This window comes from Megascapheus bottae, chromosome 7 (assembly GCF_031878675.1).
Source record: "Megascapheus bottae isolate mThoBot1 chromosome 7, mThoBot2.hap1, whole genome shotgun sequence".
Lineage (NCBI taxonomy): Eukaryota > Metazoa > Chordata > Mammalia > Rodentia > Geomyidae > Megascapheus > Megascapheus bottae.
Genome location: NC_143515.1, coordinates 71,823,214 through 71,958,622, shown reverse-complemented (window position 1 = coordinate 71,958,622; position 135,409 = coordinate 71,823,214). Strand labels below are relative to the sequence as shown.

The 135,409-nt window shown below is 41.8% G+C and overlaps 4 protein-coding genes across 5 annotated transcripts; all 4 read right to left on the bottom strand.

Annotated features, from left to right (window-relative positions):
- Positions 1–25,096: 25,096 nt before the first annotated feature.
- On the bottom strand, positions 25,097–30,580 carry Ttc32 (tetratricopeptide repeat domain 32). The gene is made up of 3 exons (XM_090337406.1): positions 30,335–30,580; positions 26,312–26,478; positions 25,097–25,506 (listed from the first exon to the last, which is right to left on the bottom strand). Exons 1-3 carry the CDS (start codon positions 30,487–30,489, stop codon positions 25,370–25,372), a joined length of 459 nt encoding a protein of 152 aa, XP_090193532.1. The 5' UTR covers positions 30,490–30,580; the 3' UTR covers positions 25,097–25,369.
- Positions 30,581–31,875: 1,295 nt separating this feature from the next.
- Wdr35 (WD repeat domain 35) lies at positions 31,876–78,646 on the bottom strand. 2 transcript variants are annotated; one of them, XM_090337404.1, is made up of 28 exons: positions 78,506–78,646; positions 77,711–77,828; positions 73,951–74,022; positions 72,053–72,145; positions 69,949–70,077; positions 69,257–69,390; positions 67,817–67,982; positions 67,535–67,680; positions 64,314–64,439; positions 63,114–63,299; positions 59,889–59,921; positions 59,455–59,515; positions 51,375–51,519; positions 50,529–50,598; positions 49,080–49,133; positions 47,418–47,527; positions 46,773–46,983; positions 46,280–46,360; positions 45,213–45,349; positions 44,462–44,665; positions 42,527–42,673; positions 41,403–41,535; positions 39,322–39,432; positions 39,015–39,179; positions 36,615–36,755; positions 35,290–35,446; positions 33,615–33,855; positions 31,876–32,556 (listed from the first exon to the last, which is right to left on the bottom strand). In XM_090337404.1, exons 1-28 carry the CDS (start codon positions 78,527–78,529, stop codon positions 32,406–32,408), a joined length of 3,546 nt encoding a protein of 1,181 aa, XP_090193530.1. In that variant the 5' UTR covers positions 78,530–78,646; the 3' UTR covers positions 31,876–32,405. The 2 variants fall into 2 exon arrangements, with proteins under 2 accessions (XP_090193530.1, XP_090193531.1); XM_090337405.1 differs by lacking the exon at positions 59,889–59,921.
- Positions 78,647–81,612: 2,966 nt separating this feature from the next.
- Positions 81,613–103,242, bottom strand: Matn3 (matrilin 3). Its single transcript, XM_090337588.1, has 8 exons — positions 103,020–103,242; positions 96,935–97,543; positions 92,900–93,031; positions 91,760–91,885; positions 89,305–89,430; positions 87,230–87,355; positions 84,224–84,334; positions 81,613–82,056 (listed from the first exon to the last, which is right to left on the bottom strand). Exons 1-8 carry the CDS (start codon positions 103,240–103,242, stop codon positions 82,001–82,003), a joined length of 1,509 nt encoding a protein of 502 aa, XP_090193714.1. The 3' UTR covers positions 81,613–82,000.
- Positions 103,243–111,405: 8,163 nt separating this feature from the next.
- Positions 111,406–129,801, bottom strand: Laptm4a (lysosomal protein transmembrane 4 alpha). Its single transcript, XM_090337403.1, has 7 exons — positions 129,396–129,801; positions 118,989–119,109; positions 116,873–116,949; positions 116,657–116,779; positions 113,668–113,763; positions 112,911–113,009; positions 111,406–112,016 (listed from the first exon to the last, which is right to left on the bottom strand). The coding sequence occupies exons 1-7, from the start codon at positions 129,504–129,506 to the stop codon at positions 111,942–111,944; spliced, it is 702 nt and encodes a 233-aa protein (XP_090193529.1). The 5' UTR covers positions 129,507–129,801; the 3' UTR covers positions 111,406–111,941.
- Positions 129,802–135,409: the final 5,608 nt, after the last annotated feature.

Below are 135,409 nucleotides of genomic sequence, written 5' to 3'. Positions count from 1 at the left end.
CTCCCTGGAAGAATGGATTCTGGCAGAGACTGACACAGGATAGGCCTGAGAACACATTATAAGGCTTAGAAAAATGGAGAAAAGAAAGAGGAGTTGCTCAGCCAGAGGGCCAAATAAGGAGACAAAGAAGAGTTAGCCTACCACAACAAAGAAAGAGGAAGGGAGCAAGGGAGAGGAGAGGGACAAATGGAAGGAGAGGGGGAGAAAGGAATAAAGGGAAGAAGGGAAGAAAAGAAGAAAGGGAGGGAAGGAGGGAGGAAGGGAGGGACAGACAGATGCACAGACAGATGCCAAAGGGCAAGTGGGCACTGGGTTAGCTTGCCAAGGCTGTGAGAAAACCCCAAACGGAATGCCTTAAGCAGCAGGTTTACTATCCCTGCCCTTCCAGTGACTAGAAGGCCATATCGACATGTCACAAGCTCTTGCCTTCCTCTAAGGCTGTAAGCAAGAGTCTGTCTCCGCCTAGCCTCGGCCTGGCTGTGGGTAGCCAGGACTGTTTGGGTATCATCCAGTCTCTGCCTTCGCCTCCATGTGGCTGCTTGTGTGGGTGCAACTTCCACTTTATGGGACACCTGTCACGTTCGATTTCTCACGCCTACTTTAGAATTACCTCCTCGTGATAATCACATCTGCAGCGATTCTACTTCCAAATAAAGTCACATCCTGGGGAAAGGCCTTGAACTCACAGAGCTTGGGGCACATGCTTCCATTCGGAACAGGATCTTTCTCAGGGTAGAACTTGGCAGAAGAAAGCTCGGCCCTGACTGACTAAGTGACTTTCCACAAAGCACCCACCACATCCAGGTGACGTGCCCGGGGAGGGGTGTCTGGGGGAAGTGGATGGCACCCCCTTCCCACCTGCCTCCCAGCACACTGGGGAGTCGGGGAGCCACCTTCCCTGCGTAGGCAAGGTCTTGAGGCCTAGTTGCTAGCACTCCAGCACCCGAGGGTGGGGAGCTGGGGTGCCATGTGGTGAAAATGAACCACTGACACAGGGGCCATGGAGATTTCTCCAATAAGTAAGTCTCCAAGCTCATCCGGTTGAGACCATGAAAGAACAGTATCCAACTGAAAGTCTCAATAAGATGTTGATGTTGCATGAAAATAACTTGGGCTTTTAGGGAGCCATAGAACCCTGGCTAACTGAGGAAGGCCCGTGGTCTTCCACCTTGACTAGGGATACTTACCTGTCATAGCCCAGCACACAGTAGGCCACCAAGGAGCCATGGCCTGTAGCAAGGGACAACCACCCATGGAGCCAGGGCGACACCTAGTGGCCCTCTGAAGAATGGCACTTTCTAGCCATAGAGCTGGAATGTAAAAGTATTTAATTATTTGCCCCTCTGGACTCCAAGTTAAAACTCCAGACCTTAGAAAGGACCGAAAGGTCCTCTCATATTCCCTGGACATGTGGCCACATGTGAGCTATTTAAAGAGCATGACCTTCATAAGAACAGGGATGTTGAGCCCTTGCCTGGCTGACTGATGAAGTCTGGGCTTTTTTCCCTAGAAACCACCACACATCATAAGCTCCATACCCCTCCAATAGACACAGTACACAGGAAGTGGCGAGAACTCTGTGTCCACCTCAGCCAAAAGCCAAGCTCTGCCACCAGACCCTAGACAAGTCCTATCCCTGAATGGACTTACACTCTGCCTGGTCCTGAGTTGGGGGACTTTGGGGTTCGTTCTAGCACAGCAGAGGGCATTCACAGCTCTATATCTTTGTATACAACTTGCTTTAAGAATCTGATTCTTTTTTGTGCTCTACCATTTGACCGACAGCTCTACTTCTGGCCTTTTTTTATGGGGGGGGTAATAAGTGGAGACATGAGTCTCAGACTTTTCCTGTCCTGGCTGGCTTTGAACCACAATCCTCAGATCTCAGCTGAGCCACCAGCACCCAGCTAACATCCCAGATAGAATAATAAAAAATAGAACTAGGCTCCAATCCTGCTTGTGTCTGCCCCAGTTCTATGGCTGTGGGTAGTTCACTTAACTTCTCCAGACCCACACACATTTTTGATGATGCACGGAGCCTTTCCCATAATGAGTGTTCCTGACACCCGCACTAAAGTAAATGATCCCAGAAAGCTTCGGGGTGATGGAACCAAGAAACCAGGAAGAACAGAGAGACATCCACCTGGCCAGCTCCAGATCCTCAGCCAGAACTATGCAGCGGGGAGAAGCTCCTCCTAAAAGCTGCCGGCCACTTCGCCCTCACTCCGAACCCTGACATTACCTAAAGAAAAACTGTAGTAGCCCAGAGAAGAGAGGGGCAGCTACCCTCAGCTCCTTCTTCACCCAGACTGGCACAAGGCAGAGTCCGGGAGCTCAGAGACAGGAAACTAGATGGGAGCCAGCCTGACTTTGGTGCACTCCTCAAGAAGAGCACACACGCAACAGAACCAACAGGCCAGGGCAGCACCTGCTTGTTAAGCAGCACCTATCAAACAGGGGGGGTAGGAAGGATGCTGGTTGGGCTGGGGGTTCTGACCCTTCATGAGTCTCTGTGTGGCTAGTGACCCTCCCTACCACCCATCTCCACCACGCTGTCTTCATCTTGAGCCAGCCACAGCTGGCCCAGAGCCCAGACAGTCTTTCTACTTGGTGACTTCAGATAAGGGGAAATGGAGGCTCAGAGGGCTTGGGGGATTGCCTGAAACCACAGAGCTAGCAAGTGGCAGGAGCCAGTGAAATGAAGTTTAATATGATTGTATTTGATCCAGTGTATCCAAAATATTATCATTTCAACACATAATCAATATAAAAATGTTAGAGATGTTTTGCATTCTTCCATTTGTACCAAGTCCTCCAAATCTGGTATCCATTTAACACTTCTGACACATCTCAATTTGGAGAATGGATTTTCACCCGAAGGGCTTCATCTCCGCTTCCATCTCATAAACTTCACAGTTGCAGGCTCCTATACTTGAAATGTACATGTGGTGTTCCAAACATGCTTTAATTGTTAAGTTAGCTGATTAAGTACTTTTGGTTTTAAAATAATGCTAATACAGTCATACACCAGTGGCTCAAACCTATAATCCTAGCTACTCAGTAGTCTGAGATGTGCGGATCTCAATTGGAAGCCATCTGCTGACTAATTGTCAGCAAAAAGTGAGGGTATGGATCAAGTGCTAGCCAAGAAGGAAAAGGGTTAAAGGGAGAGCATCTGGACTCTGACTTCAAACCCCAATACTGGAAGAAAAGAAAAGAAGAAGAAAGTGGAAGAGCTAGGATTGGTGCCAGTCCCTTGCACAGTAGGGTTTTAATTCACTCAAGTGTGAATTTTTTTTTCCAAGCCTATCTCCTATATCCTTAGTGTCCTTTAAAGGAAGGCCAACTCACATGCCACAGAAGCACCTGGAAACAAATGTCCCCACCCAATCCCACTCTGACAACCAGCTTACCTGCCTCGGAGACCAGAGGCAGATCTTGGACCTTGACTTTGAACTCAATAGCTGCCCTCAGCAAGCTCAGAGCATTCGCCTCCTCCTCTTTAATATGAGGATGTGTCTGTCATCTGGGTTGCTGAACAGAGCAAAGTGTGACAAGCTCATTTCCGAGTGGAAATGAGACCTCCTCAGCAGTGAGAGATAAAAGACGGTGGGCAGGACCTGCTCTAACAAGCTGAGGTGGGCAGGGGAGGGGGCATCGAAATACCTTTGCGCCTTTGCAGCCATAGCCATGTTCAAGTCCCCAACCTCCATCCAGGCAAGAGCCCTTCCATACCCATAGGCCAGGATGGAGATTCCTATTACAAGGAGACACCCACTCAGGGTGGGTCAACCAATCACGACACTCCTCTCAGCCCATGTCGCTCCTCCACCAATCAGACCAAGAGCACACCCTTAGTGGGAGGAGACAAAGAACTCATATATAGCAGGCTCCTCATGCGAGACTTCTACCACCAGGCCCCAGAACTCCTCCTTGCACTTGGAATCTGTTTGGCGAATTGTTTTGCTTACACATAAATCTCTGTCCGGAGTTAAACACTTTCCTGACCTTAGTTAAATTCTTTAACCATCAAAGAAAACAAATCCAAACCCTAGACAGTATTATTTCCTTGCCCTTCTGGCTCCTAGGTGGCTTCCAGTCTCTGCCACCATCTTTACTTTGTCTCCAGGATCCCGCTCACTTTCTCCTCAAAGGGCATTTGTATTGAACTCGTATCATCCCAGATTATCCAGGATGTAGTCCTTCATCTCAAATCTCATCTTAATTTCATCTGCAAAGACTTTCTCCAAATACAGTAACATGCATGGGTTCTCAGGGTTAAGTCGTGGACATACAGGAGGTAGGGAAGTGTCCTTTAACCTGCTATAAGTAGTCTGAACCAAAAGAAGTCGGTGTCCCGGCTCTACAAACCTCTGATAAAGAGCAACTAACCATCTCTTGCTATATAAGAATGTATCAAAAAAAAAAACAAGATAAAGCAACATCTAGAGAGACTGTACACATTCTTCAAATGCTCTGATGAGCTAGCAGACACATGTGGATGTTAGTGATGTAAACTCAAACAAGTCTTACTTAGACTAAAAATGCTAAAAACCCAAGGAAGTGCTAACATGAGACTTTCACGTGGATCTGACATTTGCCTCCAGTGATGGGCTCAGCGTGGGTCCCTGCTGAATCAAACCTTCCATAGGTGTGAAAATTGGAAGAAAAAAAAAAAAACCTCTTTGAAGGGGAAAAATGCAGCAATATACTCCAAGATTCTTGAAAATAAAGGTGTTCCCTTGCTGAAAATAAAACTCAGTACTGGAAATGTATCATAATGGAAATCGTCTTTATGAAGCAATATATGTTTTAGCATTATTCATATCATTCAACTATTGCAAATAATGTCAGCATTCAAGAAAGTAACAATTTTGCCTTGATAATCTGCAGCCACAACAGTAATGTTAAACCTAGGAACACAGATCAGATGAGGCATAGTGAAAAAAAATCTGAAATACCTGGCACAGAAAGGAGATGGAAGTGTGTGAGTGTGTGTGTGTATGTTTGGAGGTGACTGTGATTCTTTTAATATTTATTTTTTAATTTAGGGCCTTTTGCTTGTGAGGCAGTTACTCTACGACTGGAACCACACCGCTCGACTTCTGGTTTTTTGGTTAATTGGATATAAGAGCCTTCCTTCCTGCCTCCATCTTCAGATCTTAGCCTTCTGGGTGGCTAGGATTCCAGGCATGTGCCACCAGAGCCCTGCCTGTGTTTTTCTTTTATAGGAAGTAGACTAAGCACAGTGCGGGCATCTGAGGCAGAGCCCTGGAGCACAGAAGCTCAGCATGGAGGCAGCAGTGGGCACAGCCTGGTCCTGAGTAAGGTGAACTGTAAGGCAGTCCCTATTAGGTCCCTGCTGGCCCAGTGGATTCGCTTCCTGCCTTCCAGGTAACCTCGTTCTCCAGCTCCCAGACACAGCTGGGCCCCAGGAGCCAGAGTTCCCTCCTCGACCTCTGAGCAGCTTCTGGATTTACCCCAGGTTTATCTCCTCATAGTCTGTGCCTATCCCCCCCTCCCAGGGTTCTCTCTGTGCTTAGGATTCCTAAGTTCAACCTCCCAGGCAAAGCCCCCATACTGTGCCCAAACTCCAAGGTGGAACTCCTGGAGTAGGTGGTTTCAGCATTGACTGAGCGCCCAGCCCTACTTCCTCCATGCTCACCCACCACTGCAGCTTCTCCTGATATATCCACCTTTCCACAGGGTGCAGGAAGCTGGGGCGGGGGCTGGGAGTGCAGGTAAACCACCCTGCTCCTCCGGGGTGGATGAAGGGAAGACTGCAAGGGCCCGTGCCCCACCCCCTGCTCTTGCACATAGATCTCTCCCAGGAGTAAGGTCCCAGAAAGGAGGGACCCCATCTTTTCTAATGAACTCCCTAACCAAATGGAGTTCCCCAGGCTCGGTGCAAAGCAGCTTGCCACACACAAGTAGAAAGGTGGCAGCACAAAACTTCCCCGTCCTGGAGCTCAAAGGAGGACTCTTGTGGGACTGTGGGACCCAGTGTATGCAGGCAATCTCTACCACCCCTCATCTCCTCAAGAGCTGGATAGAGAGGAGGGGAGACAGAGAACTGAGGGCACACGGCCCCCAGTACAGCCCGCCTTCTACCCTGGGAGTGTCCCAGGCAATCCTGGTGACAGGGACTCAAGGCTGGCACACTCTCCTTCTCTCCCCACCCCCATTCTAGACTCTTCTTCGGGATCTTCTAGATGCTGTGGAATCCCACTGCACACCTACCACCTCGGGACCTGAGGGAGCACTGTCATTAGAGCCCCTCTACCAGCTATCACATGCTCAACAAATCACAAACCTCAAACAAGAGCCAAGGCAACCATTACATAACAACCAGGAAAACACAAAAGACAGGCCCTGCCCTCAAAACCAAGACTACTTCAGGACTCTAGCATGCACACGTGGACGCATGCTGCATTTACTCGGGACAAGCTGTGCTGCACAGCCATCAAGGCCTTGGACCCATGCTTGCCTCCCAGCAAGCCCTCACCCACAGAAGGGCAACATGGGGTAGATAAAGAAATCTTACATGGCTGGGAAGACAGACGGGGCTGGAAGAGCTGGCTTTACTTCCGAGCTGGGCCTTCAGCCAGGAAAGAGGGTTAGGCATACTCAAGTGAAAGTTCAGGGCGCCTCTGACAATGTTCCAGATGAGAATGATCAGGAAAGGAGCTTCAGCTGGGATGGGGAGGTGGGCGTAGCTCTGGTGTCTGCATAGTGGAAGGCCAGAATGAAGAGAGTCCAGTAGAACTAGGCGTCTGAGGATCCAGGGAGCTTCCAGAAGCTGTTGCACAGCAGAGATGAGAACAGATATCCACTTTCTCAACCCAAAACTCTACCTGCTCAGTACATTCTGCTCCCTTCCCAGCACACAGCCACTTGTCTACTGAAAAGACAAGGAGTTGAAGAATCAACTCCTTCCAAGGCTTCCTGACACTGATTTCCTACCCTTCTGCCAGAATGATGAATGGCTTTGCCCTCATGAGCACGCAGTTGTCTGGGTTCATGGAATCTGGTGACCTCCTCAACTTTACCAGACCCAAAGGAGGATTCCCTCTGAAGAGAACCCCGCGGCAGTCAGCGTGATCAGGATACCAGGACACCCATCAGAAAGCCCCATCTCCAGTGAATGGAGCCACTGTCGTCGCTCTCTGAAAGCTGGCAGAGCAAACTCTCCTAGAACTTGAACTGTATCTGCCATGCAGCAGGGCCTTCCTGGAAACAAGATTTGATTCATCTAGAGGGAAGGGGTACTTAAAGGTACTTTAGAGGCCTGAAAGCTTGCATTACAGTCAATGCCCGCTGGGTGGCACCTGCTGTTGCCTCAGCCCCTAGACAGATCTGGTGCCCAGCCAAATTTAAGATGTCTTGGTAGGAATAGAGATTCCCAATAAGAAAGACAGATTCTCTGCTTCCGAGGTTGTTTCTGGGCAGCTGCTGGTGTTTGCGGGGTCAACCCTTCCACCCAAGATAACCTGAACAGGCTAAAAGCTGGATGCCAGTGGCTCATACCTATAAACTTGGCTACTCAGGGCAGGGGGCTGGAAGCCTGCCCAGCAAGCAAGTCCGTGAGATTCTTCTCTCCAGTTAATCACAGAAAAAGCCAGAAGTGGAGCTGTGGGTCATATGGCCTTGAGCAAAAGAGTTCAGGGACAGTGCCCATCACAAGGCAGTCAGGAAATTCTCTCTCAGATCCCAGGTCTCATGGAGCAGAAACGGAGGAGCCCCCGCCTGTTGTGTGTCTTCCTCTTCCATACAAAGGAGCATTGGTGATCTGTGTCTACGAATGCAATGTTCCAGAGCCATTCACTTATGACAGAAGGAACACTGGCTAGCTGTGTTCCTCATGGGAGGACTGAGAACTGCCAGCCTAGATTTCCCACCCAGTGTGCAGGGCGGTTCAAAGCCAGCTACATGCCATATCGGCCTTCAAATGCCCCTCCGTATCTCACCTGGGCCTCTGGAGAGGTCCTCCTGCCGTATGAGTCTTGTTTCCCATTGGGCACCTCCCTCTTAGGCCACACAACTAAGCGCTAGGAGCCCCAGCTTCGTTTCCACCCCCCTCCCCCATGGAGCCTCCCTTCTGTGTTCTGCTCATGCCAAGCTGGGATAGTGAGAGCTGCAACATGCATCTGGGCAGCTCTTATGGTCTGAACAATTTTAGGCAGGGATCCAGTACCCAAGATTGCCTGGGGTCATTTACAGTTCTGCGTTAACAACTTAATAACCTATCTGGGGTTGCCTTGCTCTTGAATGGCCGTGCGAGACTAAGATGTCTCAGAGACAGAGCAGAAGGTGCCCCATAACTGGCCTGGGTGAACCCTGAACCCAAGGCACCAGCAAACCAACTCTGTCCCTGGAAGTACTTAAGAAGATCACAAGTCAGCACCCAGGTAGGTTCACGTACTTGGCCTCAACTTGAGGCACCATCACAGACTCGGGTCTGTGGCTCATAAGAAGGTCCTGGGCCTTGGATCACAGGGAGCAGAATGAGGGCCAGTGAGTCCAGCAAGCGAGGGGAGCCTGGAAGCACATTCTCCAGGAACACTGCACATCCCTCTCTCACCAAGTCACTCACCAAGCCCACCTTCACCAAGCTCTGCCCTGGGGAGATGGTCCCCGCTGGTCAGCACTGGTTCCTGGAGGTAGATGTGACGAGTTCTGCTGTCACCAGCCTCAGATATGTGCCCACAGAAGCCTGTGGAAGCTTCTGGGGGAACTGCATGATAACTAAGCAAGGGCCCTCAGCTAGAAGCTGAGAAGGCAGATGTAGAACCCCAATCCTAACCCTTTGCCAGAGCCAGATCCCCAGTGTAAGGACCCCAGCTCCCAGCAGATCGCTGGGTCATCTGAGACAGTCAAGAGTTCCCCAACCCAGCCAAGCCACCGAGGCTATTCTAGGCCAACCTGGGCCACCTAGGGAGACCCTGTCTCAAGCAAACATCCCTTTGGTGTAGTTTCTCATCAAGACCTTCTGCCATCTCAGACCTGGCCACAGTCCTGGAAGTCAGACCAAACATCTGCATGCTTCTTCCTGGGTGGGGAAGGAGTCCTTCACTCTCACCAGTTTCTAGAGTGACCATCAGTCAGTTGCTACTGGACACGCATTTTTTCCCAGAGTGCCTCCTGCCCTGTCTCCTAATTCTTCTTTAGCCAATGGTAAAGATGAACTCTCACTCTAACTCTCAATTGTGAGGGAGTTCGAAGCCCTCCACATAACTCACTGATGTAGAAACTGATGCCTGTGGCATCCATGCCAAAGAGGTGCATTCTCACGTGGGGTTCCCCATGGGACCCTACGATCCCAATGCTCCAGACAGCTGGGCAACGCAGAATGATATCCCTTGACAACCCCACATCATAAATATTTGCTAGGCTTGGCCGGGCAAACTCGTGCCTGACAGATGTTGTTTGATGACTTGGCACCAGTGTCCAGTGGCCTAGTCTGACAAATGGTAACTGGCAACTGACAACAAGAGGAAGCAGGGCAGCCTGGCATGAGCTGGAGTTTTAGCCAATCATTAGTCGTATGACTCCAAGAGTCCTCTTCTGCTCCTGCCTCACCTTCCCCTGCAGAATAAGGACAGTGGCCTCATATAAAGTCACTGAAGACTTCACAAGTGTCCATCAAACATTCTATATGCAGACTTCCTGGCTGGGGAAAAAAGTGTCTCACTCCTAACCAACCCCCCCAAAGGACCCCATTTTGTGACCCCATTTTACCTTCCCCTTTCTATCATCAGATTTTAAATCCTCCTCCTCCTGCTCTTCCTCCTCCTTCTCCTGTCTTCTTCGGTCCAGCTTCCCTCTTCCCAAAGCTGACTGGAATGGGGTTCCATAGAACTTATATCTTAGGACAGAGTTGGACAGAAGCAAAATCAACACAGGACCAGAAGGGGCTCAGATCACTAGTACCTTTCTAGCCAGGGTGACTTGAGATAGTTGACCCTTGGAGGCCTCTTACAGAGCCTTGGCTGACCCTCCACTTCCATCCTCAGAGTCACCTTTTCTGTCTGACCTCAGTCTATCGAGACAGGTTCTCCTGGGTGCTGTGCAGCCAGTGCTCTTGTGTGAAGGAGAGAGGAGGAAAGAGCAGTCCCTGCCTCACTGGGCATCCATAACACAGAACAGCTGCCCAGAAACATCTCTGCCCTTCTCCAACGCTCCAATGAACCACCTGCAGAAAGCTGCCCTCTGAGCTGACCGTACAGGGCCCTGAGATCAGCGCCCTGTGGTCCAAGCCACCAGCTCCAGGCCCATTCTGTTCTCTCTTCTCCTGGGACTCTTGTTTGCAGAAGCTTTGGATGCATTGCTGGGTGAATTCCGACATCTCTTTGGCCATGAATGCCTGGCTCTCACCCATCAACCTTGTCTAGTGTCTGGCTATGCTAATTTCCAGGCATTTTATGAGACATTTCACAAGTCTGATTATCCTTCTAGAAGGAAGACGTCTTAGAAGAAAGCTTACATGGGCCCAGAAATGTTGGTCTTCCTGCTTCAGTGTCTTCTTCCACTCCAGGCCCATATTGAACTGAGGCCAGAGAAAGACTCTTGATCATCAGGCCTAGATTACAATGACTAGGATGAGCCAGAAGTTCTGGATATTGGTAGAAATTTTAAAGAAGGTGTGTTGCTTGAGACACACCCCCTCCCACTACCCATGTTCTCCCTAAATTAGAGAACCCAAAGATCCTGGCTGTGATCCTAGATGGCTGCAGTGTGACTGCAGTGCCAGCACTGCCCACGATGACCCAGTAAATCATCCTGTGCATGACACGAGATGCTAAGTGTCAGTGCATGCAACCAAGCTCACACCACTACCCCGCTGCCTTGTGGGTAGGGTGCTTAGTTCAGAGGTCTTGGCCTTCCTCATAGAAGGGATAATTCACAGCTCTCCACAGAAATCTGGGTAGCTCAATATGTGATTGGTGAAATTAAGTAACAGACCTAAGGGACACTGTCTAGCTCCTCAGCAATACACCAATTAGCAAGGAGGAAGTAGAGGAGCAAGAACAGCCATCACATCTGGAGTCATTAGCAGAGAGGAAAAAGAACGGATTCGGGACCCACCCACCCTATGCTCTGCCAGGACACGACCCAGTCCTGAAGGGATGGGCCCAGCCCTGAGGGCTGTCCAGGAAGTCTGAACTCTGTAAGAAGCATGAACAGCCCCATTCTGTAGCCTGACTCCTCTTCCTTTGGAGCCTAACTTCTCGGGAAGATAGTTCTGTCCTGCTTTGTTCACAAAGCTCAGCTTGTCCTTCTTCCAATGAGTATTTTTCAGTGATGTCCCCAAGATCAGCCTCACCCCTCACATACCCCCAACAAGGTTTAGCTCAAGCCTGAGTTCACAACACACCATCTGACATAAGAGCTAATGGCTTAGAGGTAGGCCTCTTGCTTGGGGCCCTTCCTGGCCAGGTCTTGAAGCAGTCTTGGAGGAGGGTGGTAAAAATGTTCCCCTTGAGTCCAGTTACCAAGCTGGCCTCCTTTCCAGACCATGCTGTAATGGACCAAGGCTTCAGCTCGACCCACACTCTTTCCTGGCCCATGCAACTGTCTCAGAAGGGCCATGTTTCTCCCTGTAAAAATGGGTGGTCCAGCTCATTAACCTAGCTGAGCATCAGGTGTTGGTTAGTTTCAAGGGGGTGGGGGGGTCTTCTGGCCTCAGTGGTGAAGAACTCTGGCTGCCTAAGACCTTGTAGGAGCCCAGAGGCTTCGAGATGCTGGCTTCTCCTCACTGAAGCTTCAGTTCACTCTCAAGATTTACAAACACTAGCTCCATGAAACACAAGAAACAGTGCAAAGAACTAGTCTACTTAAGAGCACCTTTACGAGGGGCCCTGAGAAGATGGGATTTGCATGTCATATAGCTAAAAAAGTGAAAGGCTTTATGTATGAGTATAATCTGACAGGCCTAAGTCCTGACAGGAGAAAACGGCACTACGAATAAGAGGCTGGCCCCAGAGCTACCTCAGTGGGTGAGCTCTGTGCCAGTACTAGGAGCAGAAGCATGGCAGCCTGGTCTAGCTGTAAAAGAAATGGCCACATACGCTGGAGTCAGGGCCTTGTCACCTCTTCCAGAATGGGGGGGGGGGGTCCTCCCTTAATGACTCTACATGTGATGACTGAGTTCCTGTTTCCTCTTCTCCTTCCTAGCTACTAGATCTGTAGGTACCTGAGAAGCTAGACAATGTAGAATCTGCCTAATCTCTCAGGAAGATAGTTCTATACCATTTATACTACTTGTACAAGCCCAGCTACTTTCATACGCTCCACCGCTCCACCTTACCCCACCCATCCATGTTTATCTCAATCCCGAGATGGTTGTTGTTCACAAAACACCAGCTGACAGGAGACCTAAGGCTTAGAAGGAGATTTCTTGCTTGAGGCTCTTCCTGGCCAAGTCTTGCTGCTTTCTGGTGCCATTACTGGGGTCTCAGTTCAGGGCCTTGCCCTTTCACTTGGCTGTTTTGCTTGAGCTCTACCACTTGAGCCATACATCCATTTCTGTATTTTTGTTGGATAACTTGGGATTAGAGTCTCACAGACTTTTCTGTACAGGCTGGCTTCCTACTAGGCTCCTCAGATCTCCACCTCCTGAGTAGCTAGGATTATAGGCCTGAGCCACCAATGCCAGGCTTTGAAGCAGTATAATGTTAGGACTCAAGACAGTCCTAGCATCTACCTTCCCACCCAGCTAACTGTCCCCCACACTAGGGTTGAATGATTTCCCCAAGGAGTAAGGATAAAGGATTAAACTCATACCTCAGCCCTTCTCTTCCCTGGCTTCCCTGGAGGTATTTTTCATGCAATGCCTGTATGTCTCGTTTCTTTCCACGTAAATCTTACCTAGCTACCGTACCAGCTCAGACTCTCCAGTGGGTCTACTTCTACCACCATCCAGAATCTGTTCTACTTCTGAAACTGTGCTGGGGCACTGTGTCCTTCTCCCCAGGCTGTATTCTCCTACCAGTCCTTCCCGAGAAGCCCAGGATCACCCTCCCATCTGCCTATATGAGCAGTGAGTTCAACTCACTGTTAACTGTGTGTGTGTGTGTGTGTGTGTGTGTGTGTGTGTGTCTGTCTGTTGCTGGGCTTGAACTCTAGGTCTGGGTACTGTCCCTGACCTCTTCAGCTAAAGGCTAGTGCCCTACCACTTGAGCCACACCACTACTTATGGTTTTTTGGTGGTTAAAGTCTCGCAGACTTTCGTGTTCGGGCTGGCTTTGAACCATGATCCTCAGATCTCACCTATAATCCTGTGTAACTAGGATTACATGCAGAAGCCACCGGCGCCCAGCCACTGTTAACTTCCAGCCCTTCTGAGACCAAGGCTGGGCATGAGTACTCATGAAGTTTGTTTCTGTGAGATGTGTACCCTTTGAACAAGTTCCTTTTGCCTTGAGCTAAATCTGAGTAGGTTTTTGACCCTTGCAGCTAAATTTGTCCCAAAACAGGAATTGGCTCTCCTTGATGGCTAGGTCACTTGCCTTTCTGTGTCATCTCATGTCCAACTTCTAGGTACGAATTAAAGTAGAACAAGGCAGACTGGGCATTCCTATGGTGACCAATGCTCCACAATAAAAGGGATGTGAATGAGGCCGGTAGACTCCCAGCCAGCCCCAGGGCTATGGGCTCCGTTCCACCTCCACTGCCAGGCCTCACAGATGGAAACCTGCCCTGGCACCAGGCACCCATCACCCAAGCCAAGCTAGCTTAAATTAGGGTTCTATGAGTCCAGAATAGACCCCTTGTAGGAACTTCTGTCCCCTGTGGGACAGAAGAGAGGAGCAAGACTTTCCATGAGTCAAGGAAATTCCCATGGTACAAACTGAGAAAGTGATGGGTGAGCCAAAACAAGCTGGTAATCCTACAGAAACTTAAGTAAAATGAACGTGGGGCATCTCCCAAGTTTGCAGCTAAGTGAACATCCTGAGTGCCTCTTTTAGTAAAGGAAACAGCATCAGTCTTGAAGGAATAGCATACAGCTTTGACACAGATACATGGAAAAATCACAGGCTTTCTAGAAGTTTCTCTAGCAAGTTCTATTTTTTCTTCCCACAGCTACTCCCAATAGATTGCCCTGTAGCTCCTGTTGTGTATGAAATTACCACTCTGCTTCCTGTATTTGTAAATCTGATTATAACTAGCATTTCAATGGGTAGAAGTGAGGGGAGGAGGGTGTTCAATGTGCATTTTCTCCCAAACTTCCTTGCAATTGCTCTTTCCTGATAGCACAGGTTATCATCTCTGTCCTGAAATGACATCCTGACTGCCTCGAGGATTTGATTTGGGTCCCCCTAACATTCTCCGCTGTTAGGTTTCTGGGCCTTTGTGCAGTTTTTCACAGGGCTGAGCCAAAGCTTCTAACCCAGGAAGAAATCCTGACTTCATATCAGGGACCATGGAAGAGGGTAAACTGATACTTCACTAGAAAGCACTATTGTTCTTCAATGGAGTGAAATGGCCTCAATCCGGGTCATTATTCCGTTCTTAATCTTTAATCCAGAACCTCCTCCCTCTCTTTGTCCACCTATAAAATAAGGAATCATGGACTAGAGAAATCTCATCTCTTCCCAGCTTAAGTATTCTGTGCTTCCGATTTAAAAAAATAATTGTGTGTGCATTAAGCAATTCAAAAGGAATTACGTCTGGCAATTTGAAAGCTAGCAGCCAGCCTAAGGAGGAAGAGTGTTCGGGGCAGGGACAGTCTGCGCCCCAGCCCAGGACGCTGCTGAGGCATGAATTGATGATGATGGAACACAGCAGAGATTTATGAGAGCTCTTGAGTAGGAAGTCCGAGGAGGCTATACATTAGTCATGTCTGAGATTCCTTCTCACTGATACTGCAAGCCAGAAAAGCCAGCTCGGCCACTGTCCAGATGCAGGACTCATTGATCCAGGAAAAAGAAGGGAGCCAGCATTGCTTTATTTTAATAGCAAATAAAAATGACTTTTTTTTTTCCAAGGGGTGGTGGGAGACCACAAAAAAATAAAACCTATTGGAGACAAGACTTCTGGATCAACTCAGGCTGGGATAACAAAATTACATGGGACCCATGGTCTCCAACGTTAGAGAAGAAGTGTAACACTTGTCAAAATCCCAAACCCAGGCAAATGCTGGTGGCTCACACCTGTAATCCTAGCTACTCAGGAGGGTGACATCTGAGGATCATGGTTCAAAGCCAGCTTGAGCAGAAAAGTCTGTGAAACTCTTATTAACCACCCAAACTCCAGAAATGGAGCTGTGGCTCAAAGTGGTAGAATACTAGCCTTGAGCACAAAAGCTCAAGGATAGCTCCTAGGCTCCCCCCCACCACCACCACCGCCCAAATCTCAAATCCCTGAGATCTCTGAAAACAAGGGGTTGAGGGGAGATTTACTCTAGCTGCCATGTTCTCCTAATGAGTCCTCAAACACTTGCTCAGAGAAGGTAGGAGAGAAGAAACTGACAGATTCCAGGACAGCTATCACCCTACACTTGCAACTGGCCAAAAAGAAAGGGCACATAACCAATACGGCTCCTGACTTGAATAACATCCATAGGATGAAAGTGTACGATTAGATGCTAATGAATGACTCTCAGACTTGAGCATGTATCCGAATCTCTAGGGGACTTGTTTATCGGATGGCCAGGTCCCACTCCGGGGAGTCTCATCTCTAACAACTTCCTAGGTGCTGATGGTCCATAGATCTTGCTTTGAGAACCAGTAAGACAATTAAGGCTTTCCATTCCTTAGTGTACTACCTGGGGGCCAATTAAATTCTGACTCAGGGGCTCTGGACCAGGACTATGTATCTCCTTCTTTCTTTGGTGCTGGAGATTATGACTGCAAGGTCTCACATGTACGAAACACACACACTCACTGAGCTACACTTCCAGCCCTAAAGTCTTCACTCCTACCACAGCCTGTGTCACAGGTCCAATTTAGTAGCCAAGATGCTCCGGCTACACCATTGGTCCAGTGAAAACTGGAAGATGAGTGGGATTTATATTAGTGAGAAAAACTTAGTGTTTGTTGTTGGAATTTGGGCTGTGTCTTGATGTGCAAGATTTACATAAATGAGGGAAGGGTGTTCCTGCAGAGAACACCAAGGAACTTAGCAAGAATGGAAGAGAACAAGAGTAAGTGAATGTTATTTGAAATAGGATAGGGAAGGGGGAAAACAAGATGAGGGATGGGGTGGGGGGAGGGAAATGGGGACCAAGACAAGAGAAAGGGTATCAATGTTTGTGAAGTAATGCACCTTCTATCTGGTGAATATAATGTAACCCGTCTATTAATAAGTGAACATTGCCATGTGCCATTAGCTTATGCCTGTAGTCCTACCTACTCTAAGACTCCAAGCTGAGAATCATGATTCAACACTAGTCAGGGCCGGAAAGTCCATGAGATTCTTATCTCCAATTAACCAAAGAGCTAGACGTGATGCTGTGGCTCAGTATCAGCCTTGAATGAAAAAGCTAAAAGATAGCACCCAAATCCTGAGTTCAAGGCCCAGTACCACTGAATATGAACACTCAGACATGAAGTTGACACTGGCCATGTCGCATGCTGGGGTGACAGATCTAGGCCTGGGGCTCTACATGGAGATGCCTTGCTCTGTTTTTCTTCACTCCACCCTCCTCATTCAAGAGACTGGTCTAAGTCCAATAGTCTACTGGCAGCTGGTCTTCATGATGGAAATAATTATTGTTCTGAGAGCCCCAGACTGACAGCTCCCAATCCTGTCTGCTCAGCCAACTTGGATAATTTTTCACCTGGCTTGCTAGTAATGGTTTGTTGTTTGGCAGTCTGAAGTGACTCCTACTTTTCTTTTCCAATCTCAAGTCAGAGGAGCCTCCGTTCTCCAAGACTTGAGTATCTCAAAGCTATGCGGGGTGGGTATGAGTTTCTCAGCAGGCCGCCAGAGCAACGCAGCAGGCTTTGTATGGTGCTTAGTCATGGGTTCCTCTCCTGATTCAGCTAAGGTCATAACAAAGTAAAAACTTTAAAAATGCAGTTCCCTCTTCTCCTCTACCCTAGAACTCTTTCATTTACAGGCTCATTTCAACAAAAGGTCCACCTTGTATCCAATATCTTGTATCCAATATGTATGTAGGTGTAAGAACACAATGGCATGTGCAAAAAGTCTTCACCTGAAAACCTGAACAAAGATTTCTCTGGGACTGAGTTTCCTAGCACTGCCATAGCTAAGCACCCCAGTTCTCTCACCATTCTGAAGAATGGAGGTCAAAAGTCAATGGAGAAGGCAGGATGAGACTTCTTCCAGAGCATCCACGGAGGGTTCTCCTTGTCTCTGCTCCCGGCTGCCTCACACTGCCTTGGCTCCCAGCACTGTGAATCCAGCCTCTGCTAACTTCACAAGGTGTTCTCCCATGATCCTCCCAGTAGATCGGGAGCCCATTGACTCCATCAAATTCCACTCCATTCACAATAGGATCACATCCAAGATACCTATGGTTGAGTTGGACATGGATCCTTTTGGTGGTGGTGTGTACAATTCAATCATGGGCATCTGCTATAAAGCCATATTTAAGCAAAGTCTCAACTAGGAAATTTGAAGGAATGGGAAAGGTGGTAGAATATTATGGAAAGGGCAACATTGATCAAGGTACATTGTACTCAAACCGATGTTGAAATGTAACTCCCCTATAGAACTACTTAAAGACAGTTTTAATTTTCTTAAGTCTCTACTGAACTTGATTAGTCCCCTAATAGAACATTTTCCCTCTAAATTAAACTAGAAGCATAAAAAGTTAACTGCAAATTGAGCCCTATCCTCAAGGTCAACTGAGCAGTGGTCAAATACTTGGTTACCCATGCCTTTTAGCTAGCAATCAACCTGCAAAACCCAAATAGCCCATTGAGCAAATTCTGGAAATTAGATTCTTAATCTCTGCCACCTATTCAAGGCCTTTCCATTTGCCATACACAGCAGTTGTGGGGTAGAGGCTAACGCATGAGCAGGACAAGAGCCCTGGTTCAGTCCTGCACTGCTCACCTGACAAAACATGGTACCATAGATAGAAAAAACAATAGAGAGCCCTGAAGTAGTGACTGGGATTTAGGCAAGGTGGTCAGAGAAGGATCGGGTTGTCTCAGGGGCAACCAACACTGCTCCAGTGAGATCTTGGCTTCTTCAGGAGTCCAGGGCCACGAGTTCACCTTGCTCTGGAGGCTGTGTCAAAACAGACTTTCAGGGAGTACAAAGAAAGGACTTGCCCTACACAGGCATGGCATGACTCTTGGCCTTCACCAGTAAGACGTAAGATAAAAAACTGCTGGATGGGATCTGTACTGAGGTTAGCACTGAAGTGTTTGCTGCCGAGTACACTCAGATTAGAGTCAGGTCTAAAATCCTGGGCAGTGGAAACTCCCATCAGCTACAGGGCAGAACCCAGAGCTCAATTTCAGCCATGCTAAGTTTGCACCACATAAATTCTGTAATCTTCAAAAGAGTTTTATAATTAAGTGGAAATGAGTTTGAATAAGTGTGATGCCAAAAGGATACATTCCGAGGTATTCTTGGTACAATCTAGTCAAAACTGCCTGGAGAGAATAGTCTCTAGAGGGTAAGAAGAACTGAAGATAATTTTTTAAAGATGTGACTGGCAAGAGTAGGGAAGGGAGCTTTTAACTCTTGGATGTTAGTTGTGCTGGTTGGAAGTGGTTACCTTGGAGAGGCATGCGGGGAGTGCATCATACTATGTGCTTATTAATTTCTATGCTTTTCAAATTATTACTGAATCCATGTACTCACGTCACACAAAATGTTGACACTCTTCTTAATGTGGTTTAAAAGTTGTAAGTCTAAATTCAAGCATTGTTGGTTCATACCTGTAGTCCTAGCTACTCAGGAATCTGAGTAGTCCAAAGTCAGTCTGTGCAGAAAAATCCATGATACTCTTATTTCCAATTTAGTTTTTAAAAAGCCAGAAATAAGAACATGAGATTCTGAGCCCAAATTCCAGTCCTTGCATAAGCAGAATGAAGTATATTTTTGTTCCTACATATAAATGTTCAGGTAATAAAGGACTCAAAGAATGAGGGTCTTTTGCTTCTCATATTCCTATGTAGTTTTTGCTGTTAAAAGTGCTTTTTACATGTATTTTAGTTTAAGGTAAAGGCTTTCCTTCTATTTTACTTCAGCCAGTGCTCAATTAAAACTCAACACAAGCCAGGTACTGGTGGCTCATGCCGGTAATCCTAACTACTCAGAAAACCAAGAGCTGATACTGGAGTCAAAGCCAGACAGGGCAAGAAGTTCATGGAGCTGTGGTTCAAGTGGTACAGAATCAGCCTTGAGCAAAAAAGCCAAGCGACAGCATGAGGCCCTGAGTTCAGATCCCAGTACTAGCAACACATTTTTTTTTTGCTAGTCCTGGGCCTTGAACTCAGAGCCTGAGCACTGCCCTTAGGCTTTCTCAAGGCTAGAGCTCTACCACTTGAGCCACAGCACACTTCCGGCTTTTTTTCTATGTATGTGGTACAAAGGAATCAAACCTGGGTCTTCGTGCATGCTAGGCAAGCACTCTATCACTAGGCCAAACTCCCAGCTCCTAGCAATAAATTTTTTAAAAGCCTCAATACAAACTGTGGCATATTTTAAAGAAATAGAAACTTTCCTACTAGAAATAATATGTGACCTTATAATGGTAAGCACTTTTTGAGGTATTCATTTTTTCAATATTGCTAAAATATGAAAAAAAATTACATAAGACTTATAAGAATATAGAATATAAACATGATGTTTATTCAATGATGAAAGAACCACAGGGATGGCTAAGACAAATTCTGAAGAGTGGGTATTTATTGACAATAAAGAAGGATTTAGGAACAGAGCTGCCAGGTTACATGCAAAACTGTTGGTGTTGTTTAGGACAATAAAACCTTTGGGTTTTCTTTTCTGCCAAACAGATTTCATTTGCATGCCTCCTGGGCAAAACCCCACAAGTTACACATAACCTCAGAGTCTGGGCCCCATGCAAGACTAGAATTAATGGTGCTTGGGTGGGTCCACTAAGACTCTGATCACTGTGATTTTGAAGGAACATGCTATCTTGGTTGGATGCTTTTCCTTAACATATGATACAAATTTACATATTGGCAGCCATGGCTTTCAAGTTTCTAAATAAGAGTTTGCCCTTAATATTAATCTTCTTTTCACCATCTTTCCTGTCTGTTTTCAATCAGGAAGGAAAAATCACCAACAAGTGTTTCTAGCATCACAATCACATTCCATTATAAAAATGAAATAAATTTTAACACTGTTTTCATACTCACTTTGATGGATACTAAAATATTTTATGAGCAACTTATATGAGCCACTAAATTTTTTTTTAACAGGATAAAAAAAACGGTCTACATATCTGCTTTGAGCTAATGCCAGGCCAGCAATAACAACAAAAAAATCAATTGATTCTAATTGCAGTTTCAAATATTTATATGGATTTTGAACATAATTTGGGGCAAGTTGCTGAATTTTTCCACCTCAGCTTCCGTGAAAAAAATTTTTAAATCCTTCTTTACATCATTACTGCATGCCTGACTATGTGCTGGCAAACAAGCCTGGGGTAATACAGTTGTACTCTGATTTTACTGTTGTATGAATACTTCCAGGCTATAATTTGTAGGGTTTTTTTTAACCTTTTTTAGGATTTTTTTAAATCATCTATTTTTTTTGCTACATGTATTTGTGTTTTTACCTTATTACAATTCTTTAAAGCATGAACTGATTTTTTTTATCAGTGACTTTTTTTTCCAAGAAACAAAGAATTATATTTACAATCCTTTTCTTTCTGTCAACAGTGAACTGGTATCATGTAAACCATCAACTGTACCAACTCTCCCTCTTGCCTCCTATCTGTGCCAAATGACATGCTTAACTGGAATCCCATTGTCAGAAATACAGAAAATGTTAAAAATCTTAATTTGTATAGAAAGTGTTAAAATTACAGTCTTAGCTCACAATAGCAACTGTTCAGTCTGCTTCTTACCAGGCTTGAGAAGTCAAGGCGTGTGTTTGTCATTTTTTGCAGCATGCTCTGTTCACACCAACAACCCAACAAATCCTCATCATACTTACACAGACACATTATCTTCTCTCCTCAGCACACGGTTCTACCTGGGACCACAGAGCTGGACAAAGCCAGAAGAGATGGCATCTTCAATGTTTCTTTGCATGTGCTAGTAACATGTTGGCAGCCTTTCCCAAGGTGCTTTCCTGGGTTTAAATTTTTATTTTTTTATTTTTTTTATTTATTTATTTATTTTTTTTGGCCCCTTTCTCTTTCTGGCCCCGCTCGCTCCGGCCCGGCTAGGCCCCCTTTCTAGCTCTGGCCCTGCTCGCTCCGGCCCGGCTAGGCCTCCTTTCTAACTCAGGCCCCGCTCGCTCCGGCCGCTCGCTCTGGCCCCGCTTGCTACCGCCCGGCTCGCTCCAGCTTGCTCCTGGCCCCGCTCGCTCCGGCCCTGGCTCGCTCTGGCGCCGCTCGCTCCGGCCCGGCCAGCTCTCGCTTGCTCCTGGCTCTGCTCGCTCCGGCTCCTTCTCGCTCTGGCCCCGCTCGCTCCGGCCCTGCTCGCTCCGGCCACCACTCAGTTGGGCTCTGTTCACTTCAGCTCAGCTCGCTTCTTTCGCTCTCTGTCGCCGTCGCAGTCCTGTCTCTGCCACTTTTTCCGGTTTGGTTGTGTCTCGTCTCTGCTACTTCGGGCTTGGTTGTGTATGTGGGATACCGAGGAATCGAACCCGGGTCTTTGTGCATGCTAGGCAAGCACTTTAACCGCTAGGCCAAACTCCCGGGCCCGGGTTTAAATTTTTAAAAGTATTCTTTGCATGCAAGATGATCAAGCTTTAAAGCTTGATAAATGAATTTTGTAAAATGGTGCTAAAATCTTGAATACAATGCTGTAAAAAAGCATTTACCTATATACTTCAAATGAATGAATTGTATCTCAATGAATCTGTTCTTTTAATCCATCAAGAAACCAGTAAACAGGGGCGGAGAGTTTGGCCTAGTGGTAGAGTGCTTGCCTAGCATACACGAACACCCGGGTTCAATTCCTTGGTACCACGTACATAGAAAAAAAAAGCCAGAAGTGGTGCTGAGTGGTAGAAAGTCCAAGAACAGTGCTCAGGCCCTGAGCTCAAGCCCAGGACTGGCAAAAAGAAAAAAAAAAAAAAAAGAAAGAAACCAGTAAACATTCATACTGTAACAGCTGACTGCTGACTTTACTTTTACTGTTGTTGCCAGTACTGGAGCTTGAATGCAGGGCCTCACATCTGCTTGGCTTTTTTTCTCAAGGCTAGCACTCTACTATTTGAGTTATACCTCCACTTCCCAGACTTGCTTACTTCCAATTGTCATTAGAGACATTTGTTTTTATGGTTCAATTGACTTTTCTATCTGTGAGAGTATCTATGTCTGGATATTGTGAGATAAAATGGAATTCTTGAGAGCTGAGCAAAATTATCATAAAGATTTTTTTATTATTTTCAGGGACAAACTGGAGTCATTAAATATAAGACATTTAATTGCCTAAAATCTTGATTTAAATTCTTAAGGTGACTAGACTGCAAAGATGTAGACCCTGAGACAAGAGTCAGTATAAATGGTGAATGGATATCTTCTGATTGGTGGGAATAAACTACATTATTACACTGTGGAGAAAGATACATGAATGACCTGTAATGGCAGAAGATCAAGACGGCTTAGAGTAGAGGTGCCAGAGAAGGCCAGAAAATCAGGAAATATTCAGAGAAGAGCCAGTAGATAATGGCGATAACTTGTAAGCTGAGTTTGCTTTTCTACCAGCTGCACTGTAGTTTGCTACCACAAACTCAGTCTGTGGGCCTCATTCAGTTCCAGAGTTTCCGAAGAAGACAAATAGCCCCATGCTTCTGAGTTTAGAATAACTTTCTAAATTCAAAAAGTAACTTCAGTCCATTCATTCCATTTTACTATACTTGGTAAAAGATAATTCTTGTAACAAAGCAAAACTCTTTTCTGCTTTGATTTTACAGAGGAAAATAAAATGAGAAGACAATACAGTTTGGGTACTTTTCTAGTAGATAAAGGAAAAAACAAAAAAAAAATGAAATGTAGGCCAGAAGAACAATAGAAAATAAAAGAATATCTTGAAGGCAAACATCAAGGGTATGAGTTAGCCAAGAAACTTGGAATCTGAATGTAATGCTTGAAGAAGATAAATGGAGTAAATGCATTATTCTTTACTAATTCTAGTAACAAGAGGAAGATTAGTGTCTGGTCACTAAACTTTGGTGATTTTTTTTTCACAGAAATGAAAAATTTTTGAATAATGAAACAAGCAAATAAAATTAAAATTTTAACAAGTTTTACTTTCATATTATATCTGCTGCCAGCCAAAAGTTAAGAGAAAAGATGAGCCAAAAGAAAATAAAGCTGTTTAAATATTATTTATTTAATTCTCTGAACAAAATGATTTTTAAAGCTCCCCAAAGACCTAAAGCTATTGCACACAAAAAAAAAACAAAAAAAGATTTCTTAAAAGGGATATTTGGGGGCTGCGAGTTTGGCTTAGTGGTAGAGTGCTTGCCTAGCATGCATGAAGACCCAGGTTCAATTCCTCGGTACCACATACATAGAAAAAAAGCCAGAAATGGTACTGTGGCTCAAGTGGTAGAGATCTAGCCTTGAGAAAACCCAAGGACAGTGCTCAGGCCCTGAGCCCAAGCCTAAGACTGGCAAAAAAAAAGGGGGGGGGGGATTTTTTGCTTCCATACAACTCTATAAATCCTTTTAAAAGATATATCCAACAAACAGATAAATCATATTAGAAAATGTGGATGATTCTAGAAACATAAGGGACTTTGTGTTTCTGGCTACCAAACTTAGTTTTCTCTTTCTATTCCTTTACTTATCACAGATAAATCATATTAGAAAATGTGGATGATTCTAGAAACATAAGGGACTTTGTGTTTCTGGCTACCAAACTTAGTTTTCTCTTTCTATTCCTTTACTTATGACAAGCTCACATTCTGGCTGGTTTTTCAGCTGTGATTTGTGAACTGCAAGCAGGCCACATGCTTTATCTGCTTCCAGAGACCATGTTCACTCAAAGGACCCCTAAGCTAATGGTGACTGCAACTGTAGTCTGGGTAGGGTACCTCCTCTGGAGATACCAGGCAAACACCTTTTTTCCTCTCTCCCGAGGGGTATCCTTTCCACTCCACAACAGCCTTCCCACGGCGGTCATAAACCAGGTTAGGAGAGCTCCAGAGAAGGGTCTGTCACTTTGAAAGCCAAGCCACAACCATAAGACATAGATGGGACATGTTGGCTTTGGCCTTCTTTCTCCCCATGCTCTTCCCAGTTCTTAAAACTCAGAGCGCAATCATTTGTTGGCAGCACCCAAATAAAACAAAGCTTAAGTTTCCCATTTCTATGTTTTTGTCCATTCTGCACCTCCCTGTCCACCCTCACACCCTCAGTATAAAGCACCAAAACAGTGCTTGGCTTATAAGAAATATCCAGCCACTGCTGACTGTGGCAACAAAGACCATTATTACGGAGAGACAGAAAACGACGACCAATACCTTCTCGAGAAAACCAAGTACGGGTTAAATTCTTTCTCCTGAAGGACATGTGTTTATTTTTAAGTCTGAGAGTTCTGTCTCTCTAACCCAACTGCATGAAACTCTCAGAGGAAGTACTGTGAGAACACGGGTAAATGTCAGAATGACACGACTCAACAAAACCTGGCTGGCTATACAGACTCACAAATTAACATCGACACTTTCTGGAAATAACTAGAAATTTTGAATACGGACTCGAATGGAAGAGATTATAGAATTGCTAATTTTATTAAAAGTTTTCATGGTATGGTAGCTATAAAGGGGTGTGTCTATTTTTGAAAGATGTGGGCTGAAATATTTAAGGGGGATATGTGATGGCTGTATTTTATTCTCAAATGGCTCAACAACAAGTTATATTTTTAAATACAGATAAAAAGAAAATATTTCATAATGCTAACTGATTAATCTATAGGTCTTGATTGTACTATACTTTAAACTGTAGATCAAAAATTTTAAAGTTGGAAATAAGGTAGAAAAATGAAAAAGATTTATTGGAGAAAATATTACACATTACTTGAGGTAATTTACTGTAAATACATATATTTATACATTAATAATTTATACTTTGTAAAACGCACATCTATTTGACATAATTTCTAAACCTGAAATTAACAATTAGTTCATTAATTCCTTCATCTTAAATAGAAAACAAAGCAGCTCAATACTTACTTAAAATCTGAGCCAATCATCTGTAGGTATAGAACTGTGAGTTAACATTTCAATTAAGTTAAAAATTTCAATAACTATTTCCAATTCTTCTTTGTTTTTCTTCTTTGTCTAGGATAGTCTGTTTTAAGCTCAAAGCAGCATCTTGAAATCCAGGATTTAAGTCTAATACCTTCTTAAAATCTTTCAAAGCATCATCGAAATATCCTGTGACAACACCAAAAAAAAAAAAAGGAGAGAGAGAAAATCTAAGTATCTAATATATTACTCACAACAAAGTTTAAATACACATACTTTTAGATTTGCAAACATTCAAACACCCCTATGAAGGAAGCTTTTTCCTTTTAATAATGATGCAGAGATAAGTATATCAAAATAATTTCCTGTGTGATTACAGAACAACTAAGTTTATACCTAAATTTAACTCTGGAGGGCTACAGTGTGGCAAAGCAACTGCCTAGCATAGGTAAGATTCTGGGTTTCATCCTCAGCATAGAAAAAAACAAACTTTAAGTAAATAAAATCAGCTATGAGTTTCTTTATACAAGTTAGTAGAGGAGTAGCATCATAAAACTTCAACGAACTTGTTTACACAGTTTCAGTACAATTGAGAAATAGCTGGATTTTGTTTTCATTTTAATAAGGAATAGCATCCACCGTCTCTTTAATCCAGTGTCGCCTGTGTCTCCAAAGCTGTTCACTCAGGAAAGTGTCACAGGTACTGTCAGCATTACCCTCATTTTGTACAGACACAAGTAATAGGGTCACCCCACTCCTGCGTTACCCCAATTCCCACCCCAGTGCGCCACTGTGATCTACACTGCCTAACAAAAGCCCTAAAGTACATTCAGGTATGCTTCCTTTGTTCTAAGCTATACACCTAAATTTCACATTACTTTAAAATTTGATGATTACTCTTTTTCATAGCTGTTGATAGTTTAGAAAAAACAGAACAGTTGGTGGGAAGGGGGGGAGCAAAAAATTAAATTACCAAAAAAAAACCCCTTCTTACCCAGTCTATAGAGTATCAACCCTCTGTTGTAATAGGGAACTTCAAAATTGGGTTGGACTCCTATGGCCGCTGTGTAGTCATCCATGGCTTCGTAAAACTCAACCCTGAAGTACTTGATTTGCCCCCTGTTGTTATATGCAGTAGCCAAATCCTCAGGGCAGCATTTGCTTTAAACATAAAAGTTCACATTAAAAACATTGCGTTATGCCGGCTGTGGAGGGCAGCTGCCCCTGCTGCAGACCTGAAGATCTCTACGACTCCCTTCCCCCACCCCCATCTCACCCGGCCCTCATTTCCCTGTTTCCCCTCTTGAAATACAAGTTGTCTGAAACATTAAGAATAAAATAAAAAATAAAAACACTGCGTTACAAATTCCCCTCGTTTTCACTCTCATTCTCTTCTGGGAATTGTCAAACTTCGTAGCTTATAACATGCTCTGAAAAACCAAGCTGAAAAATAACAACTAGCAGATAGAGAACTGAAATGAATCTGTATTTAACCTTGTTATCATCCTTTTGTGGAGTTATGGTAGAAACAATATTCATATGAAAAGCATATGAGTTTGAGCATTCAAAGCCCCCGTTCACTGCCACCATGCTTTGCTGAAGATAATACTAAGGGGATCATTCCACATTTTGAAGCACACAGCTCTAGGGCAGAGAAGATGATTAGATGCTTGCTGAGAAAGGGAGGAAAGGCAGCCAAAAGTTCCAGTGTGCTAAGAGTGTATTAAAAGTGAGTTCTCAACTTGACTCTCAAACTTTAAAGCAATGAGATCTGGTGTCATTTTCCGATCAAGAAATGCAAGTTAACCATAGGTGACAATTCAACAAACACACTCATGACTAAGAAATGACCTCTGGCACAGAGGTTCCTTCCCTCCCAGCCCAGGCGGCAATCCTCCTTTATCCCCAGCCCATACTAGTTTGTCTTCCCGCTGGGAGGCTGGGCTCCAGCCCACTTCTAAGGTCCCAACAGTATGGGTTCTGGAGGTGCCCAGTCCTAGCAGTGAGCAGATCCTCCCAGGCGGGGTCTGGAGGCTCAGCAGCTCTAAGCCTCCCCAGTCCAGCCCCCACCCCTTGACTGCTGCAAGGCAAATCTCTACAGAGAGAGCTCAGCTTTGAGTTGGAAACATTCTGTTCCTTTCTTCTACTGCAATGAGATTATTACATTTAAACTAGAGAAGGTGCCAGCTCAGTTTATCTCTTTGCTTTGTTAGACTCTCATAGCACAAGAAGACTTCTTAGAAACTAGATGACTGCTTTCCCTAACATTCAGATCCTTGAGAACTCGAACGAGGGCTGTGACTACTGCTGCCTGCAGAAGCAATCATCTAAATTTGTCAGCTTCCAGGATACTTATGGATACCACCACAAGAGGGCGCATGCCTTTCAACTCTCTACCACTACACCACTGATGGCTGCCCAGTGCAGTTTGAACAAAAATGTAGCCTTGGGATTTCAGTAAAACTTTAGTCATTATATTTGAGCCTTCAAAGCTTTGCTATAAATTTTTTATATTTTCAGAGGATGACAGAATGTTAGATTCAAAGTTAGATCTCATTCCAACAAACTCTAAAACCCTACATTTCATGAAGTAATTTTATTTCTCCACAATCTTTTTTTAGGAAATAAGCTAGTAATTAAAGCTAATCATTTTTGGAATATTAAGAGTTTTTGAAAACATAGTATTTCCTGTATTGTAGTTTAACATTTACTAGCTTTGGCCAAGCCAAAATATGTGAAAAATAGGTTATGGCTAAAATTGCACCTTTGGCTATTAAAAAGAAAATATAATAAACTATCCAAAGCAAAAGGCGTTCAAAAATTGCATTGCCCTGTTTCAAAATTATTCAAGAGAATCATTTAAACAATAATTTAGGGGACCAGGAGTTTGGCCTAGTGGTAGAGTGCTTGCCTAGCATGCACGAAGGCCCCGGGTTCAATTCCTTGATACCACTTATATAGAAAAAAGCCAGAAGTGATGCTGAGGTTCAAGTGGTGGAGCTCTAGCCTTGAAAAAATCCAAGGACAGTACTCAGGCACTGAGCTTAAGCCCAGGACTGGCAAATGTACTATGTTATCTCTCATCTCCTTTGCTGTCCCTTGGTTATCTCATATTGTTATAGTATCTCACTTTGTTATCTGATATATTGAATTTATTTGTATTTGGTTATTTGAAATTTGATAGGGAAGGGGGGAAAACCAAGACGGGTGGGAGGTGTGGGGGGGAGGGTAATGGGTACCAAGACATGTGAAAGGGTATCAATGTATGTGAATTAATGCACCTTCTATCTGGCAAATATCATGTAACCCTTTTACTAATTACAATAAAAAAAAAAGAAATAATCGCAAAAGAGGGTCTGGGCTACAACCCACATCCACAACAAACTCATTTCATCAAAAAAAAAAAAGAATTTTTTTCCTTGATTAAAGTAATAAAATAAAAATGAATGATAATACCTAGAAAAAAAAAAGATTTAGGGGGAAAAAAAGGAAGTTGGATAGAATTCACTTTCAATCAATGAGTTCCAAGAAGGATACTGATTTTACAAATGAGAAACTGAGGCTGAGAAAAAGTCCCAGATCTGTGGCCGAGAAAATGAGGGTGCAGTGAACCCCACGAAGCCAGGGCAGATTTTCTCTCCTACAAAAGGTAAAATTGCTATAGATACTTGAGCTCTTAGGGTGGGATATATAAAAGAGGGAAAATAGTAAGACAAGACTGTATCCACATATCTAGTCCTGCTGAGTACCTTTTTAAACTTACTAAGTCTATTCTTAGAGCTTGGAACCAGATAGAAAATCAAGTTTCCTATAGTTATTAATGGCTTTGTTTTTTGGGAGGAGGCAAGAAGGAAGGGAGGTAGTACCATCCTAATGCTCAGGTACAATGTCCAGGCCCTGAGTTCAAGCCTCATGACCAACAACAACAACAATCACTCAATCAATCCAAGGGCCAGGAGTGTGGCCTAGTGGCAGAGTGCTTGCCTAGCATTCAGGAAGACCTAGGTTCGATTCACAGTACCACTTACACAGAAACAGCCAGAAAGCGGTGTGGCTCAAGTGGTAGAGCACTAGCCTTGAGGAAAGCCCAAGGACAGTGTCAGGCCCTGAGATCATGCCCCAGACTTGGCAAAAAGTAATTTAAAAAAAAAAAATTTAAACACAAAAAAACCCAAAGAGAATGTAGTCCAAAATTCAACTGAGCAGACAATAATATTAAACACTTATTGGTCAATCAACAAACTGAAATAACAACAAAGCACTTTTATTGGCAAATCAGAAAAGTTCTAACACTGGATATTGGACATTAAACAATTCTGGGACACGAATGGTACTGTGGTCATGTCTTTGAAAGAATGCTCAACCTCTGCAAAAGCACTGTGAAGCATCCATCCCTACAGGAATCCGAGGTCTGGGTGGGCAGATCATGCTTAAGCCGAGTGCTGAGTACCTAGAGGCTCATTATACTACTTTCACCATACTTTAAGTGTTCTTTGTAACAGCAGAGGATTACAATAGCTCAAAACCTAGGTACAGAAGGTCATACAGGATGAGACTAAATGAAAGGATCTCTACGATATGGAAACAAGAACTTTACCTTGTGTGACTGTTGTTCTTAATGTATTGTGTTATTTCTCTTCTCTTTTGTGGCCCTTTGCTTAAGTTCATATTGTTCCTGTATATGACTTTGTTACCTGGTATACTGTGCATACGTTTATTTGCTTATTTGAAATAGAAAAGGGAGGGGGGAAACAAGATGACTGGAAGGGGTGGGGAAAGGGAAATGTGGGCAAAAACATGAGAGGGGGTGTCAATGTGTGAGAAGTGATGTACTCTCTGTCTGGCGAATGTAACTGTAACCCCTCTACAATAAAAAATAAAACAAAAACAAAACAAGGTAATGGCCTGGCACTAGAGACGCCGCCACGCCCCCGCGCCACGCCCCCCCGCGCCGCCACGCCACGCCCCCCCGCGCCACGCCCCCCCGCGCCGCGTAACCACGTCTCGCGATAGTTACCTCCCACTACACTCGCCGATGGCGGAGGCCGCGGGCGCGCACTGGAGGATGTAGGCCGAGTACAAGGCTTCGGCCTCAGTGAACTCGCCTCTGTCGAAGTGGGCCTGGGCCAGGGAAAGCGCTGTGCGGGCTCCGTGCTCCGGCCGGCCTGCCATCGCCGTCGAGAGCCTGGCTCGCGGTACGGGAGGGGAAGTGACTTGAGACTAAGGGCGGCACCGCAGGTCCTCCTCCGCACCCCGGAATTACATTTGCACTCGCGGAAGCGCACCCGTTTGCTCGCGAGGCAGCGGGTGGGCCGCGCCTTCCTCTTCCCCCTCCCTCCGCCTGGCTTCTCGGCAGGAGCCGGCACGGCGGCGGGTCCTGGTGGGCGTGGCCTCCGTTGCCCACGGTGCCGGGAGCTGACCGGAGCTTCCTTCCGGGGCGCCCGGCACTGCTCCCGGGTCACTGGTGGAGCGGTTTCCTTCGGCGCTGCAGACCCTGCGCGGGGCGGCGGCCTCCGCGGGTCTAGTCGAGGGAAAGGGTGAGAGCTGTGTCACTGCGCGGCCCACTCGACCTCTCCAGGTCCCGCACTTCTATTTTACTTCCCACACGATGCAAGCACGTTGCCATCAGAAAAGAAAAACAAGAAAACGACGTCAGAGTCTTCATAGGCTCAATTACACGTTTTTCCTTCTCTCTGGCACACACGCACACACACACACACACACACACGTACATGCGTTCGCGCCAGCAGAAGTCAGGTAAGTGAAAGGCTACAACACAGTTTTTTAAGCAAGCCAGTGTAAGAAATGACACGCACTTGGTTTGTAGGCCTTTCTGCTGCAGACAGCTTGCTTGGCAATGTACTGGAATCCTATCGATGTACCAAGACAATTTCCTACCCGATAAATGAACACGGGCAGACTTCAAAGACCCCAGTTTTCTTTCATTAATCACTGATACTCTTTCCTAAATGCCTCTAGGCTCTAAGCCTCTTCTAACTCATTCTAACTCTGCAACAGGGCTTAATTGTGCACAATTAATTATTAAATAGGACATGGAGGGAAGTGAATTAACTATTAGAAACTACTAGTTGTAGTATGATTTATTGACTCAATAAATATCAGCCAAATTTAAGAAAATCTCTATGAAATAGTCTTTGTCACAAAATGGGAGCATGTGAGTTCACAGAAAATATTAGCTATATAAAGGGGTAAAGTATCCTTTACTGATGGCATTTTCCTTTTTTTTTTTTCTAGTCCTAGAGTTTGAACTCAGAGCCTGAGCACTGTTCTTGGGCTTGTTAAGGCTGGAGCACTACTACTAGAGCCACAGCACCACTTCCAGCTTTTTCTATGTATATGGTATGGGAGGAATCAAACCCAGGTTTTCATGCATGCCAGGCAAGCACTCTACCACTAGGCCAAACTCCTGCCACCAGCACTTTCCTCTTCTAATAATAATAAATCAGAACAGGTGTGTGTCAAAAAAAAATCACAACACAGAACAAGACACCATTAAATGAAGGATGCATCTGTGACAATGTTTCAAAGAGCACTGTAACAAAATGGTTGTTTCTATGGAAACTTTTATTTCATAAGCAGAGCCCAAAGCTTTCTGTACAATAAAAAAGAGTAAATGCCAAATGCCTTTTCTGGAGATGGGGAAAAAAATGAAACAACTCAGTTTCTTAAAAATGCCTTAAAATGTCATTTCACTTCTGAAAATAGCACATAGAAAACAGTTGATTCTTACTTCAATATAGCTAAACTGGAGCTCACTTCACACTATAGTTGCTTCACACTCTAAACTCAATCATCCCACTCCCATGCCTCCTTTACTCCCACTTCCCTTGACATTGTGATAAAAATATTTATCTGCAGTATTTCCATAGTATCATATAAGCAACATACATAAATAATTGATAGATTAAAATAAAGTTCACATCCATTTCACAGTTCTATTTTTTTATATTTTCTGTAAAAAATACAACCATAGGATGGAGGCATTTTCATATAAAACTCATGGAAATTAACATTATTAGATATACAGATGAAACAACATATATTGTGCAATTACATATAGTTCATCTTTAATCCACTGGACTATGGCATAAGGGACAGAAGTTGTAGTTACTGATTTCCTGAGCGAGAACATAGTGTTTACAGACTTTACACATCCAGAACTGATATTCAATGATTGGGCTTCCTGTGGCAATGCATGTTGGTAATTTACCTTCACCCCTATGAAAGCAAGAGAAAAAGTAATTAATTATACCCTAATTATATGCTAATATTTCCAATTTGTCTACCCTTATTTAATATACTTACAAATTCAAGGGGAAAAATCCAAGATAAATTTAAACAAAACATTTTTATCCCAAAAATTGTTTTTGGGTTTGGTTTTTTTTTGCCATTCCTGGGCTTGAGCTCACGACCTGACCACCAGTCCTTGGACTTTCTCAAGGCTAGAGCTCTACCACTTGAACCTCAGCAACCCTTCTGGCTTTTTTCTATGAATGTGGTGCCAAGGAATTGAAGCCAGTCTTTGTGCATGCTAGGCAAGCACTCTACCACTAGACCAAACTCCCAGCCCTCCCAAAAGTTTTTTTTTTTTTTACCAAAACTTATAATTAAAAAAAGTCAATACATTTGAAACATTAAATTAAAAAACTATAATTTTAAGAAAATTACTATACAATATCACCCCATTTGTAAGGAAATGGAAAGGCTTAGAAAAAATCACATTAAGTGAAGTAAGCCAGACACAAAGGAACAATGGCTCAAAGGTTTCCCTCATTTGTAATAATTAGTACAAACCTTGGACTCTCCTAGCAGAGGATTACAATAGCTCAAAACCTAGATACATAAGGCTATATAGGATGAGGCTAAATGAAAGGACTTCCAGGATTTGGAAACAAGAGCTATATAAGGTATGATTGTTGTTCTTAATGTACTGTTATTTCTCATCTCTTTTGTTGTCCCTTGGTTATTTTCATATTGTTATAGTATCTTACCTTGTTATCTGGTATATTGTATATAAGTTTATTTGTTTATTTGAAATAGGAAAGGGAAAGGGGGAAAATAAGACGAGGGGAGAGGGGAGGGAAATGGGGACAAAAACATGTAAAGGAGTATCAATGTGTGTCTGGCGAATATAACTAACACCTCTATTAATTACAATAAAAATATATGAAAAGGAAAAATTACTGTAAAATTTAGTGTCTAATTTATATTATATATTGTACATAAAGAAATCTAAGCTACTAAAGTAAATTCAGATACAATGATAATTAGCTTACCCTTCAAGAATGCTATTCAATTCAGATTTTCTGTTATCTTTTGGAATATGTTTAGTGAAGATTTCCAAAGCAAGGTCTTCATATTGCTGCTTCTGTTCTGCAGTGAGATTGTCTAAAGACTCAAGTTTAATAAAAGCTTTCGAACAGGTGCCAAAAGCTCTGCAAGCACAGGCACAGAGTGCTAACAAAGAGTAGATCTCCACCGCAGGGATGATGTCCTCGTAGTCTCTCAGGTGAAGAGCTAGGGAAAGGGGCAAGTGACATTGGAGATCAGTGAACATGCACTGGAAAGGCTGGCTCTTCAGGTGTGCTAGCTGAACCTACAGGAACCTAAGGAAAGACAACGGGAGAGACTAGGAAGAGCAGGTAGGAGGAAGCAGGGCACATGATCTCTAGGTCCTGTAAACAGCAACCACTGCACAAGGCACATGACTACGCTAAATTAGAAACACTCAGACAGGAAAATTTGACACATCTTTCACCGCTTGAGTCACAGACTACTTCTGGCTTTTTCTATGTATGTGGGACATTCATAGAGCTTCATGCATGCTTGGCAAGCACTCTACCACTAGGCCACGATTTTTTTTATTGTAATTAATAGAGGGGTTACAGTTACATTCACCAGAGAGACGGTGCATTACTTCTCACACACTGATACCCTTTCTCATGATTTTGTCCTTTTCTCTCCCCACAATTATTTTTTATAGAAAAAAAAACTTTAAAACATTATTCTTTTTTTAATGTACGTAAGACCTGACTCAAGTAGGAATAAGAACCTATAGTTGTTTAAATTATATGACATCCTTAGTGGTAAAAATATTGAAAGAAGTATCCTAAAAGAAAAAAAATAAGAAAATAGAAGTCATCATTGCCTGTTTTATTGATCTTTGCCTTAAAATCTCTAGCCAGAGGAATAAGAGAAAAATAATCAAATTTGAAGATCTATCCTGAAAACAAGATTTTTACTAAAATCAACTTTTGTGTGATATAATTTATACATAATTTATACACAAGTTGTACTATACACACATCTATCCAATAAAATATAACAACAAATTCACTCACTTATTTTTATATGATCATAACCAAGATACAAAATGTTTTCATCAGTCCAAATACACTCCTGCATTATGCTTTCTATCATGCTGCATTAATAACTGTCTCTTTAGTTTCATAATAAATTGACTGAACAATTTAAAAAAATAATAATAAAGTACAAAGAGTAGACCCTGTTGTACTTACCAGTATTATAAAGTTATTTTAACTATTATATATGTAAGAGACATAGTCACAAGCCTGAATATGGACAATACAGATTTCCAAGAGTAGACACTGGACTATTAAATATTTAACCTTGAGGGAAGAGAATACAAATGCTACCTTTTTCTTTTCTCAAATATGTAATATCTATAAATTTGAACTGCTTTCTATGTATGAGAGGAAGAAGAGACTACATAACTATACTATTTATCGTTTCAATTATATAGTATTATATAGCAAATATATATAGCTGATAACTATATGTTGTTTGCTTAACTATACTGTTTTCATAAACAAGCTATATAACTTCAAATAGGTAAAAATAAGTCCTTAGGGAAAATGTTACTGAAATTAGTAAAGAGACAAATGGAAGAATCAGACCTTATATACAACACACATTAGGTGATGGGCCCACCTGTCTTCAAGGCAGTGTCAACATATCCCTCATAAAGCTGCCTCTGAGCGAGGATAAAGAAGTGGTAAGCCTCAGCCCCTCTCCATGCATTATCTGTCAAACGACTGGTTGTGGACTGGGCTTCCTCTTCCATCAAGCCCGCCAAAGCAGAAGTAGCCTAGAAGAAAAGCCAAGATGCTCTCAGCACATGCATGCATGCTACATGCATGCACGCACACATGCAACACAGTGCTACAACATTTATCATAATGCTCTTATTACAGACTTGATTTTTCCATTAAAATTCATATTTTCTTTGATCATGCTTTTTGTGTGTATGTGTGTCAGTTGTGGGACTTGAACTCTGGGCCTGGGCTGAATTCATATTTTCTTAAGCAAGCATGATCAAATTTTAAAACAGGTGATTCAACTTAAAATTAACTGGAGTTTATTTCATTTAATGAGATTCATTTGTAATATATATATATATATATAGAAAGATATATATATTTGCCAATCAGGAAGATCTATGAGACTCTTATCTTTCATTAATCACAGAAAAAGCCAGAAATGACACAATGGCTCAAGTGGTAGAATGTTAGCCTTGAACAAAATGAGCCAGGGACAATGTTTAGGCCCAGAGTGCAAGTCCCAGAACTGGAAAAAAAAAAAAAAACCACATATTCTAAGGTTTTAAATTCTCTCATCAGAAATGGTAAAATACGTACCTAAGTAAGTAAAAAAAATTTTTTTTTGCCAGTCCTGGGCTTGAGCACAGGGCCTGAGCACTGTCCTTGGACTTTCTCAAGGCTAGAGCTCTACCACTTGAGCCTCAGCACCACTTCTGGCTTTTTTCTATGTATGTGGTACCGAGGAATCGAACCCGGGTCTTCACGCATGCTAGGCAAGCACTTTAACCACTAGGCCAAACTCACGGCCCAGTAAGTAAAAATTTTATCAAAAATAAAATAAAGCCGGGGCCGGGAGCATAGCCCTGAGTTTGATTCCTTGGGTCCACATACTCAGAAAAGGCCAGAATTGGAGCTGTGGCTTGAGTGGTAGAATGCTAGCCTTGGGCAAAAAGTGTTCAAGGACAGTGTCCAAGCTCTGAGTTCAAGCCCCATGACTGGCAAAAGAAAAGAAAAATAAAATAAAGCCAATATTAGCCTTATAGTAAAACCATTCTGTATATCCACAGGCATGCCTTTTCTGGGTGTGGTAAAGAAATAAATGCAGACATGCACTTTGAAGGGCCTGTCCATAAAGAGTACGTGTACTCTACCTTCCTGTCGTAATCACTTCAGCTGGCTTCATATTGTTTAAAGTTGCCGAATGCTCTGCCTTACCTGTGAACTCTTTCCTTGAATCTTCCCCCGTTGGGCATTTTTCATTTGTTCATGGTACTGCTCTATGAGTAAGGCTGATAGTACATAGAGCTTCTTAACACGTAGTGGTTTAGTCCTTTTCTTGGCCTCTTCATCTGCAACCTTGAAACAGTTCCAGATTGGGGAAGACAGTTGTAAAAGTATAATCTTTTCCAAAATCAACTGAAATGTGATTTTCTACCAAAGGAGAAAGCTCCGTTACAATGGTGTATAAGCACTACTTATTAGGTCTCATGTTTTAAAAGCTATTTTCTTTTCCTTACCACTTGCAGAAGGACTTAGTTCTTTCCTTAGTTATTAGGCCTTTGAGTTAAAACTATTGATATTATATTAGTAACTGAATCAGGGTAAAGAAAGTGGTAATGGAATAAGTGGTATTTTCTATAATACACAGATTTAGAAATAAAGTTCCAAATACACAAAGATTCTGTGGCATCAACATAGCTCATCTTTTAGAAGTTTAAACTTACTAAATGGTTTTTAGGGAAAGTTTATCACTTTTTATTAAACCAAAGAAAATTCAAAACCTATATGGATTACCAGTTGCTATTCCCTCCAAATGAACATTTTGCAATATATAAGGTTGAAAACTGTACATTTGTGAGGACTTAAAACAATCATTGGGGAAAATTAAAGAAGGCAACATTGACCAAGAAGTATTACATTCATAACCTGACCATGGACTTGTAACTCCTCTGTACAGCCATTTAATAATAAATAAATAAATAAATAAAAATAACCCTATCGTCAATAGGATTTAATTTACTGTTAAGATAATGGGCTCTGGGGCCTAGAGGTAGAGTGCTTGCCTAGCATGCACGAAGACTCGGGTTCAATTCCTCGAGACTACATACACAGAAAAAAAGCCAGAAATGGTGCTGAGGCTCAAGTGGTAGAGCTCTAGCCTTGAGAAAGTCCAAGGACAGGGTTCATGCCCTGAGCTCAATCCCAGGACTGGAAAAAAAACAAACAAAAAAAGATAATGGGCTCTTCATATAATGAGTGATTATTGTCCTTAATGTACTATGCTATCTCTCATCTCTTTTGCTAGCCCTTGGTTATCTCATATTGTTACAATATTTCACCTTGTTATCTGATATATTTTATATGTGCTTAATTGGTTATTTGAATTTGGATAGGGAGAGGGGTAAATCAAGATGAGTGGGGGGAGAGTGGAGGGAAATGGGGACCATGTCATGAGAAAGGGTATCAATGTTTGTGAAGTAATGCACCTTCTATCTGGTGAATATAATGTAACCCTTATATTAATTACAGTAAAAAAGAAAAAAAAGATAATGGGCTCTTCAACCCAAATGCCCCTCAGTTGATGATTGGATCAACAAGATGTGGTATTTATACACAATGGAATTCCATGCTGCCATCAGAAAGAATGACATCGCCCTATTTGTAAGGAAATGGAAAGACTTAGAAAAAATCATATTAAGTGAAGTAAGCCAGACTCTAAGGAACATAGGCTCAATGGTTTCCCTCATTTGTCATAATTAGAGTAAACCTTGGACTCTCCTAATAGAGGATTACAATAGGGCAAAACCTAGATACATAAGGTCATATAGGATAAGGCTAAATGAAAGGACCTCCAAGATGTAGAAACAAGAGCCATATAAGGTGTGACTGTTGTTCTTAACGTGCTATGTTATTTCTCATCTCTTTTGTTGTCCCTTGGTTATCTCATATTGTTACAGTATCTTACCTTGTTATCTGATATATTGTATATATGTTTATTTATTTGAAAAAGCATAGGGAAGGGGGGAAAACAAGATGAGGGGAGGGAGTGGGGGAGGGAAATGGGGACAAAAACATGAGAAGGGGTAGCAATGATTGTTAAGTAATGCACCTTCTATCTGACGAATATAATGTAACCCTTCTATTAATTACGATCGATCGATCAATAGATAGATAGATAGATAGATAGATAGATAAATGGGTTCTTGATGGTCCCAGTGAATTCTTTACTTTTTTGGATAACTTCCGTACCAAATACAAAATGTTTAGGTATCAAGAAGTTGCTGGTGTCAGTATTAGGTGATAAATAACATACCCAATTAAAGTAATAGGAAAATGTATTCAGTACTGTATGTTTAAATTTTTGAAGGACTAGAGGTGTATCTCAGTGACAGAGAACTTCTCCAGCATATTCAATCCCCAGTACCACAAAAACAGTTCTTCTTTTTGTTTGTTTGCTTTTGATCATGGGGCTTGAACTCTGGGCCTGGGTACTGTCCCTGAGGAAGACAGTTCATGGTTATTGCTCTACCACCTGAGCCATAGCGCCACTTCCCACAAAAACTTTTCTATACAAAAAAAAACTAACTAGAATAAGCCATGCAATTGTTAAATTACCTTAAACATTAGTTTAGCAGCATCGAAAAAGTAACTGGCTTTCCGATAGAGTTCTATGGCATCAAGTGTTTTATTCTTTTCCAGTAAATGAGAGGCATACCTAGCCAACAAGGATCCAATTTCTTTCATATTATGACTTTTAGCCAATTCAACAGCTTTGTTCCACTAGGAAAAAAAGTATACCATTTAGTCACTCATTTATTTACGTAACATTTATCATAAACCTCACCCATAAAAGAGTGGGGAGACTTGAGTTGTGTGTTAGCTTTGAAAACTCCAAGACAACAGCCATGGTTGAGTCCCTTACTTGGTTGAGATGCACACAGGTATCCACCGCTGACTTTGGTTGATTACATTTCAGAAATGCATTCACTGCTTGTTCACACATTCCAACTCTCTCAAACATTTCTGCTATTTCCTATAAGTACAAAACAGTATCATATCCCACAGTCCAAGATAACCATTTATATTTTAATTCAGCAAAACTCTATGGAGATATAAATGATAGTAAATTGATAGGTAGAGTGACTTTTTTTTTCTTTTAAACAGAGAAGAGGAGCAGAGGCTATAAAATTAAACAGATGTAAAAGCTCATCCTCCTCTAGAACCATTACTTCACTGGCTCAGGCCCTGCAGGCATCGCCATTCTCCTCTCCAAGCTGGTGTATAGAAATGTCAAGCTTCAAAATGATCCTATACTAAAAGTGGGGAAGGGTGTTAAGTGAACTGTTGATATGCTCAGCAGAATTTTAGAGGCTCTAAAGCATCTCTACAAAGAAATGTCCTAATGAGTGTGAGTGGGAACTGCCAAGGGATCAGTGGAAAGGGAAGGAGAGAAAGAGTACTAGAGGGTGAAGAGGATCAAGGAATGAGATATAGTACCTTAAGGAAACCCACCAAACAATATTAAAGGGTTGAGGAAAATGGAGGATTAAGGAAATAGAAGGGTGAATTTTTCAAAGTATACTGCATGTATGTATGCCATTATTGTAATAAAGCTCCCTTGTTCTTTTAAGATTTGCTAATAAAAAGTTTTTAAAAACTGCTAATTTACTACAGGGTAATTAGCTATAGTTCTGTGTTATCTTTCTATGTCCACACTTTACAATATTGACAATTACAGTGAAAAAGAACGGGCAACCACTGGAAAACACATGCAGATGGGCACAAGTGGTTCACAGGATAATTCTAGCTAATCAGAAGGCTAAGATCTAAGGATCAGGGTTTAAAGCCAGCCTAGGCAGACAAAAACAACAAGATTCTAATCTACAATTAACCAGAGTAAGGTTGAAATCGGAAGTGTGGCTCAAGTGGTAGAGCATTAGGCTAGGCAAAAAGCCAAGAAAGAGCATGAAGCCCTGAGTTTAACCCCAACACTGACTAACATAAAGAAGAAAACACCACACAGGGATAGCTGTTTTAATTCACAATAAGAAAATCAAACTGCAGTATTCTATATTTATCTATTAATTGTTAAGGAAAAATTTTGAAGTGAAACACCCAGCTCCTATGAGTCTAGCTCCTGTAACAGAGCTGCTCACTCCATACGTATTGTATGACTCAGTGATTCACAAGTTAGATGAACAAATATATTAACTCACTGACAGTAACATAAATAAAGGTAGCTTAAAAGAGAACTCCTGGCCAGGCATTGGCTCATGTCTGTAATCCTAGCTACTTAGGAGGCTGAGATCTGAGGATCACGGTTCAAAGCCAGCCCAGGCACAAAAGAACCAGAGACTCTTATCTCCAATTAACTTCTAAAAAACAGGAAGTGGGGCTTGGCTCAAGGGTAGTGGTATCTTTGAGCTAAAGAGCTCAGGGACAATGCCCAGGCCCAGGGGTAGGGTAGTAGCCTTGAGCTGAAGAGCTCAGGGACAGTGCCCTGGCCAAGATTAAGCCTCATGACCCACTAAAAAGAGAGCGAGAGAGAGAGAGAGAGAGAAAGAGAGAGAGAAAGAGAGAGAGAGAGAGAGAACTCTGCTTTTAATTTCTTTTTTTTCAAATTAAGTAATTATTAAGATTATAAAACTTAAGATGCTGAAAATTTCAAATAATTTCAAGATATTTTAAAGCAAATGCCTCTCAACATATCATTTCATCTATAAATATTCTATGTTTTAAAAGTGATTTTATAAAACTGAAAAAATTATACAAAAGACTATGAAATGTTGAATCTGGTGACTGCTTTCTTGCTCCAATTTCAAATTTCTATGATATTGATAATATTGTTTCAAAATTAATGTGAAAATATCATTCTATACCTAAGAAACTATAAAAGGGGGGTATTTTTCAGTTATTCTTGTTGCAGAGGATATTTCTTGACTATACATTAAAATTTTATAAGGTAACCTAAAAACTTCAAGAGCTAAAACTTGTAATACCTACTGGGAGCAACTTGTGGTTTTCTGGAAGTGAGTTGGCAAGATTCTCTAACCCCTCCAAATCTTCTAACATATAGTAACATTCTGCTAGGCGCTCCTGGTTCCGGCCTTGAACATAATATTGTACAGCATTCAACCTGTGAAAAGAAAAAAAATAAAACTAGGACTAACGTGAACTTCCTACCAAAATGTTCCTTCATTAGAACTATTGGTAGGAACATTACTCCCTCAGTCATTCATCTGCAGTTATACATTATCTTCAAATCATTTCAGCTGCAGGGACTTAGGGAGTGTGGCTCACCTAGCATGCCCTGGGTTCGATTTCTCAGTACTACAACATACACAGAAAAAAGCTAGAAGTGGTGCTGTGGCTCAAGTGGTAGATGCTATCCTTGAGAAAGCCCAAGGACTGTGTCCAGGCCCTGAGTTCTAACCCCAGGACGGGAAAAAAAAAATTCAGCTGCAATATAGCATGCTAAAATTCTTTACAGATGTAACACCATTTGAGTAACATCAGAAGATACTATGCTCCCAAACACTGTCATATAAATAAGCACACTGACAAAATGGTAACTTAATAAATGCATGAGCAAATATTAACTTTTTTTTCATGTCAGTTGTGGGGCTTGAACTCTGGGCCTGGTGTTTTCTCAAGGCTACCACCCTACCCCTTGAGCCACAGCCCCACTTCAGGTTTTTCTGGTAGTTAGTTGGAGATAAGAGTCTCATGGACTTCAGTGCTGGGCTTGATTTGAACCACAATCCCCAGATTTTGGCCTCCTGAGTAGTTAGGATTATAGTCGTGAGCCACCAATGCCCTGCTTGAACCGGCTTTGCATAGTTCAAAATAAGCTATATAATATCTTAGAATTAAACACTATACTCTCAAACAACAGAAAGCTACCTAGAGTTAAATGCAAGTTCTATGTCTCTAAAGTCCAAAATTTTATAGTGTTCATCTTCTAACTTCAAGGATTTCTTGTTCTCCGTTTGAACTCAGAGCTAACTGAACTTAGGACAGGATGATGATCTTATTTCCCCAGCACTAACTGCTAAGGCAAGTAGTCAGGCAGCTACAATTCTAAGTGTGCATGAATGCAGGAATTGCTCCAGCCACTTTTTACATACCACTTTTGTCGGTCAGCAAAGTAGTCTCCAATGGCATTGTGGGCTTGTTCAAGGAGACTGTCATCAGCATCACCAGATCCAGTTTTCAGGAGCTGCAGTACTCTAAACCAATCCCCCAACTTCAGCCGGAGACCAATAGCAAGATCTCTACAAACAATGGTATTTATTCATTCATTCATACAGTCTACAAGTATTCATCAAGTGTCTACAACAAACTAAGTCTAGCTCTAGCTACAGAGAAGACAGACCAGGCAGCTTTCCAAAGAGCCTAACCAGGTAAGAGGCATCAAGAGGATCACTTGTACATATGCCTCATCCAAACTTCATGTGGAAACTTAGTCCTAATGTATTGATCAAGTGACTAAGCTTGTCTATGAATGATGAATGTCTTTATAAGGGGACTCAGAGAAAGCCCATGCCTTCCCACAAGGTGAGAATACAAAATTCAAGGCCCATCTTGGAAGCAGAAACAGAACTGTCATCAGATACTGGAACCTGTAGCCCCTTGATCTTGGACAACCTCTAGGACTGTAAGAAATAAAAGTCTGTTCTTTTGAAAGTACCTAGTCTCAGGAACTTGGTTATAGTAACATAAGTAGACAATGAAACCAGAGAGAAAAAATCTATTTCTGGTCCTGAACTTCCAACTTATTTAACAGCTTAATTAATAATTTCTTCTCATCAGTTTCTTAGGTAGGATCAGGTTTATTTTAAAACAGAACATATAGCATAAACACTTTTGGTTTTATATTTCTTTTCAGTGCATAATTATTATTAAAGCTCTCCTGGAGAATAAAAACAAAAAAAAAAATTAGACATAATGGGGGGCCAGGAGTTTGGCCTAGTGGTAGAGTGCTTGCCTAGCATGCACGAAGATCCAGGTTCAATTCCGTGGTACCACAGACAGACATAGAAAAAAGCTAGAAGTGGTCCTGTGGCTCAAGTGGTAGAGCTCTAGCCTTGAGAAAGTTCAAGGACAGTGCTCAGGCCCTGAGCTCAAGCCCAGGACTGGCAAAAAAAAATAGACATGTTTACAGCTGAGATAAAGCCCATTTATTTCATATACTATATATGTTATTTATACACACATATAAATACAAGCAATAGATTCAATTTCTAATGGCATTGGATTTTATACTTCCTAAGAGCAGAAAATAATAGCCTAAATGAGAGAAATAAATCATGAATTATATAAAAATAAAAGCTCGTAGTCTCTATAGCCCTATAAATTTTTCCCATAAAAATAGAAACAATCTCCACTGTCATCCATTAATAGGTATAAAACAAAGAAGAAAGTGACCTTCAATGATAAAATAATTCAGTGGGAGACATATGAAATATCTTGATAATAATCCAAATTGAAAATTATTTTCTAAAAACGATGCTATTGGGCTGGGAGTTTGGCCTAGTGGTAGAGTGCGCACTTTGTGTGCATGAAGACCCAGGTTCAGTTCCTCGGTATCATATCTACATAGAAAAAAGCCAGAAGTAGTGCTGTGGTTCCAGTGGTAGAGGCTCTAGCCTTGAGAAAACCCAAGGACAGTGCTTAGGCCCTAGGCCCAAGCCCAGGACTGGCAAAAATAAATAAATAATAAATAAGATGCTATAGCCTGGTGTCAGTGGCTCATGTCTGTAATCCTACCTACGCAGGAGGCTGACTTCTGAAGATTGTGGTTCAAAGCCAGCCTGGGAAGGAAAGACCATGAGACTCTTCTCTCCAATTAACTACTAGAAATGGCACTATGGTTCAAACAGGTAGAGAGCACTAGCCTTGAGCACAAAAGCTCAGGGACAGCACCCAGGATCTGAGTTCAAGCCCCAGGATTGGTACTCACACAAAAGATACTAAAATATCTGATATATTTAGTATACTATATATTGTAAAATACTATGAACTCTAGAGTACTTGAAGATACCTGCCACTTCACAACTTACCTTCTGTCCATATCAAGATACATCCTCTCAGCCTCTTCAAATCTGCCAAAGTAGGTAACAACCTCAGCCTTCTTCATTGACTCACTCTGCAGATTTCCCAGGCGCTTCACAAACTTAATGCCTTGGTAATCTCTGCAGCGCACAAATGCTTGCTCTGCAGTGCTCAAGTCCAGCTTCTGAAGAGCTGCTTCAGCCAACAGGCGCCTTCATTTAAAAACAGACGTAAAAAATAGAGGAGTCTTACTAGTAATTACTGGTAACTACACCTACTATTTGTAGGAAAGGGATTATCTTATCTTAGCTCATGCAAATATTTTCCATGTAATATTGTACTGATATTGAAGACTTCCAATTCTATGCTGAATTTCTGTATTTTAAAAAGAAGAGCTAAGGGTTGTGTGTTGTGGTACACACTCATAATCCAGCTACTTAGGAACCATAGAATGATGGTCTAGACTGGCTCCAGGCAGCCAAAAAGTAATTAAAGCAAAGAGGCCTTAGGAGCATGGCTCAAATAGTAGAAGCATCTGTCTAGCAAAGCCCAAATCCCTGAGTTCAAACCCCAGTGTAAAAGAGAAGGAGGAGGACGACGACGAGGAGGAGGACAACGAGGAGGAGGGCAAGGAGGAGGAGGAGGAGGAGGAGGGGGAGGGGAGAGGGAGGGGGAGGAGGAGGAGGAGGAGAGAGAAAGCCTACTCCGATCTGTGAAGAGAGGATGACAGCAAGAACCTGACATTTGGGGCTTCAATACCAAAGTCGGGGGTGTGGGTTGTTCTCTATGAACTGAGATGCATCTTCAATTCCGACTTTCTCAATTAATGCTCGACTGTCTCGGAGAGATCGAATCTCAAAGTTAATTATATAATCCTTGTTTGGATGTTCTGGATTCTAAAAGCAAAGATAAAAACAAATTCAAAGGGCTGCCTGGAGAGTGTTTCTTTCTTGCAATTAAAAACAGAACAAGCAAACAACAAAAACAGATGCTCTATATTGTGAGCAAAACAAGGAAGCGTAGACATCCAAACAGTCAAAACACAAAAATAAAGAAGTCGCAAGCCAGGTGCTGTGGCTCATGCCTGTAATCCTAGCTACTCAGGAGGCTGAGATCTGAGGATTGTGGTTCAAAGCCAGATGGGGCAGGAAAGTCTCCATGAAACTCCTATCTCCAGGGCTGGGAGTTTGGCCTAGCGGTAGAGTGCTTGCCTAGCATACCACCCAGGTTCAATTCCTCGGTACCATATACATAGAAAAAAGCCAGAAGTGGTGCTATGGTTCAAGTGGTAGAGCTCTAGCCTTGAGAATGTCCAAGGACAGTGCTCAGGCTCTGAGTTCAAGGCCCAGGACTGGCCACTGTGGCTTTAATCAAAAGAGCTCAGGGACAGGTCCCGGGTTCTGAGTTCAAGCCCTATAATTGACAAAAAAAAAAAATCCTACAGGTCCTTCTTTTCACCATTTGCAAAACATTCTATCCACACCAAAGAAGAAAACACTTAAATGTGGTAACTATATTTGTAGATGTGGGGGACTCAGACTTCATTTTGGTTTTAAACATCCCATCCTCTTCCCTGTTTCTACCTCATGTAGTCCTGCTGATAGGAGAACCTAGGACTGCCCCTCTTTGGAAGCAGCCAGAGTTTCAATGATATCCGCCCTACCCATAAGAGCCAAAGCAGAGAGCAAAGAGTTCAGGGCTGGTAATAAGATTGGTCTGACCTCTGGCTCCACTCCCCTAACCAAAACGCCACAGTGCCTGGTCCAAACATGAATCCCAGACAAGCCAGCAAGAGAACAAAACTGTTTGCTGTTTTTTAAATTTACCTTCAATATCTCATCCAAAAGAACAGATTTGATTTCCAAATCCTCAAAGTTACAAATATACCCAGAAGTCTGAATGGGTTCCTTTAAAGACAAAGACAAGTGTTATACAAAAATATCCCCTCTTTAGAGTGTCCTTTTCCAGATATTACACTTACTTTATTTTCATTTGCTTATTATCACTGCAAAGGTGATATGCAGAGGAATTAAAGTTGCATACATCAGGTAAAGAGTGCATTTCTCTCCCAGTTTTCCCCTCCCAACCACACCCACAAGTTGCATAGTAGTTCATTTTCAAAATAATGTCTACTGAGTCCAGTTGCTCCATCTGTTCACCCTTTGTCCATCTCAGACAAAACAGTCTGAAACTCTACAGAAACGTTTCTCTTTACATTCACAAGTGTAGGCATCTAACACACCTCCTGAAAGAAATGCATCAGAGTTTTGCTACTTGTCTCATTATTTCTGGATTGTTAACATTAATTTCTTGTTTTACCTCAGGATCCAAGCTTCTGAAAACATACATTCTTGTCTTCTCCATCATTGCAAATAAATCAGGATTGTCCTTGGCCCACTTCATATCCCAGACATCTTTCCGCTCCAGTTTCAACAGCTCTCCAATTACTTGCTGTCCTGTACTATCCATTACCCGAGCATCCAGGTCAAAGAAAATGAGAACGCCCGAGATGTCTATGATAGCAAGACGACTAGAAACAGTGCATTTGGAGGAAAAGAAAAATGTGCAAAATTACCATCATCAATCCTGAGTGGAACCTCCTACAAAAGCAATTTATCAGAAACAGCTCTTAATCCTATTAAATACACTCAACAGAAGGTATACGTTGTTCTCCCCTTTGCTTCCTTATAAAGAAAACATCCAGGGTTTAATTCATATGAAAATATAATCTATTCTATATTCACTCATTCACCTAAGTAGTATGCAAGATACTCCAGTCTAGTGAGCAAAAAAAAAAATGTTCCAAGATTGCCATATTCCAACAGAGAAAATCATCTAAACCAAATACAGTATAATAAAACTACCCCCAAACTTTAAGACAAGTACATAACAAATATGCCTGTCTTCACATTTACTATAAAAAAAAAATCCATCTTTTCCCCTGAGGACAGTTCTCAGGCTTACCTAGAGTTGCAATTCAAGGACAACTGGTAGGCTCGACAATGTAGGGAATACTTCTGAATCAGAGCAACGTTAGGAAGACTATATCTCTGAATGGTTCCAGATTCACGACCCTATGGAATTTACCTTTGATTACTAAGGTGTACTTTCCAGAGTGAGGCTGTGACTCAGAGGTAGGGCAGTAGCCTTGAGCTAAAGAGCTCAGGGATAGTAACCAGGCCCCGAGTTCAAGCCCCATGACCCCCCACACACACACAAAGAAAGAATAATTTCTATAAGGTGTACTTTCCATAGCAACATTAGTTACTCTTCAGGTCTCTTTGTAGATCTATACCTTTTTTAAAAAGTAAGGATAATAACTTACCACTTCTAATACTGAATAAGGTTACTAAGTATATCCCCTAATTTATCTCATTTTTTCAAGTGGCTGAAAATGATCTAGTGTGTTCTCATAATAATCAAAAAGATGTCCAAAGCCTAGCTCCTTAGTAATACATCACAAAAAAGTATTGTTTCCATCTCAGACAAAAACTCTACAGAAATATTTATGTTCTTACATCACAAGGAAGAAATATGTAAGGTTTTTCTGAAGGCTGTTATGCAGCGTACATTAGGAGCTAAGATATAGAGAACATTTATTGAAATTAAATTTCACATATATGAAAAATCACTAGAGGATCATGTTATGAAACATCTGTTACTGGAAGTCTCAGTTTTATCTTATATAGCCCATTTGGTAGTAGGTTTTAGCAAAGGGAAAGATAACCTAAAAGCAGCAATATGTTGAGTATTGGGGTGTGTGTGTGTGTGTATGTGTGTATAAAATACGTGTTTCCATGCAATTCTGGGCAGCCACCAAGGTTGATGTGAGCAGTAAGTACAACAGATAGGAGAGAGCATAGTTTTAAAACTCTTCTGTGCTTTGAGCCACAGCAATAGAAGCCACACAACCTCCATACAGCCAGTCCCCACTCTTCCCCTTTTAACCAGAGTAGCACTGCTTCTGCAACACACTTCTCACCAAGGACCCCTCAGGAAGACTGACAGAACACAGTGCTCTTCAGAGCTGTTCCCCATAAAACAGCCAAAGACCAACTATTCAGAACTGGAAATATATGCTGTTGAACCTCTATTTACATAATTCAAATACAACTCCACCAGCCCTGCCATATTAAACATTTCTAAAATTAATGCTTTCAAATGCCAGAGCTCAAGAAAAGACACTATACTATTGGTTCTATTGGGGGGAAAAGTGAGCAGAAACTTGCCAGGGATTTCTCTATTTGAACATCTGGCAAACACCATCACCTTTTCATTCTAAATCTTACAAAAGTTGCCAAAGCATTCTCTTTAATATGCAATATCAAGCTACACGCAGAGGAAAGTTAGTCCTAATTCCTACTGCAAAAATCTCCCCACCCTTCGGCCCTTTGTAGGACTGTTTCCACCTTCTTTGCTGGCCATGATGGTCTGCTTTCGTAAATAGCTATTTGGGGAAGTAATTAATCATTTTTGAGGCAGGATTTAAATTTTTTCTCATCTCTTACGTGAAATGGAGAAAACCTGAGGTAACCACAAGATGATAACGCAAATGTAAAACTCATTGATTTATCCTAGTTTTATAATTCATGCAATTCTACCCAAAGTAAATTTACTGAAACTTACCACAATCAATGTCTTATCAGATGCAGTTATGGCACAAATTGGATCTCTTGTTCCCTAAAAATCAACCAATCAATGAATCATTATTGTTTCAAAAATATTTATGGAATGACTAATCTGGTACAAAATAGCATTAGCTCACTAAGAAGAATATATCAAAAATTCATTAACAGAAATATATTTACAGAGCACATACTTTGTGAACCAAGCACTAGAGATATTCAGGTAAATCTTTACCTCTAAAGATTACTCAGTATCTACAGAGAAAGATGGAGAGTTGAACACATAAAGACAACATAATAAAAGAAGTGCCGCGTGCCAGGGGCTCACACCTATAATCTTAGCTACTCAGGAGGCTGAGATCTGAGGATCACAGTTCAAAGCCATCCCGGGCACTAAAGTCCACGAGACTCTTATCTCCAACTAACCACCAGAAATACGGAAGTGACAACATGGCTCAAGTGATAGAGCAGCTAGCCTTGAGCTGAAGCGCTCAATGACAGCACCCAGCACCCCCCCCCCAAAAAAAACCCAATAAATAAATAAATAGAAAAACTTACACTAAAATTGGCAAAATTCTGAGCTTAGCAATAAGAGATGGAGTAAGAGCGGAATGAATAGCACATGCCAGTAGGATGGGCAAAATGGCCCAGTACAGCAGCTCCCTGGACCTGTCTCAAGGGTATTGTCTTAGTGAGAAAAGCCTGTCTCAGCAGGTTACGTAGTATGTGATTCTACTCATAAAACAGTCTCAAACTGATAAAAACTATACAGATAGAGAACAAGGACAGAGACTTCCCAAATGGAAAGAGCAAGAGACAAAAGGAAGAAGTGAGAAGGGAGTTTCCTTAGAGAGGTAAATTATATACAAGTACACACTGACACTGAAATGGCATGTAAACCTTACTGGGAACCGAATGAGGAACAAGTCCATAGTCTACCTAACAGTCCTGTATCAATGTCTATTTCCTTGTTTTAATGTCATACTGTAACTTGTCGAAGTCACCATTGAGAAAAGCTCAAGAAAGGGGTATTTTTGCAATTTGTTATGAAGGCTCTAATTATTTCTGTATTTCTGTAAATTGGTATATTACCTAATAGGCCAGCCATGACAGACCAACTATAGATGGGTGGATCAATAGACACATTCAGGCAGACAGAGAGGTATAGACTGATACTGAGAGGTGAGTAGCAGAAAAGGGAGATACATTACCCAATATTTTTAGATAATGAAAGTTTTCTTTGTAGCAGCCTACAGCCTACTATCACCACATACCAGCTTTACAGTCTATTTTTAAAACAGAGAAAGGTTTTCAGAACAGAATAACATTTAAAGAATCAGTAAGTTCTATCCTGTCTGATAAATAAGCTCTTCTTCTGGTCTCACAGTAAAACTACATTATTTCCAAATACACAGATGTGAACCATTATTGGCAAAACTAAACCACCTACTTGAATGGCTTTCTTATAATCAAGCACCCCATCCACTGATCCAGAAGGAATATCATCAACATGATAAATTCTGTAAAAGCAAGAAAAGAAAAACAATTTTAAAAAAAAAAAAAAAAAAAGGGTTTCTGGGTGCGGTGACTCACACCTGTAATCCTAGCTACTCAGGAGGCTCAGACCTGAGGATCAAGCCCGGGAACAAAAGGACCTGAGACTTTTATGTCCAATTAACCCCTAGAAAAAGCCTAGCTACTCAGGAGGCTGAGATCTGAGGATCAGGGTTCAAAGCCAGCTGAGGGACTAAAGTCCATGAGACTCTTATCTCCAATTAATCACCAGAAAACCAGAAGAGGTGCTGTTGTGGTTCAAATGGTAGAGTACTAGCCTTGAGCTGAAGAGCTCAGGGACAGCACCCAGGCCCCGAGTTCAAGCCCCATAACTGACACTAAATAAAAATAAACAAACAAACCTGTCTCTCTCTACAACCCATCAGAACCTAAGGGGTCTGAAGTTAAATAAACCTTCCTTTCCTCTAGAGACATGGATCTGTACCATTTACCCACATGTCTATTCAGCTTCAGTCAGACACGTGGACTTAACCATGTGCCAGGATACTGTAATGTAGCTAATACATAAGAGTGAGTGAAAACAGCCATATCTAGCTTTTAAGAGCTTCCCTGTTACAGTGTGCTACCTCTCTTTTCTTTTGATAAAGTAGAACAGATCAATTTAAAAGACAATCAAATTAATGAAACCATATTTCTACTAATCAAGGTGATTTACATTTCTCTTTGATGATAATTCACTATGTCTGGTTTAAATGCAACATGACTGTATCAAAAGAGATACCTTTCTCTCCCTTCTTTACGAGATCGGGAGATCTGGTTAATTTCCAGTGCTGTGAGTTTCTTTGCCACTCGGTATTGCCAGGTATAAAATGCTTCTTTTGAAGCTGCTATCACATGGGTTTTGGTCATTGCAACAAATAGTGGTACTATTAAATAGAACACATTAAGACAATCATTTCATTACACAGAATCACAGAATGTGCTAGAGCACACAATAAATCATGGAGTCTGTCTGGCTCCTCATTTTACAGACAACATACCCACAGTAATCTCAAAATACTTCCCACTGTCTCTCAAAGCAGAGAAGAATCGAAATATTATAAGATCATACAAAAATATTATCAAATGCAAGATCTAAAACTATAGGTCACTTTAAAAAAACTTAGATTTGTCTTACGTATGATACCAAACATATAAGCAACAAAAAATAAACTAGGCTTCCTCAAAATTTTAAAAATTTTGCTTCAAATTACATCATGAAAAAATGAAGACAATCCATAAAATGGGAGGAAATATTTGCAAATTATATATCTAACAAGGAATCAGATCTCAAATATATAATTGCATTGTTCACTTTTTTAGATTGTGTACATTGAATACAATAACTGTACCTGCTAATAATGAACTCTTAAAATTCAATAATAAAAAACACATAGCCCAATTTTTAAAAAATAAGCAAAAGATGTAAGAAGCAGAGGGAAAGATGGCGATATCATCAGCCATCAGAAAGGGCAAATCAAAGCCAGCATGAGCTAGCACTTGACCATCACTAAGACAGCCAGAATCAGAGTTAGACAATGACAGTGTTGACAAGGACATGAAGAGATGCTGTCAAATCCATGTGGAAAAAGTTATTCACAGTGTTTGTATGTAGACCACTCCTAGTCATGTATAAACTTTAAAAGAAATTAAGCACATATCTATTATGGATGTCTGCACTGTAATGGGGTCTTATTTGTGAGAGAAGAAAAGCAAAGGATGTCAGGACAGCAACAACATCTTTATAAATGGGTTAATCTTTTAATGACAACAAAGTAAATAAAATTAAGCCAGTACTATAAAAAATACATGTCCAAGCTCATACCCAAATGTTAATACTATGATTACTCACACTACTCAAAAAAAAACAGAAGCAAAAACAAAAACAGAAGCAAAAGGTCTGGCACTGGTGCCATGCCTATAATCCTAGCTACTCAGAAGGCTGAGATCTGAGGATCCTGGTTCAGAGCCACGCAGGAAAGTCTGTAACACTCCTATTTCCAATTATTCTTACCAAAAGGCCAGAAATGGAGCTGTGCCTCAAGTAGTAGATTGCTAGCCTTGAACAAAAAAAGCAAGGGGCAGCATCCAGGCGCTAATCCCCTAGTTCAAACTCCTGAATGAGCACAAAAAAAAAGAAAGAAATTCATGCTTGTAACTATAACCCCTCTAGACATTACCCTGACAATAAAAAAATTCATACTTTCATTAAGGAACGAATGAATGGGTAAATGAAAGCCAGCTCCTCTTCCCTCGATCTCAGATCTCTCATATATCTCCATGGTGGTCTAGAAAATTCTCCCAACTTCACTCCTAATTTAGGAACATATTCTTCCAAAGAGATAAGTTTTCTCATCTTTTCTATTTCTTAGAGAATATTTAATTGAGCTCCTACTGTATGGACTTTTGTGAAGTATATGGTGTCTCATCAAATACTATTATATTTTAAAAAGCACAGGAGATTGGGTGGAGGGAGAGAAAGGAGGACAAAAACATGAGAAGGGGTATCAATGTTCCAGAAGTAATGTACCCACTACTTGACAAATGTAATTGTAATCCCTCTATACACCACCCCAACAATAAAATGCAATTAAAAAAAGCACAGGAGATTAAGTTGGGCAAAATAACTCATCCACAACCACAAAATACAAAAAATATAAAATTAAACATATATATATATACATATATGTATTCACACAAAAGCAAAAGCACCTCTCCATATTTTAGTACCTGTTTTCTTAATTTATGAATAATTAAAACTGTATAACATTTTTCTATGTGTAAGTACAAGTCAAAGTAATGATTAATATGGTCAGAATAAAAGTATGATATTAATAAAAGCAATCATCTATGAAGTTCAAGACACAGTGATTTAAATAAAGGACTTAAAACAGTAAGTCTCAAAATTAAACAAAGGCTTGCCTGATGATATGATGTTAAATGAGTATATGAACAATTTGGGAATTCAAATTCAAGAAATTTTATAGTATAATTGACTCATCTAATTTTTTTTCATTACAATTATTAGGATTTTTCTTTCTATGGGAAATGTGTACTGTTAATACCTCTAGAGGGAGCACAGTGCCTTTCTTGGAAAGAACAAAACCCAGCCTGGGACAATGACAGCTAAGCCTCCAGGAGGCGTTCATGCCTAGCCCATTGTGTTATTTCTGGGACATAAATACTACCATAATGTTTAGTTACTAAACAGTTGGCAAATTTCATCAAGAATACTCTGAATCCTGCTGGTGGAATTGTAAGCACGTTCAGCCACTCTGGAAAGCAGTGTGGAGGTTTCTTAAAGAACTGAAAATTGGCCTTCCCTACAATCCTGCCATACCACTCCTGGGCATTTATCCTGAACATCATGACCCAAGATATGATAAAGACACCTGCTCAGCTATGTTTATCTCTGCACTATTCACAATAGCCAAGCGATGGAAACAATCCAGATGCCCTACTGCAGATGAATGGATACAAAAAATGTGGTATATATATATATATACACACAATGGAATTCTACGTAGTCAACAGACAAGATAAAATAATGGCATAGGCAGGGAATCTAGAGCAAATCATGTTGAATGAGACAAGTCAAGACTAAATGAACAAAAGGCACATGGTATCCTTAATATGTAGCTATTAGATCCAAACAGTACAAGAGCAAGGACTCAATATTTGCGTACCCAATGCTATGGACATGGTATTGGAAATATAAACACAACTACATAGACATAAAAATTTATGACTCTATAGACATAATGTTTTATTACATAGATTAATATATATCTATGAATATAAACCCTCAGCCTAATTTAATTATGTTCTAAAATCTAAGTGCCAGTGATTGTATATAGAGATTCCCTTCTTGAATACTTGTTTATTAAATACATCATTTGAAATATGATGTAAAAATCAATGTTATTAAATTCTTTAATAAAAAAAAAGAAAAAAAGAATACTCTGAAGCTGGCAACTATTACAACACTCCTCCTGAAGTAACTGTGTAGACATTTACTGCCTTATTTTTCCTACACATAAAAAAGGACTTTTCCAACTAAGGGTTTAACCACAATTACACTCATGCTCTTTCTTTTGGATACATCCTAAATACTCCTCCAAAGGTTTACATTCTTTTGAGTAAGTCAAAATCAAAATGTAAGTGGTTGAAAGAAACAACCAGACTTCTCAAATTCAGATCACAGGCATTTGTTAACTGTGGCCCTGGATAAATTGTTTGTCCTGTTTGAAAAAATATATATTACCAGGCAACCACGATTTAAGGCAGGCAATATTCTCAACATATAACAGATAAGAGAAATGCCAAAGCATGCACAACTATCATCTGCCCATATCACATCGCTAGGAAATAGCAGGGCTGGACATAAGCCAGCCACCATGGCTGGCATATCAGTGCCTTACCCACTGTGGCCAGCTGGCCCTTTTAAGGGCCAGGAAATGGTGGGCAGGGTTGTCATTGTTACTGTTGTTATCTAAAATATAGACCTTCTCCAAACAAATACAAATGTATCTAAAATACAAGTTCTTTAGAATCAATACAGTAGTGGCCGGGAGTTTGGCCTAGCGGTAGAGTGCTTGCCTAGCATACACAAAGACCCGGGTTCAATTACTCAGTACCACATACTAGAAAATGCTGGAAATGGTACTGTGGCTCAAATGATAGAGCTCTGGCCTTGAGAAAGCCCAAGGACAGTGCTCAGAACCTGAGTTCAAGGCCCAGGACTGGCACACACACAAACAAAAAAAATCAAATGGTAGCAGTTTCAGTAAGTTCATACAGGTAAATAATGTCATTTCTGTAACATTTGACAGATTTGTAAGACATGTGTTACACCTAAATGAAGTTTCTTAGAAAAAGTTCAGCTTTTCTAAGGCACAGTAGCTCACACCTATAACCTTAGCTACTCAGGAGGCTGAGATCTGAGGATCATGGTTCAAACCCAGCCCAGGCACAAAAGACCTTGAGATTCTTATCTCCAATTAACCACTAGAAAACGGGAAGTGGGGCCATGGCTCAAGGGGTAGGGTGGTAGCCTTGTGCTAAAGGGTTCAGAGACAGCTCCCAGGCCCAAAGTTCAAGCCCTATACCCACAAAAAAAAAAAAAGAGGGAGAGAGAGGAGAGAGAAAGCTCATCTTTAAAGAGAATAATGTTTTAGAAGAACCTCATAACTGACTCAACTACTTAACATCTGGAAAGAAAAATTCTAAAGCTCTAGAAAGATTACCGGAAAAAATGAGAACATAATTGTGCTTCCATTAATTGAACTTTGTAATGCTAATAGGTTACCATTACCAGCCAAGCTAGGATATAAAATAGTTGGAAACAATTTATGAATTCATAAATAAGGAAAAGCTGCTTGTAATATTTTAATGCTGAGTGAAAGGAATGCCTCTGTCTGAAATGTTCCTCCATTCTCCATCTTAGCCCTGTAAAGAGCAAGTGACCTGAAGCTGTACTGAAGTGTTTTCAGCAAGATATACCTCTGGAATACATGGGGAAAGCTCAGGCTGCCCAGGAGACCTGCACTTTCCAGCCACATTTTATGCCTCCATTTCCCTGAGAACAGTATCTCCTCTTCTTAAATTAGTACCTGGAGAAGCACTAAATTCACACCCTAAGCCGGATGCAGCCTTCTTTGAGTAGAAAAACTGTCCTGGCTTCCTCACAAGCCAGCCTCCATTTTTCCAGCACCTGTACACTGTAGGGAGTAAGTCAGAGCTCGATGTACTGAACACATCTTAACTATGTGCTTCAACATCCTAGAAGTGTCACCATCCACTTCTCATGTCTCCCAGGGGCCACTACAGTATGTGAGACAGTACACACTCAGTGATCACTTGCTAAACACTCACTATTTGTATGATAAACAATGTAACAGTCTGTGCATTTGAGAAACATTTATTATGAGTTAAGCACAATGTCAGGTACAAGAGATGTGGAAATTAACCACATACAGATCTTTAAGAAGTTTAAAGGCTAATCAATAACCATCATACAGGGAAAGAAGTGCTCTGGAGAGACATACACCAGAGCATGTTGAGGGCTCCACAGAAGAGCATCAAAAGAGACTATGTGAGCATCAAACTCACACATGGAGTGCCACAGAGTCTCACGATACACACCGCCATAGTATGTAAAGTTCTTTTGGAAAGAGCCTACAGAGCTGGGCATAGTAGCTCAAATCTAATCCTAGCTACTTGGGGGGCAAAGATAGAGGACTGCAGTTGGAGGCTAGCCTGGGAATAAAGTTTCCAAGGCTCCATCTCAATGAATGGCTGCGTGCTACAGTGCAAAACTGTTATCCTGCTCTAGGACAAGCGCCATGGCAGTGTGTCTGTCATCCCCAGCAACACAGAGAAGTAGGAGGACCACAGATCAGGCTGGCCCAGACATAAAATGAAACCATGCCTCAAAAATCAGCAAGGCCAAAAGGGGCAGGAGGTATGGTTCGAGTGGTAGAGCACCTTCCCTCCAAGCATAAGCCCTAAATTTACTCTCTAGTGCCCTCAAAAGGTTCTATAGAAATTGTCAAGAGAAGAAATGGCAAAACAAAGCTAGGCGCAGTAGCTCATGCAAGTAATCCTAGCTACTCAAGAGGCTGAGCTATGAGGACCACTGCTCAAAGCCAGTCCAGGCACTAAAGTCTGTGAGCCTCTCATCTCTAATTAAACACTAGAAAACCAAAGTGGCACTGTGGCTCAAGGGGTAGGGCAGTAGTCTTGAGCCTTTGAAGAGCTCAGACAATGCCCAGGCCCAGAGTTCAAGCCACATAACCAACAACAAAAAAGGAAACAGCAAAACAAAAACAACACTTTCACTGTTATTATTCTTTCCATTCTCATGAAAACTGGTCATAGAAACATAGGAAGAAATTTTTCAGGACATGTGTGAGGAAAAAAAAGTTAAGTCTGACTGTGTTTGCTGCAGAGCAATAAAAGAACTGCTTGTTAAAATGTCCACGAGTAAGACTGTTAAAAAAAATTTTAAGACTCATAAATATAAATCAGGCACTCAAGTATTTGCCATTTTATGAAAGGAAGAAATTTAAATTTTATTTTTAAAATAGTCTACCTGAGCCAGGTGCAGTGGCTGATGCCTGTAACTAACTACTCAGGAAGTTGAGACTGGAGTGAAGTGATTCCAGGGTAGACCAGGCAAAATAATCTGTGAAATCCCCAGCTGGGGGTTAACCCCTAGCCGTGTGAAGTGACACACATCTACCGTTCTACCAGAAGAAGGATCGTGGTCCTGGCCAGCCAAGCAGGAAGCAAACCCTATTCAAAAAATGAAACATGTAAAAAAAGGACAGGAGCATGGCTTAAATGGCAGACTGCCTATGTGGCAAGCACAAGTTTGTGATTTCAAATCCTACACTGCCCCCAAAATAGTCTGGGTAAATATTACTTGGATCCTCAACCTATCACCATGAGATTCAACGTTAAAATTTTTGATGTTACAGGAAAAAGAATCTGAAGATTTACAGACTTAACCCTAGAATGGCTGTTATTTATCTAATATACTCTGTCTGCAATAATTATAATATTTATATATTTTATACATAAATATATAACAGTGAATATAAGGCAGGAGGGTGAAGTGTTTCAAACCTATCCAAGTGAGTGAGCTATCATATCAAGACCCCAAATATGGATTATAAAGTCTTAAGAGGCCAAAAATACTTGCTGGTACCACTAAAAGACATAACCAAAAAGTGTATATTTAGAAGACATTAACATTTGACTGTTAATACTGAATGTCTCATCCAAAAGAAAAAAAAAGAAACTAGCTTTTAGAGTCAGAAAACAATTACACTGAATAATTTGGATCATACTATAACCAAAATGCTACCATACATTTTAGAAGAAAACTATTAATTTTGAAAGTTACGAAAAATGGCAATATAAGATTCTTAAATAATTTTAGCAACTCTCTTTAAATAAGATTTGGAATTTTTAATGAGTGATGTTCATAGCTATTGGATAGAGGAAAGGGTAAAACTAAAATTATAAATATATTCTGAAAACAAAAACGGGTTATTTTTTAAAGCTGTTTCTATTAATAGACTCATTTCATTAGAAAACTCTGGAAAAGTCAAACACATTTTACAAGCAGCTGAAGTGTCTTTATGGAAGAGGTATTTACAAGCAGTTTATTAATAAAAGTGGTTTGAGAGCAAAATTCTTTCTACAATCCTTAGTTTATTATACACTAATCATTAAGCTGCATACCAATTCCTTTACAGTTATACTTCCCATATAAAGCAAATGAAGACAATATGGCATATACAAAATTAGCACGGGTTTTAGCTAGAATAGCCTCTAGCTATTGAATTAACCAGGATGTTTTGGAGAGTTAAATAGGGTATTTACAGTTTTGTCATAAGGCAACATGGTGATACATACCTGCAATCCCAGTACTAAAAGGGATGAGGCTGGCACATCATTAGTTTCAGGCCTGCCAGTTCAAGGCTAGTCTAAGCTACATAGCAAATCCCAGTCTTTTTTTTTTTTTTTTTTTTTTTTTTTTGCCAGTCCTGGGCTTGAGTTCAGGGCCTGAGCACTGTCCTTGGACTTTCTCAGGGCTAGAGCTCTACCACTTGAACCTCAGCACCGCTTCCAGCTTTTTTCTACGTATGTACCAAGGAATCGAACCCGGACCTTCATGCATGCTAGGCAAGCATTTACCACTAGGCCAAACTCCCAGCCCCAATTTTAAAGAATACTTTTCTAATAAATACGACTGTGTGGGTTTTTTTTTTAATTAGTGCTACCCACTAGAAGTAAATATTACCATTTCTTACCAATATCAATGTATTTGGGATCCAAGGGTGTGCCAATAGAATTACAAAGAACTAGCACAAACTGTGAACAAATAAAACAGAAAAAAAATCAGAGCTCTTTCTTGCTTACAAATAATAAAGGAAATATTACAAACATATATATATATATATATATCATGCTAATTGTTTTCAAGTATCACTAGCTAGGAAATAATGAACAAAATGTCTAAGTACAAAGAACGATAGAAAAAAAAAGAAAACTAATCCGCAGCACTTATGGAAAAGAACATGAAATCAAATTAGGTCAAGACAATGTTATCAATCTAAGGGAGCAGCAGGTCCTATGGCCCCAAGAATCACAGTCTTCCACCGTGCTTCTGAAATACCTGCCCACACATAGCCCTGCTCCCTTTTATACTCTAACCAGCTAAGTAAGAGCTAAGAGGATTTGTTACCGTTGCACCAAATGTCTCCATCTCATTCTCCTCCTTTGAAGCAATACATAAATGACATGAAAATTTCAGTTAATTCAGTAAAGACATAATCCAATCTAGTTTAAAAAAAAACCTATCTACAAATAATATCATGACAAATGTTAGAAAAACACTCAGACACACTGCACTTTATCCTCAGTGACCACTTCTTTTTTCTTTTTTTTCACTGAATCACTTTTCCTATGTCTTGTACTTACATTATTATTTTACTTAGATATTTTCCCCAAAATTATCCCAAACAAATCAACTTTCTGTGTGCCACTGTTTGATGAAAATTTGTTTCATTCATTTCATAAATTATGATACAAAGTATACTAAAATACCTTAATTTACTCCTCTACTTAATACCACAAAGCGCTAGAAGGAAGTTGTTATATTTACCTTTCATTTTTACCAGTGACAATGTTGATCATTTTAAGAATCACCACAAGCAATCCTCCTAACTTCCTATTTCTTGCTCTATTATTTCTTCCTTTTGCTACTGACCACCACAAACCCAAGTAACATGTTACAGTGCAACCTCCTGTTTTGCTGCTTCCACCTGTTGCCTTCCTGTGAAAGATAAGCACTTCTTTCTCATTTCCTTTCCCATCCATCCCCTTTCTGATTGGAGGGTACTGAAGATGAACTTGGTGTCGTCACTACCACATGGGCTACTTTTAACATAACATTCTCACTTTGGAATTGGAGGCATGTCTTAGAAGGTAGCAGATACCAAGCTCAAGTCCTAGTTAGCCACAGACCAAAAAAAAAAATAGGTTTAAGTATTTTAATTGATTTTTTTTAATTTCAGAAATCCCAGGCACCAGGAGTTCGGCCTAGTGGTAGAGTGCTTGCCTAGCATGCACGAAGACCCAGGTTCGATTCCTCGGTACCACATACTTAGAAAAAACCTGGAAGTGGCTCAAGTGGTAGAACTCTAGCCTTGAGAAAGTCCAAGGACAGTGTTCAGTCCCTGAGCTCAATCCCAGGAATGGCAAAAAATGGGTTCCGTTCACACATTTAATCAGTAGTTTGTTTATGATATGGAATTCTACATGGGAAATTTGGTCAATGACAGAATAATGTCCCTCAGAATTTTAAGGCAATTAATTCTCCAAAGTATTGCTGTTGACATGCTGAATATCATGACTCTTCATCTTGTGAATTCTGTTTCTCCTCTCTGAAATCTTGGCAGTTTTTAATCCCCAGTATTCTGAAATTTCAAATATGCCTTCATGTAGAAATGTTTTTATTTACTAAGGTATTTCCAATCTGAAACTTTAAGGGAAGTCTGCATGCACATTTTCTTCAGATTGACTCTAGTTTGCTATCCAATGGTTTTAGAACCAGTATTATACTGAAATGCTTAATTTCCAGGACTAGTTCTCTTATTTACTGTCTCTTAATATCTTCTATTTCCTTGCCTTTTCACTTACTCCAGAGGTGCTTCCCTTCATCTGATTTTCTAATCCTTCTGTCGAGTCTTACATGATGGCTGAAATTTCCAAAACTTTCTTTTTCTGCCCTTTTTTATTTTACAGATGGAAACCTCCTAACTCTCTAGGATGACAATGGCCATTCTTCAGATGCCTGTACTTTGAGTATTCCTTTTTCTGCACAGTGTGCTTCCTCCAAGTGTTTCTACTTGTTAAATTTGACACTTGCCTCAAATATCTGGACCTCCTTTCTGACCAGTCTATCCAGTGTACTGAGAAGTGGGATGATAAAAGCTGTTTGAATGAATGTCACAGCCTTTACTGTGAAATAACTCAACACAACTGCTTTCCGGGGGGATTCCCAATCTGAATATGGTTAGATGCATTTTCTCCTGAGTGAGGCAGATTCTCCAAGAGAAAAGTTTCCAAATTACTGTTTCAAAGCTTGGAGTTCGGCTGCCAGTGCTCCAGAAACCAGGTGGGAAAGGAAGCTGGGGAGAACTCTGAACAGTGAGTGAGCTTCAAGTCTGTCCAGTTTTCAGCCAAGATCATCTACCTCAGCTACGCTCAGAGCCCACCAGAGCCGTGAGTGACTGCCTTTGACCTCCCAAAGACTAAACCCCAGTTGTAGTAAGTGCTCAGAGCTGCTGCCTAGGTCCTGTGGCTCTCAGAAGAGGAAACCCGGGAATCTGCTTCTCTCTTCTCCTTTCCTCTTCCCCCTCCATCCCTCTCTTACTCTCTCTCTCTCATATATACACATACTCTCCTTTTCTTTGCCTCACTTCTTTCTCGTGGGTTTTTTTTTTATTGTAATTAGTAAAAGGGTTACATGATATTTGCCAGATAGAAGGTGCATTAATTCACATACATTGATACCCTTTCACATGTCTTGGTACCCATTTCCCTCCCCCCCACACACCCCCCATTTTCTCGTGGGTTTTTTTCTTTCCTGTGTAGCCTGGGCTTTCCAGGCTACTTATGCATCTGCTGCTTTCTCCCACCAGCCCCACCCCGCAAGCCCCATCTGCCCCTCAGCATTAATAGTACCTGCCTCTGCTGGTTCCATAAAAGGCTATGGTTCCATTTCCTTAGGTCTGCTAAGGTAATTACCACTAATCCAGCTACTCTAACTTCCATTTCCTCTCCCTTTCTGGTCTCTATGGGCTTTTGGCAATTTTTTTTAAAATGAGTTTATTATTTTCTCAGTGATTTTAAGGGAAAAACAAAAATCAAATATAGCTATTCAAGTCACCTTTAATTAAAAACAGACTTCTTTTTAAAATTACATCCCAGACAAAGATGTTGGTGACCTATTTTGAAACATAACTTGAGTTATTCCTTTTATGACATATTGGTTTTTAGAGCAATATAAGCCTGAATAAATTTCTCAATGTCAAAAGCTATACAAATTTATAAATACTATTAAATAATTTCTGCATTTCTACTAATCATCTGGATAGTCTTTTCTGCCTGTAGAATTTTGATTTAAAAAAAAATTATGGTATTTTAAATACATTTCAGAGATAGAATATTCAGTACTAAATCAATCAACATGAATGGGCAGTGACTAATTAACAGAGAAAAAAAAATCAGGGGATTCAGAATCAATGGAGTCTAGTAGTTGGCCAAACCAGTTTAGACAAACATGGCCAACAGACCCAATGTTCTGTCCTTGCCAGTGTCCGGATCATGCTTGAGAAGGGGGGTAACAGAAACACATTTTGCCCACTGTCAACCCATCTGTGTCTCAAGAACCATGAGGACCTACCTGAGGATGACTTTCATCAGCTTTTGTAGCCAAAATGCAGAAATCACCACAGGTGGTAATAGAAATAAGACTCTTCACATATTTAATATATTTCTCATTGTTCTTTGTATCCCAAAAGACCACACAGTACTCAGGACGATCGGGTCTGGTATATGCATAAACCACGGTATTTAAGCAATAGCCCCACTAGGAAGAAAGGAAGGGGAGGGGAGGTTATGGAGGGGGAAAGGAGGCAATACTTAGCCTGAAAAAGAACTTTTCTCTTGTTTGCTTAAATAATTTGATATACCCTCATTTTATGTTTACTCTAGAAATAATGCAGGTTAATGGTTTATCAGTGCTGACAAAATATATCCCTTCAGAAATGAAGACAGGAATGAATCACCAGCTTAGTACCTTTTCTCACCAGCAAAAATTCTCCAAGTCACAACAAAGACATTTTTAAACCAAAAATGTGCTGCAAAAATAAACTTATTTATCAAACGTCCCTTATAACTTTAAATTTATAAGATTTAAGCTTCGTTAGTGAATTTTTTCAAAAGTCTGTTAAGTTATGATGATTTAATAATAATAGCAGGTGCGATTGGGGAGGGGACATCAGGTACTCATCAGATACAGTTACAAGTTTAAGTCCTGAGTTCCCAACAGGAACTTTGCCTTTTCCCCATGAACATTTATAAAATCTGTTTCTACGGTCAAATTCTTATTTATCTAAAATGAATTCTTCTTGCTTATCTAAAATAAAAAAACAAATGTAAACTCACAGAGAGAATAGCCATGTACAAACCTATTTTAGCTTTACTTCTTAGGTATTTATTTCTCCTTCACATTATCTAGTCATTATGGGACTTCTCTGGGTACAATTTTTCCTTCTAACTCTCCCATTATGTTTTTATGTGATTTGGGATACATCAATAATCCTTGTCAACATTATGACTAGGTAAACTAAGTCATGTTTAACTGTATATTCTATAGTTAATTTCTAACATGAACTTTTACCTTTAAAACAGTTTTAGATTTAACTTCTTCTAATACCACAGCCCATTTGCCTATCCCATAGTTTTCTACTTATTAGTTCTAAAGTCTTGATACACACACAAAAAAGCATTTCTGAAACTAAACAGCTATGAATATTCTTTGATCTATAACAAAGATATTTAAGAAACAAAAGAAACCTTATTTTATAAATGCTTTTAATACCTTATAATCAGGCCGAATATTTGCAAAATATATGAAGGAATCAACAGCCAGTGCAATTTTCAGCCCACCTCCTTCCCAAGACAGTGCAGTCATCTGCTTCCCAGGAACCTTCAAAGCACCTAAATGCTGGGGGACGGGGATTCACATTAACCTCAAGTTTATATCACAATGAGTAAATCACCCCACCCCCAGCACGGTGGTAAGAAAATGAGTTTGTGTAAAACTACTAATCCTTATTAAAGAAATTTTTTCTCTTTTTTAGAAGAAACCATCCATTTGATAGAAGAAATGTATAAACTATATCCACAGAACTAGAAAACAAATTTCACCAAACCTAAGACACTATAGACTGAAACATGCACCTTTACTTTTAAGTACAACTAAGAAAAAAAAAGTGTTGCTAATTAGAATATGATTTTTATGAGTATGATTTTACGGTACATGTCTTCCACCTTCTACCACAGGACAATGCTGCAAGAAGGCCTTGACAGGGCCCTCAGCCCAGTGAGCAAATAAACTTCAGTGTTTCCTAGTGTATGGTACTCAGTACTAGCAGTAGACAATGACAAGACAGATGCACTAAACCCTACTCCACAGAACAATAGAACAAAAACATAATCAAAAAATCTTATGGAGGAGGGTCTGTCTTGCTACCTCTATGAAACCAAAGGGTAACAAGCAAGCTTTGGTGAGCATCCCTGCACCATGGGAAATGAAGACCACCGCCTCATTATACAAACTGGCCAGGAAGTGGCAGCACTGCAGACAACAAGCACTGGCTATGTGCCAAGCACTGGGCACAGACAGCCCTTCATCCTTCTCTCCTTTGGTCCTCAAGACAACACCAACAGGAATTATCTGAATTCCAGGAAACAAACAATCTTCATCTCAGAACTAAATGATTCAAACTATGCCTCCAAAATGGAGCAGAAAGCAAGGCCAAATAGTTGATGGTGAACATACAAAAACCAACTATGCACTCAAAAGAAGGAAAACATAATATAGGCTTAAAAATACAGTATGCACAAATATATTAAGCATAGTTATTAGTAAGCTCTCTTTTTCCAAATTCTATTTTTCGTCAGTTATGGGGCTTGAATTCAGAGGCTGGGTGTTGTCCCTGGGTTCTTTTGCTCAAGGCTAGCACTCTACCACTTGAACCACAGCTCCACTTCTTGGTTTTTTTTGTTTTGTTTTGTTGCCAGTCCTGGCTCGAACTCAGGGCCTGAGCCCTGTCGTTGGGCTTTCTCAAGGCTAGAGCTCTACCACTTGAGTCACAAAAACACTTCTGGCTTTTTTCTATGTATGTGGTATCAAGGAATCGAACCCAGGTCTTCATGCATGCTAGGCAAGCACTTTACCACAAGGCCAAACTCCCAATCCCACAGCTCCACTTCTGATTTTTTTTTGACTGGTTAATTGGAGATAAGAGTCTCACAGGGACATTTCTGCTGGGCTGGCTTCAAACCACAATCCTCAGATCTCAGTCTCCTGAGTAGCTACTTGGCACCCAGCTCCAAATTTCTGAAAATTGACAAGGTATCAATCCTCCTATTTGAAGTTTCCAATGTGACTTCTAAAAATTCTCTCTAAAGTTATTAAGAATGCCATGGAAAAGAATATGTATTTAGGAAATAATACTTATATTTTCATTTGGCATCACTGGAGATTGGTTACTATAAAAGTTTTCTTAAAATAACTGATTACAATGAATTAAAATAATTAGAAGTTCAAACTGGAAGGGTAGACAGATATGTGTTAGTATGTCTATCTCCACATATTTTGTCTATGTATATACGATATGTATGTATATAATTTATAAATGTTTAATATTACATATACATGTTTCATTTCTAAGCCCATTTGAAGTATTGCACTAGGCTGAGCACAGTAATATAATGTAATCTCAGTTACTTGGAGGGGGGAAACTGTGAGAGCTGCATTCAAAAGTAGCTCACTCAAAAAATTAACAAGATCCTCTGAGCGCCAGTGACTCACACCTGCAATCCGAGCTACTGGAGAGGCTGACATCTAAGCATTGTGGTTCAAAACCAGTCCCAGCAGGAAAATCCTGGAAAGTCTTATCTCCAATTAACCACAAGAAAACCCGAAGTGTAGCTGTGGCTCAAAGTGTTAGAGCACTACATTAAGCATAAAAAGCTCTGGGACAGTGCCTAAGCCCTGAGTTCAAGCCTTGTAACCAACCAAAAAAAGGGGGGGGAAGGAGGAGCCAAACACAGTGGTACACACCTATCATTCTAGCTATGCCAGAAACACCAGGGGCTGGAAGTTTAGCCTGGTGGTAGAGTGCTTGCCTAGCATGTATGAAGACCCAGGTTCGATTCGTCAGTACCACATACATAGAAAAAAATGGTGATGGGGCTCAAGTGGTAGAGCTTTAGCCTTGAGAAAACCCAAGGACAGTGCCTATGCCCTGAGTTCAAGGCCTGGGACTGGCAGAAAGAAAGAAAGAAAGAAAGAAAGAAAGAAAGAAAGAAAGAAAGAAAGAAAGAAAGAAAGAAAGAAAGAAAGAAAGAAAGAAAGAAAGAAAGAAAGAGGGGAAGGAAGGAAGGAAGGAAGGAAGGAAGGAAGGAAGGAAGGAAGGAAGGAAAAGAAAAGAGAAGCAAGACCCTGAAAACCAAGAATCAAAAAGAACATGCTTCCAGAACACAATTTAGCAAACACAAGGCTCTAATTTCAAACCCCATTACCACCACCAAAAAGTAAAAATGAAAACAAAAAAGAAAAAAAATCTCATTAAAATTAAAAAAAAAAAAACCAAAAACGCTAAAGTATATGACAGCACTCATAAGCCAGCTAAGAAGAGATTCACAGGTGGAGAGAATACCCAAGATAGCTAGTCCATAGTAATATCTTATGTCAAACTTCTGGGTTTCTTTCTCTTCTTTTCCTTTTGTTTTGTTTTTTTCAGGCATCATCTCACTGTGTACCTTCAGCTGGCTTTGAACTGGAGATCATTCTGCCTTATGCTGTGACTATATGTTTGCACCCCTATACCCAGCAAACTTCAGGGTTTCTAAACATTACAAAATAAACTTGATGATAAAACAAAGAAAATTTGTGACGTGAATACCTTATTCACACTTATAATCTCAATATTGTTACTCAAAATGTCCCTAAATAAATGACTAGTTCATACTTTTCCTGTTGTGCTGTTCCTACCCATGGAGGGGAAGAAAGTATCACTGAAATGCACTTACCTCACCAAAGGGAGTATAAAACTGCACAGAGTTGATGTCTTTATCCTGAGTGACGACCCTCTGGGAGCCAGCCACAGCTAACACACTGCCTGTGTGGTTCCACTGGATGCTGACCACATTCATGCCCGTATCAATCAAAACAGGGTCTAGTCAAAGTGGGAAAAAAAAAAGGTATGCTGAAGCTAAGCTAATAGGAACATAATTAGCCTACAGAATTAGATGAACTTAAGAATGATTTTTAATATTGTTTAATTTTCCAATTATAAAGAAAAGAAGACTTACTTTGGTCATTTTCATGTCTCATTATTTGGCATCTTCCATTGTCAAAACAAATAGCCAGACAAGGGCAGTCGGGCTCCACGTAGCCTTCTGTGCCATGGTACCAATGAATGCCCGCAATGCTGATGGCTCCAGTGACATTCACCAAACAATTCAACTTCATTTTCATCTGGACAGAGGTGCACAGTTAACAGAGAAATTTCAAACAGAAGTATGAACGGAATGCTGCTGGAAGAACACTGAAGGCAGGATCTAAAATCTGGCTGCAAAGGCAAGTTGCACTGCTACTGAGAGTAATTTGCAGAGAAAAATGTCACACAGAAACTGGCTGTTCTCCCACCAGTGAGAGGACTTGAGTGACATCTGAATCCTCATTACAAAGGAAACTGCCTCATCAGTGGGTCAGAGATTCCATTTGCAAAGCCAGAACTTTTTTCCACATTTTGTCACAGAGCCTACCCAACCTTACCTTCTTTCTACAAACTCATTTTTCTCTCTTATGATGTAAGTCTTCCATTCTCTTTACAAACAACTTTACTGACAGAAAAACATCTTTACTATCTGCATGAAAACTTGGACTTGAGACACCAGAAGATACCTGCAAAACTGAAGTTTCACAGCATCCTTGTCCTTATCCCCTGCTTTTACACACTGACAAAAGTCCACTCCACTGCCAGAAGCTGGAACTGAAAGCAAGGCTAATCCATATGGTCTTAGAGAAACTAAAATTTTTTAAGCTAAAAAAAATTTAGCCAAAAAAAAAATGTTTACAGCTAAAAAATTTTTAGCCAGTTGCCAGTGGCTTATGCATATAATCCTAGCTATTCAGCAGACAAAGATCTGAGGGGCACAAAAGCCAGGCCAGGCAGGAAAGTCCATGAGACTCTAAATAACCACCAAAAAAGCTGAAAGTGGAGTTGTGGCTCATGTGGTAGAACACTCACCGTAAGCACAAATGCTCGGAGACAGTGCCCAGGCTCTGAGTTCAAGTCCCCAGACAATTGTAGCTATTGTCTCAGCTACTTGGGAAGCAGAAACTAGGGGGATCATGGTTTGAGACCTGCCTGAACAACCAAACACGACCCCATCTCAACAAACAAGTTGGGCATGGAGACGCATACCTATAATTCACTAAACATACCTATAAATCTAAAAGCTACTGTGGAAAATACAGAGAGAACAGTTAGGTCCAGGACAGGTGCAGCAAAAGCACGAGACCCTACAAGAAAATAACTCCATAGGTGGTGCTGCAGGTATAGCTTAAGTGGTAAGAATGCCTACTGACCAATACGATACCCTGGGTTCAAACCTCAGTGCCACCCCCCAAAATTCAATGAGTAAAAAAGAGAAAAACCTGAGTCAAAGACTATTACATAAACTATAATAAAAGATAAAAATAATCACATAAAGCTGTGTGAATAGAAATAATAAATATATACTTACTATAAAATTTCCTTGATTATCATAAATGTGTATTTCCCCATTCGCCATTCCAAAAAGTAAGATTTTACTATCTGAAGACCATGCTACATGGCATAACTGAATACCCTTCAGATCTTTTCCCCAAATACGGTTTCCTAAAACAAAACACAAATATAATTATTGGAAGTTCGAAGTTACCATCTTCCAGCTGCTTTCAAAATCTTTGTCCCCCCCTAAAGAACATCCCACATCCACTCTTTATTAACTAACCTACTTCAATTATTGAGCACATATATAAGATAACATAATAAAAGATCTTCTAAGTAGCAGTAGCCATTTCTTTTTCTATCATTTATGAACTCTTTCTTCTCGTCTCCAAATGCCACAGGCTCCTAACTCCACAAATGGCCCTATGTTTCTTTATTCACTTTGGGGTTTAAGCTACCATGTCAGGCCTCAGGTACATCTCTGGATATAATTCTCTCTTTTCAGTATCACCACAGGAAAACAAACAAAGAATCATTTTTTCCTAAAAATACTTATTTAAAACAAATGGTTAGAACCAGCAAAGCAAAACGTATTCTTAGAGATTATCAAATTATATATCAAGTGTTACATCTGTTTTCAAATCAGAATGCTAATAACTGTGTAACTTAAATCTCTACAGATAAAAACCAGCTGAGTGGTCCTTAGTCCAAGGCATGCATGCATACCATCCACCGACCCAACGATCACAGCTCCGTCCTCATACACGATGCAGATCTTCTGCCCGTCAGAATTCCAGCTCATACTACGAACCACCGACTTGTTGCGATTGTTGATCATCTCCTCATACCAGGAGCCTGTTTTCAGAAATTAAAAAACTGACAAGTTACACTTTCCCATCTATTATATGGTACTTAGAGTTAACAGCCATCTAGAAAGCATCCTATGGGATAAATAGCGGCAAAGCTTTCTTCCACCTGAGAAACTGCACTACAGATTATCAAACCCAACACATACACACATGGCCCAGGGGCTAGTTACAACAAGATTATCACAGGAAACACAACAATCACCCATCTCTTTCCCTTTATTCTTTCTTTCTCATTTTCCCCTCTTTCTTCTAATCAATCAAGACTGATTAAACATACTTAAAACATGTGGAATGTAATGATGAAATCCTCTTCTATATAATATAAGCTAATGAGAGAGAGACAAATAGATGGACAGACAAAAAAAGCCTTAAAAACTAAATAAAACTTCATTTGCTTTTTCAGGGCCAAAACAACTGATTTTGGGGGGGGGAATTAACTTTCCCCTCTTGAATAACATATTACATTTCATGTAATAAATAAGATGACAGAAAACAACATTTTACATGTATGCAAAACCTCTCCAATGATTAATTACATATTAGGTAAAAGTATCTCAAATACTAGGTAAACTTGAAGCTTACAATATTGTTACAGTGATGAAAAGGTCATCAATACACTGAATGACATAAACATTCTAGCTACAAAATCCCTCTACATGGAGTGAGGTGTGACTTGCTTGTAACTAAAACCAAATTAGAGACCAAAAAAAAAGGGTGGGGGGGCGGGAGTTTGGCCTAGTGGATAGAGTGCTTGCCTAGCACGCACCAAGAGTGGAGTCTTCAGTACTATGTACATAGAAAAGCCAGGAATGATGCTGTGCCTCAAGTAGCAGAGCACTAGCCTTGAGGAAAAAGCCCAAAGACAGTGTTCAAGCCCTGAGTTCAAGCCTCAGGACTGGCAAAAAAAATTAAAAAAGCAAAGGGGATGGAATACACACTGGCTAGATAATCACGTTTTAAAATAACTCTTCAAAATAGGGTGTTAACACAATCATGACTGAAGCCCCAAGAAGACCAACTCTGAAAACCAAAGTTACACTAATCTACTATACTTTCAAATGGTACCCCACTGCACCCCTACACACATACACATACACTTTAAAGTAAAATTCAAGCACAACAGCATGTTTTTTATTAAGAACTTATAAATGATACATTCTATACCTTTAGAAAACAGGAAAGGAAAATGATGGTTACAGGCCTGGAAAGAATACACATTATGAGCTGCTTTTCTAGGAACAGTGACAAGTCTAAATTAGCCCTTCTCCTCCCTTCACCCTCCAGCTCTGAATTGTGGACCCAGTACAAGAGCTGAGATAAAACGTATACCCACAAGGGGGCTGGGAGTTTGGCCTAGTGGTAGAGTGCTTGCCTAACATGCATGAAGAACCGGGTTCGATTCCTCGGTACCCCACATACATATCAAAAAAAGCCAGAAGTGGTGCTGAGGCTCAAGTGATAGAGTGCTAGCCTTGAGAAAGTCCAAGGACAGTGCTCAGGCCCTGAGCTCAAGCCCAGGACTGGCAAAAAAAAAAAAAAAAAAAAATGTATACCCACAAAAGAAAAGGAGGCTAACTGGCCCAATTCAGGTAATGAATTATTGCCTTTGACTTCATAAAGATGTTTCTAACTAGTAAGTTAACTCCAGCCACTAATCGTGTGGGAAGTAATTCTTACTGAAAGTCTAGAGGGTGGGAGAGAATTATCTCATGTAGAAACTATTCTAAGTGTCTAAGTTCATTTTGCAGACATTCAACAGTAACCTACTTGTTTTCTTAATGGTTTCACATTTCAAAAGAAATAAAGTAAAAGCTGGGCAGAAATAAATCCAGAGTATCATAGCACAGTCAGCATGAATTCCTCCTACCAGTTACAATGAGATTATTTTAGAAAAGCCATCTCCCCATCCAAATACTGTGAGCCACACTCCAGTTAGTGAAATACAGCAGCTCCTAATATACCTTTATATAGCATCCAGACAATGATAAGCCCATTCTGATCACTGGTAGTCAACTTCTGATACTGCTCATTCCAGGTTATAACTTGAACAGCACCTGGGACATCAGAAAACAATTTACATACTTAAAAATGGCTACAATTAATTTCAAATCTGTATCTTGACATAAATCCCAACTAAACAGTCTTCAATTTTAATAGATACCAAAAAGATTCAGAGGATATAGTCACTGAAGACATTAATTTTCTACAACTCTGTATAACATAGTTTTTATATACCCCTCTACCGTGCTTGCAAAGACATATCCATGACTAGCTCAAAATGTTATCTTTAATCTGAAGAGAAATGCAAATAAGCAGAAGTAATGGTATGGTTCAAATGGTAGACCATCGCCCTGAGCAGAAAAAGCTAAGTGAGAACTCAAGATTCTAAGTTCAAGCCCCAGTGGGAAAACAAGTAGAGAAAAAGAAAACATAGCTGGGCATTGATGGCTCTTGCCTATAATCCTAGCTACTCAGGAGGCTGAGATCTGTGGATTACAGTTAGCCCAGGCAGGAAAGTCCATGAGACTCTTATTTCCAATTACCAATCAAAAGGCTGGATTTAAAACTGTGGCTCCAGTGGTAGAGCATAATCCTTTCACAAAAAAAAAAAAAAAAACGCTCAGGTACCCAGGCCCTGAGTTCAAGCCCCAGGACCTATACACACATTAAAAACCAAAACACACACAAGCATGAATGATTTACCAAACCATTATAGATGGTTAGTTATCCTTTTGGTTGGCTGATTCTAGTTGATATGGTTCATAATTTGTTTCCCATTCTCCTTTACTATGTCATTAGTAACAAGTTCATGGGCAAATCTTAACCCTCTGGGTTATATGAAAAATTGATTAGCTTTAGTTTTCTTATCTATAAATATTTCAGTGTCTATTTTCCTAAGGATATTCTTTTTCATAACCCTTTTGCAAATTTTTTTTGGTCAATTGTAGGGCTTAAGATTCTTGGCCTGGGTATTGTCCCTGAGCTCTTCAGCACAAGGCTACTGCCCTACCCCTTGAGCCATAGCGCCACTTCCGATTTCTAGTGGTTAACTGGAGATACGAGTCTCATGGTATTTAGTGCCTGGGGTGGCTGTGAACCTCAATCCTCAGATGTCAGCCTCCTGAGTAGCTAGGATTACAGGCGTAAGCCACTGCACCAGGCTTGCAAATTCAAATTTTTAACTGAAAAATACTATCTAATACATAGTCCATTTTCAAGTTTTGTCAATTATCTAGATAATGTCCCTTCTAAATATTTTTTTTCTCATAGCAGGATCCTTGAGATCAAATAATGCAGTCAGTCATTTTCTTTGTAGTTTCCCTAGTCTGGGATAACAGAACAGATTCTTTAAAATGACTAGGCACATTTTAATATATTTATATTGCCTATATATACATACATATACATACATAGTATGTATATATGTATAGTCAGACAACAATATTTTAATATTTAAAATAACTACTTTTAAATATTTATCAAAGATGTATAATCCTGTTAAAAGATGATATGAGGTCTGGGAGTTTGGCCTAGTGGTTAAAGTGCTTGCCTAGCATGCATGAAGACCCGGGTTCTATTCCTCAGTACCACATACGTAGAAAAAAGCTGGAAGTGGTGCTGAGGCTCAGGTGGTAGAGCTCTAGCCTTGAGAAAGTCCAAGGACAGTGCTCAGGCCCTGAGCTCAAGCCCACGACTGGCAAAAAAAAAAAAAAAAAAAAAAAGATGATATGACTCTAGGCCATATAAATTATGTTTATGAATAAATTATTATTTTAAATATAATTACCTAAAATGTCAACATCCTTGCATTAAGTAAATTTACTCCAAATGAACAAAAAATAAAAGCTGCATGACTCACCACTGTGACCTTCCAGGGTCTGATTCATAGAAAGGTTACTAGGAGCTGCAAGACCTTTCAATTTCGCATCATCTAAAGGAAAAAGAAACTTACTATTATATATACACCTATATAAAAGCAACAGTTTATAAGATTTCTGACATATCCTGAAAGTTGGAGAGATATACAAAGACATTAGAATGGTTTTCCCTTTTTTGTTGTTGTTGATCGTGGGCCTTGAACTCTGGGCTGGAGCACTGTCCCTGAGCTCTTCAGCTCAATACTAGCACTCTACTACTTGAGCCACAGAGCTATCTCTGGTTTTGTGAGAAGCAGCATTGTGAACTAGCACTGAGAAGTAGCATTGAGTGAAGAGCTCAAGAACGCACCCAGGCCCAGAGTTCAAGCCTCATGGCAGACAAAAAAAAAAAAAAAAAGTCTTACGGAAGGACTTTCATGCCCAGGCAGGTTTTGAACCACAATCCTCAGTTCTCAGCCTCTTGAGTAGCTAAGATTACAGGCATGAGTCACCATCACCGACTTAGAATGTTTTTCTTAACTATACCTCATTCATGGTGCAAATATGAACAATACCGTATGCCCCTTTCAAAACGATAGCCTAGGGAAAAGTGTAAGAGATGACCGTTACTCAGTTTATTAAAAGGTGCACAATTGCCAGTGCTGCCTGTTCCTTCCCAGAGATCCTAACTAGAAGGTCTGTGGCCAGAGACTAAAAACTGTGGACACAAGTTTTTAATAGGGTTTCAGAGAACTTTATGTAGTTATTCATTCCTTCAACTAATATTTATTTATTTATTTATTTTGCCAGTCCTGGGCTTGAGCTCAGGGCCTGAGCACTGTCCTTGGACTTTCTCAAAGCTAGAGCTCTACCATTTGAGCCTCACACCACTTCTGGCTTTTTTCTATGTATGTAGTACCAAAGAATTGAACCCGGGTCTTCGCGCATGCTAGGTAAGCACTCTACCACTAGGCCAAATTCCTGGCCTCCAACTAATATTTATTGAAGATGCATACTGTGCTAGCAACTAAAGAAGGTACTGGGGGGCCGGGAGTTTGGCCTAGTGGTTAAAGTGCTTGCCTAGCATGCATGAAGACCCAGGTTCGATTCCTCGGTACCACATACATAGAAAAAAGCCGGAAGTGGTGCTGAGGCTCAAGTGGTAGAGCTCTAGCCTTGAGAAAGCCCAAGGACAGTGCTCAGGCCCTGAGCTCAAGCCCAGGACTGGCAAAAAAAAAAAGAAGGTACTGGGTAGCAAATGATGAGCCAATAGTTACTTCTTCTCACAGAGCTTATAAACAATAGGGAGTGAGGTGTACATACATATATATACACAAATACAATTACAAATTTGATAAGTAAAGGCACCATGAAAGAGAGCCACAGGGGCTGGTTTAGACTGAAAGGAAACCAAGGAAGGTTTCTGAAGAAATGGTAATTAGCAGAGACAGGATAGCAAAGGGAACTAGGGCAAGATAAGAGAGTTATAGATGGCAAACAACAAATGAAAGGCCCTGGACTCTTGGTGACTCAGGCAAAGACCTGAAGGTGGGGGGAGCAATGGCCCCAGACAAAGAGGGAGAGAGGAACAGAAGACAAATTACTAACCAGATTTTATTAAAGGGTAAAAGAAGCCTTTAAGGACATTTTCAATTTTATTCTTCTTGATTACTAATCATCCTACAGAGAAAGTTATACAAAATTCATCTTCACTTAGAACATCTGATTGTCACATGTAAAATCTAATAATTAGAGCTATTATCAAAAATATACATTTTTTCAATGTATATTATATAAAAAAAACTACCACTGTAATTGAAGGGTAGGGACAGAAAGGGGAAAATGGAAAGAATGAAAGGTACTCATTACTCGACTTAGGGAATTGTAATCGTCTGTATAAGTCCTTAATAATGACAAGAATTTTTTAAATTGTGTAACATGCTTAAACTTTTTCTAACATTCCAAAATTATCTCATAGAAACATTGTTCTTAATTTTTATCACTGATATTTGCATTTAAATGCTTTTAGCAATAATGATTGAGTGAAATTAGTGATATATACAATTGCAGGACCTAATAGATCTGAAGAAATGAAACAACCCTATTCCTCTATTAACCTGTGTGGTTCAAAATCACAGTTTTCTATCTGTTAAATCATAGTCATATGCTCTTTTTTTTTCCCCTTTTCTTTTTTTTTTTTTTTTTTTTTTTTTGCCAGTCCTGGGGCTTGGATTCAGGGCTGAGCACTGTCCTTGGACTTTCTCAAGGCTAGCACTTTACCACTTGAGCCATACCACCACTTCCAGCTTTTTCTAGGTATGTGGTACCAAGGAATCAAACCCAGGGCTTCATGTATGCTAGGCAAGCATTCTACCACTAGGTCATGCACCTAGCCCCACAGTCATATACTCTTTAAAAATATCTTCTAATTAAGCTGGGAACCGGTGGCTTACACCTGTAATCCTAGCCACTTAGGAGGTTGAGATCTGAGGATCACAGTTCAAAGTCAGCCCTGGACTTCTTTTTTGCCAGTCCTAAAGCTTGAACTCAGAGCCTGAGCACTGACCTTGGGCTTTATCAAGGCTAGAGCCCTACCACTTGAGCAACAGCATCACTTCCAGCTTTTTCTGTGTATGTGGTACCAAGGAATCAAACCCAGGCCTTCCTATAGGCTAGGCAAGTACTCTACCACTAGGCCGCTCCCAGACCCTCCATGATACTCTTACCCCCAGTTGAAAAAAAAAAAAAAAAAGCTGGAAGTGGTATGGTGGCCCAACTGATAGTGCTAGCCTTGAGAGGCTTAGGGTCGGCACCTAAGTAGCTAGGATTACAGGTGTGATCCATCCACAAAAACAGAGCTTGATTTACTATTTTTATTAGTGTACACTTCTTAAAAATAAAAACATTCTGTTATCAGACATCATGCACACTAAATCTTTAAGAATTTTTTTAACCCTGACTTTTGTTTGTATTCATAAAAGTTGTTGAAGTCCCAGAGAAATTCCTGCTATGTATTGCTGCCTGGGTAATTGCTGTGCTTAGAATCAAACTATATTGAAACAGTGTTTTGTCACTTGAAGAGACAGTGGAATTCTGAAGTTATTCCCATTTGTTTTGACTCCCTAGAAAGATCACCTGATAATCCTTTCTCTGTGAAAGCAACACAAGAGACTACCACACCATGGATACAGCTACACATGTGTAACTTGATCACTCTGTTGTCCTGAGCATCTTCAAAGGTTGGGCCATTGTCACTACTTCAGTTAACTTCAGACAGTACACATGACTACAGGTAGCTTCCGTGACCTTTAAATACTGCTTCTCTGATCCTAGGGTCTTTTATCCAGATTTTCTATCTCTTCAGCATTGGCATCACAAAAAGCTACAGAAGCCAACTCAGTCAAGTACTAGATCCAGCTACGTGGGTGACTAAAGAGGATTGCCTGAGCCTAGGAATTCAAGGCTGGCCTAGGCAACATAGAAAGGGGCCGAGAGGGAGAGAGGAAGAGACAGAGAGGGGACAGGAGAGAGTAGAGAAGGGAGGGGCGAGGGGAGAGGGACTGACAGACATCTAATGTTTATTATATGTTATTTATATTCTCTGCACTTAACTGAAAAATATTACCCTGGAAAATCACCATACTCACATACAAAATCACATGCAGATTCATGTACCCTCTTTTTAACAGTCACACAAGTACTTGCAACAAACCTCGCTGAATAAATGGCACTCAAAGCGTGTTGGCCTTGGTCTTCATTTACCTGTCTGTGTCTCTAATTTCAAGACTTTCAATAATCCCTCTTCACCACCGCATGCTATAAACCCTTGGTCCTTGTTCCAGGATATGCACTTCAGCTTCACGTTGTTGGGGATGGCGATCTGTAAAAGAGAGCACCCAATCCACGAAGGAAGTGGGGGGTTACAGCTACTGGAGATGAAGACTGAAGAAAACAGCAGGCCTTTCAGGAGGGTTCTGAGAAGGGAGGTGTGATGAACCGGGGTGCCCCCAGGGTGCTGCTACCTTTTAGTAGAGGGAAGAGAGGGCACATAAAAGAGAGAGAGAGAGCCAGGAAAGCCTCCTGAGGAATGCTTAAAGGGTGGGGAGGAATAAGTTCACACTGCAGTCTGTAGTTGTTTTGTTGGGTGTCGCTTTTTCCTTCTCCCGGCACAGTATTTGACTACCCACGTGTTTTGTCATCTGAATCCGCGGCAAGGAGAGGAGGAAAGACGGGGTAGCACCGGGTGACCCGGGACACCCCTAAAGGGCCTAGCGGGGAGGAGGGGGGCGTCGGGGCACAGGAGAGTGGCCGGAGAAGATGCTGGGAGAGCGGGAGGAGGAGCCCCGAGGCTGACCCCGCCGACGAGGTCCGAGGAGGCCGGAGCGGGGCGCAGGCGGGCGCAGGCGGGGCGCAGGCGGGCGCAAGCGGGCGCAGGCGAACGGCCCGCGGGCGACGCCCACGTCCAGGCCCGGAGAGGCGAAGCCGCCGGGGCTTCGCAGGAGGGAAGAGGGGCTGGCCCGCGGGCTCGGGGAAAGGAGGAGGCCCCGGGAAACTCACTTTCTTGCTCAGGTAGAAGAACATCGTGGGGACGCAGAGCGGAGGCCCAAGGCCCAGCCACAGGTAACGGCTCCTACATCCCTGCGGGCTAGGCGTCCGCAAGCTGGGGGAAAAGCTCCCGTCGCCCCGGCAACCGCAGCCGCTCAGCCGCTTCCGGCGCGCCGAGGAGCACTTCCGGTTTCCCCCCCCCTCCCGTGGGTCTTTGTGGGCCTGCGCGGGCCGTGCGGGACGTCGTACACCGCGGTGGGCTGGGGTGGGGGCGGGGCTGAGGGAGGAGGCCGAGGCGTCATGTGACCTGATCCCCGTTCCCACCCCGCCTCTCACTGCTTGCGTTTCCTGGGCAGGCGCGTCCGGTGGCCGGGCCTGGTGGGGGGCGGATCGGAGACGCTGGCGAGCAGCTTGGAGTCGGAAAGCGCGTTCCTCCTGCCTGGGCCTCGTCGGAGCGCCTCGGCGAAGCTGGCCAGGGACGTTCGGAGAGGAACCCTTGCAGCTGCGATGGCTGCCTCGGCGCTTTCCCCTGCAGACGCCCTGTGAGCGGCGTGGCCTGCGCTCCGCCGGGCTCCACTCCTCCGGGGTCTCCTTCTGGACCTCCGCTGTCCTTCGCCCTCGTGTCTCTGTCAGGGTCTGGTGGATCCAGAGCCTCAGGGCCACGGTCCACGGTCCTCGAGGTCCCTCGAGCTCACTCCTCCCCCGGGAATGCCTGTGGTGTCCTGGTCCGCAGCTCCTGGTGCTGCTGACGTGGTCATCGCGGTGGACTTGGCACCGAACGATGTGTTTTCTCACCGGGGCGGGGTCTTTCCCCACCTCCAATCTCCATCCCCTGTGACCTGAATGTGGACTCTCATCCATCGCATCCTAAAGCTGAAAACTGTTCCCTGGGCCGCTCCTGTGAACTCTAAGCTCCACCTAAAAACCACATTTCCTCTAAAAGGACCTTCTATGATGATGTAAGCCTTTTGCTCCTTTTTAGCTCTCCTTCCTACTATGCCAGTATTTAACCTGTTCATACACAGTCAATCAAACTGGGAAAAATGCTGCTGGAGTTCTAGGCTATAGTTCTAGCTCTTTTCCGAAATTTGGCAATTAGCAATAGATGTTTCCTATAATCTATGCTGACCTAGTGTACTTCCTTCTTCTTGAATGCTATTTTAGGTTTACAGCTGTAAATTATATTCGTTTCTCAGGAACTTAGGTCGGTGTTAGCTTACTTTATCCCAATCTAGATAATTTTATACTATTCTTTCTGCTGCAAATATACCTCAATATAGCTTTGTATTAGTGGTATTATCTAAAATAATGTTTCATTGTGACGTTTTCATTCATGTGGATAAGATATTGATCATTGATCCATCCCCTCCTTTCCTTCTTTCACCTCCCTCATTCTATTTGATCCTTCTCCTCTTTAACAGTTTTCCTTTTACATTCATGTCTTCTGACCTCCCCCTAGGTTCCACAAATGAGAGAAAAAAATATGTAACGTTTGTCTTTCTGAGTCTGGCTTAATTCATTTAACATGATAATCTTCAGCCCTGTCCATTTTCCTAAAATTGATATAGTTCTTTTTTATTTTTTTATTGTTATAAAGGTGATGTAGAAAGGGGATCACAATTACATAAGTCAGGTAACAAGAATATTTCTTTTTGAACAATGTCACCCCTTCCCTGGCTGTCTATCAGCTTTTCCCTCCCATGCTCACCCACAGTTGTATAATTCATTTTCAGCATAGTCCAGGACCACTGCTGCATTTGTTCATCCTTTTTCCCTCCATTTGGTTCTTCTTTATGACCACATAATACCTCATCATATGTAGATAGGTAAGACATTTTCTTTCTCCATCCATTCACTGGCAAGCGCCTAGGCTGATTCTTTAACTTGGTTCTATAAATAATGCCACAGTAAACGTGGTATGAAGTTATTGCCTGTTACTGTTATTCTTTTGTGTACCTACCCAGTACTAATGCAGCTGGACCATATAGTAGATCTCTTTTACCTGTATTTGTGTGTGTGTGGTGTGTGTGTATGTGTGGTGCATGCACCATTCCAGGATCTTGAACTCAGGGCCCTTCTTTTTCTTGCCCAAAGCTAGCACTCTGCATATTGAACCACAGTTCCACTTCCAGTATTTTGGTAGTTAGGAGATAAAAGGCTCAAGAACTTTCCTTCCCTGGACTGGTTGAGTAACTAGGATTACAGGCATAAGACAGTGGCACCTGGCTTAACTTACATATTTTAAGTCATAAATATGAGATTTAAGCTGGGCACTGGTGGCTCAGCCTGTAATCCTAGCTATATAAGAGGCTGAGATCCAAGGATTGCAGCTTGAATTCAGCCAGGGCAGAAAAGTCTGTGCAATCTTTTCTCCAAAAAACCGCCCCCAAAATGCCTCAAAGTGGTAGAGTACTAGCCTTGTGCAAAAGAGCTTAGGGACAGTGCCCAAGCCATGTGTACAAGTCCCATGACCAAAAAGAAAAAAAGTATCCAAAATTTAAATATAGAAAGAGTACAATATTCTATCCTCTCACATGAAACTGACACCCTCAAAATAATTACTAATTCAGTTCAACTATATTTAGTAGACAAAATTAACACAAATCACCTAAAAAGGACACAACATTAATAATAAAGAGAATACATTTTATTGTGCTAAAAAATTCAAACCAAAATATAATTAAGTAATATAGAATCTAAGAGTTAGGTTTCTTATTAACATTAAATAAGAAATAAGACATAGAATAAGAAAAAGATTTTATTGCTTGTTATATCAATTTTACATAAATTTATGAATTGATACCACAGTAAATTTAGGATTGGGTTTTCTTTTTTTGGCCTTCATAGAAAGTTTAACACCCTATTTACAATTAATGCTCTTTAGCTGTACATTTCTAGGGCCAGAATGAATTTAGGTTGGTATGCAGGTTTCACTTATAGTACTTTGTGTTAATAATTTTTAATATATTGCAATCCCTGATCATAGCTTCAATAATGCTCAGTAAAAACTACACACAATACAAGTGTTAAATGGTGAATAGTTCTAAATTATATTGTCAAATTTAATCATATAAGCTTTTCATATGTACTTTTGTAAAAGTTGTACTCATGATGATATGACTGTTACATATTATAAATATTATCAAGAGAAAATAGATCTGATGCTCTCATTAGAAATATGACTATCTTTACTCATATAATAATCAAAAGTTAAATGGCTCAATTAGTAACTAATGAAATATTAAACATTTTATTCTATTTCCTAGCAACAATTTCACAGTCATAGCATAGAGATATTAAAGTGTGCTATTTAATGAAGATCTGCACACTTATTTCCTTAGAAAATAATACTACTTCTCCAAAAATCCTCATGCTATTTATCCACTAATACCAAAACATTAATAATGGCAAATTACTGGCAGGAATATTTGAAGAAATGAGTGAATAAAAAGATTAGAACTAAACACATAAATTCTCCACATTTCCATATAAAAACATCTGAGTAATTTAACGATGTACTTGTCCATATTCATTTACTTGCAACTTCTCCAAAATGTCATCCAGTAGTTAATTGTTAAGGCCAATACTATTTATTTTTACACATTAGAAAACACAAGCATACTCTCAAACATTTCAACAACAAGGAAAACAATGTAATGAAGAACAGCACTAGTAGCTCACATCTATAATCCTAGCTACTCAGGAGGCTGAGATCTGAGGATAGCAGCTCAAAGCCAGCCTAGACATAAAAAGTCCGTGAGACTCTTATCGCCAGTTAACCACCACAAAAACAGAAATGGGTCTGTGGCTCAAGTGCTAGAGCACTAGCCTTGAGCTGAATAGCTCATGGACAATGCCCAGGCCTAGAGTTAAAGCTCCAGGAAGGATTAAAAAAAAAAAAAGCAAAACTATTGTCTCACCAAAGCTCTAGTCTAAACTTCAAAAACTGTTCCTTGACAGCAGTAATCTTCATTTTTTTTTTTTTTGCTAGTCCTGGGCTTGAGCTCAGGACCTAAGCACTGTCCTTGGACTTTCTCGAGGCTAGAGCTCTACCACTTGAGCCTCAGCACCACTTATTTTTTTTCTATGTCTGTGGTACCAAGGAATCAAACCTGGGTCTTTGTGCATGCTAGGCAAGCAATCTACCACTAGGTCAAACTCCCACCAAAGAAACCCTTTTTTTTTTTGGTTGGTCATGGGGCTTGAACTCTGGGCCCGGGCGCTGTCCCTGAGCTCTTCAGCTCAAGGCTAGCACTCTACCACGTGAGCCACAGCCCCACTTCCTTCAAATCTTTTTGCTCATATAAATTTAATTGGACCGCCAGGCACATTGGTGCACGCTTATAATCCTAGCTACTCAGGAGGCTGAGATCTGGGGATTGTGATTCAAAGCCAGCCCAGGCACAAAAGACCATGTTCTTACATATGTTCTGAGCTCAGGTCCACTGTAAGGAAGTAGAGCATTATCACAACTCTGTTACACAGGAATTATATTACTGCTATGGGAAAATCCTAGAGAAATAAATAGCTACATAGCTCTTACCTGTAAACATCAAGTGATATATACTAAGTCATTAAAAATGTATTCTATATCTGACTTATGTGACTTTAATACCCAGTACATCACCTTTATAATAACAATAACATAAAAAAGAATGCAATGAACATATAAGAGCACATACTAAATGGTAACCCTCTTATATCTGGTGGTAGAATGCTTGCTTAGCATGCACAAAGACCTGAGTTCAATTCCTTGGTATCACATACATAGAAAAAGCAAGAAGTGGTGCTGTGGCTCAAGTGATAGAGCCCTAGCCTTGAAAAAGCTCAAGGACAGTGACCAGGCCCTGAGTTCAAGCCCCAAGAATGGCAATAATAATAATAATAAAAGCTTTTAATAACTTACAAGTCTGGCAAATAAAACTAATAGATGCAATGAAAAAATTAAAAAAATAGAAATGAATGCTTGTGTTTTGGGGATTTTGTTGTTGTTGTTGTTTTTGTTGGTCATGGAACTTGAACTCTGGGACTGAGCACTGTCCCTGAGCTTTTTCAGCTCAAGGCTACCACCCTACCCCTTGAGCCACAGCACCACTTCCGGTTTTCTAGTGGTTAATTGGAGATGTCTCACATTCTTTAGTGCCTGGACTTTCTTTGAACCAGGATCCTCAGATCTCAGCCTTCTGAGTAGCTAGGATTACAGGCGTGAGCCACCCCACCAGGCTTATTTTGGGGTTGTTTTTTGTTTATTTAGTACTGAGGAATTGGATCCAGGGCTTCCTTCATGTTAGGCAAGCAATCTACCACTAAGCCACATTCCCAGCCCCAAACTCTAGTGTTTTAAAAAGTATTACTACAAAAAGAAAAGAAAGAAAGAAAGAAAGAAAGAAAGAAAGAAAGAAAGAAAGAAAGAAAGAAAGAAAGAAAAGAGCCAAGAGTTTAGCCTAGTGGTAGAGTGCTTGCCTAGCATGCATGAAGACCTGGGTTCCATTCCTCAGTACCACATGCATAGAAAAAAGCTGGAAGTGGTGCTGTATCTCAAATGGTAGAGCTCAAGCCTTGAAAAAGCCCAAGGACAATGCTCAGACCCTGAGTTCCAGCCCCCAGACTGAAGAAAAAAAAAAGAAGTATTAATACTGCTTATCCTAAACCAACCAATAAGGTACTTACCAGTGAAATGTCCACAAATGTTGGCTTTAACAAGAAGCATAAGATCTTTAAAAAGGATATGTTTGGTGTTCAGTCTTTGGAGATAGGAGCTAACTTTCTCCTGGAATGCCACAGTGGCTTCACAGCTACAAGAATCTTCAGTGGAAATGAGACTTCGTGCTTCTTCAACAGCTGGAGAAAATGACATTACACAAAATGTTCTAGCTACCTAGAAATCATAACAAATCAGTAGCTGGACACATAGCTCAATGATAGAGCACTTGCCTGTGAAGGTTCTGGCTCAATTCTAACACTGAATGTATATAATTAGAAAAAAAATCAGAAAAGCTGAAGATCAACTCAGCATTTCCATTTTCAAGACTTACCTAAAGTGATATAAAAACAAAAGGATGGGCTGGGAGTTTGGCCTAACAGAAGAGTGCTTGCCTAGCATGTATGAAGATCTAGGTTCAATTCCTTGGTACCACATACATAGAAAAAGCCGGAAGTGGTGCTGTGGCCCAAGTGGTACAGGCCTAGCCTTGAGAAAGTCCAAGGACAGTGCTCAGGCCCTGAACTCAGGCCCAGGACTAGCAAAAAAAATAATAAAAGGATAAGACAGTATTTTGGAATATTAATGTCACTAAGTTGCATTAAGAAACATTGGGGAAATGTTTACAATTGTCAAAACTGGGTGATGTTCATATGAAAGTTCATTATGTGGTTATACTTTTGTAATTCATAATATAAAGGAAACTTTTGTAAAAAGAAGATATGAGGGACCAGGAGTGTAGCCTACTGGTAAGAGTGCTTTCTTACCATGCACAAAGCCCTGGGTTCAATTCCTCAGTACCATATACACAGAAAAACGCAGAAGTGTCACTGTGGCTCAAGTGGCAGAGTGCTAGCCTTGAGAAAGCCCAAGGACAATGCCCAGGTCCTGAGTTTAAGCCCCAGGACTGGAAAAAAAGAAAAGAAAAAAGAGGGCCAGGCATAGTGTTTCAAGTCTTTAATCCCAGCTACAGGGGAGAGAGAAATAGGAAGATGACAATCTGAGGCCAGCCCAGGATAAAGTGAGACTTTATTTGGAAAATACTAAAAGAGGCTAGGGGTGTGGTTTAAGCGGTACAATAATGTCTTTACTTAGATGCTTCCTTCTGCCCTTTCTCTTCTCCAACCTCTTCCTAGAACCACAAGGTGGCTTCTAAACATATAGACAATTATCATGTTGTGCCACAGCCTTAAATCTTTCAATGGCTTCCCACTGACCTTGGAATGAAATAAGAACTCCTTTCCTGTGACCTCGGCATTCCCCTGGATTGAGCCCCTGCTTAACTCTCCAAACCACACTTGCTAGGCCATGCTCATCCCAAGACACGCTTCCTTTCCCCTGGCCAGTTGAGCTCCCATCACACTTCCTGCCCTTCGTTTCCTGTCCTCCAGCTCACACAGTGCTCCCCTTCCTTCTTTCCTTAGGGCTCCAATCTCAGCCGAACCACTGCTTCTCCCCAGTTCCCACGTGTCACTTCTTAACCCCCAGTCCTTTCTCGACCCCCCTCTCTGCCCCCATGCTTTCCTAGCATTGTTCCCATTGGATTTGTTTTTATCTGCAGACATGGTAAGGGAAGTAGACTAAAGGACAGAGCATGTGCCTCGAATATCAAATAGCTTACTTTGGCTAGACTGCAAAACTTGAAAAAGAAAGAGTAAATATAGTAGAAAAGAAGTTTTGTTGCTGTTTTCTGCCAGTACTGGAGCTTGAACTTAGGGCTTTGAGCTCCCACTTGGCCTTTTTGCGCATGGCTTCTGCTCAACCACCTGAGCCATAGCTCCACTTCCAGCTTTTGTGGCTAATTGGAAATGAGAGTCTCACAGACTGTTCTGCTGGGCTGGCTTCAAACTGTGACCTTCAAATCTGTCTCCTGAGTAGCTAGGATTGTAACATGAACTAGCAGCACTTGGCTTAGAAAAGCTTGTAAAAAAAAAAAAAAACAAGCTCAAATACAGGGCCAAGTGAGCTGGGAACAAGCACTCTGTTTCATGAGGGCATGGTTTTAGTTTGGGATAATGGAATTCTGGAGATGAACAATACTGAATGCCACTGAACTGAACACTTTAAAATAATGAAAATACTAAATTTTGTGCTGTGTATATTTTACTATGATAAAAAGAAGCAATCACAATTTAAATAGAAACATTAATTAGCAAGAAGAGAGAGGGGATGAGCTCCGATTATAGAAAGTAGATGGCTGGCAGAAGGTGATTTTTTTAATTTTGTAGACAGCTGGAACCCCTGGAAGGATGCTAACTGGATATAATATAAATAGCAATTGATTCCTTTAAAAAAAATGGGGGGGGTTAACAATCATCCAGAAACAAGGACATACTAAATCCACTAGCACAACAATGTTCATTGCAGCACCATTTATCATAGCAAAAATATGGAACCAATCCAGATGCCCCTCAATTGATGAGTGGATCAACAAGATGTGGTATTTATACACAACGGAATTCTATGCTGCTGTCAGAAAGAACAACATAGCCCCATTTGTAAGGAAATGGAAAGACTTAGAAAAAATCATATTAAGTGAAGTAAGTCAGACTCAAAGGAACATGGGCTCAAGAGTTTCCCTCATTTGTCATAATTAGTAGAAATGTTGGGCTCTGCTAGGAGAAATTTACAATAGAACAAAACCTAGATACATAAGGCCATATAGTATGACGCTAAATGAAAGGACCTTCAGGATATTAAAACAAAAGCCATATAATGAGTGTTGTCCTTAATGTACTATGTTATCTCTCATCTCTTTTGCTGTCCCTTGGTTATCTCATATTGTTACAGTATTTCACCTTGTATCTGATATATTGGATATATGCGTATTTGGTTATTTGAAATAGAAAAGGGAAGGGGAGAAAACAAGATGAGGGGTGGGGTGGGGGGAGGGAAATGGGGACCAAGACATGAGAAAGGGTATCAATGTTTGTGAAGTAATGCACCTTCTATCTGGTGAATATAATGTAACCCTTCTATTAATTACAATAAAAATATATGGAAAAAATGGGGGGGGTAAAAGGGCCAGCCGTCACCTGAACATGTGGTCTTGTCTTCATTTAAGATGTAACCAGGGAAACAATCACAGTGGTAGGATGCAGTCCCATCACTCACACAAATGTGCTGGCAGCCGTGAGTACCCAGAACACACTTGTTATCCACTGACAAGGAGCCATGCAGAAAAGAAAATATTCACCCATTCATTAAATTAAAAACTTGAGCTGGTGGCTCAAGCCTGTAGCCCTAGTTGCATAGGAGGCTGAACTCTGAAGACTCACTCCCCAGGACCAGCATATGTTAAAAAAAAAAAATGCATACGTAGCTTTCCCACCATTCTGCACTTCTCCATTCCTCTTTACTATCCAGCGCTTTGCATGCTATACTGCTTACAGTCCTAATGATTATAAGCAGATGGAACCATAGGGGCAACCCTGGCTCTGCTACCTGGGGAAGTTTGCAACCTGTGTGTGCCTCAGTGTCCTTCTGAGGTTGCTGTGAGGGTTGAAGGCATTACTATATATGCAAAATACTGGAAGTAAGCATTATTATGTGCAATCCACTGTGAGCACTGTGGAATATAGCTATAGGTATCTGACAGTATTGCTTGGAGTTGTCTGTCTTAAGTGAAAAATTGATGTTTGATTTTTCAAGTAAACAGCTTTGTTTTAGCCCATTGAAATACAGAGAGGTTTTGTTCCACTTTCCCAGGTCCTCCATGTGCCAGAGTTGTACTTTAGTGAGTGTGTGTGTGTGTGTGTGTGTGTGTCCTTACAATGTTTAAGGAAGCTTAAGATGAAAATAGAATCTCAATATTTTTGTAGTGACTTCTTTTTGTGTTTGCTTGTGACAGTGTCTCCTGCTATAATTCAGGCTGGCTTCCAACTCATTTGTAGCACAGACACACCTTGATTTTATAATCCTCCTACCTCAGCCTTCCTAACTGCTAGAATTATGGCATGTACCACCATACCCAGCCTGATTTTATTCTTTTAAAGAGAATTGGTAATATGTGACTTCTCTTCATCTGTATAAACTGTTCTGGTCTCTCCCTGCCACACCCCTTCTCCTCTCCTTTCCCTTCTTTTTTCTTTCTGCTGCCAATACTAGGGTTTGTATTTGAATTTGCCTAGCTTGCTTGCTCAACTGGTACTTGATCGCTTGAGATAGATTTCCAGCTGGGCATTTTGGAGATGGAATTGCTCTGCCTTTTCTGCCCATGATGACTTCTGCGATGCACAGATCTGCAGTGGTTCTGCAATCCTCTACACCTCTGCTGCCTTAACAGATAGGATTATAGGCATGAGACCCCAGCACCCAGCTCTCTTCATCTTCCTTGATGAGCTGCTCACAATAGAGTTCCACAGGGAGAGGAAAAGCCATATGAAATTTAAATAGCATTCAACATGCCAAAACTAAACATCACCTCAAGAGCTAGGAATTTCTCTCCTTTTGGAATGTTTTTCCATGTATAAATGCCACCTTGTTCTGCTGGTAAGTTTAAATCAAATTAATGAGGATTTGCAGTCCTGGCAAGGGATTATTAGGCAAGTCATAAGACTGACTGAAGATTGATCAGCTAAAAACTGTCAGGTAATGTCCTGCTTCAGAATTACTGGAAGATGTGTGTGAGTCTAATTCAGGCATTTACAAAGTCTCCTTTACTGAAACCATCAAGTTTTAAGACTAATACTACAGAAAAGTTTCCAGGCTACATTTTTACTGGAAAAAGATCAGTTCAACCCATCATACTAAATAGTTACCGTCCAACAGACTTCCTCTCCTATTTGCTAAAATATATACATATATCCCCAGTGTGAAGGGCTATAAATTTTTCCTGGATAAGGCCTCTACATTTAATTAGCTTTTTTCATACCCCTACTACCACTCCCTACCCATTTCCTAGTAATTTTCTAAAGTGATCTATGTTTGGAAAACCCAGTGAGTTCACCTCCGTGTGAGCAACACATGCCTTAGTGGGTAAGGATGGCAGAATGTCTGCATGTTTAAGTTACCTGGAAAAACCTCTCTCCTGGCAAATGGCAAATTGGTGACACTGGTCTAGAAAGAATCAGGTTTAAAGGTGTTTTTTTTTTTTTTGAGGAGGCCTTACCTGAACAGGTTTTCTTATCTGCATTCAAGCTGTAGCCTTCAAAGCATTCACAGTGATAGGCCCCAGCTCCATCATTCACGCAAATGTGCTGACAGCCAAGTGTACCCAATGCACATTTGTCTTGAGCTGTCAAACAAAAGTCCAGGAGAAAAGAAATAAGAAGCGAAAGTCCTCCAGGGTGGGGGGGAGGGAAATGGGGACCAAGACATGAGAAAGGGTATCAATGTATATGAATTAATGCACCTCCTATCTTGCAAATATAATGTAACCCTTCTATTAATTACAATAAAGATTATATGAAAAAAAAGAAGTAAAAGTCCTCTATTATAGATAGAAACATTTTTAGAAATGTCCTTATTTGCAGCTAGAAATATACAAAAGGAAGCTATATACTGGAGGCTATTCCAAATTGTCATCACTAATTCCTTTAACTAGAAGTAGACAGAGTGAAGTAAAATTCCTGCATGAACAGCCTTCTTCAATGTCATTTCAAAATTATCAATCTAAGTATGTCATAAATAAATTTCTTTTAGGTTTGTTGTACTTATCCCATCTTAAAGAGATACCAGCGGTGATGTGATTAATTACACTAGACTTGGGAAAGCACAGAGTTTGAGCTTGCCAAATATGAAAGTCAATGCTCTCCTGTTTTACAAATGAAGAAAATGAACCTAGAGGAGACCAATGGGTTCAGGGCAGCATCTGAACTAACGGCTTAAATTGTCACTCAATATATTTCAAAACTGTTTTTATAAGCTGGGTACTAGTGACTCATGCCTGTAATCCTGGCTACTCAGGAGGCTGATATCTGAGGATCGAGGTTCAAAGCCAGCCAGGCACAAAATTCATGAGACTCTTATCTACAATTAACCACCAGAAAACTGGAAACGGTGCTGTGGCCCAAGTAGTAGAGCTCAAGTGGTAGAGCTAGGTTTGAGCTGAAGAGCTCAGAGACAGCACCCAGGCCCAGATTTCAAGCCCCACACCAAAGACAATTTTTTTTTTAATTTTTAAATATTTTGGGCTGGGATGTAGCTCTGTGGCAAAGTGCTTGCCTAGCAAGTGCAACGTCCTGGGTTCGATCCCCAGTATCAAAAAAGAAAAGACAAAAAAAAAGACAGTTAAAATTTTTTTAATATTTCATTTAGAGATAATTTCAAACTTGTGAAAAGTTTCTGAGATTGTATAACAACATATAACTCTATAGTATAATTATGCAAAACATAGATACAGTATGATTTACAAATATATACACTTATAATTCAAATTTTACTGATCTTCCACAAATGTCCTTTTTTCTGGCCCAGGACCTGGCCTTGCACTAAGCTAGTCTTCTTGCATCCAGGCCCTGTGTTCAGTCCTTGTCTTTTTTATGCATATGCTGGTCCTGAGGCTTGAACTGAGGGCCCAGGTGCAGTCCCTGAGATTTTTCACTCAAGGCCACCACTCTAACACTTCTGGTCACAGCTCCACTTCCAGCTTTTTGGTGATTAATTGGAGCTATGAGTTTCATAGGCTTTCCTGCCCAGGCTGGTTTTGAACCTTGATCCTTAAATCTCAACCTCCTAAGTAGTTAGGACTACAGGCTTAAACCTTATTTTGTGTGTGTGTGGGTCATAGGGCTTGAACTCCCTGTGCTCTTCAGTTCAAGGCTACCACCGTACCCTTGAGCCAAGCCCCACTTCCATTTTCTAGAAGTTAATTGGAGATAAGAGACTCAGGTCCTTTTGTGCCCCAGCTGGCTTTGAATCTTGATCCTCAGATCTCAGTCTCCTGAATAGCTAGGATTACAGGTATGAGCCACCACGCCTAGCACTTAAGCCTATCTTTAGAAAATACTGTCGTTATTTTATGAAATAAAAAATGTTTTTCTATTTGTGTCTAACTGAGGTTTTTCATAATCCTGGTTTTAGCTGTAGTTCAGCCATATTATGTCCTCAGTGAGGCATGTAGCTGATACATGATGTCACTTTCATCATAGGCTTTGATATTTTTGATCACTTGGGTAAGGTACCTTCTACCAGGTTTCCTTGGCTTTATAAACAATAATTCATTTGTGGAGGAGTAATTGTTACTAAATTACTACATTGAACATTTGGGAGGACCATTAGGGCTGAGAGGAAATAAGCCACACATTTATACATGTAACACATTCCTGTGATCATTCCTAACTGTTCAAATGAAACTTAGACATGGGAAGATATAATAGAAAAAAAAGAGAGAAAGAGAGAGACAGAGACAGACAGGGGGGAAAGAGGGGGAGAGAGAGAGAGAGAGAGAGAGAGAGAGAGAGAGAGAGAGAGAGAGAGAGAGAGAGAGAGAGAGAGAGAGAAAGAGAAAGAGCATAAGTTTGGCAAGGGAGAGAAACACACCACATTCCCAATACTGGGTAGGTAGATGGGTGGGTAGGTAGGTAGATGGGTGGGTAGGTAGGTAGGTAGATAAGCCCACTTACCTGAACACGTTTTCCTGTCCACATTCAGGGTATAACCTTCATGACACTCACAGTGGTAAGAGCCATTTCTCTCATTCACACAGATGTGTTCACATCCATGAGTGCTGAGGGCACACTTATCAACAGCTATCCAAAGGTGAATAGGAAAAAATGTGAGCACATGGAAAGTAGATAATAAATAAGTCATTGTAGGCCACATTTCTTACACACACACACACACACACACACACACACACACACACACACACACACACACTGATAAAAGGAGCAGATTACAAGCGGGAGCAGGCAGGGATCAAGTTTGGAGATAACTGCCTGTGACTATTTCCTTCTTTCATAGACACACTGAATGTGCATGAGTCTTTTCCCTTCTTTGTATCTCAGTTTTATTTGATATAATGTGGGTAGGTTGCATTAAATAAGCTTCATGTCTTCTTTTTTTTCCAGTCCTGGGCTTAAGCTCAGGCCCTGAGCACTGTCTTTGGGCTTTCTCAAGGCTAGATCTCTACCAATTGAGCCACAGCACCACTTCTGGGGTTTTTTTTTCTATGTATATGGTACCAAGGAATTGAACCCAGGTCTTCATGCATGCTAGGCAAGCACTCTACCACTAGGCCAAACTCAGGCCCTTTGTCTTCATTTTTTTCAGATACTTTTTTCTAGGATAAAAATGTAGAAAGATGGGGCTGAAGGCATATGCCTCAGTTGGTAGAGTGCTAGCGAATGAGCAAAGTGTCAGATATTGAGTTTTGAGTCTCAGTCTCAGAACAAACTAAAATAAGAGCCTAATTCCCATTGTTGGTTGACTCCGTGTGAGGATTCATGAACCACACGCAAGGATCTCTAAATTTCCCTCTACATCAAAGGTCCATGTGGATGTATGTTCACAGAGAACAGGTGATGTCTGTATCTCTTGAAACAAAACCCAAGGAACATGCCAGCTCCTCAAAAGGATGAAAGCTCTGCAATCCTTTGTCGCCTCCTCTCCCACTAATACTTTCCTTTTGTATTTAAGGCTTGTGCCAAACTAACTTATTAGCTCACCAGAAAAGATTGAAAGGAGACAAGGCCAGCCCCATCCCTGGCAAGAAGGCCCCCAAATAACTCCAGGTTAGCCACAATCCCCTGCGTCGGCCCCACCTGAACATGTTTTCCTGTCTGCATTCAGAGTGTATCCCTGGCTACACTCGCAGTGGTGTTTGCCATTCCCATCGCTGATGCACACGTGCTGGCACTGGTGTGTGCCAAGCACACACGGGTCCACAGCTGTGTGAAGAAAGGACACAGGGTGAGGTATTAATACACGTGAACATTCACATACTTTCTCCCATTCAGAAAGACATTGCCCTCCAGGCTCCTGTCTGATTTATTATAGAAATTAGCTATTTGGCTGGGCCCTGGTAGCTCACACCTGTAATCCTAGCTACTCAGGAGGCTGAGATCTGAGGTTCAAAGCCAGCCTAGCAGAAATGTTTGTGAGACACTTATCTCTAATTAACAACCAGAAGTGAAGCTGGAGCTCAAAGGGATAGGGTGCTAGCCTTGAGCGAAAAGAATCAGGGAAAATGCCCAAGCCCTGAGTTCAAGCCCCATGACCTGCAACAACAACAACAACAACAACAAAAATTAGCTATTTGTTTCCTGCCTCTGGTTTATTAGGATTTCTAGTATTCATACGGGAAATATCGGTCTCTACATGTATAGATCTTGATGCAAATTTTCTCAAAGTAGACAGTGAGTTTTGAATTTGGATTGGTTGAAGCCAACCATTTTCATTAATCAGGCCACTTGATGTTAATTTAGCTTATTCACATATTCACAAAAAGATTTTTGCATCTGGTGCCAGTGTCTCACATCTGTAATCCTAGCTACTCAGGGGGCTGAGATCAGAGGATTTTGGTTCAAAGACAGTCAGGACACAAAAATCCATGAGACTCTTATCTCCAAATAACCACCAGAAAACCAGAAGTAGCACTGTGGCTCAAGTGGTAGAGTGTTAGCCTTGAGCTAAAGAGCTTAGAGACGGCACCCAGGCCCAGAGAAAGAAAAAAAAAGATTTTTGCTTCCTGACCATGAGAGATGGGCAATCAGTAACGTAGAATACACTATCTGAGGTGCTGTGAGTGAGTAGTCTCAATGGGGAGGGAGAGGTCTCCCAGGGTCTATATCTGGGACCTGAATAGAATTTATATGCAGCAAGCATATTTCCACCTGGAACTCACTCCCACTTGGGCTGTGTTCCCTATTTTGAATATGCAAATGATGACAGTTGATTCAGGTAACATTCTTGCATATTCCCCATGGGTTCTTGAGCACAGGAATCTCTGTATACAATATATCAATATCTACAAGGATAGTGAACTCATATGCTAAATATAAACAGGTGAAAAGGAAGAACAAGAAGCGGCTTGGGAAGTAGGAAGGAGAGGGAATAGAGTTCTTCAGATTAAAATATAATACATTCATATCTGAACTATCATGGTGAAAACCCTTGGCACAAGGCACATACATTAAAAAAAAGAATGACAGGAAATTAAAACAGATTCTAGTGAGGGTGGATATCACTAAGGGAAGGGAGGACGAGAAAAGGGGGTGAATGAGGGTCTATGTGGTCAATTTAAGTTTGTTTCATGTAAAAAATATATTTAGAAATACTGAAATTGAGTTAGAAGTGGGGAGAGGTAAGGGAGAGTAATAGAAGAAGCTAACTGAATTGAGATACATCATGTATATGTATGGAAATATCACAATGGTATGCTATCAAAAATGTAAAAAGGGGAGCCAGGAGTTTGGCCTAATGGTAGAGTGCTTGCCTAGTATGTATGAAGATACAGGTTCAATTCCTTGGTACCACATACATAGAAAAAAGCTGGAAGTGGTGCTGAGGCTCAACTGGGAGAGCTCTAGCCTTGAGAAAGTCCAAGGACAGTGCTCAGGCCCTGAGCTCAAGCCCAGGTCTGGCAAAAACAAAAATGTAAAAAGGGAACTGGGCAAATACAGTCATAATATTCCGTGTGCACATGTAAAACCAGAACCCGGTCATTTTGGGTAGGGTTGGGAGAGCTGGACAGAACATTGGGCTGACTTTAATCAAAAGACATTGTACTCATAAATTGACAAGGTGATTGAAACTTTGTACAACTGTGTAAATAAAACATATAATAAGGAAGGAAGGGAAAGAAAGAAATAAAAAGAAAGAAGGAAAGAAAGAAGAGAAAGTGATTACATCAGCTAAACCGTGTCTCCATCTTTTTTATTCCAGGAGCCACTTTATTCTCACTGGATTTTTTTTTATTTCCTAACGGTGTATTTTCAACAACGAATCAATGCATTTAGTCATTTCTGGGGCACCAAGGAGGCCTGTTAGAGGAGGCTGGGCACTGGGGTGGCAGGTATCCCAGCCTCCACTGCCCTTGGCAACAGCACAATACTAACATTTTCCCAAGAAGGCCCTTTTCATGGAATGATCGTTCCAACCTGTTGGCTCCCACAAGCTGGCCCTCAGTCTTTCCTCCATAGAAAGGGCATTTTCCCCTGGACAGGGAAGTCTTTTATATGAAAGGGTAGAGATTGCTACCCACCACTTGTTATTTCCTGGCCTTCAAGCCCAGCCCCAGGTGCTACTTTTGACACCCAACTTTGCCACAGACTCCAGTCGTGATGGAACAGCTCTCACCCACAAGCCTGAGGGGTTTTCCCAGGAGAAAGAAAGCTACTTTCTTTTTTGGAGCCCAATAAATTCCTAGTAGATTCCACCAAAGCCAAAGTCATTTTAAGTAGGCCCTGTGTCCTGAGACAGGCAAGGCGAAGGGATCTGAGCCAGTCTGACTGAGATGAGGCCACTCTTGGCCCAAGACCAAATTTCTGTCTCCTGTTTCCTCACCAATTGGTGATTGCTGGGTTCATATTCATTTAGATATAAAGTCTCCTTGAATTTAAATTGTAGCTATTGGCTCCCTGGCTTGTCTCACCCCCACCCCTAGAATATTACTTAACGGTTGGGTCTACTTTTCTTTTTGTGTCATTAGTGGTCCATAAATCCACACAGAATAAAGAAATGTGAAATGTGTTATGTAAGAAAAAGGTATTGCTTGGATCTGGTGGCTCACACCTGTAGTCCTAGCAATTTAGGAGCTAATTTCAAAATTAGCTAGAGCAGAAAAATGTATCTGTTTAGAAATTCATCTAAATTCCACTTTTTTCCTACTTGCTTGGATTGTTCCCTACTGAGCTTCAAAAGATAATCTCCAAATGACAAAAAGGAAGAGGACTACAAATCAGAATTCTAATCAGTGAACAAAAAATTTAACTGCAGAAGTAGTAGGCCTCCTACATTTCATGCTAAGAAAAAAAAATTCTAGTGAATGTAGCATGTTTGTGTTTAAATTCATCCTGAAGAATGAAAAGTGTAGATGAGTAACAATGATTGAATTTTTTTTATAATCTGCTTCTATGTCTCTCAAGTGAACCCAACCCCAATCGTCCCAGTCCCTAATTTAATTCTATAAAGAATAGAGAAACAGTCTGATCTGAAATTGAGTGTTCCCTAGGCTGGAGACACACTGAACTGGAATACAGCTTGGGAGCCTGCCACAGCCTTCCACAGAAGGAGTCTTGTTAAATCTAGACATGGTAAAACCAAATATATGTGTGTGTATAGATGGGGATGCCTGGTGGTTGGGATAGAGAACTAGAGAGAGATGTTTTCAGTTTGGATGTTAGGGGACTATTTTCTACTTTCTCTTTTTTTTCCCCCCCTGATCCACCAGGGAAACAGCAGGATTATTTATCTTGGGTATTTCCTGGCCTTCACATTTCTAATGAAAACATGAAGAATGTTATGAGCAAACCAAGGTATAGACAATGCAGCTTTATATTTCCAAACCCACACCGTGTGTTTTTAAGTTGGTTAAAAAAAAAAAAGGATACCCAAAAGACATCTCATGTATTTAAATCTTCCATAAACTTTCCACCAAAAGGAAAGAATACATCTGGGGCCGGGAGTGTGGCCTTAGCACGAAGACCCGGGTTGGATTCCTCGGTACCCCGTGCAGAAGAAAGTCAGAAGCGGTGCTTGAGAAAGCCCAAGGTCAGTGCGCAGGCCCCGAGTTCAAACCCCAGGACTGGGGAAAATTAAGAAACATGCAGATGCAAGCCCTCAGGGTCTGCACTCACCGCAGAAGGTCTCCTGGAAGCGGGCCGAGAGCTTCTCGATGACCCCGTAGGTCTCCACGTAGAGCACATGCTCCTCCAGAGGCTCGCTGGCCATGGCCCTGAGGGACTCCACGTCCGCGCGGTCCACGCCCACCGCGTACAGCTCGATGCCCGCCGCCCGCGCCCGCGCCGCCACCTCGTCCACCTGGTCCTGCGGCCTGCCGTCCGTCACGATGATCGCCACTTTGGGGATGTTGGCGGCGGGCCCCCGGGCCCCCGAGGCCTCAGTGAAAACGTCCTCCATGGCCGTCTGGATGGCCAGCCCGGACATGGTGCCCGTGGACAGCGGGGCGATGCGCCCCACCGCCTGCTTCAGGGACTGCTTGTCCACGTAGGTCCGCAGCTGAAACTCCGTCTTCACCGTGCTGGCGTAGTTCACCACGGCCACGCGAGTGTCGGACGCGCCGATGTCCAGCGTGTCGATGATCCGGGACACGAAGGTCTTCACCTTGCTGAACTCCAGCGGCCGGACGCTACGAGAACTGTCGATGATGAACACCAAGTCCAGAGGCCTGGTCTTGCACACGCCTGCGGGCGGCGGGGGAAGATGTGGGGAGCGCACGGTCAGACCTGGGCGGGCCCGGGGCCCCATTCCCAGGCGCCTTCCCCCCAACCTGTGGGTGTTTAAAAACACCCAAGCAGCCAAGGACTGGTGGCTCAGGCCTGTGATCCTAGATCTGAGGGACAGGGTTTGAAGCCAGCTTGGGGCAAGAAAGTCCATGAGACTCCAATTAGCCACCAAAAGGCTGGAAGTGGAACTGTAGCTCAAGTGGAAGAGAGCAGGCCTTGAGCAAAAAGAGTGAAGGACAGTGCCCAGGCTTTAAAGTTCAAGCCCCAGGGTGGGTACAAAAATAAAAGAAACCACCAGAAGCCTTCAGCATTCTGTAGTGAGAACTCACACGTGTGTAATGTGCCCCCCCCCACCTCATCTTCATGTTGGCAAAGCCCAGCGTTTTGCCTGGAACCCCATCCTGAGACTTGAGGTTTGACTTTCAAGGTCTTTGTGAACTCCAAGACTGAATGGGTTCCCAGCCTTTGCTTCTTGGCTTCTTCCTACCTTGGCTATCTGAGTCACAATTTCATGTGACTCGTGTGCACTTCCAACCTTGAGCATGTCTTGTTTTAAGAAGCAGACTGTGACCTTGTATCTTACCTGCTACTCCCCAGCCAATTGTTTTGGCCAACTCTCTTTCATGTACTCATTCACCAGTTTTGAGGGACTACACAGGTAGTCCCTCAAGACATTTAACATCTTTTCTGCACCTCACTGGCAGTAATACATTGTTTTAGATTCTTTCTATTCTTTTTCAGCCTTTCCTATTTCCTTCTACCTGATTTTCACAGCCCATCTTGGTCCCTCCTACAAGCCTGGGATAGAGGCAAAAGAAGTCAGTTATATACTTCTTTTTAAGCCATTTCCTCTTTTTCACCAACACATGTACATATCATACAGATGAACACACACATACACACATATCACAGGCATGGTCCTAACTAGAAATGGAGCTCTTAAGAGATGTCCATCTGAGGCTGAGAGTGTGGCCTAGTTGTAGAGTGCTTGGCTAGTATGCATGAAGCCCTAGGTTCAATTCCTCAGTACCACATACACAGAAAAAGCCAGAAGAAAAGCTGTGGCTCAAGTGGCAGAGTGCTAGCCTTGAGGTGTCCATCAGACCAAACTCTTTTCTTTTTTACTAAAAGAATAGCTGTTGATAGTACTATGAGAAGGTAATTTTCACAGTAATCCAGGAAAAGTACATGCAAAAGCAAATTCTTAGGCTAAGCAATGAATGCAAAGAAAAGCCTTGGGGCTGGGAGCTTGGCCTAGTGGTAGATTGCTTGCATTGCATGCATGAAGACCCAGGTTCGATTCCTCAGTATTACATATATAGAAAAGGGTAGAAGTGGCATTGTGGTTCAAGTGGTAGAGCTCTAGCCTTGAGAAAGCCCAAGGACAGTCCTCAGGCCCTGAGCTCAATTCTGGGACTGGGGGAAAAAAAAAAAAGCCTTGTCTGGCACAGGGCGTATATCACTACATGGTTGCTTTATCTTCTTGGTCTCTTAGTTTTATTCTACTGCCTGGAGGACACCTTAGGAGGCCACCTTAGCCAACACAAATGGCTCAAGTCTGTTATCCTAGCTATTCCACAGGCAGATTTGGGAGGATTCTGGTTCAAGGCCAGTGCAAGCAGAAAACGTTACAAGACCCCTTCCAAACTTAGAGCTGGGCTTGATGGCATGATCGTGCCATGCCCGCTATGGTGAGAACCCTAGAATAGGCAGATCAAGGCCCAGTCACTTGCCCCAGCAGAATTCAAGATCCTATCTCAAAAACAATCTGGGTAAAAAAAGAAAAAATAGGCTGAAGTATGGCTCAAAGGTAGAACTACTTGCCTAACAAGCTCAAGTTCAAACCCAAATACTATAGGAGAAGAGGAAGAGGGAGGGGAAGAAGAAAGAGGAGGAAGGAAGAAGAGGAGGAGGAGGGGCCAGGAGTTTGGCCTAGTGGTAGAGTGCTTGCCTAGCATGCACGAGGATTCAAGTTCAATTCCTTGGTACCACATACAAAGAAAAGGCTGGAAGTGGTGCTGTAGCTGGAAGTGGTGCTGTGGTAGAGCACTAGTCTTGAAAAAGTCCAAGGACAGTGCTGAGGCCCTGAGCTCAAGGTCCAGGACTGATTTTAAAAAATAAGATGAAGGAGGAGGAGGAGGAGGAGGAGGCCTCAGTTTAAATATCATTGTAGTGATCACAGATGCCAACACAAGGCCCCTGTGAAGGAGAAGATGAAGAGGTTGTTTTCATTCCCATCTAACAGCTGATACACCTAGGGTTCAGGAAGGAGAAAGCACTAGAAAGTGGTGAAGTGCGGCTGTACTCCAGGCTTCCTGACCCCCAGCCCCTGGGCCTATCCGAAGCACCATGCTGCCCTTTCTGAAGCAATGTTTTCCACCAAAAAGCCAACATTATCTCATTTGTCCATAAACGTCCTGAGTGCTGACTTTGAGCCGCTTCCCCTGCAATAGGCCATATGTCATGTGTTTAGTTAAGTCCAAAGGAATTACAAATCACTCTTTTTAAAAATAACTCCAGAATGTCACAGAATCCCTAAGACTCCCAGAGATTAAAAACAAGGAAGAGCTATTGTAGAAAGTCTTGCCCAGATATGAGTCTAAACATATTTTTCACTGTTAGAGTAAAAGGAAAAATAAAACGTGATAGCATGTGGGGGTGCCAGTGGCTCACATCTGTAATCCTAATTACTCAGGAGGCTGTTATCTGAGGATCTCAGCTTGAGGCGAGCTTGAGCAGAGAGTCTGTAAAGACTCTTATCTCCAATTATTCCATAAAGCTGGAAGGAGCGCTGCTGTGGCTTAAGTGATAGAACACTAGACTTGAGCAAAAAAGCTCAGGGCAGTGTCCAGGCCCTGAGTCCAAGCCCCAGTACCATATAAAAGGAAAAATAGAAATATGTTTTTTGGGGCGGAAAGAGCAACAAAGGGAGGAACCTACAAAAGGAGGGAAGAAGGGTGAACAAATGCAGTCATTATATTCATTGTGCACTCTGTAAAAATTAAACTAGGTAACTTGAGGGTAGGGATGGGAGGGGGAGAAATGGAATGGTGATGACTCTAAGATGCATTATACTCATCACCTGACGTATGGAATTGTAACCTTTTCTTATAATTACTTAATTAAAAAATCAAAAGAGAAAAAGAAAGCAACAGGGTGATAGGAACCTATAACTGACTATTCTTTCATTGTCACCCAAGTGGCATCCTTACAAATCACAGCTCTGTGTTCTTGTGGCAGTGGTTAAATGTGCTGTAATTCCTTACACCAAAATGGAACTAGCCAAATTCCTTCCTTCTCTGCTTGGTTTTTCACACTGAGTCCTATTCAGGTGGACACAGGGACTGGAGCAAAATAGTGTTGTGCCTCTCCCCAAGATGTCCCACCCTAACCACAGGTATGTGCACATAGGCTACTTTGTGAGAAAGAAGTAACTTGACAGTTAAAGACCTTGAAGGGAACATATAATTCTGGATGATATGAGTGGATCCAATGTAATTATAAAAATTCAAGTGGAAGCACAAAAGGACCTGAGACTTTCATCTCCAATTAACCTGTAGAAAACGGGAAGTGAGGGTTGGTTCAAAGGGTAGGGTGGTAGCCTTGAGCTGAAGAGCTCAGGGACAGCTCCCAGCCCGAGTTCAAGCCCCATCACCCACAAAAAACAAACAAACAAAAAAAACCCAGCCCAAGTGGAAGAGGCCATCAGAAAAGGATGAAATGTTAGTTGTGCTGGGTGCTGGTGTTGTTTTAAGTTATGAAATTCATAGTCCTTTGTTAGGAACCAGCAACAGGGAGCTTATACAGAGGTAAGGCCCAGGGTGGTAGGCAGTTCTGTGACCATCTGGTACCTGATTCCCTTCAGCAATGGGCACTACTGTTTTTTTTAAATCTCACTGCCATTTCCTAAACTGTCTCTCATGAGCAAAGAAAGCAACTATCTGAATCCTAAAAGGTTTTCCTGTTGTTTTGCTAGTACTGGAGTTTGAACTCACTTGGCTTGCTTGCTCATGGCTGGTGCTTTATCACTTACGTCACACCTCCAAGTCCTGCTTCATGCTGTTTTAGAGTCTCTCAAACTTTTCTGCCCAAGCTGGATTCAAACCTGGACCCTCCAGATGTTAGCCTTCAGAGTAGCTTAGGATCCCAGGCTCAAGTCAACTCGAACCCAGCCAATTGCCAATTTTTAGTCTTGCTAGAAATAAAAGCCTGGAACAAAACTCAACAATTAAAAACAAAATTTGGGAATGTAAGCATGATGGCATTTATTATGGAATTATTACTCCAGATCAGGTCCAGGTCTCGGGCAGCAAAGGACTGATGCAGCTAAGAAGAAACATGGACGTCCCCTATAGAATCTCAACTCCACCTTCCAGTCCTCTCCCAAGAGATGTGGGTGAGGAGGTAAGTCTGATTCTAGGAAAACGCAGGCTCATCTCTCCCCCATTATTCCTAACTCAGAACAACTTACTAGCTACCAACTTAAGCCTTATGAACCCTGGCCCTGCCTGCCTCCGTCCCAATGCATTCATGATTCCAGATTTACCATTTCAAATGCTGGGGTGTGACAGCAGAGTCCCTTGAGCTCTACAGGAGGGAACGAACAATGGAAACCAACCAGACAAACTTGACAGTCAGATGAGACCATGTGCCACATCCAGAAAATGGTTTTCTTCAAGCTTCCTCAAGCAAGACTGAGGCTAGACTTGTGGAAAGGAAGCTGAAATTACATAAGCCATATTTACGCTAAGCTGCAACAGTGGAAAGCTTGCCTAAGATTTCAAGGCCCTGAGGTTTATTCCGAGACACTGATTTGCTGGGTGCCTTTACTTTCATAAACCCGGGGCTTTTTGCAAACTCCAAAGCCTGTTAGGTCTTTGAGGATCTAAGTAAGCATGGTTTGGGATGTGTGGGGTATGTGGGGGTTCAGCTAAGCAGAAACCCCAGAAAAGGGCTGACACCAGGATGGTTACAGGTCAGGTCCTAGCCACCCAGAAGGCAAAGCAAGTGGTCTCTCACCTTTCCAAGTGACTTTCTCCTCTGCCAGGACCTGGGTTCTACCAAGGCAGACTGGGAAACCCCATGGGGAGTGGAGAAGAGGCATGAAGCGACAGGGCTGTGGAAAGAACTAACAGCAGACTCTCCAAAAAAGAAAGTCTGGTTAGCTGAACCAGGAGATGAGGAGCAGGGCAGAGCGGATGGGTACCCAGAGTGGGTCCCTCTCTCATGGATAAGGGGGAGGATTTGAGCTTCAGGAGACCCCAACTCCAGCCCGGACATCCCATTGGGCTTTCCTTCTGGGAACCCCCGTTCCCACCACGCGGGATTCCTCGGGGAAGAGATATTCTCTCCGGAGTCACATATGAGATGCAGAACAGGCGATGGATGGCCGAGGCTCGCCTGCCGCCCGGGCTCAGCCTCGCCACCCATCTTCACGCCCTGACCCCTCCGCTCTGGGCACCCTGCCCACCTTTACCTGGCCCGCGGGTGGCCCCGGGATGGGGGGCACTGGTGAGGTCAAGGCTGCGCCCGGGACTGCCGCCGGGACCTCGGGCCACCGGCCTCGGAGGACGGATTCCGGGACGGTCCAGAGGGCCGGAGGCAGCAGGAGGCGGCAGCAGCAGCAGCAGCAGCAGCAGCGGTCCGAGCATCAGGAGTGCCCGGGCGGGGGTCCCACACGCGGGGCTCAGGAGCGACATGGCGGGCTGTCCGCTGCGCTGCGGGGAGGTCTGGACACGCTGGGTCAGGCCGGGGCCCCAGCTCACCGAGGTGGCGATTTAAAGGTCCCGCGTCTGCGGCCCCGCCCCGCCCCGCCCCGACCCCCCGCCCGAGCCCGGCCGTCCGCACATTCCAGTGGCCCAGCGGAATGTCTGGGGCCGGGCGGCCAGCCGCCTGGGTCACCGCCGGCCCCTGGGGCCCGGTGGGCGTGGCCGGCTAGCTCCCTCTTTGCAAGACCCCGGGTGGGCACGGCACCCTCGGCCCAGCGTCCCCAGGGTCCCCGCCGGGGAGCCCTGAGCGCCAGGCAGGCCCCCGGCTCCGAGGCTTGGAGCCAGGGCGCAGGAAGCGCAGATCGCAGCGGCATGAATGGAACACGTTCATCCCGGGCTCGAGTATCCATACACACTGGGGTTTCTATGAGCAGAAACAGAACATCCAAACAGCCATCATCTCTCCTGCCAGCCAGACCTGCCCGCACCCACGGCGCTTCAAAAGGCTCGCCTGCGTTCCGTTTCCTCTCCGGGACCGAGGATCGAGGCGCAGCTTGAGCTGTGTTCACGACCATGAACTTGAAGTCCCACGGGCCCCACCGGGTTCTTTGGCTTTTATCGGCTTCCCACATTATAGCCGGAAAAATCATCTTCTGCTTATATACCGTGTTCTTAGCAGATCGTACACAGGAGAGGCAGAAACAACCCGTTGTGCCTCTTTGGATAAATGGATATACAAAATGTAGTATTTATTCAGCCTTGAAAAGATAATTCTAAGCCCGGGCACGGTGGCTCACACCTGTAATCCTAGTTACTCAGGAGGCTGAGATCTGAGGATCAAGGTTCAAAGCCAGCCCGGGCACAAAAGGACCTGAGACTCTTATCTCCAATGAACCTCTAGAAAAGGGGAAATGGGGCTTGGCTCAAGGGTAGGGTGGTAGCCTTGAGCTGAAGAGATCAGGGACAGTGCCCAGCCTGAGTTTAAGCCCCATGACACACAGGAAAAAAAAAAAAGTAAAAGTACTTCTAATACGTTACAATATGGAACCTTAGGCATGAAGTAAACAAGTCACCAAAAGGAGGTATGTATGAGTTACCTTAAGTCAAAAATTCAAAAAGATACAGCAGGGTGCCAGGGGCTCACACATGTGATCCTAGCTACTCAGAAGGTTGAGGCATGATGATCTCGGCTCAAAGCCAGCTGGGGCACTAAAAGTCCATGAGACTCTTATTAACCACTAGAAACGCAGAAGTGGTGCTGTGGCGCAAGTGAGCTGAAGAGCTCAGGGACAAGGCTCATTCCCAGAGCTCAAGCCCCACAACCAAATCTAAAAGACATCATTTAGAAGGGTGTTTCCCAGTGGGTGGAGGAAGTAGGAATTCAAGAGCTGTTGCTTAATGGGTAGAGTTTCAGTTTTCTGAAATGAAATTTTTTTTAAAGATTTGTAGAACATACATTAAAATTGTTGAAAAGATTCATTGAAACATTTTTAAAGATCCATTGAATATGGAGTTTGAGTTTTTAATGTATATCCAACAAATCTTTAAAAGTTCAAGTGTTGGGGGGGGCGGGAGTTTGGCCTAGTGGTTGAGTGCTTGCCTAGCATGCACGAAGACCCGTGTTGGATTCCTGTTGGATTCCTCGGTACCACATACGTAGCAAAAAGCCAGAAGCAGTGATGTGGCTCAAGTGGTAGAGCCTTAGCCTTGAGAAAATCCAGGGACAGTGCTCAGGCCCTGAGCCCAAGCCCAGGACTGGCAAAATAAATAAATAAATAAATAAGTTCAAGTGTTGGAAACGTTAAGTCTCTAACATCGTAACGCTAGAACAAGGCTAGCACTGAGCTTTGCAACTGTAGGGTGGTAAAAGGCCAGGATAGATTGTTTGCCGAAGGCACAGCCTGGAGCTGCTTTTGCCAAGAGTCAAATGCTGCTGAGGAAAGGCTTTGCTTTGCTTCATTTCACTGACAACAGACGGCTGTGGCTGGGCATTGGTCCAGAGGCCTTTCCTTGGCCCTTGCTGGGGGAAGCCGAGAGGTGTGGGTCTGCTGCCATCTGAGACTCCATCTCATGAAGGAGCTCAGGGGAGAAGCAACAACAGAAATAACCGTCTGGCTCAGCATACCAGCACCAATATTAAACCAAGGCTAAGGAATCAATTACGGGTAGCTTTTCTTTTTTAAAAAGATCACTTGAATATTACTATATTACTTTTATGATTCTAAAGGACTATTTCTTCAAGCATGGCATCATACATAACTTATCTCCACAAGCCTAATAAGTGCAGAAGTTGAGATCAAGAGGAGCACAACTCAAGGCTAACTGGAGCAAAAGGTTCCCAAGAAAAGAGGATTCTGACATCACCTAACAGATACAAAAACCATTTCCAACTGACAAGAAACAAAGTCCCTCTTTCTTTGGTTTCCAGGTCAAATGCTCTACTCCTCCTTTCTTCCTTCCTCAGGCCCTGGCTCCCTCTAACATACCTCATAGCATTTAAACAGGGATTTATAATGTTACCTCATTTGATCCTATGAACAAAAAGTAGTACCCAGGTCAGGGATTCACATCCTTGTGATTTAACAAATGCAGAGCTGAAGTTCATATCCCAGATATGACATGACTTCACAAGGTTAGAATGTCCATCTGGTATGGATAGAAAATCCTAAAATCTTGGGCTCACTGGCTGGAACCCTACATTATTTGGCAACATTCACCTTGACTCTAAATTATTTCCTCCTAACCAGAAAGTCATGACTCTTACAGAAAAAAAAAAAAAAGCATGACAGAAAAGCAGGTACTGCTTTTTTCTTCTGGCCAGTTTTTGAACTTATTTATAATATGTTCCTTCCTTGAAAGCAAAAGTCCTGAAAACGGTTCATTGATCTGTTGCCTACCAGACACATTAGAATAGATTCAGAGCAAAATAAGTTCTAGGATGAACACTTAGTCACTGATGGAAAACAAATTACACCACCACCACCACCACAGGGAAGAAAACACTTTCTTTTTTTTTTTTTTTTTGCCAGTCCTGGACTTGGGCTCAGGGCCTGAGCACTGTCCCTGGATTTTCTCAAGGCTAGGGCTCTACCACTTGAGCCACAGCACCACTTCTGGCTCTTTGCTATGTATGTGGTACCGAGGAATCGAACCTGAGTCTTTGTGCACGCTAGGCAAGCACTCTACCACTAGGCCAAACTCCCGGCCCCAAGAAAACACTTTCTTAATGGACACTCGCATGGTTTTGTAAGAATTATTGTTATGTGTACTATTTTATACCAGTTATATTCCCAAGTTTTACTGAAAGTAGGGTTTGCCATGGTACTATATTGCTGTGATTCCAATGCTTGAGAGCCTGAACTTCTAAATGAGACCCTATATCAAAATACAAAAATACCAAGGAGAACACAGGTGGCTCACACCTTGTAATCCTAGCTACTCAGGAGGCTGACATCTATGAATTATGGTTCGAAACCAGCTGGGGCAGAAAAGTCCCCATGAGATTTTTTTAGCTCCAATTAACCACTCAAAAACTAGAAGTGGCTCTATGGCTCAAGTGGTAGAGTGCTAGCCTTGAGCACAGAGGCTCATGGACAGCACCCAGACCTTGAGTTCAAGCCCTACAGCCAAAAAACAAATCTATCAGCAATGTTTAACTTGTGGAAGCAAATTCTTCAGTCCCCTTCTACCTCCAATTTTTTTTTTTTAGTGTAGTCACTGCTAACTAAATGTTGCAAATGAGAAAAATGGAAGAAGTGTGCATATCCAAGTACAGAGTCCTGGAACAGAATACCACACATATGCTACAATACAGCTACATCTAAAATCGGTTGAAAACTAAAGATAACCAAAAACTATCCTCCACCAGTGAGCCTATTGCCTTTTCTACATGTAAAGTTTATTGGCTCTGGTTGGTTTGACAAGTGGTGAAACATGAGTTTACAAGTAATTGTCCTTTGTAAGATGTCTGAAATACATCTGTAAGTCTACTTGGTGTAAATGAAGCACCACTGCTGCATTCTTCACAAGAGTGAAAAGAACTGTGGCTCCTGCAAGCTTCAGTATGCTAATTTCCCATCCCTTCCCTCTAAAAACAATGAATGTGGTTTGTGCCTGGCACATTCCTCCAGCTTCTCAAGAGGCTGCTCCAAGGAAGCCTGGGTAGAAAAGCCCAGGTGTCCAAAATCTCCAAAATAACCAACAGAAAGCAAAGCTAGAGGCCTGGCTCAAGCAAGCAAGCTATACTCATGCTGCTTGTCAGATCTCGGTGCATATCCACTATTCACCAGACTGACTGGCTTATCTTGCTTCCTTTATATAGCCAATGGTGTATTGCAACTTGTTCTTCAGGAACTTATTGCCTAAGCAATCAAAACATAAAAGCACAGCTTGTTATACGAATTATAGAATTTTCTATAAAGCCACCAAGGAGACATTTCTGGCTTATAATTAAGTCTAGTACCAGTCTCAAATGAATCCCCAGTAACTGGAATAAGTAAATGCACCACATGATGATTCAGTGAAGAGCTGGGGAGGATGGTACCCAACCTGCAATTGCAGCATTTGGGAGGCCAAGGTAGGAGGATCATGAGACCTTGTTTGAGGGGAAAAAAGAAAAAGAAAAAACCCATAAAGAAGGGAGGAAAATCCAAGACATGTGAAAGGGTATCAATGTATGTGAATTAATGCACCTTCTATCTGGCAAATATCATGTAACCCTTTATTAATTACAATAAAAAGTATTTAAAAAAAAAAGAAGGGAGGAAAATAAGATGATTGGGAGGGAGTTGGGGTGTTGGGAGCTGAGTGTGGGGTCAGGCTGACCCTTAGATCTGCACTACTGATTTGAGTTAAACACACAAGGAAATGAGCTGATATCATGATGAATGAGGCCATGCTTTCAGACTTGGAGCTGTGTCAACAGTATTGTGAACTTCCTAGCTTTATTGCTTCTTGCTTGACTGATTTGAGACTTGCTTGTTGTTTTGTACCAAAGTAACTCCTGGCAGTTTCCTGTTTTTAAGAGAGTATATAAGACTGGAACTAGAAATAAACCGGGCTGCAGTCTTAAGCTGCAACCCCATCTGTTTATTGTCTTTTTCTTCTCATCCTCACCCCCTAAATCAGGAATTCTGCCTTGTTGCTGGCTGGCTCCCGCAAATGGCGCCCGAAAGGGGACCTGAAAACCTGGGACAATGGTAGAGGACCCCGCTGTGGTGAGTGACATGTCTTAAGGAAGGGAGAGAGTGGAGAGTGTATAGTCTGGAGTAAGAAATAATGGGACAGGTAATAACCGCGCAGGCTCTATGTGTAGGCCCTTAAAGGAACACTCCAGAGGAGTGGGGGGGGGGGAGCGGGCAGGGGCAGCTTGTACATTTCTTTCGGGTCATTGAGGTGGTGTGCCTGTGGTTTCCAGAGGAGGGAACTGTAAATTTAGAAACCTGGCAAAGGATAGGGAGAAGAATTCAGGGGCATTATGATGCAAATGGCCCCGAAAGGACCCCTGTAAATGCTTTTACCTTGTGGGATTTCCTGCGAGATTGTTTAGATCATTGACATGAGCATGCTAAATTTAATCAAGAACTAAAAAACCCTTCTGAGGAAAAACCTGAGGCTGGAGCATATGCCGCAGCTCGAGAGAGTTTAAATGAGATTATCAAAAAGGAACAACAGTCAGTAGATGGTGAGCATAAGAATTCAGATTTGGACAGGGAGGAGGGTATTTGTGATGAGCTGTCTGGCTGGCTACGGTGGAGGGAATGCTTAAAGAAATTTTACACAACTAAGACATGAGAAAGAGTATCAATGTTTGTGAAGTAATGCACCTTCTATCTGGTGACTATAATGTAACCCTTCTATTAATCACAATAAAAATATATGAAAAAAAGAAACTTACACAAACTAAGGCAGGGATAGAACAGGGAGCCCTCCTGAAGGTAAAAAATAAATGACCCTCCGGCCACAGTTTTGGCCGATTTTGATTCTTTTCCCCCGTCCCCACCGCCTCCAGTTATTGTGGCTTTACAGCTCCAACCTCCTCTTCAACCCTTAGTGCTACCCCAAAGGTCCTAGCAATGAGTTTCCCTGGACAGGCACAACAACCAGGCGCAGTGCACTGCAACAAAGCCTGGCTCAGGCTGCTGAAAAAGGGGAGGATATTTCAGGGTTTCAATTATTTCCCATTATGGTTGATCAAAACCAACAGAGACAGCATCAGCCTATTCCTTTTAAACAAATACGGGACTTGAAGAGCACCTGCTCCCAATATGGACCAACTGCCCCCTTTACTCAAGTAATATTGGAGACCATGTGTACTGAAGCCTTCTGCCCAAATGACTGGAAGCAGCTTGCCGGAGCATGTCTTAAGGGGTCAGGGATTACTTACTATGGAAAAGAGTATGCTGAGCAGTGTCAAGCTACAGCTGAAGTAAGTAGAGCTGCCTCACACATTTGATCAATTGGCAGGACAGGGAGCCTATGGGGACACCAATGACCAGATAGGATATCCACTGGGAGCTTATGCCCAAATCAGTGCATCTCTACCCATCTAATAAACTTCTCCAATTTGCTGCATCCCATACATTTCTTTTTCCTTCCGTAGAGCAGGCCTTGCCTTTGCCTTCTGCCGTTTTAGTTTTCACAGATGGATCCTCTAATGGAATGGCTGCTTTAACCATGAATGGAGAAACCCGGTCTTGGGCTACAGGTTTTTCCTTCATGGAAATGGCTGGCTGTTTTACAGGTACTTGCCGTATTATACTGTGAGCCCTTTTATTTATATTCAGATAGTCAATATGTAATTCGTGCCCTTCAAGTCATAAGAAACTGCTCCTTTTATTGGTACCACTAACTCCAACATTCAGATCCAATTCCACCAGATACAAACTTTACTTCCTTCCCGAAATCGCGCCTTCTTTTTTGGCTTTGAGCTCACACTAACCTTCCTGGCCTGCTAAGTTAGGGCAATGGGGTTACTGACTCCGCTACCAGAGTATATTTAACCCAGACTGAACTTGCAGTCACATGCCATCCATCATCAAAACAGTTGAGCCTTGCACCATCAGTTTGAATTATCTCGAGAAGCCACACAACAGATAGTTAAAACTTGCTCCAACTGTGTGCCTTTCTCATGGGCTCCTCATGTAGGTGTGAATCCACGGGTCTGCTATCTAATCACATTTGGTAGATGGATGTCAGGCATATTCCTTCATTTGGCCAGTTAAAATATGTTCATGTTACAGTAGACACCTATTCTAATTTTATCTCAGCCACCCCCTCACAGAAGCTACTAAACATTGTATCTCCCACTGCTTTCCTTGCTTTGCTGTGATGGGAATTTCCTCACAAATTAAAACAATGACCCTGGTTATGCAGAACGCGCATTTCGCTCCTTTTGCCATTCTTATAACATCACTCATATTACAGGCATTCCTTATAATCCTCAGGGTCAGGGCATTGTAGAGCAAGCTAATGGATTATTAAACATCAAACTGCTAAAATAAAAAAGGGGGAGTTGTATCCTGCTACCCCCATGAATATACTTAAGCATGCTGTTTTAAATTTTTAAAATTTGGACTCAATTTATCCCCGACTCAATGATTTTGGGAAAAAAAGAGCAACATGCTTTTGTCCTAGTAAAGGGGAAGGATCTCCTTAACCGGTGCTTGGTACAGGCCAAATCCAGTTCTTACATGGGGTGGAAGACATTTATGTGTTTTTTCGCAGGAAGAAAACGACTTGTGGAGAGTAATGATGGTCATCCAAGCGGCGACTCACTGGGCCTACATCATCGCCCCTCCAGTGGTGCATCCTGAGTCATTCGTACATGCTAACCTACTACACCTTGTACATTTCAGTGTGGTGATGTTGGTGTAAAACAAATCAACTATGCCACTTGTCATATATTGCACATGCAATTATATACATATACAACATACAATCAACCCTTTGTTTGTTTCTGCTAACAATCTCATGATTGACCTGGACCCTCCAGGTTTATGAAAGTGCACTTAGGTGCTCACAGGATGATGTCACTTCTCATAACCTGTCCCTACTGTCAGAGACGCAGGACTACATACTGCTTTGGCAATTCTAAGGCTTTATCTACAAAAAAATGGGGGGGGGGGGGTTAAGAGGTAAAAAATGACAACAGCACATATTTAAGAGATTTATTAAAGCATCTTATCACAAAAATGGAAACATACAAATTAAAAACATGCAACCACTATCTCTCAAGTCAGGTCAAAATGTTATTTTTCCCCATTTCTACTGCTGAAAACTCCACGTCTTATACCCAACTCACTCATCCTGAATACTGATCACTCCTGAAATTACCCAGGGTGGCAAACAACCAAAACACAAACCATTCTATAAAGAAAGTGCAAAGTTACAAAAAGAATATATGTGGAGAATGCCCTTCCCCTCCCCCCTTTAAAGGCTTACAATGGCACTTTGCTCTTGCTTAACCTAGATTGTCTTCAAAAGGTATTAAAAATGCAATAGATTTAACAAAAGACAACGACTTTTAATAAATGTCCAAAAAGCTCCTTAGTGTTTAAAAATAAAATGCTGAAACAAAAAGACAATGTATTTTATCTCAAACATGTTGAAAGAGGCCTGCATTGCAGCATTCTGTAAAATAAACAAGACAAGAAGCTGGTATAGGGTTTATTGATAAAGGCAGAACATCCTCAGGCAGGTAAGTAAGGAGGCGGTGGTTCTTTCTCAGGCATCTTCACAGCCATTTCATAGGTTGGCAAAACATACTAGAGGGAGAGAAATAATTATATCAGACTTCAGTCTCTTAAAATCCTTTTTGGAGTAACTGTTTTCAAAAAGTATAAAGGAGAGTAAAAACCTATAGGGAAGAGCTAAAGGACATCTAAATACTCTAGAACATTTCAAGTGAGATGTCTGACCTAAGATTGCTAGAGATGGCTGGAAATGAAGGCAGAGTTCTCCGTCTAACCGAGTGGCTAGAATTTCTCAATATTCAGAACCTGCCCCCCATTCCAGTCAATCACACCTCACAACTCAGTTGTTGAATGTGTGTGTGTGTGTAAGGCACTCCACTGAACCACTATGTAGGAAGCCACAAAGAGGTGGCTAGATCCTGAGTTTAATGGTAAACTGTTTGTAGTCAGGGGACACGGACACACTTTTGTAAGGCAGTGCATTCTAGGAGAGTTCAAGTGAGACTTATTTTATGTGTTGAAAACTTGGGGAGACAGGAGTGAGAGGCAGGCCTTCCTAATGGGCTCTTCTCCTCACAGATGGATCAGCTCACCCTTTGGCACACACAGATGTATTTGGGAAGCAACACAGCTTCAATACCTGGTACACTGCCACCCTTAGAGTCCCAAAAGCTACATGAGCCTAAGGCAGTTATTTCCTATCTTATTCTCTGCCCCCTCCAAACACAGCACCAGCACTTGTGGAGAACATGAATGACTATAATATATTGGCAAACTGGGTGCACTAGTACAGAGACTGTCTAGCCCCAAGTACCCAAGATTCACATTATAAAATACTGAACCCTAGGGATGGAAGCCAATCAGGCCCCAAACCATAATTATGGCTCAAAACTATAAGTCAAACCATATTCCTCTTTTAGATCAAGAATGCCCAGCAACATTTCCATGTAATAAATGGTGGTTAACCTGTGGGGGTGCTTCAAAGGCAGGGTACACAGCAATCTCTGGCACATTTCTGTTGTTGATATATTTATAGCAGTTCCAAACACAGTTGATCAGATAAGCCTGAAATGATTTTAAAAACAAAAACAAAAACACCTTAATGCAGGCCAATTTCCAACACTCCCACAGTATTTTCTATGGAGAAAGGACTTGATACTTGAGGCCTAACAAAGGTCAGAATCTTTCCCTACTGGCTCTCATTTAAATGTCAAGTTTTCCAAAGAAAACAAGTTGATGCTTCAACTCAGGCCTGTCAAAAGTATCATGCCACAGAGAACAATGTAGGGAATGGTAACAGATTTCTAATAAAGATCTTAAACTATTTTTGAAAACAAGCATGTTCTCTACACTTGGGAAAGAATCTTGACACTTTTCTTCAGTCCTGGGGCTTAAACTCAGGACCTGAGCACAGTCCTTGGACTTTCTCAAGGCTAGAACTCTACCACTTGAGCCACAGCACCACTTCCAGCTTTTTCTATGTATGTGGTACCAAGGAATCGAACCCGGGTCTTCGTGCATGCCAGGCAACCACTCTACCACTAGGTCAAACTCCTGGCCCTGATCTTGACACTTTCTATTACTTGGAAACAACAGACTCCTCCAAGTCCCACTACTGTGCAGAATAACTCTCCCCCAAACCAGTCCTCCATTCCCTGTGCACAGGAAGGCCATGACAAAGTACTACTTCACCAGTGCCTCAAAATTTTAGTCAGCAACTTACCTTAAAAATAATGAACACCACAAAAAAGGCCAGAACAATGAACAGAAGGCAGCTGGAGTCCAATGCCAGGAGGTCATCTTTGTAGGGAAAATCAGGCTGTTAACAACAAGCACACACATTTATAAGGCAGCCATGGCTATGATACTTTGTGATAACCTATGATACTTTGTGATAATCATTTTAATAATACCAATAAAAGACTGGAAGTCTGAAGTGCTTTGAACTATCTGAGGGAAAAAAAAGGGAAAAAATTGAAAACAGAAAAATATGTAAGTTGTTCATAAAAATGTTTTTAAGCTACATTATTTAACGAAAGCCCATAATCACTTAAAATATACTTGTTTAAATAGCCAAAATACTCCAATAAGGTCTATATTGAGCTAATTTTCTTCTCATTTTTCAATATTTCCTATCTTTTGGGGCTTGCCAGGACCCAATTTCTGGTACACATTTGTCTCTGGATCAGTAAATCAGCAGGAACGGAGAGCTACATAACTTTCATGGGCAATGGAGTCCCACCCAGAACTTTTTTTTCAAAAAGTTAGCTGTAGTCCCAACTCTCCATTCGATGGGCAAAAATACAGAATCCTACTGGTTAAAAATCCAGGCAAGATTGTATGATTTACTGTTGACACTAAGAAGGACTGGCAATAGTCACGTAAACACTTATTCTGTCTGACTCTGGACAAGGCCATGAGCTAAGTTTGGGGAGAAGGTCATTAGGAAGAACACACCAGGATTTACCACTGGCTGCAGATGCACCTTTTAGTCTCAGAGGGTAGAAGACAGGGCTAAAGCAACTTCACAGTGATACTCTTTTCTAGAAAGCATTTGGGGGAGGAGGGGGGCCAAAGCCTCCAAACTCATTCTCCAGCTTGTTTGGCTTGGTTGCTCAGCTATTTCTACCACCTGAGCCATGCTTCCAGCGCTTCTACAAAGCTCTTCTGCTTTAAAGTATGTATCTGTGCTCAGTGGAAATGACAATACAAAGACTGCAGTAATTAATTTTCATACACTGAGTGCAAGGCACACATGGAGAATTTTTGCTGAGGACTTTTTTCAAAGGTAGGAGAGGTACCACTTGTGATGCTACAGCCAGAGATGACAGTGCTGACATAGCTTGTGACCACAGATGACAGGCAACAAACCCAGCCCAGCTACCTCACCCATCTCAGGCCAGCCTGAGCACCTCCCAGCTACTTCCTCACCCTCCTTTGGGCCACCAGCCCCACAGCCTGCCCTCATTCCGAATGACCCCACACCCATTCTTCCTCTTCCTGCCTCCAGGACTCTCATTTCTCTGCAATTTTTTCTTCAGAACTTTCTTGCCTTGATTCTTCTTTGAGCCCCCAAAGTCTTGTTAAATCTCACTTCCTAGCTCATATCCATGACATCCACTTACACAACTGCCTATTTTAGTAATTTAATTGTTAATTTTCTTACTTTTTCACCAGATAATAAACTCCAATGAAGTTTTCCCTAAGGTCTAGCTGAGTGTCCTGCACATAAGAAGCAACCAATATTCTGGATGAATGAAAGATACATTTGGTGATGTACAAAAATGGACTGGATAGCACACCTGCGAGTGGAGAGAAAAGATTCTAAAAGCATTGTGAAAACAAACTTAAGAGTTGCCCCTTTCAGGTGAAAGTAGCTGGAGATAGAACAGTGAACCCCCTCCCCCGCCCCTCCTAAATAACTAGTATAAGTTAATGAATAGAATGAGACAGAGAGGTGTTAGGATACAGCCATGTGTACACAATGAGAAGAAGGTCAAAGAGAATCCAGTTTGCCAATGTTCTGATCTTGGACCTACACAGCTCCACAATCGCAAGGAAATGACCTATGGTTATTTCCTCCACCTCTGTAAGGACTCTGTTATGAAGCCTGAGTTGAGTAACACACTCATTTCGTGTTTTAGTTCCCTTCTTACCACTTAGCATTCGTCTATCTTGACACTGTAATTCCCTCCAAAATCCATCCACGAAGCCCCACTTGCCACTTGAGGCCAGTGTCATGCGCCACCCCCTTCACTGCAGCTATGACAGCTCCTGTCATCACAGACATCATGCATCAAGTCCCCAAATACATGTTTTGCTCCCTGAAAAGGAAGTTATCTTTATATGGTATCCACAACACACATGGATGGTGACTGGTTCAGAGCTGCATGGACTCTTGACATTTGCTAAGGATTATTACTAGGTAACAGCACGCCCATCATTTTATGAGGGCCAAAGAAAGCCAAGTGATTCTATTGTTAGTAAAGTGAAAACAAAAAACGGAGCTACCACTTCTATGCTGTCCATTCCTAAGAACTTGTAATAACTAGACTGTCCAAATGGTATGGTAAGAGGATATTCCATTTTCATCTTCAAAGGGTTTACCATAGTAGCTACTTTAAAATACTCGAAAAAGCAAAAGGTAGGCTAAAAAGTAGCATCAATGGTTGACCCAGGATTTCAATAAAAATATTTTATTTAAAAGTAAGCTTAGGCCAGGTGCAGGTGGTTCATGTCTGTAACCCTGGCTACTCAGGCTGAAATATGAGGATGGTGGTTCAAAGCCAGCTGGGGCAGGAAAAGTGTCTGACACTTATCTCTAAGGAACCACCAGAAAACAGAAACTGGAGCTAGGGTACAGAGTGGACAGAGCATTAGCCTTGAGTCAAAAAGCTCAAGGGCAACTTTGGGGAAATTATTTCAAGATAGAGTCCAAGAACATTCTAACTTATAGGCATAGGCAGGAATTTTTCTTTGAAAGAGTCCCAGGAGCACAATGAATAGGATAGACTTGACAAATAGAATTACATCAAAATAGAAAGTTTCTACATAACAAAGGACATAGTTACTAAAATAGAAAGACAGCCAACAGCTGGGAGCTCATCCTGGAATCTTAGCTACTCAGGAAGCTGAGTAAGATCCAGGTCCCTAGTTCAAATCCCACCACTGTTCCCAAAAAAGTAAGCGTAACTAGTAGTGCACACACTTACCAGCTGATCCAGGTATTCTTTGATTCTTGGCAAGTAAGTCAAAGAACTGATGGCAACCAGGCAACTGAGAACAAAGTCAAAGAGCCGATAGCAAAAGAACGGGATGAGCCATCCCACTTGATACTGTAGAAGAAAATAGTTACCAGTTAGTAAATAGGAGGTCACTACCACTCAAAAAAGGCCAAACTTTAAAAGGTAAAAATAAGAAATACTTACAGAAATTGCTCCATACACCAGCATTGAACTGATAATAAACATAAGAACTGAGACGGCAAAAAGAACACAGGCATTATCTAAGAAAAAAAACAAAAATGGCATTAAGCTACTTGTACAAAAACAAAAAACAAACAAAAAACCTCTTCATGACAAAACAATGTTTTAAAGGTAGCTTAAAACATTTAAGTGTAAATATTATCAAAATTGGCCAGAAAGGAAAAAGAATCAAATCTCAGCAGTTCTCATCTATAATCCTAGCTCCTCAGAAGGCTGAGATCTGAGAATCAGGCTTAAGGCCAGCCTGGGAAAGATATACTCTCCAATTAAACACCAAACTAAAAAGCAAAAAGTGTACCTGTAGCCGGGTAAGGTGGCTCACACCTGTAATCCTAACTACTCAGGAGGCTGATATCCAAAGACTGTCGTTCTAAGCTAGCCTGGGTATCAATACTCATGAGATGATTCTCTTCCTCTTCTCTTCCCTTCCTCCTTCCTTCCTTCCTCCTCCTTCCTCTTCTTCCTTTTGGCCAGTCCTAGGACTTGGGACTTGGCCCCTGGGGGCAAGGCCTGGGCACTATTCTTGCGTTTTCTTAAGGCTAATACACTACCACTCAAGCCATGGCATTACACCAAGCTTTTTCTGCGTATGTGGTACTGAGGGCTTCGTGCATGCTCGGCAAGCACTCTACTACTAGGCCACACTCCCAGCCCCACATATGAGATTCTTTTTTTTTGTGGGTCATGGGGCTTGAACTCCACCTGGGCACTATCCCTGAGCTCTTCAGCTCAAGGCTACCACCCTACCCTTGAGCCAAGCCCCATTTCCCATTTTCTTGAGGTTAACTGGAGGCAAGAGTCTCAGGTCCTTTTGTGCCTGGGCTGGCTTTGAACCTTGATTCTCAGAGCTCAGCCTCCTGAGTAGCTAAGATTACAAGCGTGACCGGCCGATCCATGAGATTCTTATCTCTAATTAACTATAGAATAGCTGGACATGACACTATGGCTCAAAGTGGTAGAGCACCAATCTTGAGCACAAAAGCTCAGGATCCTAAGGACCAGCTCATGCACATTCGCACAAGCATGTACACATATACAAAAGTAGCAAGGCATAGTGTTACATGCCTATCATCTCAGCTGTGCAGAAAGTGGAAACAGGAGCACTGCAGCCCAGTGCCTATCTAGTTCAAGTCCCAAGTCAAACCCCAGTACTAGTAAAAAAGAAAAAATCCCCAGAGTATTCCAGCTAAATTAGTTGTTTAATGTTGAATATGTGGTAATATATGATAAGCCCCAAAGTGTATGTGGGCTCCTGAAAAATAAATTATTAGACTGACAACCAAATAAACAGATATAAATCATAAATGGATCTCAAGCAATAAAATTCATTTGCAAAGCTAATAAAGGGCCAGGTGCTGTTGGCTCATGCTTGTAATCCCAGTTACTCAGGAGGCTGAGATCCGAGGATCACAGTTCAAAGGTAGTCCAGACAGCAAAGTCTATGAGACTCTTATCTCCAATTAATGACGGGAAAACTGGAAGTAGCGTTGTGGCTCAAAGTGGAAGAGTAGCAGCCTTGAGCAAAAAACTCAGGGACAATGCCAAGGCCCTGACTTCAAGCCGCATGACCAACAAGAAAGTAAATAAATAAGTAAATAAAAGCTAATAAAGTATAAAACCCTGAGAATTAAAATCCTACATTACAAATCTATATATTAAGAATAGGGAACATTTTTCTGATGTGAAACAAAAAATAAATGTGCAGAACTTGCTTGCATGGAAAGATCTGAAGTCTAATTTCCTGCTTATTATATTCCAAAATTTATATTAATATAACATCCACTAGTATTTTTGTGCCTGTATTGAACATAAATAGTAATTAAAAATTACTGCTACAGGGAATAAACAGGATTTAACAGGCTTGCAGACTATTCATCTGAACCTTCTAGGTGCATTATAATCTTACACATTGATACCCTTTCTCTACTATAATTTTTATTGTATTATCTTTGAAAAAAAGCATTCAAATACTTTCCTGTTTCAATAAGTAGTTTAAAATAATCAGCTAAACTTATTTATAAATTACATTGATAATTTTTTTTTCCAACTAACACCTTACCGGCCATTCGCTCAGATGAATAGTAATTACCAATGACTTCATACTGAATATTGACAGCTGGCATAGAGTTGGGATGAGTCACCTCCACAGTCAGCAAAATTGCCATCAATAGGTTTACCACCTGTAAAGAACATTTTATCCATTACATTAATTATAATTAGGAAATAGCCTTCAGCAAAACCTCTAGATGGTTCCCATATTTAAACTGGTTGACTTCAATGAGACAATCTGTGAGACGAATTTTAAAAGAGCACAGAGGTATCACCAGTAGCTAGCTATTCTAGCCACTGTGAGACTAGCACCTGGGAATCATGATATGAAGCCAGCCCAGGCAAAAAAAAAAAAAATGGTGAGACTCTCATCTCCAATTAACCAACAAAAAAGCCAGAAGTGGAGCTCTGACTCAAGCAGAATAGTGCTAGCCTTGAGCAAATAAAATAACCAAGACTATAAACTTAGTATGAACCATTCCAGAGGTATTTGCCAAAAAAAACCAAAACAAAACTGGAAAAAATGGCACAAAAATTAAAACCAAGGAGTCATGACAGGCTACTCAGGTTCAGAGACATATATTCACTCACATATCCAATCTCAGAATCTGTGTTTGAAGAAGCTTCATACCTTTCATACATCTGAAGCCTGATGAATCATCTTATTTCCCCCAAAGTTAGACTTAAAAGCTTAAGAGAAACTTTTGACTAAGTCATTTAACTTTTCCTGCTGGTCTTAATGTGCTCCTTTTAAGTGCTTCACTAATACCTTAAGGCAGCTTCTAAATACTGTCTTGTGTCTAGAATAAACACTCAGATCCTTAAGCCACTCTTCTGTCTGGTATGTTTTCCAGCTGGTTCATCATTTTCTTTTTGCATTCCCCCTTACATAAACTCCAAAATGATGGGACACAAAATGAGCTAAGATCAGGGCTGGGAGTTTCGCCTAGTGGTAGAGTGCCTGCCTAGCATGCACAAAGACCCAGGTTCAATTCCTTGGTACATACACATAGAAAAAAAGCCAGAAGTGGTGCTGTGGCTCATGTGGCAGGCAGAGCACTAACCTTGAGAAAACCCAAGGACAGTGCTCAGGCCCTGAGTTCAAGCCCCAGGACAGGCGGGAAAGAAAAAAAAAGAGCCATGATCATCAGCATAGTCTGACTCAACAAGGATCTGTTTACCAATTCTAGGAAGCAAATTTCAATTCATGTCACTCAAAACATATATTCTTTGAGTGTTAAATGATCATTAACTCCCTAAAAACTGTGTGTGTGTGTGTGTGTGTGTGTGTGTGTGTGTGTGTGCGTGTGCGTGCGCGCGCGCCTAGCCACTCTTGCTTGGCTTTTTTGTTCAAGGTGGTCTCCTATCACTCCAGTCACACCTCCATTTCTGGCTTTTTGCTAGTTTTCCAAAGTCTGCCTGGGCTGGCTTCAAATCTGAATGTTCAGATGTCAACCTCTTGAGTATTTAGGATTATAGGCATGAGTCACAGGTACCAGTCAGCAGATGAATTCTTTTTAAGTATAAAAAAGCTGCTAAACTACCATCTGTAATCTGAACACAGTTTGATTCAGAGGTCCAAGCATAGCCCTCAATGTATTTATGATTAGTTATGCCAACAACCGTTAGTGAAACCCTGCAGCATCCCAGAAGGCGCTGTCATCTTCAGATGCTTAGAACGTTCTGTTAATGATTAATGATTCAATATACACATCTCACCTAAGGCTGGAGTTAGGCAATGGCCTTAAAGTTCACAAAATCTGTCCTCTTTCCTTGCGAAAATCCTGCACATTAGATATGCTGAACAATTATAAAAACTGTATCATCCAGAGTATTTCCAATAAACCCTATCATACAATTCTCTCTCCCATGCCCACCCTGAATGACATTTCACAAAGCAGGCCAAGTTTCAGCTTTAGATTTAAGTGACAATGTATGTCCAATAGAAATCAATTCAGCAAACTCCTTTGTTTAAACTTCATAAACCAAAATAGTGTCATAGTTAAAAGGTATTTTTTTGCATAATATAATCTTCTTTGATGATATGGTACATTTTCAACTGGGCCTCACACTTACCAGGCACACTACCACTTGAATTATGTCCTCAGAAAAATATTCTTATGGCAAGAAAAGCATACAGGGGCCAGGAGCATAACCTAGTGGTAGAGCGCTCACCTAGCATGCATGAAGCTCTGTGTGTGATTCCTTGGTACCACATACTCAGAAAAAGCCGGAAGTGGTGTTGTGGTTCAACTAGCCTTGAGCAAAAGTGTCCAAGGACAGTGCCTAGGCCCTGAGTTCAAGCCCCAGGAAAAAAAAATTGTTTTTACTAAATGGAGAAAATGACACCAAACTTTAAAAAACATTCTCATCATAGAATATAATATAGAGCTACAAATTTATCCACTACTATTTTCTGCTCACATTATTAGCAACACATCAATTTTCATTTCATTATGGGTCCTAACTTTTATCAGTAAAAAAAAAAAAGGGGGGGCAATTAGTCTCGATATCTCATCCTGTGCTCTTCCTGCACATCTTCACCAGCATGTCTTTTTTTTCTTTGTTTTAAATATATATACATATATATAGCCATTCTAACTGGAATGGCATTTCACTTTTTGATTTGACATTTTGTGGATTATGTGTTTTTGCAATGAGTTCCTCATACAGTCTAAATATTCATCCTTTGACACATAGTTTCCAAGTACATTCTCCTATTCTGTATGTTTTTCTTCATTCTGTTGAAGCTTCTTAGTTTGAAAAAACCCATTTCTCTTTTTCTTTTCTTTCCTTTTTTTTTTTTTTTTTTGGTGGGTCATGGGGCTTCTTGAACTATGCCTGGGCACTGACTGTCCTGAGCTCTTCAGCTCAAGGCTACTGCCCTACCCTTGAGCCAAGCCCCACTTTTCATTTTCTAGGTTGACTACAGGTTAGAGTCTCAGGTGCTTTTGTGCCCCGGCTGGCTTTGAACCTTGATCCTCAGATCTTAGCCTCCTGGGTAGCTAGGATTACAGGTGTGAACCGGGATCTGTTTTTCTTTTGTTGAAGAGGTCTATATTCTTGCCCACAAAAATCCTTCACAAACCAATGTTAGAATCTGTTCCCTATATTTTTGCCTAGTAGTTTTATAGTTTCTGGTTTTACACCTATCTTTCATCTATTTTATCATGATGACAGAAGATCTAATGTCACTTTTCTACATGCAAGTATCTACTTTTCCCACCACCATTTGCTGAATAGAGAGTATGCTTGCCCCAAACTGTGTTGTGGGACACTTCTGTTAAGTCATTTGGCTGTGTGTGGGTTTATTTCTGGGTTGTCTATGCTGTTCTAGTGGTCTATGGTGGGGGGGGGGGGCGCGTGCGCGCTTGCGCACCAATCCTGAGGCTTTAGCTCAGGTCCTGGGTACTGTCTCTCAAGCTTCTTTTGCTCAAGGTTAGTACTCTACCACTTGAGCCATGGCTTTTTGGGGGGAAGAGGGGGTAGTTTACTGGACTTAAGTATCTCACAAACTTTCCTGTCTAGGCTATCTTGGAACTGTGATCCTCTGATCTCAGTCTCCTAAGCAGCTAGGATAAGTGGAATGACCCAGGTATTATGTATTTTTACATCAGTACTATGCCATTTTGGCTGCTACATCTTTGTAGTATGTTTCAAAGCTGAGTACTGTAATGCCATTTTTTTTCCTTTTGCTCAAGATTACTTTTGGCTATTTGTAGACTTGTTCCATTCAAATTTTACGATTTTTTTTCCCCTCCTATTTCAGTTAAGGATGATATTGGTATAACAGGGACATCACTAGATCACTTTGAGTAGCATAGCCATTTTAACAATTCTAAGACTTCTATGAATAAAACAAATCTTTCGTTTATTTGTATTCTTCAATTTCTTCCGTCTTACGGTCACTATAAATAGTATTACTACCTATTTTCTTTTTCAGGTATTTACTTTTCAGTTCGTATAAAAATGCTAGTAACTTTTGTTAAACTAGTTTCATATCTTGTAGCCTTTTACTCAAATGTAATAATTCCAAGAGTTCCCTCGTACATCTTAAGGGGCTTTTTATGTATTTGAGACATCTGAAAATACTCCTGGCTTGCTTTCTGATCTGGGGGGATTTTCACCGATTCCTCTTTCTTACTCAAGTGCTCTAGCAAAGATTGAGTACTACATAGAATGGAAGTGAAAACCACATGTGATTCCTGATCTTAAAGGAAAAGTTCGTCCAGTATGTAATGCTAGCTGGGGGTTTATCATATATAGCTTTTATTGTGTTGGGTATTTTCCTCCTAATATCTAACTTATTAAGCAGCTTTTATTGTGAAGAGAATGAATTTCATCAAATGTGTTTTCTTCATCTACTGAGGCGGTTTATACAGGTTTTGCTCTGAATTCTGTTATAATGAACTGTGTATGTTGAATCATCCTTGGATCTAGGATGAATCCTACTTGATCATGATGAATTATCTTTTTTTTTAATGTATTGCTCAATTCAGTTTGCTAGTGTTTTCTCCTTTAGTTGGTGCTGGTCCTGGGACTTGAACTTAGGGCTTGGCACTGTCCCTAAGCTTTGTTGCTAAAAACTAGAGCTCCACCACTTGAACCACAGCTCCACATATTTTTCTGGTGCTTAACTGGAGCTAAGAGTCTCACAGACTGTCTTGCCCGGGCTGGCCTTGAACCATGATCCTCAGATCTCAGCCTCCCAAGCAGCTAGGATTATAGGCTAAGGAGAATTTTACATCTACATTCTCCAGGCATATTAGCCAGTAGTTTTGCTTAGACACATGTGTCTGCTTGGTCCCAGAATCAAGGCGATACTGGCCTCAGAACAAGTTTGGCACAATTTCCTCCACTTCAAGTTATTGAAGTAATTTTAAAAGACTTGCTATCAGTTGTTCTTTGAATGTTTTGGTAAATTCTATAGGGAAACCATCATGTCTTTGAACTCTCCTTTGCTGAGAAACTTTCTATTATGAATTCAATCTGGTTACCTATTGGTTCATTTGGGTTTTCTCTATCTTCATGGTTCACCTTTCTTAGGTTTATGTGTCCAAAATTTACCCATTTCTAGTAGGTTTTCAAATTGCTTAACATAATGGTTTCTTAATTTCATAATAGTTTCTTACAATCCCTGTCACATGAGCTGTTCCGTTTCCTTCTTTATCTATGTTAAGTCTTTATTATAAAGGTTATGAGCAAAGGGATTGCAATTACATGCCTCAGTAATGAGTACATTCCTTTCTTACAGTGTCTTCTGTTCCTTCACTCTCTCCCAGTCCCTCCTTCCCATCTCTACCAACTTTTAACCAGTGTCCACTGCATTCCACTGCTGCGCTTTCTCTTCTTTTCCCTTGAGCTCCATACCCTCTCTTCCCACGCTCCTGAAGACATAAACATGAACACATCATAGATTTTTTTTAAAAGACAGAATCATCAAAAAATAAGAGATTTTGTTTCCAGGGGCCAGGAGTTTGGCCTAGTGGTAGAGTGCTTGCCTAGCATGCATGACGACCCAGGTTCGATTCCTCGGTACCACATACATAGCAAAACGCCAGAAGTGGTGCTGAGGTTCAAGTGGTAGAGTGCTAGCCTTGAGAAAGTCCAAGGACAGTTGCTCAAGCCCTGAGCCCAAGCCCAGGACTGGCAAAAAAAAAAAAGAGATTTTGTTTCCATACCGTAGAGTTAATTCCTATATGAGTGTGTGTGTCTATATATAATATTTTATAGAAAATAAAGAAGCACATAGGCATTGTTTCTTTGTGTTTCTTTCCTAAAAGTATCCTCTTTTTATCTCACTGTGTGTGTCTTTCTTCTTTGTGTAGCTAGGAGTTTCACAATTTTATGTTTTGAATACACGGATACTTCATTTTGCTAATCTTTTGAAATATCTGTTTACCTCTACTCCACCACCCTATACACACACTTTTTCTGTTTCTTTCCTGCTAATGGTTTAGTGTTTTCTTGTCTCCCTCAGTCCCTGAAACGTATTATTACTTGAGATCTTTCTATTCTTTGACATAGATATTTACTGCTATAGGTTTCCATCTTGGTACCACTTTTGTAGCATTCTACAGATTTTCATTTGTTTGAAAAAAATTTTAAGTTCATTTTTAATGTCTTGTTAGCCTCATCAATCCTTATTTTTAAAGAATATTGTTTAATTTCCATCTGCCTACATGCTTTCCTAATACTTTCGCCTAATATTGATTTCTACTTGGATTATATGTGGACAGAAAAGTTACTTGCTGGGGCCAAGAGTTTGGCCTAATGGTAGAGTGCTTGCTTAGCATGCACGAAGACTCAGGTTCAATTCCTGGGTACCACATACACAGAAAAAGCTGGAAGTCATGCTGTGGCTCAAGAGGTAGAACTGACCTTGAGAAAACCCAAGGACAGAGCTCAGGCCCTGAGTTCAAGCCCCAGGACTGGCCAAAAAACAACAAAACAAAACAAGAAAACAACAGAAAAAACAAGAAAGAAAGAAAAGTTACTTGCTATGATTTCAGTTTTTTTGAGACTCAAGTTGTGGCTAATCTTGGAGAATGAGGGACTTAAAAAGTTATTACTGTCCAGATTTTCCCACAGCATATTTTGTCTCAAAAGAGTTTTCTGCTAACACTGCAATTAGTGCAATTAAGGGTTTCATAGGCAGAAAACTCCCACAAGGAAATGAGCCTACAAAACTAAGCAAAGAACTGCTGTTCTAAAGATCAAAACTGATTACCTTAAATATTTTTTTTTAATGTACAACAAAAAGTTTTGTTGTTTACTACTATTTGTAGTTACCAGCAAGCTATTCCCAGTCTTCTGAGGGGACAGTTCAACCCTCTAATAATATCTAATAATTTGCCTCAACAGTTCTAACAGGTAATTAATCTAGTCTACACATTTTATAGGGTTAAGACTTCACCTGCTACCTTCCAGGAGCACTTTTTCAGTCTGTGGTGTTTGGGATTGAACCCAGGGACTCATGTGTGCCAAGGCAATTACTCTACCACTGGAGCCACACACCCACCCCTCATCCTGGAGAACATGTGGAAAGAAAAATAAAAGATACATTAGTTAAGTTCTTTAATAAAGTTCTTTAAAAACTCAATTGGGGGAGAAGAGTACTGGAAAAAGAAATAGCATATGCAAAGGCATGAAGCACAAAACAATGTGTTTGAAGAGAGCTACTAACTGGCTGGAGGAGAATACTGCTTGAGGACATGGCTCCACATCTCTCTCAACATCTGACATTTGACTCTTGGAAGTGGAGACACGCATGACATCTTTCCAAAACGTACAATTATTATAAATGCTTATCCTGTATTCCTAAGTCATACCATTTGTTATGCAGAAGGATACCTCTGGCAGTGACCTTTTAATCCTATCCTTAGTCGTTCAATAAACATTGGAGCCTACATCTCATAAGAAACCTGATTAAAATAATCCAACTTCAAATTCACTAATAAATGGTAGAGGAAACAATTTTAGGAATGCAAGAATTTAAATGAATTCATTTTTTGGAATTTCATATTACTTAACCAGGTATTAAGCTAGGCAGGTTTCTTTCAAAATCTAAAATGACAAATGCTGGTAGCTCTGGTACCAGAACTGGTTCTGGCTTCTCTAAGTCCTACAAGGACTATTCAATACCAAACAATAATCACCGAGATAAAGTGTCACAACTGTCTTAAGACCAGCAGAAGAGGTAGGTGCTAGAAAGCAATGACATGGTAACAACAGACACAGTCACAGATACAGTGAGCCAGACAGGAGGGAGGGCTGAACTTCCAAGTTCCACACAGCACCTAGAGTTTCCTAGTCAAAGCAACCTGGGAAGAACGATACATATACCCCTGCAGAGGGCTAAATACTGACTCGCCCAAAATCAAGGAACAGCAAACCAGAACAAGGAAGTGAGGGAGGGAACCATGGCAGGGCTGATCAGGAGGAGATACTGTACCTCTCCTCCATCTTAGTAGAGCTTGGAAACAGGCTTTATTTAGAGGTACTACATTTTGGTCTCTTGCATCTCACACGGTCTGCATCTAGGAGAAATTATCTTCCCATTGTATGTACTGAAGCTTATAGTTTTTAAAGTCACCAGCAGTACTGCAATAAATAAAACCAGTGACTCTTTTCCAGTCCTTAATCTGAACTGTAAGTTTCATTTTCTGGACTGTGCTCTAAAGTTCTTTGTAATGACACAAAACATCTTAGGGACCAATGTCATCCATGTTCAAGACAAGAAAATGTCTGGGTCTACCATGTAGCAGGTAACAGAGAGAGCTGGCCTCCGTGATTTATTCCTTTTGTATCAAGTCTTTGCCAGGTTAACAACAATTATTGCCATGTTAAAAACAACCATAGCATTTTTTAAATTGTAAATTTTAAGTAAGAAGAGAAACATTTTTCATAACAAGAGCTTTATTAGGGAACAAATTTAAACTCCTCACTCCCTGTTTGGTTAAGAATAAACACTTAAGTTTTTCTCACTGAACTTTGGGTTTCCTGTTTATAACTCTCACTTTATCCTCTTATTAAAGCAGAGAGCATTAAAAAAAAAATCTGCCTGGCAAAGACTGGAAAGAAGTTGAGCCAACTGTAGTTGAACAGCTGAAGTTGGGATGGTACTTTTCTTCTTGAGAAATTAGAAACCCTTTGTCACTGAGTGGAGGGATAGATCTGTGAAGAAACAGGGAAATGAAGTTCACAGGCAAAAGTCCCAGGCTGACAGACTCTTATTTTCTCAGCTAAAGGGAAAGACATAGAAGGAAGCAGGAGTTGAATAAGGCTTGAGAACCCTAAAGATATGAACTAATCATTGAGGGGCATGGAAGACAGAGCTAAGGACAAACAAAAGAAATTAGACAACCCTCTAGCTAAATGGTAAAGAAATAAAAGGAAGCAATTGAATGTCATTTATTCCATGTCCAGTATTACAAATAAGTTAAAACACAGAACAAGAGAGGGCTTAAGGGAAATGTGATATTATTACCCAGCACCAATAATCTGACTTTCTGAAGGTAAAAGTATGGAAATATGAAAATAACCTCAGCATAAACTAATAAAACCCCACCCTCAAGTTTTGTGGTTGCTCTTTTCTAATGTACATTAATAAAGCATGGCTTTAAAAAAAAAAAAAGGAGGTGGGGGAGTATGTTCAGAAGTAATGTGGAGGTCAGGTGGTCCTGGGGTGGGGAGGGAATTTCCAGAATAAGGTGAAACATTGCCTGACTGAAGATTTTCACCTGGTTTTGCCTAAAGAGTTCCTAACGATTTGAAGACTCTGGATAGGGAAGTAAAGGCACAAAGCAAGTCAAAGTGCGTGTGTGTGTATGTGTTTGCGGGGTAACCTGGGATAAATGGATAAACCTCCCACTCCAGCGGCTGTTGGCATACTTGTCAGGAACTCCACAGCTATCACACTAAAGCGTCCTTCCTCATCCTACCCCCACCAAAACACAATGCCATTCGCCAAACTTGGTCAAAGTTTTAGGAAAGTCCCAATAACCTAAAATTGTTTAACAACTCAAAAAAAAAAAAACCCCAAAATTAGAAGTCACACGTAAAATAAGTCTCAACGTGAAGGGATCCTGGGAATTGTAGTTAAGAGATCACAAATGGGTTACGACTGAACCAACCACCCTCTGCATAAAAGAATCACTCGGGTACTCCAGCTTCTCTAGATCCTCAACAGGCGTCTCTTAAAACTCCGGAGTGGGTCTTACGAAGGGGGGGAAGGAGCTAACTGGAGACGGGAACGCGGATCGAGTGTCCGTCCAGGCACACGCCATCGCCGAGACAATCGCTGCTCTGGGACATATGTCTGCACACGCGCGCACACGCACACACGCGCGCGCGCGACGGCGGCCGGAGACTGCGGCCTCCCTCCAGGCCCGGCGACGCGGGCGCACAGCGAGGCCCGCTCTCAAATTTGCTTCCTTCGGGAGCAAAATTCCAGGGAGCATTGGGTGGGGAGAGGGGAAGGGGCGTTGTTCCGATCGCAGGACAAAGAAAGAAAGAAAAAAGCCCCGATTGCGTAACTCCTGGAACTCCCCCCCCCCAAACCCCAGCACCCCACCCCTTCGCCCGGGCCGCTTTTCCTCCCCAAGTTCTTCATACAGAACAAGCTCTCCCCGATTCCCGGACAACTTTTCTTTCTCGAACTCCCCAGACTTCGTTCAGGTTAAAACACTTTAAAAAGAAATAAATGAAAACTAAAAAGGCGCCTCAGTTTCCACGTCCCGCACGCAGCTCCCGGAGCCCCGCCCCGCCCCACCCCACCCCTCCTCTCCCGGGACCGAGGGGCCACTACCACCCACACATGCGCACTGGCTCCCCCGAGCCTCGAGGTCTTGCGCGTGCGCACTGGCTTGGCGGGGCGCCGAGGCCTACCGGCTCCCGCGTCCGGTCCCCCACTTACCATGTACCAAGTCCCCAGGATGATCGTCCCGGTGCGGACATGGCAACAACCGCAGCACCGGGTGCTGTAGAACCGGTCGCTGCGGCTCCGCTTGAAAGTCATGGACACCATCGGGAATTCCGCAGGCCTCGTCCTTGGCCAGTCCCCCTAACGAAAGCTTTCTTCCCAGCTGTTGAACCCAGACAGCTCTGTCGCCCTCTCCAAAGCCAAACGACGCGTCTTCAAAACCGCCCTCGGCCTGGGCTCCGCCAGCTCCTTCGCGCCTGCGCAGAGAGTTCTCGCGGGACCTCGGTTTATCAGCTCTCCTGCCGCCCACCGCTCCACGTAGACCAATCGGAAGAGAGAAGCTGAATGAACCGGGTCCTGATTGGAAACAAATGAAAGATTGACAAAACCTCTCGTCCAATCAAAAGTGCAGCTCGCCTCAGTGCTGTGTGACTCCTTAGGGCGAGGATCGGCTCGAGTAACTAGGGTAGTTCTGGTTAGGGGGTCCCCGGGTATTCGCCATCCCCGAGATGAGACAGGCAAGAGGCTTTTAGTGGGGGAATAGAGAAACGAGAGGGAGTGGCTAGCAGAAAACGAGCGAGGAGAGTTTTTCTGAGCTTAGTCTTTGCCACGTTGTCTTTGTCATTAACACTGAGTTGCTCACGTGACCTTCAGGCGCAGCTCCATTGTTGGGCCGGTTGTGGGCGGTGACTGCGGGACGGGGCGTGGTCTATATGGCGGGGCGTGGTCTACAGGGAGGGGCGTGGCCAGACCCTGGGGGAGCTCTGGAGGAAGTCCTGGCTCCCGTCCAGCTCTGGAGGAAGTCCTGGCTCCCTCGAGGATAAGGGATTCGATTTCCTCCCCCCCCCCCCCAATCTCGCTCTAAATCTGTTTGGTGGAGCGGTGGAGTAGGGAGCAAAAAAAAAAAAAAAAAATGCTGTTCCACTCTGCCAAAGGAGAAAGGATTAAAGAAATCGACAGCAAGACAAAGGGTAAGAATAGGATAAGGTGTTTACAAATGAGGGAGTTTTGAAGGGAAAAATTGTGAAACATGTAAAAATGGATTCGTGTCTTTTTCCTCGTGAAGAAACAACCAGCCTTACACACCCTTCCGTGTATCCTTGAGAGCCTTCCACCTTTCTTTGGGGTGTTCTGTACATCTCTGGAAGGCTTGTTCACTGGACTTCATAGTCAATCCTACCCCTCCAGGAAGCTCGGGATGTCAGTCTGTAAATTCCTTTTACATTCCGGCTACACTGCTGTAGGTCAATGCTTTAACTTCTCCTTAGAACCAGTTCTGGTATCTGCCTGGATGCATCCTTACATCAATACATAAATTAAAATCTTTGACTCATGTTCCATTTGTATGAGACGTGTGTCTGAAAAAATGTAGTCAAGTATGCCACAACATACATTTGAGGATAATAGGTGTAGTCAAGCAAATACTAAATAGTGACATTTCACACAACGTGGAACATACATATTTTGAACACTGAAATTTGTATAGTTTGGTAGAATAGAGAAAAGGACCAGAAGACAGCATACGATGAATGAAACAGAAGTTAATTCATACCAGCTACTCAGGAGGCTGAGATCTGGAAAATTTCATTTGGAATCCAGCCCCATGCAGAAAAAGTGAGACTTTGCTCTCTATCTCCAGTTCAATAGCAAAAAAGTTAGTCTGGATGCATGGTTCACATGGTAGAGCACCAGCTTTGAGCAAGAAAGCTTAGCAGCTGGGCCTGAGTTAGCCCCTCTCCCACTGACGCCCCCCCCAAAAAAAATGACTAATGAAAATAGAGTGTGTGTTGGTTAAGAATAAAGAAATGCATCTGTGCTGGGAGATACAAAAGCTGAAAGGGTTAATACAAGTCAGCCTTTGTTGGGTAATAAAACACCACAAAACTTAGTGTCTTCAAACAAGCTTTTTTTTCCTCTTCAGGTTTGGATAAGTTCCACTGAACCTTGTGATCAGCTGGTGAACTTATTTGAGGCTGGACGGATGATCTAGAATGATCACACGTCTGATTGTTGATTTCATGTCACCTGGGGTGACAACAATGACACATTTATTTATACTTCATTAGCAAGCTGGCACCAGCTCTTCCATGAAGTTTCCATAGGGCTTGCAGAAGAACTGTAAAAAGGCAAGCCCAAATATTCTCATTTCCTTCCTCTCTCTCTCTCTCTCTCTCTCTCTCTCTCTCTCTCTCTCTCTCTCTCTCTCTCTCTCTCTCTCTCTCTCTCTCTCTCTCTCTGTTGCCAGTTGTAGGGCTTGAACTCTGAGCCTGGGCACTGTCCCTAAGCTCTTCAGCTCAAGTCTACCACTCTCACTCTACCACTTGAGCCACAGTGCCATTTCTGGTTTTCTGGTGGTTAATTGGAAATAAGAGTCTCAAGGACTTTCATGCCTGGGCCGGTTTTCAGATCTCAGCCTCCTGTGTAGCTAGGATTACAGACATGAGCCACCAGCATCCGGTTCCAAATACTCTTTTCAATTACTTCTTTAACTCTCCAGGTGATTTGTTCTTTTGGTAGAAACAAGGGTACATGGCTACACCCAGATTAAAGGGCTGGAATACTGGGTTCTTACATCTTGGTGGTGGGAGCTATACAGGCACATTGAAAAGAGTGTTGAACACAGAGGGGTGAAGGCTAGATGATCTTAGGCATCAAAAGTGACATCAGAACCCTACTGCACTGCTGGTGGGATTGTAAACTAGTTCAGCCACTCTGGAAAGCAGTGTGGAGATTCCTGAAAGAACTGAAAATAGACCTTCCCTATGATCCCGCCATACCACTCCTGGGCATCTATCCTGAACATAATAACCCAAGATATGATAAGGACACCTGCTCAGCTATGTTTATCTCTGCACTATTCACAATAGCCAGGCGATGGAAACAATCCAGATGCCCTACTGCAGATGAATGGATACAGAAAATGTGATATATATATATATACACACACACACACACACACACACACACACACACACACACACACAATGGAATTCTACAGAGCCGACAGACAAGATAAAATAATGGCATTCGCAGGGAAATGGATGAATCTAGAGCAAATTATATTGAGTGAGGTAAGTCAAGATCAAAGGAACAAAAGGCGCATTGTATCCTTAATATGTGGCTATTAGATCCAAACAGTACAAAAGCGAGGACTCAATATTTGTGTACCCAGTGCTATGGACATGGTATTGGAAATTTAAACACAACTACATAGACATAAAAATTTATGACTCTATAGACATAATGTTTTATTACATAGATTAATATGTATCTATGATATACAAACCCTCAACCTAATTTTAATCTAATTTAAAATCTAAGTGCCAGTGATTGTATATAGAGATTCCCTTCTTGAATACTTGTTTGTTAAACACGTCATTTGAAATATGATGTAAAAATCAATGCTAATAAATTATTTAATAAAAAAAGGTGGCATCAGAGATAAAGGACCCAGGAAAGAGGAGTGGAGGAGTGAGGAGAAGTGAGCGATCATCGGATTAACTCTGTTTATGAAGACTCTGTGTTCTTTGATCGATTTAGAATAAAAAGGAGAAAATGAACAATGTTATCCGATTCCTGGGAGCATCCAGTGGAAAAAAAAAACAAACCTGAAGTAAAAGTTGAACAGAGTAGTAGGCACTAAGGGAAAACTGGTTTTGGTTTTCTGAAAGAAGCAAGATTATAGCGTGAAAGAAACTGTGTAGTACTATCTAGAGGGACTTGCTGGTTTGGTGTGTAGCATGTCAAATCCACAAACACAGACTGAATCCCTCTGTTCATTCTTCCATTTGTCATCCATCCATCAAGCAACCCATCTTTCCTCTGTTTTTGCCACCCCCTCTCTTTCTCTCTCTCTCTCTCTCTCTCTCTCTCTCTCTCTCTCTCTCTCTCTCTCTCTCTCTCTCTCTCTCCCTCTCTCTCTCTCGTTCATTCTGAATTGATTTCAAAATGGCAATTTACTTTTCTTGAGCTAATACTGGGGCTTGAACTCAGGGCTTACATGCTTTCCCTCAGCTTTTCCCCTAAAGACTGGCCCTAAACCACTTGAGCCAAACCTCTACTTGACAGCTTTGTGGTGGTGAATTGGAGATGAGTATCACAGACTTTTCTGCCTGGGCTGGCTTCAAACTCAGATCCTCAGATTTCAGCCTCCTGAGTAGCTAGGACTACACAGAAACCCCCAGTACCTGACTGCTAACTTTTGAGAGTTCTCAAGGGCTCAGGCTGCCCAACACAGCATCAGACATCTCCATTCTTTCTGGAAGTAAAGCCTGCAGCAACCTGCCCATTCAGCCTGCCTTCCTAAAGTAATTTCCCAGCCCCTGTAACTGTTGTGCTTTGGCCATTTGAAGTTGCCAGCCTTCCTTCTGTTCCCCACACACAGTGACTAAAGCCACATAGTATTTGCTTGAACTTTGCCTTGTTTTGTGGCCTGTGTCATTAGTCATCTCTTTGGCTCTACTCAGAGCAGCAGCCTGAATTAGGAAACTGCTAATTAAAACACAATTCTCGGAGCCAAGAGCATGGCCTAGTGGTAGAGTACTTGCCTAGTACGCATGAAGCCCTGGGTTTGATTCCTCGGTACCACATACACAGAAAAAAGCTGTGGTTCAAGAGGTAGAGCTCTAGCCTTGAAAAAGCCCAAGGATAGTGCGCAGTGCCTGAGTTCAAGCCCCAGGACCGGCAAAATAAATAAATAAATAAATAAACCACAATCCACAGCATAATGGAGCTTGGCATCAATGGTTTAATGCCTATAAACCTAGCTACTTGGAAGACAGATCTGAGGATCATGGTTCGAAGCCAGCCAGCTCAGTAAAGTCCATGAACCTCATCTCTAACCACCAAAAAGCTGTGACTCAAAGAATAGAGCACTAGCCTTGAGAGGGAAAAAAAAAGGCTCAAGGACAGCACCCAGGTCACTGGCAGAAAGAAAGATAGGAAGGGAGGGGGGTCAGGTGGGGAAGGGAAGAGAGAGAAAGAAGGAATATATAGGAAATCTTCATATATTCTTACAAATGTTGTCAATTTTAATTGATGAGAAGCTTCCAAACATATTAAACTGAGATCTATTTAATTTCACAGCTTGACAAACCTTCAAAAGTTTGATAGAACAGACTCTTGACCAGGCTGTGAGAAAAGAACCCATCTACCATGTTGCTAGGGGTACAACCCCTGTAGAAGGCCATCTGGCAAAACAGAACCAATCTTAAATGCATTTATCAATCCAACTCCCAGGACTTTCTACTACAGATGTTCTTGCATCTGTATGAGATGATGTATGAATAGTATCATTCACTGCAATATTTGTAATTGCAAATGTTTCACAACAATCCAAATGTGCATCAGTAGAGACTGCCTTACTAAATGCTGCTGCATCATCTTACATGAAGTGAAAAAGCAGCTCTCTATATATGCAGAAACACCAAATCAGTCAAATATTACAGAACAAAGGTACGGAACAATGTGTGCCTATCATTTTGCAAAAGTAGAATTGGGAAAACAAGTTTAGAAGTTGTATACTTGCACAGATATTTTTAGAAGCCAGGCATGGTGGCTCATGCCTATAATCCTAGTTAATCAGGAGGCTGAGATCAGGAAGAGCCTGGTTCAAAGCCAGCCTGAGCAAAAATGTTGAATCCCTTTCTCAATAAAAGCTGGGTGTGGTGGCATGTTCCTGTACACAGGAAGCATAAATAGGAGGACTGTGGTCCTGGCTAATCCAGGCAAGAGTATAAGACCCTATTTGCAAAATAACTAAAGCAAAAAGGACTCAGATAGTAGACACTTTCTAGCAAGCACAGGTCCTGAATTCAAACCCTAATGCCACAACAAATAAACATCTGTAGTTTAAATCAATTTAGATAAAAAGTGATAACTGGTTACTAGTAGGGTGGGATAAAGCAAAGGTTATAAGATGCTGTAGGGCCAAGAACAGAGGGATTTTTTTTCACTGCGAACCTTCTATACTGTTTTGGTTGTTGAGCAATATGCATAGGATACCTAGT

Coding starts and splice junctions, on each gene's coding strand:
- Matn3 (XM_090337588.1), bottom strand. CDS start 103,242: ATGTCGCTCCTGAGCCCCGCGTGTGGGACCCCCGCCCGGGCACTCCTG. Junction 91,886..92,899: donor AGACAGGAAAACATGTTCAG/GTGGGGCCGACG, acceptor ACCTTTGGATAG/CTGTTGATAAGTGTGCCCTC. Junction 84,335..87,229: donor AGACAAGACCACATGTTCAG/GTGACGGCTGGC, acceptor CATTTTCTCCAG/CTGTTGAAGAAGCACGAAGT.
- Wdr35 (XM_090337404.1), bottom strand. CDS start 78,529: ATGTTCTTCTACCTGAGCAAGAAA. Junction 64,440..67,534: donor TTTATACTCCCTTTGGTGAG/GTAAGTGCATTT, acceptor CCCGTCCCCCAG/CATTTAGGTGCTTTGAAGGT. Junction 33,856..35,289: donor TGACACTGCCTTGAAGACAG/GTGGGCCCATCA, acceptor CCCTTTCCCTAG/CTCTTCACCTGAGAGACTAC.
- Ttc32 (XM_090337406.1), bottom strand. CDS start 30,489: ATGGCAGGCCGGCCGGAGCACGGAGCCCGCACAGCGCTTTCCCTGGCC. Junction 26,479..30,334: donor ATCGGCGAGTGTAGTGGGAG/GTAACTATCGCG, acceptor TTATGTTTAAAG/CAAATGCTGCCCTGAGGATT. Junction 25,507..26,311: donor GTTGATACTCTATAGACTGG/GTAAGAAGGGGT, acceptor GTGTTGTCACAG/GATATTTCGATGATGCTTTG.
- Laptm4a (XM_090337403.1), bottom strand. CDS start 129,506: ATGGTGTCCATGACTTTCAAGCGGAGCCGCAGCGACCGGTTCTACAGC. Junction 119,110..129,395: donor TCCTGGGGACTTGGTACATG/GTAAGTGGGGGA, acceptor TGTTCTTTACAG/GTGGTAAACCTATTGATGGC. Junction 113,010..113,667: donor TGGTGTTCATTATTTTTAAG/GTAAGTTGCTGA, acceptor AAATCATTTCAG/GCTTATCTGATCAACTGTGT.